The sequence below is a fragment of the Coturnix japonica genome, chromosome 5, assembly GCF_054131305.1.
Source record: "Coturnix japonica strain WE chromosome 5, WE-NBRP24, whole genome shotgun sequence".
NCBI classification, from domain to species: Eukaryota; Metazoa; Chordata; class Aves; order Galliformes; family Phasianidae; genus Coturnix; species Coturnix japonica.
The window spans coordinates 49,718,752-49,862,930 of NC_140667.1; the positions used below are offsets into that span (position 1 = coordinate 49,718,752).

The 144,179-nt window shown below is 41.8% G+C and overlaps 2 protein-coding genes across 3 annotated transcripts; both read right to left on the minus strand.

The window, feature by feature from the left end:
• Positions 1 to 4,593: 4,593 nt before the first annotated feature.
• On the minus strand, positions 4,594 to 59,800 carry JAG2 (jagged canonical Notch ligand 2). Of its 2 annotated transcripts, XM_015865665.2 has the most exons (26): positions 59,497 to 59,800; positions 59,066 to 59,389; positions 39,044 to 39,098; positions 33,796 to 34,050; positions 32,647 to 32,707; positions 24,793 to 24,923; positions 24,283 to 24,402; positions 22,909 to 23,022; positions 22,254 to 22,367; positions 21,609 to 21,722; positions 21,068 to 21,114; positions 20,618 to 20,791; positions 19,516 to 19,666; positions 19,102 to 19,266; positions 18,423 to 18,536; positions 17,831 to 17,944; positions 17,380 to 17,493; positions 16,571 to 16,687; positions 15,921 to 15,948; positions 14,878 to 14,963; positions 12,709 to 12,822; positions 12,420 to 12,535; positions 10,913 to 11,158; positions 10,347 to 10,478; positions 9,343 to 9,499; positions 4,594 to 6,979 (listed from the first exon to the last, which is right to left on the minus strand). In XM_015865665.2, exons 1-26 carry the CDS (start codon positions 59,773 to 59,775, stop codon positions 6,507 to 6,509), a joined length of 3,915 nt encoding a protein of 1,304 aa, XP_015721151.1. In that variant the 5' UTR covers positions 59,776 to 59,800; the 3' UTR covers positions 4,594 to 6,506. The 2 variants fall into 2 exon arrangements, with proteins under 2 accessions (XP_015721151.1, XP_015721152.1); XM_015865666.2 differs by lacking the exon at positions 21,609 to 21,722.
• Positions 59,801 to 90,867: 31,067 nt separating this feature from the next.
• Positions 90,868 to 134,682, minus strand: NUDT14 (nudix hydrolase 14). Its single transcript, XM_015865677.3, is given in 6 exon segments — positions 90,868 to 91,025; positions 91,027 to 91,258; positions 97,235 to 97,472; positions 100,829 to 100,893; positions 111,806 to 111,849; positions 134,575 to 134,682. Coding segments are annotated over 6 exon segments (684 nt in total). The 5' UTR covers positions 134,656 to 134,682; the 3' UTR covers positions 90,868 to 91,001.
• Positions 134,683 to 144,179: the final 9,497 nt, after the last annotated feature.

A 144,179-nucleotide genomic window follows, 5' to 3' on the forward strand; every position in this document is an offset into this window, starting at 1 on the left:
CAGCAAATGGGTTCTAATTGATGAAAGCTTGTAAACAAGCAGCAGCTTTCATCTGCAGCATCATGTGCAGTTTGCATGCTGTGCTGGGGCTGGGACCTGCTGCTGAACCTCGGGATGGAGATGGGTGGGAGCTCTTATCTCCTTAATGAACCACACAGCAGAAACATCCTGGAGCAAGGAGGGAAAGCAAACATGGATCCTTGCTTTGGAGGGTCTGGATGAAATATGGGAGACAGGTGCAAAAGGACCCCAGGTTTGCTCCATCTCACCCAGAGAACCAGGTGAATATGGTCTAGAGGCAGCTTTGTAGCAGTCAACCTGTGATGAGAGAGCAGCTTCATCAGACCACCTCCAACAGATGTCACCTGCCCTGAAGCAAGAAAGCTGAGGGCCTTTCCAGCTCCTGTGTTTGTGTGGGCACTTCATCGTCCTTGTCATCCTTCATCTCCTGCTCTGGGTGAAGACTTGTCCCAACAGCTCTATGGAGCACTATGAAGAGATATCTGAGCAGTGATGTATATGGACAAGTAGGAGTAGCAGAAAGGAGCGCACGTGGCTGGAAAGAAGCCTCTGAGATAGTCAGGGCCACAGGTGGGACAGAAAGGTCTGTTGCAGCAAAGCATGCAGGTTAATGCTCAACCTCTGATGCAAGAGCAGAGGAGATAGAGCATGTCAGGAAATGTCTTAGTGTAGATACCATCAGGCTGCAAACACACAGACCATGCCAAGGAAGTCACCTTGAGCATCTGCTGGTATTTTTCTATGGAAGGTAACAACAGGATATTACAAAGGGGTGGAAATAAGGACCTGCTCACCAGTGCTTACCTGAATTCATAAATTACCTGCCCTGGAAAGGAGTAGGAAGGTGTTTATGCCTTGTCTCAGACTGAGGTCCTTAAATAGCTGTGCCCTGTGTCATAGCCAGTGGGTGGGTGCTGGCAAATCAATGCAGCCCGAGTTCTGAAAACATTTTGCCCACAAACCCCTGTTCATCACCATAGCCCTGAGCAGAAGAAATGCAAGCCCAAGCAGAATATAGCTCCTACGCTGAGTACCCAAATTTAGGCATGTGGATGGAACAGCTTAGCTCCAAGGATTGCTGGGACCCATATAGACCACCGGAGTCAATGGAAGCAGCAGGTGCTTGGAAACACTGCAAATCAAAGCACTCATTTAGGACACTAAATATAGAGCAAAATTTAAACACCCAGGCTGGAAAATGTTGGCCAAGTCGTCCCTCTGCTGCATTTCACCGTGGGACCCGTTCATGCAGGCTGCTCCCACCAGATGCCCATAGAATGTTCTGGGTCTCTGCTCCCACCGTGGCTGCTCATTAGCAGGCGACACAGTGCAAAGTAGGTTCTCCTCATGGCTTCTCTAGAGGATATTGCTGCACTTGAGATAACCTCCTGGTTTATCAGCACTGAAAGCGATGGCAGTGGCTGTCAAAGCACCTCCCTGGGTCCCTGGTGCCTGAGGGCTGCTATATCTCTCTCATTTGGAAAGTAGGGGTTAGGTAGTGCCACACCACTGAACTCCTGCAGCAGGGTCAGCCCTACACCCATAGCAGCCTGGGGGTGCCTCAGGCCCAGGAATGCTGACCAGGTCAGGGACATTGCTTTGGCCAGAGTGCAGCTCCTGTGCAGGCTGGTTGAGGTTTCAGAGCTGACCAGCCCTTCTTCCCACCCCTTTACACTCCATCATGAGCCACGTGGCAAAAGGAGAAACAGCCACAAGTTGGACCTCAATTATCCAATAACTGGAGAGGTCAGTTCTGGGACTGTGTCCATAAAGGTACTAAAAGATGGACAACCCCCTTCTTCTCCAACCCTGCCCATAAGAGATATCTGATACTATTTAATCAGATACTATTTAAAAACTATATAACATACATAACTACATGAAATGCTAGCTGCTAAATATACAGAACTGAGATTTTAAGCAGTATCTGAATGGAGCATAACATGGATACCAGTGGAAGCCAAAAGGTAAATAACCCACCAGTGGTTGTGATTAAGATTTGGATGAAGTGGAGAACAGTGCTGTCTGGATGAGATCATGGGATAGAGAAGAGGTTCCTTGCAAAAACTTCTGGCCTAGGAAGCCCATAAAGCACCGACTTTGAGAAGCTGGATGATAAAGAGGTCTCATGTTCTTCTTTGCAGCTTTCTTGTGCTTCCCCAATGTATCTTCTGCTGGCTACTGCAGGAAACAGGTTGCTAAACTGGATGGACCTTTGATCTGAGACTCTTACAGCTGTTCACTGAATAAACTTCCACTCACAGGTAGGGCTGTGTTAACTAGCAGGTAGGGTTACACCCATAGATACACTTCCAGCCAGGTGGCCTGGCCTTCAAAGGGCCTCGCATGTGCCGCTAATATAGCAGTTTCCAAACCTGCTCCACCATCCCTTGGCTCAGTCTTCCTTAATACGCAGCCTATCAGCGTGCCAAATCTGTTGCAGGGAAGTCCCTTCTAACCCCAGACTCCTTCAGATGGATGGGAGAAAAGATAGCACAGCAGTGAGACAGCAACGCGAGTTAAGAAGCCTTTCCCCACCCAGCAGTGCAAAAGGATTTGCATTTGGGTTGGTTCTGTGGATCTGAAAGGGGCTGCTTTTCAAGCACTGAACAGAACAGGTCCAAAGCAAGATACTACCAAGAATGACCCCAACAGCTTCTTCACTGCTGAGAAACAGCAAAGCCAGTCACCAACCTCCTCCCTCCCAATAAAAACCTCACGTCACAGCCAGCAACAGGCTACTACCAAATTACCATGTCTGTGAAGTCTTGTTTGGGCTCATCTGATCTCCATTGCATCGCAAGGACTACAACAGCCCATCAGCACTAAAAAACAAGAGTGAGCATCCAACTGCACTGAATCAATGTGCAAATGACCTCCATGCTGCCCCTAATCCCTTATCATCTAAGCTATCTCACAACCAGCATCACAACTAATATTTCTCCGTAGTAATGTTTCAGGAGTACTAATCAGATTGTCTGCTGGAGAACAACACAGAAAACAGCCAAAAGGATCAAGCTTACCAAGTGTTTCAAATTCGCATCAGATCTGGATAAGAGCTTTGGAGATGTTGGCTTGCAGGTGAACAGCACTACTATTCAACACCTGTTAAGCTGGTTCAAAGCCACGTAAGAGCAGCTTTTTGACAAGGCTCCTTCCTGAGGGTTGGTGCCAGTCATGATACAACACCCAGACCCCTGGGTTTGGGTAGTTAGTGATGATCCGACTGCAGGTTTTCACCCACTTAACTCTACATACTATCCGGTAATATGAAGAAGCAGATCCGCAGTCTTCAAGGCCAGTGAGCCAGCTCACTCCTGCACAACAGCAACACCCTTAGTACACATATAAACCTATTATTTCTCCTTTACTTTATAGCAGTAAGAGCCACTATATTTAGCTGCACTCGCATAAAACCACCCAAACAAGCAGCACTCTCTCCCTCTGCTACATTAAGACATTAGAAACTCCTCTCTGCAGCAGGAACTTGCAAATACTGAAGACTCAAAATAGTTAATATTACAGAAGACGACAGCTTCCCAATCCGGTACTGACTTGAATTGCTAGTGCTGTTCCCACTATTGCCAGGGAGCTATGGCAGCCACCTCGGTTGGTCCTTAGTCCAAGGAAACCATTTCAGAACATTTTAGAGGGTCATCAAAAAAAGCGTCAGTTCCTTGCCTCATTACTTGCATTTCCACTCCTCTGTCAGCCCTTCTTCAAGGAAAAGAGACAGATATCTGAAAGTTGGAAACCAAAAGGTAACAACAGAATTTGAGATTGACTTAATTAATTGAGAATTGACTTAAACAGCTCTCATTCATCAAGATAGAGACAAGCCAACCCCAATACCCCAAGGAAAACAATGATGGAATAACTATACGATGACAAGAATAAACACCTTGACTACTAGGAGCTAAGATCCGCTTCAGATACTGACAGCTACTGGAAAAAGCAAGCATTTATATCCTGTATTTCTTTACACAAGAGTTCACATTTTACTGAAGAAATTCCATGCATAAGCCATTTAAGTCATTAAAAGAAACAAACATAAACCTACCTACTCAACTGAAACTGGAGCATGACAAGAATATCCTGCAACTCTTGAAGCCTTTTAAGTTTTACTTGGAAAAAAAAAAATCATTTTGGTAAGAGCACTTCAAGCCCTTTCATGTTTGACTGCTCTCATTCCCCAAACAAGCACAACGATGCTGCTAGACAAGCCTCTGCTCAGCAGCTGGGAGCAGAGCCATTTCAAAAGGCACAGTCAGTAACCATCAGCAGAAAAAGGCTTTTTGCTGCATGGTAATACAAGAGGCAGCACAAAGTGTCACAATTCAGGCACTCAAAGTGTCTGTGCCTCTAGACTACACGTGGGACACCACCTCCTACGCTAACAGCGCAGTCGTGGGCACAGTACAACACCGCCAAGCAGGCTCAGGAAGTATCAACACAGGCTGTGAGCTGAGGTTACAGGAAGCACCACGCGTTGTATCAGGGCTTCCTCTCCCTCTTCACTCCGCCTCATCACATCAGAGCTTCAGTCACTCAGAAAGCAAACACAAGGTGAAGTATCTTACACACAATGAGGGAATCATTTTATTAGATTATGGAAGACAGCAGCATTACAGTACAAAAAGTTACAAGAGTAGCAGGAAAAAAAAAAAAAAGAGAAGTGTTTTTGGTTTAAATACTCAGGATTATACTGGGGAACATGAGAAGGATAAGTACCCTTTTCTAAACTCCTAACCAGGTTATCAAAATAAGTTCTGAATATTCAGCACAAGTAAAAAAGTTACAACAAACATCATTATAAAATGCTTTAATAAATAGTTTCTTTTCTGAAAGGCTTTTTTTTTTTGTTATTTTTTTTTTCTCTAAGAACATGTCAAACGAAAAATGTACTAAAACAGAAGATCCTGCAAAGCAAATCCTGCGTTCCTGTATAAAACAAACTGGTTTCAAAACATTGGTGTTTATATTGTTCGTGGGCCAGAGCTGATACTCTCAAGCATCCGCTCCTCTTGCTGGCAGGGTAACGAGGGTATGTAGTGTTCTGCTTCTTCAGTGATTAAAATAAACGTGGTTTTGCCCAGTTAACAGCACTAATAAAGCCTTAAAAAAACAAAACCCTAAGCCTTCCCTTACAAATAACCATTCCCAATGAGGTACTCGCACCTTCTGAGCTTGCCAGCCATTTTCCTTTAGAGCGAAAGATGAATAAAGCACAACAAGAAACAAGATTGAGGAAAATATTGTTCCCTTCATTAGGCCTGTATTTAAACGCAAAAATAAAAAGGTAATACCACATGTAATTAATTAACATATTCACAAAAGGAAAAAAAAACAATGCCTCGCTATGTTGGTACTGTACAGTAGATGCACCTGTTAGTGTTCTTGGGATGGGCTGAACGTGGGGGGATAAACAAACATTTCTGGATCTATTTACACGTAAGTGGTTATGCTCCTATGTAAATACAAATGACCAACAGATTCCTAACATTGATTGTATTAACATCATTTTCTAATCTGGACATAATACCAAAAAAAAAAAAAGAATCTTATAAACTGCCATAAAACCTCCTTTTCTGCAACATAAATTAAAAGGAATGACATGTAAAAAAAAAAAAAAGACCAAAATATTTTAAGTTATTAAATCAAATATACAGAGTGATTCATTTAATATGTACATATTTACAAAAAAAAGCACTTTCACTATTAGAAAATAAGCTGTGTCAGTTGGGGAACCCAGAGTTCTCGCAATTTCACTACGTCCATATGGCAGTCTTTGACAGTTGCTATAGAAAAAGTTTCATCTCAAGGCACTTGTCACATGCTTCAATACTGCAATTCTAAAAGGAATCCAACAGAAATTAAAAAGGCCACTTTGAAACCACAGTTGAAAGATCTCTATAATTCCTTTTTGTTCCTATTACAAAGCGTGTAAGGCAAATTTGGAAAGAAACGAAATCTTACAGAAGCTACTAACGTAACAAGTGCAGTGAGCTGCCATTCATAGAGATTCAGAGTCAAGAAAGCAGTTTAAAGTTCACACAATTTCCTCAACCAGGAGGTTTTAAAGCCACCATTAAATTAGAGCAAGTAATAAAAAGAAATACATTCTGTAAACAGTGTACAGTCTTTTGTAATAAACTTTACACATATTGAAAATACAACCTCTCCTCTGCCACACAGCGAGTGTATTATAAGTAAACTTTACAAAAATAGCAACTATCAAAGATTACTCGTTTTTCTTTTTTTTTTTCATCTGACAGTCATTGAATAATTTATACAAGGCTAAAGAAACAAAATAAATTTTATTTATTATTATTTTTATTTATTTTTCTTTTTTACGCAAAATAAAGAAACTATGAACATTTGACTCCAGATATTTTTTTTTTTTAGTCCTTGATGCAAAGCAGAGATGTCAATTTTTCCCCTCCCCGGTGAGGGTAGGCGCAGTATGCCTACATTCCAAATACAGATTAGTCTCTACTGCTTTCAAAGTTGGATGCATTCACATTTTTTACAGACCTGTTGTCCATTTTGCCTATTTGAAGGGACTTCTTTACTGGACTGCTCTCTGATGCGTCAGATGCCTTTGTGGGCAAAGGCTTTGTGAGTTTGTGAGAGAGGAACTTGTCCATTTCCTCATCTCTTTCCTCCTCTTCATCTTCCTCTTCCTCATACTCTACATACTCCTCTACTGCATCACAAGTTCTCTTTTGAGGAGATATGAAGTTTTTGCATTCGTAACGAATGTCTTTGTTACTATAAGATCTGTCTATAGGATTTCTGATGGGATTTAAAGGCGCCCACTGGTTATTGGCCCCCTCTTCTCTGGGAGGATGACTTCTCTCTCTCTCTTTTCTTCTCTTCCGAGTCCACCACACACAGATGATGATACAAGTCAGCCATACAACGCTAAATACCGCACAAAGAATTGGAACCAAATAATCTAGAGGGCAAATGAGAAAAAGTCTTGAGTTAACGTAGCTAAATATACAACACTCAGAAGCTGCAAAAGAAAGTTAGTCTAGGTCTACTAGAGAAGGTCTACTCCGGGTCGGTCCAAGGAAAACTTTTCATGAAGGAAGATGTAATTCATCTACAAAGCAGCAGATGTTCAAAGGCAACAGTTCATCTGGAAGTGCTCTTTACTGTTCTTAAAAAAAACAAAACTGGACTCCATCCTGCTTAAGAACAGGGACTACACTTGAAGACTACATTTGAAATGATGCTTATTCTCCCTACTTAATGGAAAAACTGGTTATATAAGCAGCATCTTCAAATACCTACATCAAGTTAGCCCAGAATCTCAGTAAATAAGGAAAACAAACCTATCTTCATAGGAGGCAGACTGTGCAGACTATTATCCCTCTAATTTGTTTCAGAAGTAGAACCAACATTTGTATCAGAAATACACATCACGTTTCTACTACCAGACAAGAGTTCCATCGAGTCCACAGATATTTTCCTACATGTTTCCTAACACAGATCCCATTAATGTTGTTCAAAACACAAAAACCCAGTTTATTTCTCTGGGAAATACTTTCTGATGGGCTTTTTTTTTTCTTACCCAAAGGCTTTGCTACCAGGACAATACTTTTTTTTTTCCATAAGCAAGGATCCCCATATTGTAAGTAGTACAAAGACATTACGTGCTTTCTTTGCCTTTGGTAGGCAGAATTGACTGAACTACCACTCCAACCTCAACTCCAACTGTAACTTGTCAGCATTTTTAAAACAACTGCTTACAGAATGGTCTGCAAATGGCTGTACAAAGCCAACTCTTCAACACCACAGTCATTCATGCCAACATTAAAATGCCTTCTGAACATGTTCTTGTGTGAAGGTTATGGTATGCAGGATCTGATATTCCTAAATTGAGTTGATCAAGAAGAAAATGGTTGGCCTCAGGTGACCTAAACTCATATTGTATCATACTGGGGCAAGATTGCACTCTTAGCAGTAACTGCTAATCTCTGCTCATTTTTCCTGCACAGTTTTAATATTAAATTGTAAATGTGGCACAGTGGGAGGAATTTAAGGAAAGGAACTCTTCCTATCCACCTCTTATAAATAAGGTTAAAAAAAGATTCTCATGCAATGGATCACCTCCCTAGAGATTCCATGTAAATATATATTTCCATTAAATTGTTTAAGTGTTTAAATAATCATCTCCATCCAGACATTTCAACGCCCCACAGAAAACAGACACATGGACAGAGGGCTCCACATCAATGCTTTCAGGTAGGTAAACCTCCAACATGTTGTGTTTTTTTTTTAACCTAAAAGGTAGAACACTAAATCAAAAGACCATGAGGGATCAGGTTCGTAACTACTCCAGTTAAAGAATTAGGGGCAGTTGGTCAATACTGATCATACATAGCAAAATTAGGAATCTTAAACACTCATAGCTAGTGCTTGAGAATGAAGTCAACACCTTTCCACTTTCATCAAGGATCTCTGAATTTCACTTATGCTGGTGGCAAACTAAACCTCTCCCTCTTTTCCCAGGATATAATGCATAATCAGAACAGAGATGCTAAAGTATGTCAGAATCACAGCTCCACTCTTTATCTTCTATACAATTTTTGTTCAAAACAAGATCAAAACTTGTTCACTCATTTAGTGGAGTTGAGGAAACAGTACATTTGCCAAGGCTTTAACAGATTAAAGAAACTCCCCTAAAGGGGTAACACAAAGAAAACTGAACCAGGCAATTTACTTGTTGTTTTGATGGAAGATTGTCCAAAAGATTATGCTGAGGAGATCTAGGAAAGAGTTGGAAAGGTCTCCTACCGTCATAAGACTTCTAATTTGGGGCCCCCTTAACTGAACTGCTGCCTACCAGGGGTCCTCTGCAAAACTTGCTTCTGTTTCCTCTAGGCACAGTGAGTACAGCAAGGCATTAGGTGGTACATTTCAGCAGTAGCATCTCCATCATCATCTTAAAACCTCACAGCCCAGTTTCTATAGTGCAGCAGCACTAACATCTAAGGTCTGGTTAGAGTTGGAAAATCAGAAAGGATACGAACAAGAGAACTTTTGATCTTGTGAAAGATATGCTTAGACTACAGAAAGAAGTTTTAAGTCAGAGCCAAAACAGTGGCAACAGTAGGTAAGGACGTTATGGCAGAGATTAAGTTTAGCCTAACACACAAGCACAGAAACTTGCTTAAAGCCACCTTCCCATTGCTAGTAATAGCAATTAAAGAAACAACTCAGCATACCATTTCTTCACACAGACAAGATGCTGGCAGCAGGAAATAGAAAACATTTTAAAAACACACAGGATGAATGCATTGGGAACCTTACCTGATGATGAATTCCCAACAACTATTGTCTCCACTTTGACTTCAGTTACTGCCAACATAACAGTGCTGTTTTGCCGCTTGGTGATTGCATTTACTATTATGTTAGCAGCATTCTGTATGAGACTATTATCTTGTTCATCTCGATGTGGGACAAAAGACTAAAAGGAAGAAGAGGGAAGGTGAAAAAATAGAATTAGGTGAAAAAATAGAATTACTGCAATTATTTAGGCAGAGAATTCTAATTTTTAAATTCAGCTGCCTCTGAATTGATATCTCAGGTTGAATTTACCCAACAGAAGTTAAGAAGAATAACCTCAAAGCATTCTGCAGCAAGAGCATGGATGGTTTGATATAAACTGCAGATGCAGTGTCAGGCTTGACAGGTAACACATCCTGTTGCTAATATCTAGCATATCTGAAAAGGCAGCTGACTTCCATGTTCCTTACACTGCTCAGCTAAATTTAGTCATAACTCAAAGCACTTCAAGACATGTGGATTATCTAGATAGAAGCCTGGACTGATAGCAGTCTGCTCTATTTATACCATACAGTTTACTTCTTGCATCATCACTCAGCATGTTCTTTGCAGCACTGGTAGAGACACACTCCAGCTTCTGCCTGGATAAACACTACCATGAAAACTAATTATTTACTTGGAAAATAGGGAATAAGAAAGTACTAAGAGAGCAGGCTAGATATGCCTCTAAAGCAGGCATTCAGCTCAGTAAGGCAACAATCACTTTCACATATTTAACTTGCACCTACTTATTTAACTTAAAACATTTAATGAATATCCTGAAGCACCCATACTGTCATTAAAGAAGCTTGTAGTTCATCTATCTAGCAATGAAGGAGATCCCATGCAATCACAGAATCACTGTACAGTCAGCATAAGCCAAAAATTGCAGTGCCTGCAAAGTGAAAGCAACAACCTCCTCCTTGGCTCAAACTAATACAAAAACATTTGTGTGCATGCACACACGCATACACACACCTCATACTTACAATAGCAACTTCTACTGCATTCTCTGTGGAGTATGACAGATCACACAATATTATCAGAACTCTGTCCCTGGAAACAGATCTAGTAGCTGGTAAATACCGAATTTCTGAACAGATATTTTCAGTTGTAGTCCCCTGTTAAAAGAAACAGACTGTATGAGTTCAGTTCCCGTAGAGGTAGTACATAAAAGTAAGCATCTTCAGAGTTTTTGCAGTTACTGAGATCTGATGAAAGAAGAAGAGGGCAAAGTAAGAAACAGTTCTGGAATGGTGGGTTAAAAGTTGAGCTTGTAATGACTACCCTAATACAGCCCAAGACAGGCTCAGACTGTAAGAAACAATTAACTTCTTTGATACTTAAAAGGCAAACAAAATATTCAGTATAAATCCTAACTTTTCCTTGCCCTTTAAACAAACAGTTTATATCAACAGAAGAGTCTAAAAAAAAAAAAAGTAGCTAAAAACAAGCAACTGCAAGGAGTTGTGTTAGAAACATTAATCTTCCATGTCTTGACATGGAATATCTCTCTACATATATTGCCATTCTTCATTAATAATTCTGTTCTCACCTGAGGGACTTTGTTTCCATTAAAAATTAAAGTAATCCTAGCACAGTCATTGTCCAAGTACCCAGAATTAGGCAGACACTTGATATTAGCAGGCAGAGGTTCAGAGGCACTGCATTCTCCCCATTCAGTGCATGGTGGCTGAAAACATTTCATATACTTCTCCTGGCATTCTTGACCCATGGGACACTGGTAATTTGAATTCTCCCAATGTTTGTGTAACAGACAAGGTTTTTTCCCACACCACACCTGAAAATAAAGAGCAAAAGAAGTATTGTTACAGTTAATTGGTTTTATGCATCAAATCAAAATAAGCTATTTGCATGAAAAGGTCATGACCTACTACTGATTGTTAACAACAGTTGTCTTTCTACAACATTACAGTCTTAGTAACAGACAGAATTGCTCTTCCAGAAAACATCAGCATTTTGTATTGACTGCAGTGTAAACTGAGCAAGGGTTACCCACGACACTGATGATACTGAAGGATTTGCAGATTAATTTCACATCACTTTGAACTTCTAATATAGCTTTTTTTGAGCCAAAGAAGTTGCACTCACTACACCACTTCTACTTATCCCTCAAAGCTGCATGCTGCCTTCTAGTACACATCCATAAGATTCCCTTCACAACAGGAAGTATTTCTGCAGTTGTAGTTATTGCCATGCACTGTTCTCTTTAGAAGAAAGCTTCAAACACACAGTATCATAAAGAGTCTAAAACTGCACGCTGAAATAATTAAGAGCAAGTTATTTCTTTGCCTACAGGGCATACCTACTACTAACTAATACGAAGGCAGAACAGATCTGTGAGAGCCAGAAGTTTTCAAGCTATTGCTTTCAGAGAAACGTGGGAGACATCCAGTTCAGGCAATGTCATTAAGTACTATTAGTTCTTATCTTGAGCCACCCACCTAGCCTTACAACTTGTAAAGCAGCACAAGTCTTGTCTCTCCCCAGCTGTGATGTAAAGCTGCACAGCAACCACAAATCCACTAAGATATGCTATCACAGTACGACTGAAAGTCCTTAAGTACGTATATGCTAACACATTCCATCTGCATCTAGGCCAACCATACTCCTTCCAACATATAGTCCATAATATACAAGCATTACAATTAGTCGATTCATAAAGGCAAGTATCATCCACTAAGGAAACTGTTCTTTACTTTGGCATTAACACCTCTCAATTAGAAGCTCTAACATTTTCAGAGATTTGGCAGAGAAGTTTATCATCTCAAGGATCATTATTCCCTTATAGTTCCTAATTATTTTTCTGCAAGGTGCCTGTCTGCTTCTAGAGCTCGTTATAGCAGGCAGAGAACAGAACAGAAGCCATTATAAAGGCAAGCTTATAAGTGTTTCTACAAGAAATCACTGGACATTCAAAGAAAAGGCTGTTTGGGGGTGACCTATGCAAGAGCCTAGACTGAAAAAAAAGACCAACCTATGTATGACAATTAAGTATGTTTCAGACAGAATGTCTTAAGAAAATAGGTCAGAATACCTACCTTGGTGCAGTCAATACGGCCATCCAAACAGTGGCAGCTGTTGCATTCTTGATCCCACCTGCTGCCATGAGGGAAGGTCATTCCTTTAAGCCAGCAAGGCTTTCCAATTCCAATCACTAAAGAAGTACACAGACACTTCACTTCAGAGTTACTGAAGCTGTACACATTTTAAGAAAACCTACTTTTGCTGCTGTTCCTTATACAACAGACAACTGCACATAAATTCTATCCTAACTATACCATATACAATTGTTTATTGGGTAAAGGTTGATCATAGATATAGGAATACCTTCTTGGCACCTAGGACCAACTCTTCCAGGGGGACAAGTGCATCGGTATCCATTGATTTCATCTATACAAGTGGCACCATATCCACAAGGGGAAGACTGGCATTCATCAATATCTAGATAGAAAATAAGTACAACTCAATAGCAAGAACATAGAACATTGTAATTAAACAATTGTAATTAAATGGTTACAGAGATGTAATCTGACAACATTGGGTCTTTTAACACGCAAACACAGCTTGGCTTCAGAATTAATCTCCTAATTGGGCAGTACTAACATCTCAGCTGTAACCTTTCAACAGCCTCAAACAGATTTCTTTCATTTCCATCCTAACTGAAGCCAACAAAACAGCAGTTATCTGCTGACTTAACTCACAGAGCAGAAGTACTGGACAACTGGAGGTGCAAACATCTTCTCTATAATCAGCTTGTGTCAGACCCGAACATGGGGCTTAAGCCTTAGAGTCTGCTATTTAGACCTCATAGGAAAGCACATGCTTTCAGCAAGTTACAGTGTGCAATAACTGAGCAATGAGTTGGCTCAAAAGTGCCCTCCTAACCCTAATCCACTGTAAGAAGGAAGAATAACTTAGTTTGTGATGGACGTTTCATGCAAACTCTTAACTACAAAATAGTGAATAGACATTTATTTATTTACATAGACTTCATCATTCAAAGATTCAGAGGCTTAGACCTAGAAATGCACTGCAAAAGGTGAGGAAGTACTGTTCTTTCAGATGAAAATTGGGAACTGAGCATAACTAATTTATGCACACATCTACCAATAGAGGTAACAAACCGACCTGCCAAGCTGTGCTCCATAGGCCCCAGCTGTTTCATTTCTGATCATTACCAGTTCCTCCCAAAGCATCTTCGAAGGTTCCACTGAATTATTTAGGTTGGAAAAGAACCTTAGAATCATCAAGTCCAATCATCAACCCAAATAATAAAACAAGATTCCTTAGGTGCCCACATCCACAGTGTATCACATACTTCCAAAGAGATGTGGACTCACTTCCTTAGTAAGACTCTTCTAATGACAAACCACACTTTCCAAGAAGAAATCCCTCATATCTGATCTACAGAATCTTCTTCAAGCTATATTGATTTGGGACCATCTAAACAGCTGTTAATTTTGTTAGTCTTACCAGCGCTCCATAAAATGCGCTTTTGTCAGATCTACTCCTTCCATCTATATATCAAAGGGGAATAGTCAGTAATCCCACTACAAATACACAGTATTTGTCTTTGACTAGTCCTCTCCATTTCACATCAATGAAGTGAAACAGCTCAATACCCCTCAATGGGCATCTGGATGTGGATACACGTGTGATTATCTGGCACATCTGGTTCTGTATCCAGAGATCAGTAACTCAAATATACTGCTGTAAGTGCTATAATTATCTATGGACTAGGAGATATCAGCTCATGTACTATTTGGCAGAATGAGGATGTAATCTCTATCTAAAAGCACATCACTGTACTCAAGAGGCAGGATCAAGCAAACAGCAAAGTTTGATCTTCCAAAGGGTAAGCCTGTGCATATATGTGTATGATAATTAGGTCAAAATGGTAGTATTCAATTAAAGCATCCCTACACAATAATTAAATGCAGTCTTTCATTTTTCCCTGTTCAAGTTTCTGTCCTTCAGGTTAATATCTAGTTCTGTTTTATAGCTTCAGAAGATTTTTTATCATATTTCTTATAAAATGTTGCACTCTAGTAGCTGCACATTTACACACCACCACTACACCCCCCCCCCCTTGTATTTTCATTTGCTTGTGATGTCCCAGTGGATTTTAGTTTCAAACATCAAATAGTACACTTAATGTGTCATCTTTTAAGTGGTTCTTTTGACAAGCAACTTATTAATTTCACTTTCTATGAAGCTAGAACCTTAGACCCTTCAGAAATGCACGACAAAATGCAGCAACTCAGTCTTTGAGTATAACTGAAGTCAAGTCACTTCTACTCCATTTAATGGAATAAAGGAAGGAACAGAAACTGCCATTGCTTGAAAGGTAAGTACCAGTGCCTGACTGACTCAGCTTGTGCTTCTGTTATTTGGAATTCAGCTGACCAAATGCAAAAAAGAAGAGTGTTTTTTCTGACTTGTGAAAGGTTGTACCATTCTGGCACACATTTTTACCCATACAGGCCCTTTACTTACTAATTCTGCAGTCAGGACCTGCAAATCCAGGTGCACATTCACATCGAAACCAATTCACACCATCAACACAGATGCCTCCATTGTAACTGTAAAAAATAATAAATCATTGCAGAAGTGTTCTCAGAGCTCAAACACAAGTATAAAGATGAACAAAAACCACAGGTTCCTTAAGCAGCCTGTTCAGATTCTTCCCACTGTCACAATTTATGGTACTCTCTCACTATTCAACAAAATAAGTCCTTGCTAGTGCATAATACTAAGAAATCTGCATCATTTCATTGGTCTGCAATTAAAGCTTTGTTAATTAAGTGTTCTGCTAATGTTATGAGTAGATGGAGCATACTTAAAGATAAATTATATTGCTGAGTAACATCAACATCCACTAAAGTGTTGTGTGGAAGCTCATCAATACAACTCAATGAGATAAAGCAGTAATACAAAACTAAAACAAAGAAAGCCTGAGCTTTTATAGATTACAATAAAGAGCAGCATATTGGAGAAGTAGAAAACAGATCGATAATGCAGACAGCTTGCTTAATCCACATTAGTATTTTTTCCTTTCAAAAACACGTGTAAACTTTTGTATTTAAGATACCCCCACACTATACCTCCCCCCCCCCAAAAAAAAAAAGACTTTTAATAAAGAACATTCAATCTAACTGGATGTTTTTACATTCCTCTAGAACTAATTATTGTAAGCTAACAGGTTTTGATTATTCTTCATTCTGAACTCAGTCGTATACTTGAAATGTTATCAAGTCTGACTCATTTCATACTATAGTAAGTCAATCACCAGTAAGTTCTGGCATGGAAACTACAACAAAATATTTTCTGTTCATATGAGTCAACACAGGATCATTCTGTGGGCTTCACTACTGTCAAGGAATGGATGAAAATACAACAAGAAAATTCTTTCTGGATTTATACAAAGGTTGGTTTCAGTCTTTTAGATTAGAAATACTTCTGATCCAGAGTTGAAATCTGTATTGCCACGTATAGACTTACTTTCACAAGAGGCACAGAAACAGAATCCTCCTACTTACCATGGATGAGGGTTGCAGTCATTGGTATCTATAAAAAAAAGAGACCAGTGTAACAGTGTACAGACTGATATGCAGCATGATGGCAACATAAAAATAAAGCAGCGTATTGGTTCTATCGGTAGTGCCCAAAACAAACATCCTGTAAATGCCTTTTGAAGGATGACTGCAACTTTGATACATCATATGTATACATGCAAAATGCCAGATCTCTTAAGCATAGCTTTTAAATCATCAACAATCTGCAGGCTTTACTTCACCTAACCAATTCAGAGTGTTGGTACACTGAAATAGTTTACTGCTAGCCCAAGAAAAATAGCTGTAAATTCTGGAATATACACTACCATCTTATTTCCCACATACTTTTCATCATTAAAATTAACATGCAGGGCAAAACAATCCCCACAGATACATATTCCCGTAGATTATTTTTCTGTAAGAGGTTGGAAGACTGACTTTGGCAGGGAGCTGAGTCAAAAGAAACATGACAAGTTCTTCATTCATTAGTCAAGGCATCATCTTCCCATCTACTTCCCACCCTGAATGATTCAGATATTTTGGCACTTGAATACTATAAGCTTGCTTTGTTTCAATTAACAGCTCTGTGCTAGACACTCCTAGTAGCTCAGGGGAAAAAAGGAGAGAAGCCTTACTCTGTGTGCACGTACGTCCTTCCCATCCTTCTTTGCAGATACAAGAAAAGGAATCTCCACTGCCAACACATGTTCCACCATTCATGCAGGGGTTTGGTAAACAGCTGCTGTTTTTAGCTTTAAAAACAGAAAAGGTATCTATTCAGCACAACAAATACAAGATACTGATCATCTGGATAGATACGTCAAGATACCTGAACGGCATTTGAGTCAGCACCAGCAGATTCCAGTGCTATGCATCACTCACTATCTTCATGATCAATTGCTTGATTGAATTATCATGGTTTATGAAATAAATTATCAGAAAGTACCATGCAGACTAAATTTTATTCCCTTCAAAAATATTGACAGTAATATTTGATATTATGCAACAATCCTGCCAATCACCTCGGATGAACTCTTCCCACTTTATTATTCCTGTACACAAGCTCATATATAGTTTTCTCTACAGGAGAACTCCTGTAGTTTTCTCTACAGGAGATTTGCATTATGAACTTCAGGCAAAGCTGAGGATTAGTGTGTCCCTAAGGACGAGCCTGGGTGAGAAGCTACACAAAAGACCGCATAAAGCCATCAAAAGAGATGAGTTTCCAAAATTCACTATCTCATGTCAAGTGACATGAACATCCTGCCTAACAGGTGAATGCTGATTGCTGCTTATGACTGGACACTATTCTACACAAAGAAAGAAACCACCTGAAGTAATAAGCCATCTAACTAAAACACAGATCTGCCCATTTACTAAACAGTGAAGTGTTATCTCCTCTGTACTATTACTTGTAGTGTCAGTACACAGTTAAAGAGCTTACCAATGTTGCAAGTACTTCCAATCCATTCTGGAGGACACGAGCAGCGGAATGTATCTCCATCATCATAACATGTTCCACCATTGCTACAAGTATTTGCATCACACTGGTATTCACCTACACATTGAATAAGAAGTTAAAATTTACCAAGTTAAGGCCAACAAATTAAAAGACTGGGTAGTTTTTAAATCACAGTATTTTTTCTTAGAATCTGTATTAATTTAATAGTACAAGAAATACATGGGTCCAGATGATGCTTTATAATAAGCCAAAAAACAGTGGAATCCAAAAGCATCTCTTAAGGCACAATTCCTCTATGGGTTGTGAAAAATTAACTAAAAGTTGCTGCGAAACCAGTAAAGGAAACCAAAGCAACTTTATTGTGATTATTTTAATTTTCAGGAATCCCAGACTCATGCAAATAAAAAAAAAAACAAAACCAAAAAACACTCACGTGAATGGCAAGTTTTTCCTTTCCAGTCATTCTTACATTCACAATAGAAGTCATTTACCAAGTCAATGCATCGGCCACCATTATGACACGGGTTAGGAGAACAATCATTGAAGTCTGGAAAGAGAGATTCAAATGAGCCGATCCAGTCTAGCCAAAACCATGTGAAAGAACACAATATTTCTCTACAAAATAAGTTCCTCAATAAAACAGTGCTTCTGACTATGGCTTTCTTTCACATCTAAGTTGATGTACATCCTGTAATAAGATGCAGCAACTTCTTCCCCTTGTGTTTTAAGGGGACTTCATTGAGTAGACAGCCATTTAGCACAGAATTGACCGCACTTTGCTCTGAAGTAACTTAACCATGAATTTGATCCAGTGTGCCTCCTTCTTAACCTAGGTCCAATGAGCCTCAGCCAAGGTATCAAGAATAAAGGCTTACTCTCAAGGAAGTCATATTAAAAATACTTCAGTAATGGTCTACTCAGTTTTTTTTACCAAAGAACAGAAACTGCTGCACTATTAAACATACATCATCATAACTGTTATAATGAAGTTGTAATACTAGAACACAATGCATAGGAGTACTTACTTGTGTCACACAATTCTCCCTCCCAGCCACTTGAGCAGAAACATTTAAATGAATCAACTTCATCAATGCACGTCCCGCCATTCTTACAAGGTTTTCCAAGACAATCATTGATATCTATGACAGAAAGTCAGCAATTATTGCTCAAGGCTGCCTTCGCCTACTACAGTCAAGAATCTAGGCGAGTTACTTCTAGGGTCTCTAAAAAAGCAAACTACCCTCCATTTTCAAACACACAAGAACAGCTCAAATCATCTGTTTTCAAGCTTGGTAATGATTCCAAAAGTGCTCTCTCATATATCTAGACAAACTAGAGCACTGAGTTCACCTGGTATATAAAAAGCCAGATGTTCAAGAAACATCTTAAGCTACACTTGTCAGTCTCTCTCCACCGAACCCACATCAGAGAAAGCCACAGCTTCTTTTATAAGACTGTACAGAAAGGTAGTGGGTACAGACATTTGCATCAAAGTCAGACTAATTCCAGTTTTCTTTCACAGAGTGAAGCACTACAGCAAGACAACAGTTACCAGAAAAAACTGGACTTCAAGCAGTATACTTGAAATCCACTATGCTCTATACAACTCTTAAAGTCCCAATGCATCACACTGTAGAGCTTAACAATAAAGACTTTAAGGGGGGTTTAGATTACAGAAGTCATTTAGAATAAACTCCCACTTACTTTCATGACAGTATATTCCAGTAAAGCCTCTGTCACAGGCACAGGTGAAATTCCCTCCTGGCTGACTAATACAGCGTCCATGAGGCCCACAGACATTAGATGAAATGAAACGAATTCCTTCTTGGGTAGTATTGCTGAAGACTTCTATTGTGCAGCTGTCTATTACTAAGAATAGAAAGTAAACCATCAGACCACAATCTGTATTGCCTCTTCTTAGTCATCAAAAGATTTCTCCAAAAATTAAGACATTCAACCTCTTTAAAAGAAAAACAGGACTGTCACAAGCTCTTTCTCATCCCTATTTTGTAGGGCTTTAAGACAACAACACAACTTTGTATTATACTACTCTCAGGAAGTCTACTTTCCTATACACCATCAATACAGCAAGACAAGTATCTGGACAACACCAGGTACCTTTACAGGAATTGTTCTTGCAGTGGTCCTTGAGATGAGAACAGTTCTTCCCATCATAGTCATCAGGGCAGGCACAGTAGTAATCTCCTCCCAGATCATAGCATTTAGCCCCATTCTGGCAAGGGTTAGGTTCACAGAAATCAATATCCACCTGCAAGAGAGAGATCACAGTTGCAGCTTCATTTTTGAGGAGTAAACAGCTCTGTTGTCAGAAACAGATGAAAACAATTGACAAGAAACCTCAGGTTTTCACACTTATGGTTTGTCTACACTGCATTTTGTCATGCAACACAGAGGGAAACTTGAGGTTACTTCAGTCAATCCTGATATAGAGGACTCCTGATACCGCAATAAAAGATTCCTCCTTCTTGCAGAAGGCTGAATAAACACAATGACTTAGCAAAGAATGAGACATCATTACTATGGAACACTATCGGTGCCTTTTCTATCCTTCATAACCACAGACTAGAGTGCTATAACAAGCTAAATACCAATGCACCTAAATTGCCTCTGCAAGGCCCTTAAAAAGCACGGAACATTACAAAACTTTATTCTCTGGAGTATCAGCCTCCAGTCCAACAATGGATTTTACTACTTTATTTTTTTAATAATTATGCAACCAAAAAGGAGAAAAAAAAATCAAAGCTTATCAGAACAGAAGGAACCCCAGCACATTAAGCATTTAATTCACCAGAATATGTACAGTTCCAGCTGCAAGAGAGATTTTCAGCAAGCTATTTTGTGCTCTCAAATGAAACATACAAAGTAGACTATAGAAAACAGTTAAGGTCCGAGAAAGACTCCTCAGATCTCTCCTATCAGATGCTTCCGTTTGTTTCCTTCCATTAGTTCAAATTTCCCCTTCCCAATGTAAGTTCAGTAGCTGGGACTTTAGCATCTGGAATGAATGGTAGATATTTCCTGCAACACACGCGGCAAGCAGCCAATTTTCCCTCTATTATTCAAACAGACTTGCTGAAACTTTAATTACATATTACAGCACAAAGCATCCAGGAGCAGAGCACTCAAGATACAATTCTCGAGAATTCTTAAGAACTTAATCCATCAAAACTATTGTAGTTAATGTAGCCACTGCACTCACCTCACAGAAGACCCCTGAGAAACCCTGTGTACACAGGCAAGCAAACCCATTCACCAGGTCTTTGCAGCGGCCTCCATTTTGGCATGGATTACTTTCACACTCATTTGTCTCTATCTCACAATTTTTGCCCGTGAAACCACGAGGACATATGCAATGGTAATCATTCACTTCATCCTTCAGGGAAGGGAAAAGAACAGAACTGTAGGAAGGTTTGCTTATTTGATAAAACTCAAAATATTTCAAGCCATTTTTATACTCTGATTTAGTGAACAGCAATAGCACCACAAAGTAATTCTGTTAAGACTTTGTGAATAGAATCTGCATGGGTAAAAACTGACATTTTAACATAGCTTACAGTCTCATTTAGCCCATCAGCTGTTAAAGCTACAGAATCTGTAAGTAGTTAAAGCAGGTTATACCACACTGAAAATAAAAACTGACAAGGGTTACCTTACAAGTACCTCCATGTTGACATTGTCCATGACAGTCATTAATATCTATGGATAAAATACATGTTATTAGAATTCATGGAAGATTAAGCTCTAACATACACGTCTAGAATAAAAAGGCAGAACAAAGGACTTTCATTTCCTAGATGTCTGAATGGGAAGCAAAGCTGCTTGAAATCTTCAGATATTCTTATTTTAAATAAATCAGAACTCAACAATAGAAATTAAATAGCATTACCTAATTTCACATTTAAACTTTCAGGTAAAAATTATTCCAAACTGAACCAATGTGACAGCCAGAACCAGAGACACACAGTCTTGCTCTAAGGAGATGTATTAGGAGTTACTTAAGTTGATTTTAACACCAATTACCTTTCTAAATCTTCAAATGCTACTTTCAGCTTTGCTAGAAGTTAGGAAAATCCTGACAGCAAGCACTTTTTTCTTATACAAGTATCTACACTATTATTCATTATTAAACCTTTAGGAAAAGGGTAAAGCATCCTATGGTTAATATATATATACACTAAAGAAATACTAACTGATATGACAATTTACTCCTTTCCATCCTGGAATGCAGTCACAGTAATATCCACCAATGAGATTTTTGCAAGAGTAAGCATTAACACAAGGCTTCCCCTCACACTCATTAGCATCTGTGAAAGAAGAGAAAAGAAAGAAGAGAATAAAGAACAAACCCAGAAACAGATTACCGCAGCACCAAGCAAAGTCACCATGCAATCCAAGCATCAGAAGCTTGTCTTATACAAATTGGTAGGGCAATAAAACCATTTACATACAACAGGTTTTCAAAGCACGCTCATTTACAATAGCACATGCATGTTATCTTACTTCTCCCATTTGCTAAAATTCCAATAAGGGCAACATGTTAGTTAAGGCAAACCACTTTCTTGCCTTCGTAGGATAAGTCACTTCCTGCCACCATTAATTAGGAGCTACCATCACCAGCGCTGTATTCTGAGACAGAGAAGTTACTGGGCATTCTAGAAGAACTATTTAAAATAAGCTTAAGCTGGCACACTCGTGGTCACAAGTTCACTTGAAACATCTATTTAAAACCTGAGCTAAGATACCAACAGCAATACACAACTTCAGCTCTTATTCAGTACTCACTACTTGAGAATTCTTTTCAGTGGCTTTCCAAGCTAGAGAATACAATTACTTACCAAGCTGACATGTTGCTCCAATCCACTGCTGTGGACATATACACTCAAAAGAGTTAATATGATCAATACAGGTCCCTCCTTGAGCACAAGGGTTAGATGCGCATTCGTCAATATCTGCGAAGTCAGAGTGTACCTTTCATTACAAGGTTTAAAAACGTGTGTTTCTTTTAAAGTGACTTTGCAAGGAGAACGCAGTGTTGGTATACAACAGCTCCAAGGCAAAGATTAATTCTTAACAGAGATGCCTATTCTCCCAACTACTTTAAGGGAAAAATCTTTCACGTTTATGTTTCTTAAAACGATTTCACTTTATTTTACTTTAGTTTGTCTAAATAGCTTAAAAATCTCCCAGAAACTCTGACAGCCGAGCATTTCTTCATAGATACCTTTAAGAACACTGTAGGTAAGGTGATCTATGCTTTTGAACAACTTGTAAATCTAAACTGCATCACATACATATTGATTTTAACACACCACTGGCCACAAAGTACCATTAATCTCTTGAGTTTCCCAACACATAGCTGTTAAAATCCAGGTTAAAACAAAATGGCTTCTTCCAAATCCCATACCTGCACAGTATGATTATTAGGGTGTGTTTTTTTGGTGTTTAAATCTTCTAGCCCAAGAGGTCAGCCATCAGTAAAGGCATACCCACCAATAGCACATGTTGGTCCACTCCACCCTGATGGGCAGTGACACTTGAAGCTCGATGAAATCTCATGACAAGTTCCACCATTAGCACAGGGATTAGATACACAAGCATGCTCCGCTGGAAGAAAGAGGGAAACATCCTTGCTAAATACTACTCCGATATCAAATAAAGAGAATTCGCATGCTTACAAAACATGTTTTGATTAAAAATGACAACGAAACCTGCATCACATTTTCTAACTACTAACATTAAAAGCCTCAGGGTAGACAGGCCACCATATCTCTACAAACATCAGCTAAAGTTTCCCATTAATATACTGCTTCATCCAGCCCCACACTTTCACCTCCAGACTGCTCCAGCACTTTTTTTTCTTTAAAAAAAAAACAACACTTCAGTGACACAAAGCAGGTGAGACATAGGCAGACATCTGAAAACCACTAACAGCTTAAGTATCAAAGGTCTGTTTAGCTTCATTCTAATACTGTTTCTTGGAAACAGCAATGAACAGAGCTACTTGCAATTATAGGCAGCACTGCCTGGTGTCACTCCATGTAGGGTTGTAACATTTGCAGGAGCTGCAAAGTAACAATCACTTGAGATACTTCCTCTCTTGGAGGCCAAGGCAGCTTTGGGAAAGAGAAAAGCAATCCCTTTATTAGTCAAAGGGAACACTGCTAGCATTTATATTTTGGGACTTCTTCAGGTAAGTTACCTAGCTTGTAGAATGAATTTACTTTGCCTTGGAAGCTTTGCTTATGAGCTGTTTAGGCACTAATACATATCTTCTGCTAATAATCATTCTAGAACTTGACAAATATATTTCCTTTTGTTTGGGTTGGAAAGAACCTTTAAAAGACCATCCAGTTCCAACCCCTTGCTAAAGGCAGAGCCACCTCCCTCTAAACCAGGTTGCTCACAGCCCCATCCAGCCTGGCCTTAAACACCTCCAGGGAGGGGGCATTCACAGCCTCACCACCCAACCTGTTCCAGTGTCTCACCATCCTCACAGTATGGAATTTCTTCCTAATATTTAGTCTAAATCTACTCTCTTCCAGTTTAAAGCCATCTCTCCCCTTGCTGTTTTACTACCGCTAACTTTCAATGCCAAGTTAAGAATATTCAATCTATTTTATCCAAAGCTTCACAGTGTATTCCAATATCATCTACACACAGCAGTTTATAGAAGTTCAAATAAAACATACATCTGATAAACATGAAAACATTCTGATGAAAATACAGTTTAATGAACTCAAAACCCAAAACACATTAAGAGAAAGAAAAAGTGAGTTCTCCCTATCAGCACCTGCAAATAAGGCTAACTAGAGCAAAGCTCTGCTTAAAACTGTTTCAGGTTACACATGCAATATCATGAAGTACCAATTTCACAGTTCTTTCCAGAGTAGCCATCTGGGCAGGCACAGCGATATTCATCTGGTTCAGTATTCATACAGGTTCCACCATTCAGGCAGGGATGGTGATTCCCACAATAATTCAAATCTGGACAAAGAGAAATGCCAGTCAATAGGAAATAATCCCAATACTACTATTTTAATCCCTAGTCAGACATACAGATGCATTTCTGGCTGGAGCATCATTCACCCATATCATCCCCATATTCCACTAGCTATGCTGTCAGCTCACTATTACCCGCAGTACAAAAAAGGATGAACAAGAGAACTGGACAAGTTAGAGGAGGCAGGATCATCCCAAGACTTTTGACTTAAACTTCCTATACCTTACAATGTTTAGTCACCACCTGCCATGAAAAGATTAGACAGAAATACTCTGGTTGTTGTACACTACCAGGAAAAAAAGAAGTGGTTAATGAATTATCAGTTAATCATGCAGCTTGACTTTTTTGTGTGTGTGTAAATTAATGTTAAGTACCTTTGTTACAGAGCAGGCCACCCCAGTTGGTCTCACAATTGCACTGCCATGGTTCATTACAGCTCCCATGAGCACAGCCTGGGTAGCGGACACACTCATCACAGTATTGTCCTTGCCAACCATAATGACACCTAAGATGTAAGTTGACATGTTAAAAGTTAGCAACATGTTGCTTAATTATCAGTATTATGGGTACTTTGAATGCTACACTTACCATTCTCAAGCACACGGTCAGCTGTTGAATGTGCAATAGATCAGTTTTATTTCTGCCACTCAGAAGGCACACACTAGTCTTGCTGAAGATCCTTCCTGAACTCACCTTGCTCAACCCCATTACACACAATAGCAACAAACTAAGCACTGTGTTATATGAAATCAGGCGTCCCTTCATAAGGAAACCCATCATCACATAATCATCTCAAACTAGGATAAAAGCGATTGATGTATGAAGTATTAACGATGCTTTTCTAAAGGAGAATGCTTTCAGGAGATGAACTGCTTTGTTTTCACTTTTCTCAAGAGTTATTTAAGGAATTCTTCTATTACATCTTTAGCAACATTCACAAAAGCAGTACTCCTTGGGAAAGGAGAACAGAAACAAAAGCCACTGGAAATCCATGTAAGTAGTTTATATTTTTATCACAAGACTTCTTCAGCAACAACTACCTTTACATAACATCAGCTGTGGTGGAGCCCAAAATTATGCTAACAAGGTAATATTTATGCTACAAGACAAGCATTAAAGGCATTAGCTTCTGCATGTTGTTTTGTTTTCCGCCACTTAAATAAGCATTATTGATCCCCAGAACACTAGATCAGGTTTAATGTCAGCAGTAGGCATTTTAAATTCTTATTTACATAGGCAGAAAGAATTCTGACATAGATCTTCACAAGGAAGCTGTTCTCTTATATAAAGCTCCAGAACTACTTTGAATTCTCAGCCTCAGCTTCCCCTCTCAGTTCAAAGCCTCAGAGCTGCAGGATCCGTATAGGCCAGCATCAGTTGTTTGAGCAATCCAAAGGCCTTCAACTACCTTTTTTTTATTAATGTGAGGCTGTCAGAAGAACAAGCCCAGAGAACATGCATACTTCAGGAGCAGTTTGCTTTTGCTATATTAGCAGTAAGAGGAAACGAATACTGTTCCTGCTAAATTTCATCTTTTCCTTCCTTCTCAGGGACAGAAAAAAACTTTTCCGAAGCTGATAATAAACAACTAAAAAAGCACTAACTCACTTTACTGGCCCTGGCCCAAGTCAGCATCCATGCCAAACCTGGCACTGCTGCCAGTGATTTCACCATGACTATCCCAGCCTGAGCCAGCTCTCCACCCACATACAACAAGTATTTTCAAGGGCTGAAAGTCTGCATCACAACACAGACATCACAGTAAATCTATTTGTTTTCTATACCTAAATAGAGACCAAGTTCCTTTAACACTGCATTGATAATTAAGAGTGAAAAGAAAAATTCTGCCACCTTCCTAGAACTTGAAAGCATTTTAAGCACCTACCTGAATTTGTAGGTGTGCTCAACTCTGCATTAAGATGAGTTTAACAGAAAAGGGTTACTACTCTTTCATTATATTCAACTCAAACTTTACTGTTCAATGTACTGCCGAGCTGGAGGGAAATCATTTCTACAGGCTAGAGGCAGCCCAATCAAAGGAACACAGTGTTTACAAGTCAAAAGGTTACTATGTGGTAAGCTGATCAGCCTGCAGTTTACAAGGAAGAGTAAATTAGGATTTCCTCTTAAACAGGAAGTCTGGTCGCATCCTACATTAGCAGGTGCTAGGAGAGCTTTAATGCCACTTCCTTCTACAATGATAATGTTTAATAGATCTCAGCTCGCCAAGAGCAAGATGTGATCGATCAAGTGAAACCAAGTTAGAAATGGGCACAATGCAATTAGAAGATTAAAGAAAATCAAGTCAAAACAAGGGGAAAAGGCTCAAAAGATGCACAGAGGAACAACATCTACAGAAAAGCAGAATTCCTTTTCAAATAACATCCACTTTTTAAAGCAAAGGAAAACTATCAGTGCTGCTAGTGGTGGGCTGAAAATTCCTCCTTCCCATCTCCTTACTGAGGACAGCTAAGAAGTTTCTGCCAACCTAAGTTTTTCACATCTGAATAAATAAGAAAGCCAAATTTAGAGAATTAATAAAGATTCCCATTGTTCAATGGACAAAGAAAATTCTTACTGGAATCAAGATTCTACTTCCTTTGTCCTTCCCCTCTGCTGACTTCATCGGCTCTAACTCCTCTTTACAACCGACCGCAAAACAAAATCAGAGATGGCTTAATCTCAGCCTTTGCTGGGTTATTAGCAGTACAAAAGAAGCTACCATAAATAGATTGTTACAGTTTAGTAACTTCCTGATGGAAGGCTGAAGCTCAGGCATCTGCTCCCAGACCAAAGCCTCCCTGCAGGTCAGGATTAAAACAAAGAGCGCAATAGGAACAGAAGAACAATTGTTAGTCCTTCTGGAACTGAGAATTTGCAGAAAAGATCCTGATAACTCTACAGACATGCTTCACAGATTTCATTTTCCTTAGATGACAGTCTGGGGGCAACAGAAAATGAGACTTTCTATATTCTATATTCTTGCAAAGCAAACCAACATGAACTTTATCTGAGAGCAGGCTGGTCTAATTTGACCAACTCTGGGTGGACCACAGGACTAGATGACTACAGCAATCTTTCCATTCCCTGTGATTTTATGACAGCACTCCAAAAGCAGCAAAAGTGATGTGGAAAGGCAAGGAGATTTACTTGGATCCTAACAGTCTGAAAAGCACATTCCATCAGTAGTTGTTATGATGGATCGTAAAGGAAGAAGTCTGTCATGCACCAAGAAGTTACAGCGCTATCTATGGTCAACTTCATTCATTCAGCTGTTTTATGCCACCTTCTCATATTGTTTGAGCAGGAGAAAAACACTTCTAGTTATTTGCAGATCCTAAACCATTGGTGCAGAGTTAATTGAGAAACAGCATATCACAGGCTTAGGACAGAATACCTAAGTCAACTCTGTTCTGCATTAAAGTTTGAGCAACTAATGTGTACATACACCTAAACCACCAACAGCACAGAGAAAATAAAAACCATGGATGAAGTCTAGGCCAAAGTATGGAGCCCAAAAACAAAGAAACAAGGAGGACATTCCCCAGAGCAATACATGCTTGTAATTATCATCTTCCTGCTATCTTGTACATTCTACGAACACGTAGGAGGAAATATCAGTGTGATGAGAGATATACACTTTTTTTGAAGCAGGATTTATGGAGAGACCTTCTCCCACTCAGATTTCAATTAGAAAGTGTGGCCAAAATACTGAACACAGGAAAACAAAGCAAAACAGTGACATTAAGAACAGAAGCAAAATGCATCATTCAGAGGTTGGGGGAAAAACAACCTTCTTAAATAGAAAACCACTGAGTTTTCTGATGACGCGAACAGGATGGCGTTACATAGACCAGAACAATGGCTTTATATTAGCTATTTACTTAAAATAACTATAAGAAACTCTGTTTAATCCTCCACAAGATTGTTGCATAGCAGGGAGCAATACGGTCTTAACTGCTCCTAGAATTCTGGGCATTCAAACTCAGTACTACAGGCAGTATGGGATCCACTAAGAACTGGTGAGGTCACAGAAATGCATTCTCTGCCTTCCTGCCTTTGAAACAGGCATGAATCAGTTTTGTCAACAAGAAAAGACGCTCATTAGCCTACACGAACCCTTCAATTACTCCTCTACTTCTCTCAATCCTACTGCTCTTATTAGACCAAACAACACAAAGCTTTCCTACAAACCTGTTCCTCCTACAATAAAGTTACTGAAAGTTAACATTCATGCTCCAGTGCCTTATTTAGTTTGATGAAGATGATAGAGGGGATGGTTCAACATGGTTTACCCAGAACATAAGGGCTGCTTGCAGTAAGTGGCTCTTAGGGTGCAACTACTTCACATCAGGAACATGCTTTCTCAGTGAACTGCCTGATCTTTCCTGCTGGTGTGCTGGTTCACATCAGAGCTGTTTTGGAACAAAGGAACTGGATTAGTTTAACCTAAAAAAACGGTAACATAAGACAAAGTATATCAGGAGCACACCTAATGCCTTCCAGCTGCAAACAGACATCCAGGCCACAGGAACAAACCAGAGTTAAAAGCGACACTGAGAACCTGATATCCATGGTAAAAACACTTCCAACACTACATCTTTTGATCTGCTGTTCTAATTTGTCTGTACTACCTACTAAGGTAGACAGGTTAAGATGCTACATTTTTTTTTTATTTCCTGTGCTTGCTCACGTTCTCCTGGGAATTATTACTCATTAAGATACATTCCATGCTTCCTCTGCGTGACGTAAGATCTGCCTTTCCCCAGGACTTGGCCTAAGTTCCATCCCAGTTCCACAGAGACGCAGTCAACTACAGGCTGAGCAGCAGTAAGAGACTGATCCCTTCTTGCTTTGGAAGAGAAATAAAAGCAAAGGCAAAAGGACTTTCAAAAATATTATCAGCCTAGAAGAACTATGACTATGTAAAAAGGACACAAGACATAAACTGAACTTCTGCCAGACCCAACCACTCTGGATCACAAGGCAGTGAAAGATAAAGCTGTTAAGCAGTCTACCGGCAGCTTAAGAATGGTACCAAACAGTCAGCAGTATTAACCATGGAAGGAGATTGTCATTTGTGGTTTCTTCATGTCCACCTTGATAATATCCTAAGGTGACTGAGTCTAGCACACTTAAACGTCATTAGATAAAACTTCATTCTTCTCTAGACATTTTAGTGGGATTTAATGAAGCAACTCAAATGATGCAAACAAAAAGCATCAATTGTTCTGGCTTGACAGTGTTGCTTCTTTGACAGTCCTTCCTAGTACTGTGGCTTGGTAAAGTCAACCCATTAACAAGACCACTTGGTCTGCCACTGCAGGCTACAGAGTTCAGCAAATACTGAACTCTGGATATGGATAAAAAGACACTGATTAAAAAAACAAATGCCACCATTCTCTCCATCTTACCACAATTAAGTTGCTTTCCTCGAGGATGTCATTTTGTGATAAATATTGAACATTATTTCTGAACTGTCTTCTGAATAAGAAAAACCTACCACCCAGACTCAGGGATACCACAAAAATAACTTCCTACATCAAAGTGTCTTGAAGTCTGCTATTTGTTTTTCATTTATTTGAATAAAAATGCAAGAAAATAGCAAACTTGACATCGCTCTATTAGCTCCTCTAAAGAAGAGGCATCTGCATTTGCTCAGTTGATGAGATTCAGCTATAGCCAGTGGCCTGCAAGTTATGAGCAGTCTGCAGTCATTCAGCTACAGCAAAGACTTGGTCATGCTAAAACATTTAATCCAAGAACAGCCCTAAATTACTATAGAAAATATCAAAGCACAGGGGGGTAAATTCAGAGCCACACTGCTGAAGTTACCTGCAGGCTCATACAAGTTGAAGATGGAAACTCCTTTCCACCTCTATTTATAAATACCACTGCACACTTTGGCAACGAAGCAGCAACTGGCACCAGTAGATTTCCACGCATCTCACACCCATGTTTTCCTCACATTTTCATTTTCCTTTTGAATTAAAAAAAGGACATTGTTTTCACCTGTTAAATGACAGCGGCAACTGTCCAAAGACCAGGAAGAAGGAATCTAGATTATAATTCAATGGCACCAAACAGGTTTTTTTTAAGTAACAGCTTCCTTTGTTCTGCTGAAGATAAAGGTCACATCTCCAAGCCTTATTTTTAGTTCAGCACTGTTTTTCTATAGAAAGGATTATCCATTTGGATTAGAAGGTACCCCTCTAACATAGCCTAGTAACCATTATGGAATACAAACTAGAGGTATCTGCATGACTGAGCTCAAGCAAACAAGTCACTTTCAGAGAGCTGAGAGCCTTTTGCAATAGTAGAAATAGTGACCATGCACAGAAAAGACTATTTGTCTTCAGCCAGCTGACCAACTATCACTTGAGTAGACAGATATGAAGAATTAAGACAAACTGAATAGTACCCATCTGGAACATTAAGCCCCTTATTCCTTCCTCCTGCACATTTTTAGGCGACTGAATCCATCCAAAGTAGTGAGATTTCTGGTCAGAGTCCTTCAGTAGCCTCAGTATTACTTTGGCAAGGTTTGTTAAAGTGGGCAGAATGGAAGGGGCACCTAGATGCTTCTTCACGTCCCTGACACGATGTGTAGGAAGGAATTTGTTCGCAACACAAATTTCTGACAGACACCTTTAAAAAAGTGGTATCCTAAGAACCCATACCTCATCTCCAGTGGCTCTGTATTCCCTCCTCAAAGTGTTCCTCCCACTCTCCAATTTCTTTTCCTCCCAATACAGCAAGTGTCACAGAGAAATGAAAGTTCACAATGAAACCAACTCTTTACTCCCAGGGTTTCACATTTGCCATAAGCTCATTGCTTTCATCATTATTCAAAGGCTCGTGCATTCCAAAAGCAAACATTCACAGGCTCCTAGAAAACTCTTTGGATAGATAAAGAACTCAAGAAACCTTGAGATGAAGCAGAAGCCAGCAGAATAGGTTCTCAGGGTTCTTGGAAGGCTCAAAAAAAGGAGTATTTCTTGCTCAGTAAAGATCATCAGAAGCAACAAGAATACACACAAGACTTAAGATGACAAGGAGAACTTCCAACAATAAGAGCCTAAAAACCATTAAAAATACTTTTTCACAAAGGAAATGAGGGATTAGATAAACATCTACCTTGAAGAATCTTCTCAGGGAAATTTTTAGTTCTTCAGAAGTGAAACTGCCTATTCACAGCACCACACTGCACTTCATATACTGAGCTAGCACAGAATTTTCAGTCAGATTTGAGAACTACAACACAATCTTCTACAAGTCAGGAGCATCTGAAAAAGTATCAAGGCAGCCTGAAACTAAGATTAAATTATTTAAGATTTTCTGGTTTGCACCATACTCAGTGTCAGAAGCCTCCAAGCTCTCCAGCAGAATAGGACTAGTTCACACACCTGCTGCTAGAGCTCACTCACAGCACCTGCATCTTTCTTCTGTCATCTCTGTGGTAGTCATACTATTTGCTAGTAGGAGTTGCTGGTAGAAGAATGAAGCAGAATTGCCTTAAACTGTCATAGGCTGACTCAAACAGTATTTGCCAGCCCTCAGGTATTCAGAAAGCCAGTTATTTCAGCCACCCCAAGCAAAAAGATTCAATACAGCTTAAAACCAAAGAACTTGAAGGATCACATTTGCAGGACCTGTTTCCCCTCAACACACCACATGAAAAGCATGAACCTGAATGAAAATAACCTACTCTCAAAGTCTGCTTAATGACAAAAGTAACACAAACATTTCAGACTTGTTTCATATCTAGGGACCAAGAATATTCACATGGGGTACAATCTTCAGGTTGAGGTTTCTACTGTTATCATCATTACTATCAAAAAAGCTTCTCCGAGGAAAAGTTTTATGTTTCCATGATATATACACATTCTGTGCTCTAGTACAGTGAGCATTTCCTATTCATACCAGTCATACCAGTTTCCCTTTTTATTTAAGGAGAGAAAACAGTACATAGAGATGAAAGCTCCTCAGGACTTTAAAAAAAGAAGAGGATATTTCTCATTTGATAAACGCATAGTTTACAGTTACATGAGGCAAAAAAAATCCATCCTTTACACAAGAGCACAACAATGAGCAGACTTTTGTGATCCTATCTAATAACATCCATGCATTTGTACAGCTCTTTTTAAAGTAAGCCTTCACAGAGCAGTAACAGACAATAATCACTAGAAATATTAGTACTCAAAAAATATTCAAGCATGCAGACTTACTTGCATTCCCCAGGTACACTGCAGCCCCCATGGAGCAAATTACATCCTTGTTTACATACAGCTGCAAATAAAAAAAGGGAGGGTTTAGGCTTCAGTTTGAGCAGTGTCATCCACCAGAACAGCAGCAATCTCAAGTGTTCAGCTATGGCTTTTGTGGTGCAACCTGTTTGTTGCTTGTGCAAAGCTGACCATCTCTGGGCACATTTGTTCTGATGGTCTGGTGAGAGAATTTACAAGACAACACTATTGTTTGTGAAAAATAATTCAGTGTAACTCATTAAGAAAGCTGACAGCAAACTGAACAGGTATGCAGTGCCAGTACCGGAATATTTATCAAATAAGTGTTTTTGTTGGGTTGCTGTTTTTTTTTTTTTTTTAAAACCAATTAGACTGACATTACACCATAGGATATACTACAAGCCCTTTACTAAGCCCTGAAGATGGTCTTCCCTCTCATTAACAGCTTTTACTGAAGAGGAAAAGGAACAAAACAAAAACAAAAGGCCTTCAACAGAAAGGGGAGTATGTCAAGTTATTTTAGCACTAATTATTCACTGTGAGACTTGAGGCAAAACACAAAGAGATTTAATAGCAGATCAGCAGTGCATTAAAAAAGATGACTACGCTTGAATTTCTGTTCACATTAAGAGCTATCAAAAAGCTTTCAGCTTTGCATACATTAAAATTTAAAGTTCTTAAATCCTGAAAGTGTTACAGGGGATTTCTAAAGGATTAGAAGCCGACAGTATTACTGTTACCACTACTGTTCACTAAAATCTCACATTTATAGACAGTGCATCATTTTCCTTTGAAGAAACATTCCTTCTGAATAAGGCCAATGAGAGACAAGATACCTCATTTCTTCAAATTCTGAATTCCTTGTGCATCCCCTATAGCACACACCATGAAAAGCATACCCTGCCCTAAGCTACACTGTAGAGGGTTTTTTGTGTTGCTTGAAAACCATTTTTCAAACTCATTTCAAGATGAAACAACAGGCAAAAGTTGCTATGCTTTGACAAAGACACATATGCAAAAGATAAAGCTATATCAGTTAAAATTAACAGGCTATAGCACTGAGACTATAGAAATCCTTACAGTACTTTAGTTCTGTTGTTGGTATAACTGAAAAAGAAATAAACACAGTACCTTGTTTACATTCTTCTCCCATCCATCCTTCCATGCAGGCTTTGTTGCCATTTTGATCACACGTGTAGTGACCAACAAAATCATCTCGAGGGCCACAAAATTTATTGCACAGAGCACTGTAGTAATTTTCATCGCACTTCACCCTTATTTGTACTTCAAAATTGGCAACAGGACCATTGAACTGCAGTGTCTTCCATCGATCTTCTGGGTTGATCATGCCTGCATGTGCCACTCGTTCTATTAACAAGTCTTCACCTATTTTATATTAAAATAAAGCAGTAAATTCAACAGGTGATATTCTGATAGCACACAAGCATATAAACTCAAACCAAATGTATTTTGTGAGTTAAGAAAAAACCTAGTAAAGAAATTAAGTGATAAAAATCTACTGTGAATTTTCCTCTGCCTTGCAAGCTTCATTACAGGAAGGCCAATTTAAAAAAGTGTCCTAAAGGAAACATTAAAAAAAAAACCCTGGAACATAATCCTTAGGAAATAGCTTATTTTTCAAGGCAGCCAAACATACCACACCCACATGCTGACAACCAGCAGTTATCTTGATCTGAGGCTCTTTTTGCTTCCTTTTTTACTTATAACATCACAAAATATGCCTAATCTAGTAGCTGAGATACTCGTGTAACAGTTCTCTGATATAAAGTTAATTTTAAAAATGAAACAAGACAATACACCCTTGCAGTACTCAGTACACCCTTAATACGCTGCAGATTTACTAAGCAGTGGTAAATGTTCTAATAGGCTTTCATGATAGACATCAATCAGGTTATTTCCATTTCCTTGATTTCTATACAGAGGGCAAAACATCCAGCAAGAATTTCATAGAATATTCTGTCCAGTTCGTATTTAGCTCTTTGAGAAGACACAGACATGAACCAAGGACCGTCAAGAGACTGTTCTCTACATCCTGCTTATCCTCTGTGGTACTGCAGATAATTATGACCACCACGGCAATAAACACTTGTTGCCATACTCACAAACATCCTGCAATTGCCCTCAGAAAGCAGCATCACTGCTACTTCCAGCCTCAATTCACTGATATTAAATGTGCATGAAATACTTAGCAGCCTCACAGGACAAGATTAGAGTATATATACTATATACTGTATTACAGTACAAGATTATGGAACTGCCAATTCAAAATATTCTTTTAAAAAAAAATTAGATGGATAAAAATGCAAAATAAGTGATTTTGATACAGAGGCTTCAGTACTAGGAGCTGAGGGGCAGTTACAGTGAGCACAAAGGAAGCACAGTGAGGGTAAGCACAGGCAGTGAGTGATCTCAGCAATAACAGCTTTTGAATGAGCTCTCAAGCCTTTATCCCAACCTGGTAACATCCACTGCTAGTTTTTCTAGGTGACCCTGCAGGCTGGTACCTCCAAGCACTAGCTAAGACAAGGGAAGGGTACAGAAGGCCCACTTGTGTGCATCAATTTCATACCCACTTACAAAACAGCTGTAATATTGCTAGTTCAGAACCTGTTTTTTTAATAGAATTCTTTGTAACGCATATAAAAAGAAATGCAGAACCAAGAGCCTGCACACAGCAAGAGACTGCAATGCTACTGAGAAAGCCTAAGCATCATAATATAAAACAGGCCAAGCCAATAGCAAGCAATATTGAACCATCACTTCCAGCAAGTGCACTCTACATACATAATACTAATTAGTCTAACAGGAATAATTTAGGAAATAAACCAAGTGCCCAGGAAGTTACTGACAGCACAGAACTGGCCTATGCACATGCTACTAAAGCTGCACTTCCCACCAGCAACAGAGAACTCGAGTGACAACTTCTCAGATACTAAAGAAAAGCTACAGAAGTAATGGGCACTGCATGCACTGTTCCTTGACTTTATTTTTTTCAAGCTTGCTTTGATAATACAAATCTTTCCTCTTAGAAAGTATACTGAAATAAAAAAGTAAAAGCCATGTTTGATTAAGCAACGAATGGTTCTCCAATTATTAAGTCAAAGGTACCTACAGGCTACAATTCATGCTTGTCCAGACTAGTCAGTCTAAAGCATTTCATGGCTATACAGACATACTGAAATCAGCTGCAATCTTTAACTCTCTAATTCCTAACAAGTGAAGTCCTCTGCCATCCTACAGCATTTATCAGTAGCAGAGCAGACAAGAAACCCACAGGCTGGAGGAAGCTGCCCGCCTTCTGTCTGTGCCTGAATCATCCCACTAGCCACTTTTAAAAGCTTCGTGATTAGATTCTAGATTGAACATCCTTCCATAATCTCATTCTCTAATGACTATTGATCTGAAAACCTTGACAAAAAAATGCAAAGTCACTTGAAGGCCAAAGAACAGAAACAACATGTATTACAGACCTATTCTCCAGTTAGCAGCAACACAGGCTCATTAAAATGGCTGCATCAGCCCCTGCTATACACTACACAATCACCCTAAACCACAAAGGCACACAAAAATCAGCTCAAAGACATCTAGTTCCTAATGTTAGATTCATAATTACCACAGTAAGCATGAGAATAAAAGATTCTGCTTTTCTTCAGGTTTAATACTCATCCCAAATAAGCGCATTTCCCAAAGCTATCATATAGCCACGGGGAAACAACATTTGTCAATGTTTCTCCCTCCTCCTTAAGCAATTCTGAAGGTATTTTACCACAGTAGTGGAATATAAGGAGACAGGTTTGAGACAGCTTGGCTCCCTGCATTTGGTTTATCATAAAATTCAGCTTAAGCTCCCCCCCCCATAGCAGGTTTAGCCCTTGGTAAAGGCAACAAGTCATATAACTGAATTGGATTACTGGCTAAAGAGCAGCACACAGTACTCTAACCTCTTGCTCATATGCTTCAGAGGAAACAGGCTTCTTTTCCTTGACTGAAAAATGTTTCCTAGAAGCATCTCTAGAATAGCAGACAGCAACACCAAAACTTACACAAAAGGCGATGATGGCTCAAAATTCCCTCTAATTATCATTCCCAAAGCTCTCAATTTAAGAGGAATCCTTATCTTAAACTATATTTAAGAGCCTCACTCTAACATAGTTAACTGTTAGCAACCACACACTTATAACAAGCCTCTTCCAAGGCAACACAAATGCTGCTGGCAGCTGTTTGCAAAGAGACAAACACAGCTACACACAACCTCCATGCCCAAGCGAACAGGCAGTGCCCATCTCAAGAGCCTCCAACATCTTTCAAGCAATCACTTTAAAGCTGCAAGGGCAGACCAGTCTTTTATAGACTAAGATGAAAGAGGAAGGCAATCACTGCATTCCCACAGTAGACAAGTACTCAAATGGAAAGTTACTTCCCAGTGAAGATGCCAGTCTGCTTTGTAATGGCAGCAGTGGGTGAGGCACTGCCAAGACCTCTGCTATACAACTACAAGTCTGCCAAGTCAAATGACTTACCTGGAAAGTAGCAAGCACCACTGTGACAGATGACAGAGAGCAGGCCCTTCACATTGACTCTGTATCTAGGCCAGTTTCCTCTCCCCCTCCTCCACGCTCCCAAAGCAAACAAGCAGTAACACTACACTGCCACAAGCTCCCTGCAACCCACGGCTCCATGCAGTTCTGCCAATGCTGCTGCACAGAGGAGGAAAGCACAGGAGCAGTTTGCAATTCCACGTTTTTAAGCCCCTTTTGTGGTTCACACTTTATGATTAATAGCAGGGGATAAATTTACCCTGACAGACTTTTCCTTGAGATGGGCATTTCATAGATCTGCTATGAGCACTCTCAGCTTGCTTTTGATGAGCACAAAAAAAGAATGAGATACCAGCACATACAGAGAGGGAAGCATAACTGCTCTAAAAACCTTCAAAGTTGTCCTCTGGAACAGGTTTCTTTGTTAAATACCTACTCAAAAGTCCAAATGCAATCACTGTAACTGTCAGCCTTATACTAATCCTCCTTACAGGAATACACAACTGGACTTCGGAGCCATCACCAGTCCATAAAGAGGCTGGCAAACATTTTAAGCCTCCTTACACTCACAACAGAAGACACATAATATGAGCCATAGATCAGCTCAGCATTCGGTATACAATAGGGAGTTCAGCCTTCCACAGATGGTCTCTTCACAACTCCAGGATGCAGAAAGACATCATCTCTTCTCCGGATAAGATGCTACATTGATTTCTGCTCTCTTACACATTTATTCCAATTCATCTGTCCTAATGAAGTGTTCCAGTAGGTTTTCCCTTGTAAATCTTCTCTTGGAGAGAAAATACCTCACAGAATTGGTGAGCAGACTACAGAAATGCTTAACCTCACAACATAACTTCACAGAACCTTTCTGGCAACCTACACAAAAGGCTACTTCACCTTTCATTAGCAGCTTCTCAGAGACCTAAACTGTAATTTAAGATTGACTTCTGTTATTCACAGAAGTCTTACTTTGAAGGAGAATGTTCACTGAAACTGCAAAGACATCAGCCAAGAACAGAATATAGAAAATAACACATGGATACACATCTTTGCTATCTCCAAACACTTTGCTTTTTCTGTAATAGTCCCAGCCAAGATTAAATAGTCATTAACAGAAAGCGTGAAGCTCACTTGCAGCAACATATTGATTATTTTGAGACAAGTTTCTAAGCCCTTACCAACAAGCAGGCTCAATCTGGAGTTCTACTTAAGCAACAATACAGCAACCAACACCTTCAAATTATTTTGAAGCATTTAGGCAGTAATCCTGTTTTTCCTTCACAACGATACCCCTGCTCTGACAATGAGGATTAGTATTTACAGACCAGAAAGAAGGTAACTTTCAGTAATAGAGAAGAAATAATACCAGAAATTATAACACTTTCAAAAACATCCAGAATATTTTCTTTATTGGGAACAAGAATGCTTATGTTTATCTGATCACCAGTTACCACAGAAGGCAGTGATGGATGAACTAAAGAGAATTTGAAGAGAGGTTCTACAGCATAGACTGCCACCCTGAAGGAAAAAAGGGCTTACCAGAACTTTTAGGCTGCCCTTGAAATTGAAAATCATGTTTTGTGGAATCAAAGTGGAAATTACACTTTCCACTTACCAGGGTCTATCCCTTTTCTTCTCAGAAGTAACTTTTCAAAGATGCTGCTACAAGCTTCTCAGCTGTGATATGCACATATCCTTTGCTTAGATTGCATGCTTGCATTCAGACTGATTTGGAATGATGTCTGATGGCAACATTTTCCCCCACTGATCTGTCTACACAAAACAAGTGAAAACTCCAAGCTTATGTAGATACTCACCAGATTTTGTATCATTATCCCAGTCCCATGCTTCTAGTATTAGTGTGAACGATCTCTGAAAAGAAACAAGATACCAATTAGACAATAAAAAACACTATTACATGCTACAAACAGTACTTTGGAATAAGCAGGTATTACTATACAAAAGCCAACTGAGAGTAGTTTGAAATTTCACTACTTGGATGTCATGTGAAAGCCCTTGAAGGCATATTCCCAAAAAGTTTAAATATAAAGCATTAAAAATTATGGGGCAAAGCAAGCTAGCAGCAAAACAAAAACATCTTCCCCCACACACCAACAGGCGAGTTATTATTTTTCTCCTCCCACTACATTTAATTCTTAATTCTCAGCTTTGTTTAGGCACAAAAATCCTTTCAGATGAATCCCTAAAGGGTTCTAACAAAGTGAAGGGTTCTGAACCTTGGGAAATAGCTGGGAAATTTAAGACTAACAACTCAAGACCAAAAGCAAAGAAATAAAAAGAAATAAGACAGACAGTAATAGACTTTCCCCAAGAAAAAGATAAGAATCACTTTAGACAGTCTTAAACCTAAATAGCGTTACTTCACTAAAGAAAGGCTTCAGTAGTTCTTCCTCAGTTTTATGACCAACTACACAGTGTATGTGTTGACATTTAGATACTAAGATTATTTAGGAAAAAATTACCTTACACACAGATGCAATGTTTATGTGTCTTATGTTTAACAAGAGCAGCTGTGAGGCACTTCAGCTCTGAGAGATTCCAACTCATCCAAGTTAAAATGAAGTTTCTCACATACACTTAAAATCAGTAACAATAACAATTACTATATGCACTGTCCTAAAACCCCCACGTAAACCTCTTGATGCCTGGAGGCTAGAGGCAAGCCACACACAAAAAAAGCCTTAAAACTCATTAAAACTAGCAGAGCCAAGTGTTGGTGTGTGCAGATCTCATAGGCTAAAAGCAATTTATGAACTCATATGGACATGGGTACATCCAGCTGAGAAATGAAGAACACTTTAAGATGAGCATAAGGTAAGAATCCAGCTGTTTTTCATAGGTGTTTAGGATTTCTACTGATGCAGCAAGAGATGCACATGCAGCTCCTTCAGTAAGGCTCTTTGCTAGGGGTCCACAGAGGATCAGCCTACTCAAAGTATCCTGAAATGAGCACCTATTCTTTTATCACTTTAACACAAACTATGCCCTTTAGAAAAAGGTATCTTCTGGACTTTTAACTTCAGCCGTTAGGGAATCACTGGAATGCAGAAAGTTGTACTGGCAAATAGTCACAGTGCACTCAAGGAAGCTCAGCAGCAACTACATTGGACAGAGCCATACTGGAGCTACAGCCACATTTGGAAGAAGACAGCTGAAAGAACAGTTTATTATTATTATTATTATTATTATATTATGACCCCAGCTCAGCATTTAGTGAAGAAGGGCAGGATCCTACTATAGTCTGAAAACCGAAAATTACTACTAATTATGTTCTTCAAAATTGCTGCCTGAGAAATAAACGTAAAATGAATAATATCAGAAAGTAAGAACTATATAGTATTATCCTGGTGTTGTCATCTGGCAGTTTCAAGTCTGCTTACTTTGGATATGAAAGCTGAAGTGTATTCTATGTACAACCCCGCAGAGATTTATGCATGACTCTAAATCCTATATCCACCTCTCCTGTGTTTAACAACTGATTTCATGACACACCCCTCAGCCTTCCTATGCTCCACTGATTTTTATTAGAAGTATGAAGGAGTGCTCAAGTGCTTCCAGATGTCCATTTATTCATCTTACGTAAGGGCTGGTCCTTCCTGCTGCAAATTGGCCATTGCATCCAACTGCCCACACAGGCTAAGGCAGTAAAAGTCTATGCTGGACTTGTTGCTTTGGTCAACTATGCCTTCCCAGCATCCCACCTGAAAGGAGACTTCTTTCTTTACCTAAAGTGGTAGAGCATTTGTGGGAAACTGAGTAACAACATGTGCAGGAAGGTGTGAATAAAGAGACAGTCCACAGATCCTAAGATGCTCTGCAAGCCATTGGTCCATCATCACTAACTACTCTACCAGTTGGTGATGATCAGGAGTTATGTGGCTATTTATACAAAGCCTGAAAGGAACATTCACAATACAGACACAGCAATAGACCCTTGAACATCATGGCATCCTGTATCCTTGATTTCCCCTATCTCCTTGTGGGCCACACACTCCACTGTTGAGAAAAGTTGAGCATACAGAGCTCAGCACAGTAGGAGGGTTTTTAATCACACTTCAGAGTGTAGATGTTAGTGAAGTCACAGCAAAGAGTATTTAGAGACTAATGCACATTTATTTGCAAATCAGTTTCAGCCAAGACAGTTCAGCCACCATCCAAACGTCCCCAACAGACATAAGAACATATCCAGAAAAACAGCTGATTACAGGTCTATTCTCCCTGCAGAAGAAACAGTAAGGCTACCAACATGACCTATGCTCTGCAGTAAGGCAACAGGTTGTTGTGTTGCAGTTATTGCTCCTCAAAGCAAGAAACTGAACCCTGCTCCTCCAGCTCACAAAACACTTTCCCCCTCCATAACACATTGAGTATCACACAAGCGCTGATTTAATTCTTCAAACTTTCACTTTAAAACAACAGCTGAAAGTATGGAAAGAAGCAATGAACACGCTTATGATACGCTGCACAGAGGGCTTTCCAGTTACAGCTCAGCCATCACAAACATTTACTAAGGGAATCTGATATCCACACACTCACCCATGTTGTAACCCTACTTGATAACCAGAGTTAAGAGCTATAGGTTTAGTAAAGCTACTAAATATAAATATTTAATAGCTCTTTTAGCTTGAACAGACATTCATTTTGTAAGAGGTCTACTCTGGCTTGCATTAGTCATATCTGCACCCTCCAATGGAAAGTCTAGCACAGCCTAGTTGTCCATTTCAACTAATACAATTAAGATACTTTGCAAGTGATCATGAAACAGATTGGAAAGGGATGGCTTGGAGGGAACAGTACTGCAATGAGAGGTTCACCTCCCAGAAAGAATTAAACACAATACAGCATTGGTGCTCTCTAAATTGAAACACAGTGTGCTGAGGGCTACCAGAGAAGTACATCAGCACATACCTGCATGAGTTCATGGCTTCACAAAAGAACTGTTTTCTTAGGAGTTAATTAAACAGGTAAGCTAACCCCATTGGAAAGATACAACTTCAGTCTGTTCTACTAACTTGACAGTGCTGCTTCAGTTGTGCTTTTCCTAGGAAAACAACTTCAAAGCATTATTCCACTGCTTACACTAAACAAAACACTCCCCACACTATCCCAATGACCTCTTCCCCATGGAAAGGAGGAGAACAAAACCTGTAATATTGGTTCTGAACTGCCTTTTCCAAAACTATCACCTTGGCATTTGCGAATCAACATTTAAAGATGTTCTTTGGATGGACAGAAGTCTCATTTTTCATATGACCAACCTTCTGACAGTACTTCCAATCAGGAAAAGAATTTCTATTTTTAAACACAAAACCTCCCCAAAACCACAAAATATTGAGCTGAAAACAATAGGAAAGTGATACAAAAGTCAAACAAGCTGTTCTGTATTAACATACTTACTCTGATATTCTTGATTTCAGCTAAAATTCTCTAATCAACTAATTTTGCCTGGGAGTTTCTACAGATAAGCAACACCCCAAGAGATCAGAAACCAACTACAGATTAGAAAATAAGTACTGCTCCCACACAAGTCTGGAGCCCACAATACCTTCCTGTCCAACAGACTGCTATGCTGTAAGCACAGGCTCTCACCAGCAATCAGTTCCATTTCCTTTCAAACCTCAGTCACGAATAAGCAACTTAAGGATTTGAATACTTTGATGGTAAAAATAGGTCAAAACAGCCTCACGCTTCACTCCCAAGGTTAAAGAAGTTAGGCTAAGAAATCTCTAGCAGTTCTTCAGATAGAGTTTCTAAATTCTTGATCAGCATGGCCAATTCCCAGATTTTCTTTATTTAAAAAGATAAACCTCCTACAAGAGTGAAGTAAACACAGTAAAAACAAAGGGGAAAAAATATTGGTGGCTCTTTTTTTCCCCCCCTCTTTAAATTACCCGCCCCCCCCTCCTCCCCCAAGCAGCCTGACTGCCATGGAAAAAGCTGACTTAAAAGGCAAGCATATTCCATTTCCTTCCCCAGCAGCTCTGTAAGCCCTTACAACTTCCTCATAAATAAACCAGATTGCAAGCACAGGGAGAAGAGAAGGATTCAGAGAAGGTCCATCTTCAGCACAGTTTTAAGGGCAGACATACGGAACAACTGCACAGGCTGTTCTTTTCAAAGCAGTTGTGACAAAGATATAACAGAGACCTCATAATGTTCCCCACTCCCCAGGTCCTGTTATACAGGCAAAGGATACAGGAGAAAGAGAGAATGAAGCTCAATTTTGAAGCTTCACAGCAATTTCAGACATACATGCATGCAAGAACTTGTCTGCTGAAAGCTAACATCATTCCAACACAAAATTATAATAGGACCTCCCCTATACATCCTCATTTTTCATTTGAGAAGTACCATGGTGAGGCCTAAACAAAAAGCCTTCCCTTAGGAAACCAGGACCAAACAATCGTGTTCTGTCAGGAGCATTGCGGAAGGCTGGTTTGGAGTACTGCAAACACGGGCAGCAGAGAACAGAAAGATGTTGAGCAACTTTAAGTCGCCTATTTGAGAGCAATTACTGAAGTTATACTTCTCTTGGCCAAGTCACAAAAGCAGGGCGATGTTTACAAGCTTTGGAGCCTCACTGCCCTTAGAGGGGAGCTGTTTACAGATGAGCCCCACCTGACCCTCTTTAGGAAGCCTACAACACCTGGGAGGTGGGGAAGGGAGAAAAGGGAAGGTACTTTTAACACTGTTAGCAGCCAGCAGGCTCAAATCTCCACCTACATGAGCTTGAACACTTAGTTCCTCCCCTAAACAAAGCAAGCTCAAAAAACAGAGGGGTGTGTACATGTGTGTGCATATGGGGGTGGCAAGGGGAAAAAATCAAGATGTCTAGACTATTAAGAGTCATCATCTCACTAGCAAAGGAGCACAAATAAAAACAACAGGTGAATAAGTCAGAATCAGAGTTAATACTTAACAGGTAGGGACTCATATTCAGCTAACAAAAATAACCCAGCAACTGGCTCGAGGAATTAGGTATCTAAATGAAAACTGTTTCAAGAAGGAACTCAAAGGGGTATTATAACATCTATCTGGCAGCATACAGATGTTTGTGGGCTTCTCATCAAGGTTATCAAACTATTGGATGTAACTGTGTGTTACTCAATAGTACAGCTGGAGGAAGACCTTCAAGGGAAGGCCTGAAGATGCTTGCATCCTACTGATATACTAGAAGGCAACCTCACACGCCTTCAGATTTCACAGGAAAACACCTAATATCTGTAGAAACAGGGTCCCATTTTCAGGTAGCTCAGAAGAGGATAAAATACAGTCAGTGTCTATAACTAAAGATTTCCAAAGGAAGGCATAAACAGTCACTTCAGATCACTTACAAAGCCAACTAAGCTCTCACTTATATGTAAGATAACCCACAAGCCTGTCATTTAGCACCCAAAGCAAACCTCAGTTAATTTAACATTATAACAAATGACAACTCAGAAGTACTATTCGCTCCCAAAAACCTCACCAGTGGCCCTGAACTTTGACAGCAGGTCTCTTCATCCATTAAGTAGGGAGCACATACCTCACCAGGTTTTCACAGCACCAAGAGCAAGTAATTAGTTTCTCATTTAGTAAAGCTGCAGGAAATCTGCACAGGCAGTAGTCTTATCTGAAGAAAAGCTGCTAGCTCCTATTCCACTCACTGGAAACAGTAAAGGTACTAGAAGAGCCCATCCCTACTTTAACAGTTCCTTTCACCACTACATGCATAGTGTTAATGCTAGTCTTGCTGAATATAAGCAACTCCTGCTTTTTATAGCAGTCTGCTACTCATCCCCACCCCAGACCATCTTCCCTTCTCCAAATCCAACATACACAAATCTCTGAATGCAGCAGAGATGAAGTTCCACCTCCAAAGCCTAAACTGTCATTTGCAGCCACCTGAACAAACCACCCAGAATTAATTTCCAAACCTCTTGCTTACATCTCCAGAATTAAGCAAGAAAAAGAAAGAGCAGAGAGTTGTTACCTCAAGTGCAAGAGTCCTGCAATACCATTCTATTGCTGAGATTAAATATTTAATATCAACCCAACCTACCAGCTATTCCATTAATCAGTTTTGTTGAAACACTCCTATTTCGCAGCAAGAGCCTTCTGTCTGCGCTCCCTCTCCTGTGTACACATCTCAGTAGAACAAATAGTTCATAAAACTAAGTACATCAATAGCAACACTGAAGAAACATCTCAAATCTTGTCATTTAAGCTTCCAACATTGCTAAATGCGAACCAATTCTCAGAGCATGTCATAAAATCCTGTTAATGACACCTGTGACTGTTCTTCCTTCTGCAAAGGTTTGTTCTGAGAAGCAAGTTTTCACAAAACACATCTAAGCTGATTCCATGACCAACTCTACTCATTCGATCCATTAGAGCCAGTTCATTCTATCCAAGCAAGCCGTGTTCACAAGTTCAGCACAAGTTTTGATCACATTACAGCAGGAAATCAGGTCCCCAGCTCTCATCCACATCTTGTCTACTTAAGACTCTGAGGGCAGCTGGATGCTTTGGCTCTAGCCAAAGAAAGAGGGGGAACACAAAAAACCACAGGCTGTCTTGTCACTGAGCAATTCCGTAACAGAAGGTGCTGGGGAGCAGCATGGCTTCAGTGAGCCCTGACCAGGTCATGACTTTCCTACAAATCACTCTACAAGGAGTGAAAACAATGGTCAAAACTTTTCAGCCTGGAAAGAGCTGAAGTATGCAGCTTTGCAGATTCCTTTTACAAAAGGCCTGGGAGATGCTTAAGGAAAACAGTTAATCTATTCCTGTCCTTGACAAGAACTTCAGGTCATCAAATAAAGTCAAGGAGCCACGCTTAGGGACAAAAAAACCCATGCAAAAAGCAAACAAAACAAGGAGGCACTTCATGCAAAGCCTGGCAATCCATGAGGAGACTAATACAAGCATATAACACCAACCACAACTAGATGAAGATTCTTGTATGAAAAAAATAACTATAAGAAGTTCTTACATATTCCTGCCAAGTCCTGATCCATAAGGATTTGTTATGCTCCCTAAATTCCATCTTCACCAGACAGGTGATGAAGTATTCTGCTTTTTCTGACATCTAGCATTAAAACAAGAGACTGCTAAGAAGCGTTTGAGAGACAAAGAAAAAACAGGATTATATAATTACACCTCACAGCTTTCAAAGAGGAGTTTTAACATCTGAGAAATTCTAACTGGAAATAAAAATCAAGTTAAGATTGTCCTTTTTGCAGTACTGCAGTGTCACCTGAAATCAGCCAATTCCAAAACCACCAAATCATGAATGTAACACACCCATACCAAGCTTTCCAATTGCTGAAGCACAAAATAAAAGCTATTTGAAGAAAAAAAAAAGCTGAGCTGGAGCTATTAATCAGAACGTATTACTAACTAGAATAAAGATTCAGAGGTCAAGAAGCTTTTGAAACTTCTCCTGGGAAAATGGTAGCCTAGGTGGTCTTTTAAGAGTGATTAACTCCAGGCTGGGTGGTACAAAGCAGAACATGCTGTAGTCCAAGGAAAGGTAAGAGAAATGCACAAAACAAGCACTTACTAAATAGTAACTTGCTGAAGATTGACAAGTATCCAGTAAAATATAAAGCTTACTGATTTCATAGCAGTTTTTCCACACTAAATTGTCAGCACACAGTATTAAAAACCCTGTTTTAACTATGAAAAACCTATTATGTTTCTTGGGGAAGGCCAAACTGAGAAATAACTTATTAGGCAACTCTTCTTCAAGCTTCAACTACTGTATCTACCATGGTCAAAAACAATCCCTGCTGGCTTCTGTGCAACACATAGAAAGACTGATGGCAGCTCTGGCTACTTACTCCAAAGGAAAGTGATTTGGCACATATGTCTGTGTTGCTGAGCTAAGCACCACAGCTCTACACAAACAGGAGCAGCACGAGGTACCATTTACCTCACTAAAAACTGGGCCTCCAGCATTCCGTGATTCTTAAGAATCAATCTAGACAGGTAGCACTGCCCTCAGAACATCGCCTGTATTCGAGGGGAGTTAGGGGCACAATTTAAAGGGTGAAGATTAAGGTAGCACAACTGGTAAGATAGTTGTGAAAGCTAAAGCATACTCTGCATGGTTACTCCGGGCAGCCCCAAGAAAGCTCACCACAAGATACATCTTGATGGCCCTTCAGATCTGCACTAGCAGCACCTGAGTCGGCATTAAGCTCAGTTTAGAGCTTGGATAGCACAGCTTCACAACCTGAGCCTGAAGCAGAACCCTCAGGAAACAAGCAGTCTGAAAGGAACAAGGATGGGGAAGCACAAGTTAAGATTTCACCAGCCTTTCAAAGTTACTCCTATAGAGATAAGCCTATGTGGGGAAAAAAAAAAAAACCAAAAACTAGCAAACTTCTGCATGTTGTCCAGTAGGAAAAAATACCTTGAAAGACAGTACTTACTAAGTACCCACAGAAGGGCTTCCTCCTCCTGCTAAGATAAGAAAATACTACCACAAAATTAGTACCATTCAACAGTTCACTAAAGCTGCTTTTTTTCCACATAAAGGAAACCTGCCCCACACTTTGCTGTCTGCAATAAAAAGTGTGGCAGGTTTTTGCTCACACTCATCTATTACCTTCAAGGAGGTAGATCCTTAGATCCACTGACAGAGGACTAGAGGCCCACAAAGCATTAAGGAGTGGGGAAAACAGGCCTCATTAAAAACAGCTTCTACCAATTGTCACATCCCTTCCAAAAACGTGGTGCTTTTAAATTGAGATTAGAAACAGAGATTAAATCAAATTACATACAGAAGAGTAACAACTCCAGCAGATGTTTCTCCACTGGTGCCTGATTTCAGTGGACAGCCTTTGGCCGGGCAAAAAAAACACTTTCAGAAACAGTCATGGGATTAAGTTTCAATATATATTTGCCTTTTACATGAAAGCTATTTACACCTTAAATAGTCTCACAACTTCAAGGCTATTAAGATATTGTCTTCTCTACCACATCTGAAGCCAGCACTGGGAATTTCCAGAAATCCACCGAGTTAATCCAATAGCAAATAACAGAAGGAAGTATCAATGAAATAAGAGAACAGGAAAAAAAGCCTTTTAGAAAGGCACATACAAATGCAAGACACTGCAGTCAGATAGGCATCATCATAATATCATTTTATTAGACCCAGAATGAAGCTTTTAGCCTCGCTACCACCTTTGAAGGTGGCAAACTTGATGCTAACCAAGTATCCATGCCCTATTCCTTTCGTAAAGCTTTGGAAGAAGCCCAAGATAAATTAAGTCCATTATAGGTACGCTTTCTTGTTACATTAATGAAAATGTACCTAGATCACCTCTTTTGATGTGTATGTAACAACCACGAAGACCAATTAAAGGTTGATGCAAGCCTTGTTTTATGCTAACGCTTCGAATTCAAAAGATGAACTAGTAATTAATCCTGCTCTTCCCTCCCCTCTGCAGCGTGGATATTAGTGTCCTCTGGGCACTTTAAGCCTTACATCATTATAATTTCAACTTGAAGTCAAGAGGGAATTAAAGCAACTATGTAATAACATACTTTAATTATTGTTCTAAACACAGAACACCTGCATGCACCCTTTTGTATTGCAAATACACATACCAAGAAGGTAGGTGAATATAGAAAGGATAGATATGCCCTTAAGTTCCATACATGTAAAGTTCCTAAGAATAAAGAGTATTTTAATCGCAACCCTTTTAAATAACATTAGCTGTTGGTAGCACCACCATCTTTTCCTTTGTTTTTGAAAAGGTGGGTGCCCACAAAACTGGCTTAACCTAATGAGCATGGATGTCTTGCCCCAGGAAGCAGAGAGGCCCATACTCAACCTCTGTTCCTACAGAAGCACTGAGCTGAAGGCAGTGTTTCTAAGCCCTTCTCAACTTTCTCACCATTGAACTCAACTGAGTCTCATTAACGCTAAAGCTGAGTGAGTAATACCAGATATGTATGAAAAACAAGCATAGATAAGCAAAGATTTTGCTAGCAACAGCTGAATTGAAAGACCTTAACATCCATTTCATAGGTAGTTGCTCACCTTACAACCACCTCAGCACCAGGACACTGCAGACATAACCAACGCTCTACCTTCATTTCACTGCTCTCCATAAACATATGGAAATAGGCTGACCAGACAAGCTACCACTACAAGAGGAACAAATCTTTTCAGAGACTAATGCACACAATGGATTTGAACAAAGAATTTAACAGGAATGCTGCACATAGACAAGCATACATGGCAGCACCACTGTCCAGAAAAGTGTATATAAACATGCTCCCAAAACAAATGCTTGTTTATTTTAGTAGCAATGTGGAATCATCTGAACAGCACTTTGTAGCTACAGTAAATCTTAATCACATTTTCCTCACCAATCACTATGCTGTATTTAATTACTATTAAAAATTAACTGCTTACAGCAGCAAATTGATACAGCATACACCAGTATATGAGGCCTACAATTCCAAGATACTACCTGAATATATGCTAACCTCAAGTCTATCAAATCCAGAGTAACAAAACAGCATCAGAACCCAGATTCACAAGTCAGGAAGACCTGTAAAGTGAATACTTCTCAACCTCTTTAGCATTTCTGCTCTACCTTCTCTAGATTCCTTGGCAAACTGAAGTCTTGCAGACTATCACAACTTGAGCACCCATCCTAAGAACTTAGGGGCTTACAAATTAACACTGGTATAAGGCTGTCATAAGTCAGACAAACCCCTGCCAGTTCATTTTATTTACCTTACATTTGCCCTACATCAGAAAATACTGCAGGACTTCAAGTATCTGAAGTATTCAGTACACAAACCTAAGTTCCATCCATCTACTTCCATCCCTTTCCCACCCTCTAATAGAAGAAAGCATTGGTCTGAATGGATCTACCAGGGAGCAATATTCAGCTCTACATAGGTCTTCAACAAATGAATACAATACAACAACATTTTGTGCCTATATATAAATATATGGTTTAAAGAGCAGTTTATATACAATACAGGAGATGCTATCACTTCATTGTTGTATAGACAAACAATCATAAACAAGGGCTATACTTGGTCTTCAACATTTGTCATCAAGTAAACATGGTCTGACTTCTAGACTTCAATAGCATGCAGCCAGTTACAGCGAGGACTCATAATATATAGAAAGTCAAACTGGTTTTAACACCATAGAGAAGTAGAACTACTAAAAACACACACAAAAAATCTTAATGCACAGCACAAGAGCAAGGAACCACCTCCCAAAAAACTACGAGGCAGCAGCACAAGTTACTCGACCAATACTGTTAGAACTGTCTTTAGCCAACAGAAAGAACAGCAAATGGTACCCAGAACTGCACACCCTGCTTAACTCCTAGTGAAGTCTTTATTGAACTAGATCAATAACTAATCTGCTCGTGTATTCCTCAGCTCCCTGTCTGAAGCACATGTCAGTCAAGCCTTCCAAGATCAACCAGCTCCCTGAATAGAGCTTAAGTTCTCCAGCTAGAATCCAGGACCTTAAGCTTTAAAAACAGACTGTTTTACATTAACAGCTTCAAACTGGTTAAGCTGAAACATCAGTGAATAGAACTACACACCCAGAAAAGACCAAAATATCACATTTAAAACACTGAGTTAACAGCCAGCTCATGCAGTATTTCACTACCATTTATGTGTACTGTTCCGTGAGTACTGGAAGCTGCTCAACCTGATACAGCATTTTCTACTAATAAGATACTGCACCAGTATCGAGACTGTCACCTTATTAAAAGCCTGGAAGTGTAAAGTCCATCCAATTCAAGTATCAGATGCTCAGTTAGTTAAGCTGCTGCGTTCAGAAAACTAGAAAGCACAACAGATTAGAAAACTAATGCACTATTTGGAAATCAAAGATGCATTGCAAGAAACATTTAAGTGTAATAATAATAAATAATATCGTACTGAATAAAAGCCACCAGAACACATCCTGCTGGGAACAAGATACATACAATCAGCCTGAAGCAGGATGTAAACAGATTGCAGTTTATGTACTAATACTCCAGTCTTATCTCAGATTTAAAAAAAAAACTTTAGAGAATGAGCACCTGTGCATCTGTCCAAGGGGCACATAATTGGTTACTCAAGGACTATTAGGCTGTTTCTTAGCAACCTCTGCAAGCTCTAATCAAGTAAGACTAAGATTGCCATTCAGCCTTGAAGTGCCATGCCCCTTCCATCTAATGCAGCATTCTAACTGCTGAGGAGCACACCAATTTCAACCACAGATAAAATCCACACTTTGTTTTTAGCCAAGTTCCTCTTAGCACTTAGCTATCAAGATTTCCAGCAAGATACACTTCTTAACTTTTAGTCCATATCCAAAACACGAGTCTGTAGAAGTCAGTTTTCCTCCTCTTCCTACACAGTAACAGCTAATTACCATTCTTAAAAATCACCTTGGAGATGGAGTTTAGTAAATAAGCACAAGCAATACTCAGCTATTACACAATGTTTTATAGTAGTAAACCATTCTCTGAAGATAGTTATAAGAAATAAGTTCAGTACCTAAAGCAATAGCAGACAGATCAGGTTAACAGCAAGCATTCATCTCAGTGTGAGTCTGTATCTAAGTTCCTGGAGATGATGAGATGCACCTATTGCTTTGCACATCACTGAACAGAACCCAGACCACCAGAGCCAAAAGGCATCTGAGTAATCTAAAACAACAGTGACTTAATTGTTCTGTCCTAGACTAGCTCCACTGCTCCATATCAACACATACATGATAGTCACCATCTGCTTGCTAGGTTTTATATACAGGTTGGTTTTTTTTTTACCTTACATAGCAAGCAAAGGCACCTAAAGCCCTTGACTTGGTCACTCCTCTGGCTTGAGATGACCTAGAAAAGACACCCACACAGCCCTATGTGCTCCTGCAGCTCTGTGCCTGGGCATACAGCAGAGGAAGGCAGTAGCTGCAGGACAGTCCCACCACCCCACACAGGTGGTAGCTCTGCAGGTGCACAGCATGATGCAGCACAGGTGACACACTCACCTGCTACCCAGTCTGTGACAGCAGCCAGGGCACATGGCAGGTGGCCATAATGTCACCTCTCACACACAGGATGGCTAAACACACCATCCCGAAGCCACCAAGTCGATAACAGCAGCCAGCACTGGCAAAAGGCCGACCAAATTCAAGTACACACTAACCAGGAGCCAAAGCAGCTTTCTGGCCACAAGCCTGACAAAGACTATCTGAATGCTGAAGAAGAAGAGAATAGTAGCATTACTGCCAAGGAGCAGCAGCAGCAGCCATCCTTTAGTATCTCACTTAGCACTAATGGGCCAGAAGCACGACCAAAACACCCTCATTCATTCTTCCAGCAAGTCACTCTGCTTTCAAGCCACCGCTCACAGCTTCTTCCAGCTCAGTGGATACCAGCATATGGAAACTGGAGTAATCCAAGGGAAAGTCAACCGGTGTGCCAGCAGTAATGTGACCCTCCCCCTTCAGTAGGTTGAACAGCTCTAAGTACAGCAAGCAATGCAAATAGGACCCACACAGAGTTGACAAAACATTGGTCTTGTTTTCAGAAAAGAGAGGGAAGCTTTCAGGCATGGAGTAATTTAAAGCTTCTGCAGATGACTAAGTGTATGATGTGATCACAGCTGGTTTATGAACTTAGTTTCTAAAGTATGTTCACAGCGTGTATTCCAGAGCTTACACAAACCAACGCATACAGGAAAAACAAGTGAAGGAGTGAGATTAAACCGAACAGGTAAATTCCACCCATCTCACCTGCACGGTGCCTCTCACCTACATGGTGCTGCTCAGCCAGACACCAACAAATGAAAGTCATTTTGAAAGGCAAAAAAAATAAGTCACTGTATGTAAGGCAGGTGGTGTGCAAGGTAAACAATCTCACAGTAGAAAAAAGAACGTGTGGCAACTCATTAATGACAAGCAACTTAAAATTGAACTAAACCATTTTTGGCACTTTGTACATCCATGAAAAGTAATTGTTTCGCATCATTTATGGCTTGACAGAAGCTTGATTTTTCATAGCTTCTGTGCTGGCAGCCAGTGAACTCTTAATAGCAATTTAAACTCATGACGAGCTGCATTTGTGCATTGCATACAAAAGGAGAAGCATCAACCTCAGAAGTTAAATGTAACAATACATGGCTTCACAACATCTAGACCAACAGATTTCCTTGAACTTCACAGGATCTCAGCCTACAACACCATGGGACCACGGCTCAAATAGGCCAAATATCACGAGCCTGATATAAACGCATCCAATTATGGTTTTACCCCAACCGCCATGTTAAAGATGAACCACATCATTTCAGATGAAAGCTACATGCTCTCATGTCTATCACAGATCTTTCATACACAGGCTGGTGGGTTGTTTCTTGGGCTTGGTTTATTTTTTGTGAGAAAACAGTAGTTGGAACATCTTCAAACAGCTCAAACCAGCGCTACAAAGCTTCCATCATGTTGCGGTGGATGGAACATGCTCAGTTTCTATCTTGCCTCCTTCTCCACCTCACATGCTCTAACAAAAGGTAACCCCAACTGCTTAACACCTTTGTTGCTTCCAGAGACACGATGCCCACACTGTGTGCCTAAAAGCACAGTGTATCACTAAGAAACTGGCTGGAATAAAGATTAGAAAGCTGGCAAGAAGTGTGAGCGTACCATGCGATGTCCTGGAGGGAAAGTTACCTGCCTGAAAGTTTAAAGATTAGCCTCAGTTTTTCTAATAAATAAGCAAGTGTTGACCTATTGAAGGTTTCAAGGAGTATAAAAGAAGAGTTCTTTCCTTTTTGGTCATCTCCGTGATGTTCAAAACTTCCTCTACAACTTTAAGGTACAAAGGCTTAAGCAGTTAATAAAACACCGTCCTCTAAGGCACATTTATTCCAAACATGTAAGAAATTCTAGATTCAATAACAGCAGTGTATGAAGGATTAAGAGTGCAACGAACATTTCTACTTCAAATTAGAAGATAAGATTTTCTACGGTTACATGAAACTTAAGTCTTTAGGCTTTCTATTTCAGGCAAGCTGCAAATAGTTGCTGGCACAGACAGCAGGCCAATAATAAATCCCTTTTTCAAAGAGTGGTTCTGAAGTGCCCACCATTAAGGCCTTGATTCTTTTTTAGAGGTGACACCTGCAGCTGCTATTGAAATCAAGTGGACTTGCTACTACTCAGCACTGCTAAACCGAGTCTCTATAACCAGATCATCCTCAATTCAAATGGAACATGGCAAAACCTGCAAGGTACTCTGCATTTGCATAACCCAAAACTGAAATGATATTTTTAATGTAATAAATCATCCCCTCAACATACTCTTCTTCTGATCAAAAAGGTTTTAAGGCATATAGAGTACGAGGCAGGTGAAAGCTTGTGATTCCCTGCCCTGCTTTTCCAAGACTGAGGGCACAGAGATTGAGAAAGTCCAAGTCCTCCAGTGCAGTGTGTTGTTTGTCCCTGAACCACACAACGGGCAGGGAATGGCTTTATGCATGCAAGGGCTGCAGGTGCTTTTGTAAACACAAGAAACTGCTTGCCGTGCCAGTTACCAGGGCAGTCCCACATCTACCAACAAGCCAATCTGGCAGTCAATAACCAGCAAGCTCAGGGATGGAAAAAAAGAGTTGAATATTAAAAAGAAAGACCAGTGTTTTCAGCTTAGACTTCCATTAGGGAAAAGAGGTAGGCTGCTGGCAGATAAGACATCAAACATTTATGCAGTCCATCAATATATACAGCTTCCTAAAGCATTATTTTCTCCTGCAGAAGCTGACTTCCTCTGCTAACAGGTGGCTATACAGCACATGAATCACACACTATACCAGACAGATTTTTATGCTTAGTATAAGGTGATGCTCTTGCTTATTTCCTGCCCTCGGGTATTCCTTAAGGCTGAGTCTACAGGTGCTGTATTTTAAGCTTCAGTAGAGCACAGAACAATTATTTAGAGGCAAAGCACACTGAGCATGGCTTGATGCTTCACTTGAACTTCTGATCTTCATGATAAAAGCATCCATTATGTTTCACTGGTACAACTGCATACAAGAACCCTTTTGAATGCTCAACGGTCTAGCTTTAACCTGCCTAATTTGAGCACGTCTGACGTGACTGATCACCATCCGGGGTGACAGAATGTACGTTTACCCTACCAGGGAGCACGCAGTAACCTAATCCAGGATGTTTTCATTACGAAGCCTCAAGATCCTCATCTTGAAAAGTGATGTCTGTGTTAAGGCAGAAGGTAGACCAGTTGCAGCTCTACCAGCCAAACAAAAATAGCCTGTCTGTAGGAAGCGTGCTTGTCTATCTAGTTCCCTGTGGGCACCAAGGATCAAGATAACGTACTTCAAGGCTAAATACCTTCGAGGGCCTAATTGCCTTCACAACGTACACAAGTCTGCAAATTACAACGATGAAGAGAGCTTGATGCAGAGGACTATGCCCAAGTTTACGCCATCTGAAAATGCCAGAGCACTGCACCCATTAGGTAATAAAAGCTCTAAGGTCAAGTATTCGTGCTTGGGTCTTGGCAGGAGAGGGGGGTACAGTTGCTTTCTAAGAAATCCAGCATTTACTGCTGCAGCCAAGTTATCCTTTCAACAGCTTTATGTTGTCCGTGGTTCATATGCCGGGTTTATGTTTTAGCTCAAGGCTGAACACTTCCAGGCATCTGGATGAGACTCACACGTGGACTGCACACAGATGAAATCCACACAGTCTGGATATTAAATGTATATCTTATTTTCAACTACCTGAAAGTTAATAACTGTAATAATAGTACTTCAGAACGTTAGAGATAGATGCTATAGTCACACTTCCAATAGGAAAAGCTTGAGTTCCAAGAATATAAATAGATCAAATGAGCTGCCCACACTTTAATGGGGAAGGGACGCTTAGAGAGCAAGCAGCAAGGACCTGCTGAACACTGAGGAGTCCTTACTTAGACACATACAAAGCTCAAAAGCTGAGCACCCGATAAGTAATAAGGAGAAAGAAGTGAAATGGATTGATTTCCTCCTGGTTCTTATTTCCAAGACCCCAAACTCTGTAGTTCACCTGCACAGTTCAGAGCACAGAGTACTCATACATACACTGCACCATCAGTCACACCAGAGCATCAACAGAGGGGCTGAGAGGAGATAATTATGCATGCTGTTATATATGATTTCAACAGCCGCGACTAGTCAGAACAATTCCTCTATATGACTAATTAACTGAAGTAATGAACGCCATACCAACACTTAGAGCGCAGGAAAAGCTGCAGATTCCCTGAGGGAAGGAACAGGGTGGAGAGAAAAAAACCACACACAAACTCTGCTTCACGCCATCTTGCAAAGATTATGAAGAATTGTTCCGTGTGATACATCCAAGAGAACTTCTTTACCTTTCAAACAGCTTCAAAAACAGCAGGCCAAGTAACCCCTCCCTTTCCAAACCCAAAGTTAAAACCCTGCTGCTATCCCATTAATGGTAACTACTGCTCTGTAGGCTTTCTCTGACTCGGATAGGACAAAGCACTTGAAGCTTCAGTGTCTGAACAAACAGCTTTGTGTCATAAAAATGCTTAACAAACCTAAGCTGTTCGAGTGGCCAGAATTTATTCCTCAAAGCTATTTAGAACCTTATTTTATTCTTTTAAAAAAAAATCACACAACTGTAATTGCATCATCTGTTTGTTAACGACCTCAAAAAGAGCATTAAGCTGCACGTTTTACAGCAGGAGGCAAAAGAAATGTGAGGTAGGTGGGTGCAGAAGACAGCTGTATTGTTCTAGCTGTTCCTCAGCCTCTCCCACTGCCAGATTTCTGGGGATGATGTATCCCAAGGTAGCAATTTTAAGAACTTTTTGGCAATATCCCAAGCTCCTCTTGCAAATCAGAGATCAGACTAATGATACTAAAGACGACAGGAAATCAGAATAAGCGGGATAACCTTCTTTGTGCTGAAGAGTAGAAGTAACTGAAGTCTGGTGCTGCAGCTTTACAGAAGAGAAGGGTGCTCTTTAAGAGCAAAATCTTCCCTTTAACAGTAAAACTTTCACTATGCCGAATTAAAAAAATTAACAAAACAGCAAAAAGGCAAAAAAATACTTCATATGACTCTCCCTCGAGTGATTTATACATTCATATCTATCTGTATCCTTGGAGCTATCATCCAGATGGGTCTCAGTAAGAAATCCACACAGGCTAAATGCTGCCTTCCATCAGGACTGCATTTCCCAGCCTTACAAATCCAGTCTATACTGAGTCCTTCCATGCACTAAAACTCGTTCCACAAGTGAAAAGACTTTTACACTGGTTTGTTTTTTCCCTCGTTTGGGTACAGAGATAAGAATCATCTTGAAATCACCTCAAAAGTTGAAACTTCACCCAGGAAAAAACCACTTAAAAATAACAAAGTTGTTAAAAAGCGTCGCCTTTAAGCATCTATTTGCACAGTCTAATCAGTTTATGTACAGTTGTGACGGATGGGGAGCACAGCATCCAAGTGAGCACCCATAATTCGAGATGAAACTACAACACAGAGGGACTTAAGTGCATCTGCAGACAGCGATACACGGACTGCTTTAAGACGTACAACTACTCCACAGCTTATTTTTAGTATCAATGGTGGGCAGGGAGAAGGTTCAGTAAACCTTCCAGAAATCAGCCAGCCACCCACCAGACTGCAGTGGCACTGCTTAAATAAATGACAGGCTGCTCTGCAACAGCTGCAAAGAAACAGCGGAGCTACAGACATCAAAGTCATCAACTCCTGTACATGAAGCAACAGCAGATGTGGTATCACAGTGATCTACCTGTGAGACATGGGGCAAGAAGCTTGAGCTCTCAGGACTGAATGAGCACAGAACAAGCATATCCCACAGCTGCAAGGTAGGGATGTGCTTATTCCAACAAGGAGTCAAACAAAGGCAGCTGGGCTTGGAATTATCCAGCTGTCCTCCTGATTTCACACAACACTACCAGACACTGGCAAATTAGAAGTACCTTTACTTCTTCATGCAGATAAAGTTAGAGGTACTAATGTCACCCAGATCTCATAAGTCTATGATTTCACCAAGCCTGCGTGACATGGCCAACAAAGAGGAGCCACAATACTCATTTTTCTCTCAATCTTCACTTAGAGAACAGCCCCAAACATCCTGTTTGTACAGCACTGACTACATCCATTAACAGCAACCCCATTTCAACGGGCATTGAAACAAAGGTGATTAAGAACACGAGTGACCATGCAGAGACGTTCATCATTCACCCACATTTATTCAGTTTAACTCCAGCAGAGCCCCCAACAGGGGCTCCTGAGGCGTGTGATAACCGGGATAGCGATATCATAAGAACTTTAGAGGGCTGATGGGGAGCATCACAACCGGGATATCGATATTAAGGGCACTCGGCCTCCCTGCACACACAGGTGCTGAGGTGCCGCCCTCCTCCCTGCGCGCACCCGCCGGCGGCGCCGCGCGTTGCCCCTCCCACCCACCTGCGCCGCGACTCATAGCGCCCCCTGCTGGGCACACAGCGCGCTGCGCTCCGCCACCTCCCGCATAATTAACGCGGAGAAATTAAAGCGAGGCGCTTCATTACCGTCTTTTTTATCTTTTTTATCCCTCTCTATGCAACGTTTCCGCGCTGAGGCGGCTCTGAGCTACACCCGCGGTGCAATGTGGGCTCCCGTAAAGCGCGCAGCACCGCGGTGGCTTCTCCGGGCACCGCGACCTGTTGCGCGGCTCCCACCCGCCTCGAGATTAAAGAATGCCATTAAAACAGCATTAAAACAACGCCCGGACACAACGCAGCCGAACGGACGGGGCACCTACCGGCCAGGCGTACTGGAACGGGATGACGATCCGACCCGTCTCGGGGCTCCTGCCTCGGGGATGGTATTTATCGCCGTTCAGATACAAAATATTCCCTCCGAGCACCGGGGTGGAGCCGGAGCCGTAGCTGCAGGGTCCCCCCGGGGAGATCTTGGCCTGGTACTCCTTGAGACACACCTTCACGTACGTATCGCACTCGTCCCGACCGCAGTCCCGTTCCGTGGGGTTCCGTGTGCCGTCGCAGCATTCCCCGTTGAACAGCTCCCCGTTGACATTCCGCACCGAGTTAAGCTGCAGCTCGAAATAGCCCGTGCCGCGGGACACCTAAAAATAAAAGAGACGAAGGGAGAACGGGGCTCGGCTAAAGCGAAGGGGGGTGGGGGGGTAAACGAGGGGGGGGGTGAAGAAAACCGGGGCAGAGCCCCCATTACCTGCACGCTGGCGGCTAAGAGCAGCAGCAGCAGCGCGGGGCCGAGGGGGGCCGGGGGCCGCATGGCTGCAGCTCCGCGCGGCCGCCTCAGTGCAGCCCGCCGAGCCCGCAGCTGGCGGCATGGGCGGCGGGGGGGCCGCAGGGCATGGGCTGCCGGCGGGGCCGCCCGGAGCGCTCCTCCGCCGCCGCTCCCCTCCCGCGGGCTCCTCTCGCCCTCTATGCGCCTCAGCTCCGCGGACGGCCAACAAGTAGGTGCCGGAGTGACAGCTTCATTACCCATTCGCCGCTGCGGCCGCCGCCGCCTTCATATTAATGAGGGGGGACGGCCCGGCCCCGCGGCCCCAGCGGGTGGGGCCAGAGCCGGGCGAGCGGCGGCTCTTAAAGGGAGGGAGGCGGGGGTGGGGAACTCCTCCCTGTGTGTGTGCTGTGATCTGATGTGCCCCGCAGGATGCGGGGCTCACTGCGGGGTCGTGGGGGAGTGATCGGGGTGCGTGTGATCACGCTCGTGTGCAAGGAGATGGGGTGTGTGCGTGTGGCCGTGGGGCAGCACACTCAGCTCCTGCTCCACACACTGCTGTGCAGGCAGGTGGGGTGTATGGAGGAGTAGGCAGAGTGTTCCACGTTCACTTAGTGTGAAAGCATGGACAGCACAATCTTATACGCACCCCACCTGCCTGCATTTGTAGCCATGGGGAACCCTATGGGGGAGCCCTGTGTGCATCCCGCATGATGCACACTTGTCCATGTGCTGGTGTTTGTGTGCAAAATGCTTTTTCACCCTGCTGTGAGGGAGCACGCAGGGTGGGTGCACCTTTGGCCATAGGGAAATGTGTGCCCACACTCATGTAGGAGCACGCAGGGTGCACACACAAGGATGGAGGAGTGCTTGGGGTGGGTGCACCCACACGACTGCAATTTACACACATAGCTTGTGTATAGCTGCAGAAGGCTGCACAGGGTGGGATCACCCACAGCTGTGGAGGTGTGCAGGTGCTGTGTGTACATGGAATTAGATTGGTGACAGCAGTGCATGGGGTGGGAGCAGCCTGGCTGTGCTGTAGCACTCACACTCGTGTCAAGCCTCAGGGCTGCTGGGAGCCCCAGGCTAACTGGGAACATTGCAACACACGGTGCAGGAGCAGATGGCCGGTGCTGGGCTCCTGCCCTCCTCCAGCGGTGGCTCAGGCACTCGGTGAGCATGCAGAGATTTCCCCCCTGCTTTAAGCACCCTGTGACTCTGATCCCTGCTGACAACTATGAAAGCCGTACATCCAGACAACTGCACGCTGCAGACACGCTCTCAAAGCCCGGCTCTGCGCTCAAGACCTCACTTTCCCTTCTGCTTCTCTCCCTCCTCCTTTCCCCATTTTAACTCTGGAGCACCGCTCGTCCACCAGAGTGGACAACTGCAGAACAAACAGCTCCAAAATCAAAGGGCTGTCGTGTTCTCCTGCTCCCAAACCTTTCGCAGACCCCCCTGCCCATTGAGCTCCTGTCCGTCCAGCAGCCAGCCGGCATGCTGCTGCTACGCTATTCAAGGCCAGCTTGCAGCTGCAGCCCTCGGCCGGGCTGACACAGCAGCAGCTGCTCGCTGTGTGCCAGCTGGCGAGCCACGAGCCCCAGTCCTCTTGTTTGCCTTCTCCCTTTGCCTTCCTGCTCCCCACCTATAGACCTGACTCTCCTTTCCCACCCGTGGCTCAGTGCACTGCTGCTGGTTGCTCTCACCCCCGTCCTGAGCCCACCCCACTGCCACCCACGCTCACCTCGCCTGCTCCCCGGCAGTGGCCCCGACTTTCCCTCTTATCCCTCCTGAACTCAAACAGGAGCTCTCTGAAGTGGAGCAGCAAATATTGCTTTTATGTCGTGCGTCCTCTCTTTGAAACGGTGCCTCCCAACACAACTGCGTTCTGCTGAAGATCCCCTCTGGGATAACTGCATGTAGAAGGAGGCGTGGGGGGGTGGTGGGGAACACATGTAGGTTTGATGGGATGTTTCCAAGTTGCCACCTTTTGCTGATCAGCTCTGCTGTGCCCATAGCCCTACCCACAGCACCGCTGCCAAGTGGACAGGCGGATGCCATGTGGCTTTTAATTACTTTGTTCTGGTGGCTGAAGGGAAGGAGCTCTTTAGGCTCGCTTTCTGCCTAATGGTTATTTTGCCGTGGACGGCAGCCAAACTATTTTGCAAGACAGGTATTTTGTTTGTGTGTATCATCATAAACAAACGCAAAACCTCATCATCTGCGCTCAGCATTACGCGGTCAATCTGCCTCTGGAGGAAGACATATTTTTATCACCACGCTGAGCAAATGCAATACAGAAGAAAGATGATCCAGGAGTTACAGCAGATGCTCAGGCTCCACAGACCCAGCTCGGTTACCTGCTGCATCTCACGATTGCTTTGTTACCTCGAGCACACTGAGTGGTCTTTTTGTGCTTTGCATTTGCCTTTGTAAATATTCGACAGTACTCAAAAACTCTGGTGCCATTTAAAATGCCTTTTCTTGCTGTAACCTGCTTTCACAGGAGCATGGAGCAGCTATTTCCATGCTTCCTCTCTTTCTGTATAGGGAAATGTTCATTCTTTTTGGTGCTACAGCCCCATTTTCAGCCTGTTCTTTCGCTAAGTTTAATAACATTGACAGAGAATCATAGAAAACCCAAGTTGGAAGGGACCCATAAGGACCATCGAGTCCAACTCCATTGTTCAAGTGCTGTGGACTTTCACTCTTCTGTAGGCACACAAAGCTGCTTCATTGTAGTTATGCACAGAGATGATCTGAAGGAAAAACAGCAAGAATATTTCTCATTATATGAACTTTGAGCTTTCAGACAAGTCCAGGTGCTGAACCACAGGTGAATTGGAAGGGAGCTGAGTGATCCATCCCTTGCACCACACCTGGGTCAGCATCCCACCTGTGTGCTGCTCTGTGCAGATCAACAGTTTCCCCATGTCCAGCACAAGTTCAAGGCACTCTTCTCCCTTCTACCAAAACAAGGGTTACTGAGCTCAAAAACTTATAGATCCCTTCCCATTGCCCTCTTCCTCCTTAAACTGCAAGTGGGAACTAGTGGGTGGCAACCAGCCCACAGTGATCTTTAAGGTCCCTTCCAACGTAAGCCATTCTGTGACTAGGGACTGTGCACAGGGAAAAAGTTGAAGAAGGGCTGAGGAATCTCATGCCTGACTTTAAGCTCGAGGCTGCAGTTCCACACCCTGCACTGGGGATGTGGCTGGAGAACATGGGTCCCTATGGCCGGGGAGGACCAGCTCACCATGGCTCCGTGCAGGGTGGGATTCCTGCACCCCGTACCTCCTTGCTCTCAGCTCTCTGGGCCAGGATTTTGGCTTTCACGCTCTGTTAAGTTGATGCTTGTATGCAAATCCTTTCCAAACATGCTCATTAAATCATTTGCATAAAATCTCCCCGGAGGATCGTAGGAGTTAGAACGGGGCAGGGTTTCTCCACTCGCCTTTGAGACTTCAGAGGTACAGGGACGTAGTTTATCTGCATGTGTGTGGATGTGGACGTGGACATATACCTCACTTACCCAGGCCAGAATGCATCCGCTTGGGAAACTTAAAGGCAAGAAGATGATTTTGGATGTTCTCCATCTGAAACTTGGCAGGAGTCAACCCTCCCTTTCTGGCCAGAGAGGCTACAGCTGCCTGTCCTGAGAGCAAGGCACTGCAGGACAGAACCAGCTGTGAAGAATTAATTTCTCTCTTTCCTCCTTTGTGTGGAGGGCTGGGGCTAATGGTACAAATGGAGAGAGCTCCTGAGGAAGGGAGGTAGAGGGTAACCAGAGGAAGATTTCTCTCTCCTTTTGCGGAACTTGGCTGGAGTGAGGTATTTTGAGCTTTGCTGTGGACTTGGCAGGGCAAAGATGTGTCTTCTCCTTTGACTGAAGAGAGTCCTGCTGGATTTGGATGGTTCATGTACTGTGTTTAACGGGTGTGTACACTTATATGCATGCTCTTGCATATGCAAGGACGTTGTCATAAGTTACCTTCCAATGGAGACCTGCAAGTATCCTTAGGTTGAGCTGATTGCACAGTCCAGGAGAAGATGAGCTGGAGAAGGCACGAGGTGCTGCTTGCATCTGTCTGCCTTCCAGGCTCCGGCTCCACAAGCAAAGCTATGCCTGATGGAAGCTGTGCCAGAAAGGAGCTGAGGTCTTGGCAACACCCTTTCCTTTCTCCAGTTCTGGGGCTGGCACTGGTTTCTGTGGGCTCTGGAGCAGAAGGAAGGTGGCTTCCCAACATCTCAGCCTTGCTGCGTGGCCAGCTTTCTGCTCAGGGTCTTGGTCTTCTGCCAGCAGAAGCATATGTGATATCTGGTCCCTGAAGCTGGATGGTTTCAGCCTGCGGAGCTTGGTTCTAAAGGCCAACAATATTAATGAAATGGGAGAAATGTAACAAAAGCACCGACTTGCTGAGTTTCTCCCAGCTGATCACCTCCCACATTTCAGAGCCCTGCTCAAAGTTTTTAAGACGTGGGTGGGCGTGAGCTGTTAACAGGTCGATGGGGAAAAAAGTGCAGAAAGGCAGCTCAGCTGATCTGACTTCTGAGGCTCAGTGTGTTCCTGCTTTTCTTGTGCCTTTGTGGATTCTCTGGAAAACAGTTAAGTTTGACACTTCTCAGATGGACTGAGCTGCGCTGTGCCCACATCTGGCCCTTCACTCTCAAAGTTCATTGCAGTCATCCTCAAAAAAAAAAAAAAGTCAGAAATCTCTACCTATGGCTTTCCTGGTGTGTGAATCACAGAAAATAAGGTCAGAAGGGATATCCAGAGATTATCTAGTTTATCCTATTCCACAGAGTAGAACAAACAGTGCCTGCCTCTTGCATAACAGATGGGTATCCGACCTTCTCTTAAAACCATCCCCAGACAGAAATTCTCAGCTGAGATCACTTGTTCTAGCAGTTAACCATTAGGAATTGCATGGTGCTGTATGTACTGCTGCTCTTCGATCCCACTTCTTGACCTGTTTGCAGTGGATGCTGAGCACAGCATATTCCCTTCCTATTCTGTACTTGAAGACCCCTACTGTTCCTCCTCCTGATGTCTCATGTTTGCACTGAAACAAATTGTTTTCTCAGTCGTGTGATGGTAGATCATATTTTCTACACCCTTTGTTGTTTCTATGGCCCTGCTTCGGTCTCTTCACAATTGTTCCTTAGTTTCCTTAAATCCAACGTGCAGAGTTCTGGTAAGACCTCAGCAGTGCTAAGTGCATCATCCTTCAGCTCCTTCCTTTTTAAAAGGGTTTGCATCTTCCTTTTCTGGTCTTCTGGTACTGTGGTGTTTCTCTGAGGTCTCAGAGAGCTGCTAACCATCATGGGATTGCTTCAATGGGCAGGACAAGATTACAGTATTTAATCCAACTACATACTCTTCTTTCTAGACTGAGCTCTTTCCCTGTCATCACTCAGCACTAACTGTGGTAACCATTTTGGAACAAGGGGTCTTTTTACTGAAGGCTGAAGCAAAGCAGGTAAATACTTCCACTGTCCTTACATCATTCACTACCACCTCTCCTTCCCTTTCAGGTAGTTCTTCCCACAACCATCACATCATTGCTAATGTATTTGAAGTTTTCTCGATGTCCCATTGATCCTGCTGGCTGATTCTCTGTTTCTCTCTTCGGTCACCACACCTTCAGGCTGTGCATTTACATTCACTGGCGTGTGAACTTAGTTTCTGTTTTCCAAAGACACTGTTTTACGTGTTAGAGATCAGTGAAGTGGTGATGATTTAAGCACATCATCTTGTGACAGTTGCTTTCCCCCCTCTGCTGGAATTGTTTGAATTGATGTCCTTACCACCATTGTTTCTTTACGCTGCTGCCGACTTTCCTGAATTCCCTTTTCTCTGAGACTTGTTTCTCATGATTATCAGTTCTATGAGGTTTCTGAAATATGCTTTCTGGAAGTCCATTGTGTTTATTTTGCTGTTCTCCTTCCTTCCTTTCTGACAACTTGTGAACTCTGTTGTTTCATGGCCATTCTCACCCAAGCTGCATTCCTCTTGCATGTTATAAGTGGTTCATTCTCTTTGGTTACAGTCAAACTCAATTCTCATTTTGATTATGTATCAAGATTTTAATCTCTTCTACTGAAATCCTTATCCAGTGTGTGTTATTTCATCAAGTGATCCACCATCCACTTCAGCATCCCTCCAATGATTATCCTATGAGTAATGGTATTTCCCCTAGTTTATATGCCTCTACCCAAGCGTTCAATGCTTGTATTTACCTGTTTGCATTTGAAACCAGAACTTGCAGATCCTAACTGCATTAATTTGTATCCCAGAGATGCTCTTGCTGCTTTGTGCATTGAAGACCAGTTCTGATCAGCAGTCCTTTGTCTTGGAATACTCACCCAAGTTCAAGCAAGTCAAAACCTTCCTGATGATACCATCTGCCCAGCCGTGCATTCATTCCCAGGAAAAGAACTATGAAGTAACTGATGCCACTCATCACCAAAGTAGCCAGTGTCTGATTCAGGGAAATAATTTTCCCTTCCTGCTTCCTGTCCAGAACTGGTCTGACTGATGCTAATAAAACCCACTCTGGGTGTCTTGGTTCTACCAACAGCCAATCTAATGCTAATTCCCAAGTACAATTCTTAGGGAAGTTATCCAAGACGCAGTTAGAAGTTTGCCTTCTTGAAACTCAGACTGGGTTCAACCTAAGACACTCACATTGATGTTATCTTGGATAATGTGCTGTCAGAGGAATGAGACCTGGCATCCATCTCCTGACCCAAAACACTTATAACCCTTCCATAATGTGTCTCTATTAATACCTGGATCTTGTCTCTATTAATACCTGGATCTTGATCAGCTTTGGGCCTTTCTTGCAGCTGGTGCTTCCCAGTGCTGTCTGTAAGGAGGTGCTCAGGAGCTCAGCAGATGCTCTTGCATGCAGAAAACAGCTCAATTCATTTGAAGGAAGTGACTCAGGGCCAGGGCTACCGCATCCATTGTGCTGGATCAGAGTCCACAGTCACAATTCATCTGTATATGCCGTGATTAGCCATTAAATAAAAATTTTATCACTCCTAGTTAAAAGCAGGCAGAAATGAGAGCTTCCTCTTCTGAACAAGGGACGGTGCTCCAAACTAGAACCTTCCTGCCTGGAGCCAGGCAAAACAACTAGGAGGAGTGACAGATGATTCATCCGCCAGTGCTCTCCCATCACAAACTGTAGCTAAAACAAGATTATCAAGAAGAAGAGTGCTATTAAAGGCGGAAACTGCTCCTGTAATTTTGTTAAGGAACATGAGATTATTTAAAAGCCTTTTAAAAAGTGTGTTTGTTCCAGGAGAGGAGGGGTGAAGGAGGATTTTAGAGGGATGGAGATGATCAGTCTTTCTTGCCTATCAAGATTCATGCTGCTTTCTTTGCCATCACTCCAGTCCTAATGAATGGGGCACAACCTGCACCTTATCTTTGCAGGGGCTGAGAGCAGGGAACAACTGCTGCACGGTGTGAGGGGTTTGGTGCACCAAACTACACATAATTGCAGGTTAAGGTTTTTCCAGCCTGTCTTTTTGTTCCTAGACATGGTGGTCCCCCATTCATACACTCAGCAGCACTCTCACATTGTATGGTATTGCTTTATAAACTCTCAAAGCCACGAATGAGCAAGGCTCAAAGCATGAACCTTGCTTCACTTGCAGACAGGCTGCCAGCACCTTTGGTAGGCCCAGTAGTGAACTACACTACAGAAAGGTGTTAGTGCAGTGACCCCATAGGGTGCAGTGCAGGGACGTCATAGGAGCAATGCAGAGACCTGCAGTGCTGAGTGCTTCTACAAAGCAAAGCATGGGGAACAAAACATTAAACCAGGTGCTCTGATCATGCAAAAAGCATTTTGTGTACAGTGTCAACTCGCAGCCAGAGCTGTGCATTTTGATCAGATTTTCAAGGTCAGATGGAAACACAACAGTAATGTAGTGTGACCCTGGCTGCTTGTTATGGAGCAGGGATCCCCAGATTAGTGCCGGAGCTGCATTAGGAATGGGTACAGGTTTCTCTGTGCTTTTCCCATTGACAAAGAGTGCTCTGGTGTGGGGCAGATACCCATTAGCAAGGAGCTGAAGCTGTGCTGCCATCACAGATAAGGGCTGTGTTTAAAATGCAGAGCTCTGTGGAGCAGAATGTTATTAAAGTTTGGCTTTGTAATGGGGTAGAATGGGGATTTATTTGAACTGCATGAAGGAGGTTGGAAGTTGAGAGAGGTTCCGATAATGAGTGAATGAATAGAAAGACCGAATTCAAGTTGGAAAAACAGCTCAGGATGTGGGTTGTTTTCTGTAGTTAATCCCTCCTAAACATTTAAGAGGAAAAAACAGAGGGAATGGAAATAGTGCTTTGTTTAAAAATAGGATCCAGGCTCTACTAAACACATAAAGAAATCCCCCAGATTCCTGTGCACACAAGTTCCTCCCTTCAAACGAGCTTGTTCCATTTGATGCAGTCCATAAGGAGCCAAAAATGAGCACACCAAGGATCTGATAGCCTCCAAACAAGCTTCATGTTCAGTCCCTGAAGTGCAGGTTGTGCACAAGCCATTGTGCATGGTGGTAGGGATGGGACCTGCCCTTGCCTTGGATGCAGACTGTATTTTCTGGTCCCACACAGCCCCCTTACTGCTCCCCATGTGCATTATCTCCCTGCAGGCCAGCAGCATTCCTCAGAGCCCCAAATCCTGCAGCCATCCCACATGGACTCACACCTGTCTATTGCAGGGGGTTGGGACTTGATGATCTTTAAGGTTCTTTCCAATCTATGTCATTCTATGATTCTATGATTCTTTGACATCCTGGGAGCTGGCTGCACTCTCGCCCCTGGGGTGTATTGTGTCCTTGCATGTGTTTCCAGACAAAGCATATTATATTACACCTAGCTCCTGGTGTCAAAGTTTTCCAGTTGTGAAAGAGCAGTAATTCGCAATAGAGCAACTATTCCTTCAATTTCCTTCGCTTCAAAACGATACCAAGAATCTGTTCTGAATGGAGGCAGACGAAAAATGCTCCATGTTAATGCACGCTCTGGGTTAGCTGTCTTTGTTAAATTAGAATGAGTGCTGCTCATTTCCCATCTGGTCCTCTGTGACACTACTTCCAGAATACATTCACAGCTCCTATCCGCGCGGTGCAAGTAGCTGGCTGTAGTACCAACTTTACCTTTTATAGGCTGCTAAAACACGGGTGCCAGATCGCAAAATAACGCTCCCACTTCTAGGAAGCATCTGTGGATTTCTCCTGCTTCGACAGCTTTCTTTTTTCCCTTCCTCTTATTTTCTTTAAATGTAACCATCTATGTGAAATGAGTTTGTTGTCAAACCGAGCTGACGGTTTGACAGCCCCGGAGCCTTGGTTGGGTGGTGAGGATGCGGCAGGCAGAGGAAGCGATGCGCTATCAGTCTGCCCTGAGGGCTGCAGGACCAGATAGGTCCCATCTGCAGCTCTGCTCAGTGCCTTCGCTGCCTGCTGTGCTGTGCTGTGCATCCTCCACCCATGCCTTGCAATGTGTTTCACTCCTACCTGGGTACATGTGAGCTGGTGAGCTGAGTTGCCCACGTGCATTGACCTTACTGTAAATCTCACCATAGCAACTACCCACCCCAACAGAACGTGGGGCTTATCAAAGAGGCTATTTGTGTACCTCTCAGGCTGTGAAAGCGGCACAGAATCTGCGAGCTGAACAATGCCGCAGGTGTCTTCCCCTGTAAAACATGTAATTATTGCCTTCTGTAAGTGAAATGGATATGGGAAGCCTGCGTGGGGTGGCAGTGAAGATGTGGGGTGGCACACTGCTATTAGTGCTGTTACAAATGGGAGATCAGCAGGCACGCTCCTCAGTAGATGGTAGGCAGTGTTGGTTCACATAGCATCATGTAGAATCATCGGAAGGCTGGAAAAGACCACAGAGATCACCATGACCCTCAGTGCCACATGTCCACAGTTCTTGAACACCTCCAGGGACAGTGACCCCATAACCTCCCTGGGCAGACTGTGCCAATGCTTCACCAAATGAGGCCCTCAAAAAAGGGGTACATGGAGACACAGCCATAGCACACCCCAGACCAGGAGTACTGAGCATCCCCAACACACAGTTGCTCTTTCTGTCTGGCACCCAAAGGTGCTTCATGCTTTTACACATCCCAGCAGGGTTTCCAGCTTGCTGTCATGCTGCTGGCTGCTCTGCCTGCCTGCTGCTGGAGTCTTAGGGTCATCATCAAGGGTGGCCCTATCCAGATCACAGCGTGCTAAAGGAGCAAGGAGCTGCACTGCAACACACACTGGCATCCTCATAAAGAGGAGCTGGGGTTGTGTGTCCAGCACTGATGGGAAGCTTGGGATTTCATGCAGGCAGGTGCTTACAGGAAGGCAATGGTAAAGGACAGAAATGCCTCGGTGATAAGTATGACTTGAGGTGGCAAGGATTTCATTTTCTGAGCTGCCAGGCTCACCTTATTCTTGCTGAAATCAGGACAAAGCACAGCAGAAGCCTGCAGTCTGGTCGGAGTGGGGTATCTGCATACCTGGAGGGCAGAGGTGATTGCTCTCCCTTTGAAAGAACAAGGATGGAGGGTCCTGAAGGAATGAAGATTAAGCAAATGCCAGCGGTGAGCATGCAGAGGGTGATCAGATTAGAGGGAGAGCTGCAGGCTGTGACATGTGGGGACAAGCAGAGTTATCCGGGGCAGCTATGGGCTGTGGGGCTCTTGCTCTGTGCTGCTCGTGTCTGTCAGAGATGTGCAGCTGGGCTTTGTTGCAGTTTGGTTGTGGCAGGTCCATTCCTCTCGTTCCAGCCCACCCAGTCCTTGTGACCAGGAATATTTCACAGTTTGAGGTATTTTTCTGCTTGCCATCATATGAGCAGGAGTACGGCCCAAAACGTGGCCTTGAGCACTGCAGGGAAGCCACAGGAAAGACCTTCACAGCTACAAGTTTTTCATTGTCAGATATATGGTGGTGTGTGAAGACACGGAGATGCTGAAAGATGCTTTCCAGCCATTCAGCTACATATGAGAGTGGCAATGTGCGTTGGCCTTCATCCTCAAAGGGTCATTCAGGACTCCCCTGATGGGTCAGCCTTGTGTGGGACTGGCTACGTCTGGGAGAAAATCCAATTCCTTGTAGAGTCATAATTTCCTAGGGTTGAAAGGATGCTTAGATGGAGGTGGCATCTGTGGCATCTATGGGGCTGCCTACGCACTCTATACATGATTCTGCCCACTGGGAAGGTGTGCAGCCACCATTTGGGACCCCAGCTGGACCCAAGCCCCTGAATTCACCCTGGTTTAATCACCTGGGCAGTGATTGCTGCGGGACAGACAACGATCCCTTTGTTTCTCGTGTCTGAGTCGTCCCCTTTCACTGCCTCACATTTCCAGCGATGAACGAGACCAACTGCCGGTTCAGAGAATTATTTGTGTGGCAGAGCGTGCCTGATGGGAGAGACACCCATCGCTATCCGTTTCCATTAGCAGCCTGTCAATAGAAATTAAATTACATGAATAAGGCACTATCGGTGCCAACATCACTGCAGGAAAACATTAATTAATCCTCATTTACATTAGTCAGTGCTAGCAGCAAATAGGCTCTTCTGTTGCTACAAAAGACGTTTCCACAAACGATTGTTGCAATCTGATAAACAGATTCACAGCACCGCACTGATTCACTTGTTGGTCGCTCGCCACCGTGTTGGGGTCTGAGCAAAGCAAATGCTTTGTGGGATGCTATTCAAAGCCCAGGTTGAGTGTTGGGCCCCTCCATGCTATTCATCCAACCCGAAAATTGGGGCTATGGGATGCAAAGAACATAAATCAGCTCCCCAGTCAGGTTACAACAATCAAAGCAAATGTATTTTTCTAACCACTTTTTGATGTTCCTGTCACCGCCGTATCTAAGCTTAGTGAAAGATGCAGTGATCTTCAGGGGGTGCTGTACAGTGGGAGGGAAACAGATGGGGAGGATCAAGAAGGAATGACATTAATGGCAGGACAAGGGGAAACAGTTTTAAGTTGAAGGAGGGAAGATTTAGGTTGGATATCATGGGGAAGTTCTTTACCAAGAGAGTGCTGAGGTGTTCGTGGCCAGCTTGGATGGGGTCCTGGGCAGCCTGGTCTAGTGTTAGATATAGAGGTCAGTGATTCTGCCTTGTGCATCATGCCAGTGCTGGTATAATGAACCGCTGACCGTTCACTTAATAGCAACACAGTGGCTGAAAAGCTGGAGATTCCTACGTCGTGTAAATTAGCCTAGATTTCATACGCCTACAGGTGACCTCCAGTCCTTTTACAGTGGTTTAGTTCCTCAGAATAGAACAGATTTTTGTTTGTTTTTCTTTTTTTTTTTTTTCCCCCTTCATTGAGGTAAATGAAACGAGTCAGGTCCCTGATGTTACATTAAATTGCCTTATTTTTCCAAATCTTGAATCTTTCTGCCTCAGAGCCAAGGTGGTGAGGATGTGAGCAACTTCAGGGCAGTCTCACTGTGTGGGATGAGTGCAATTAGCAGTAATCAGGTGCCATTATGTGTCACTATGAAGGACTAATAGTGCTGAAAGAGACCAAGAAACTGTAGATAGTCTTACCTTGGGGGTTTTAAAAAGCGATGATTTCAAGAAACCAACTGCAATATGTATTAAGATGTCAAAAATAACCTTCAAATTGCTCATCACCTTAAAAATGCCCATTTAATTGAAAAGAAAATCTCCTTAACTAACTGGGGAAAACATTATTCCCCTTCGCATGCACTCGTGTGAATTGCACAAGCTGTGTGGCAAATTACTTCCACATGTTTGTTTATATATTCCTCATTTTCCAGATTGCCACACATTTACTGGGATACTTTAACACCAAGGCAAGGAAATTGAGGTGATGATGTAGTGAAGGACACCCGTATTCCTGCATTCTCACCTATGCAGTATTTGGTTTTGGCTTTTTTATTTTGTTTCATTTTATTTTGCAGATCTTCTACCCTCACTAAAACATCAATAGGTGCTACTTTCATTTTCAAAGACATGAACAACCCATAGAAGTCCATGAGAAATAAGACCCCCCAAAAAAGGATTCATCATCAGAAACTTCAGTTTTATGGCTTGATCCAGGGATATTTGTTCATTGACTCAGGTGTGGTAGACAGAGAGATCTGCTACCTTTAATGTGGGTTACATCTCAATTTAGACCCAGCAACACAGTAGGGTGAATTTATAGGAAGAAGATGGAGGATTGCCAGACTGGTGGGATAACAAGCAAGCTACACATACTTTGTATTGCTGTAGTCCTTGGAGGCCTAGTTGTTGTTCAGCACCCCATTTTACAAAGTTCTTGTTTTCCTCCCTTGTTTTACACTTGCTTTGAGACAACAGGTGATTGCATGGGAAATAGAAGCTGGGCAGGAGACCAGCCGCTAGGCTTTGCTCTCAAAGGCTGCCCAGGAGAAGTAAGGCATTTCCATGGATAAGTACATGCCAGGCATCCCATCAGAGTCGTGTTTAATCAGTCAACAGTGATGACCCTCCTAAAAATTGGCCTTTGCCTTAGATAAGACATATCTGCCCCGATAACCTCAGTGTTTGCCTTATACAAGATATTTCCTACAACAAGTACAATGAACTAGATTCTATTTGTTTAAACAAAATCATTTTTGTAGGGAATGGCTGGCCCTGATTCAGAGACTTGCAGGTGTTCTTGGGTAGTGGATGACCACAGCAGTGTCCTTTTGGAGATGGGCTGTTCCTTGCAGGATTGTGCTGGGCATCCCCCATCCGCTGCTTGTGGGCAGTGAGCATGATGCCTTGTGACTCTTCCCCACCCATGAACCCCCAAATCCTATGCAGATATTGGTTCCAGTCCAATATGAAGAAGCTGAGCAAAGCTTTGATGTTCTTAGTGTCTTCTTTTGGCTTTCAAACAGTGTTTTCCTTGGTTTTCAGGTTCTTCAGTGGTATGTCCTGGGAGAAGGTGGTAGTAAGGAAAAGGCAGTGGATGAGAATGCAGCTGGATCCTTGGTTTGGGAACATGGATGTGGACTATGGGTGACTGAGGAGGATGAAATCACATCTCCAGACAGGAAGCAGAAACTGCTCTTGGTATTTCTTACCCAGTAAAGCAAGAGGTTATTGCAGGAGAATGGGACTAGAGAACCTTTAGAGGTTCCTTCCAACTCAAACGATTCTATGATTCCATGATGCTGTGATCTCTAAGCAAGCCAAGAGATGGAGAAAATGTTATGGAAGGGAAATGGAGAAGGAAGTCTACTAGAAGCAAGACTTGCCTTCACCTTCAAGAAAACTTCTGCCAAAGAGTCAGCAGAGATTTCAACTTTTTCACTGTCGTTTATACATATCTACATGGGTGTGTGTCTGCCTATGTCAAATCCCCCAGCCCAGGCACGGTATGCTGACCACTCAATTGAATCTGTGAAGAACATTATACAGACCTACAGACCCAGGAATGACAAGGATTTTACAAGGGGCATATACACACAGAGGACCCTGAAGCCTAATAAGGAAACTCTTTACCATTTGTTTAAAGACTACATAATTTATGTTTTTCATCATCTCACAGAGGAGAGAAGGCTGTTTACTTTGATTTGTTGATGCAGCAATTTTAAACACGCTATATGGTATGTGGAGCTGATCTGGAAAAGACAAACACCCCACACCTTTTAGACTGTGGTGCAATCAGCCCAAACGCCACAGTGTGTAAGGAAGAAAGCTGCCTGCATGTGATGCAGAGTGCACCATTCCTGCTCATGTTACGCACCGGTGCTGTTTACACAATAGCTGTGATCAATGCCACCTTGGTGGAAGAATGATGGGAAAAGCCAAGAAGAAAGGCTCAAAACACCGAGTTTGTGGTGTGTTGTGAGGCAGGAGGAAGGAGATGTTCCTGCTGGGGCTATGGGGCTGCAGGGCTCCCAAGGCAGCGGGTGCAGGCAGGTAGCTGTGAGGCCGGAGGAACGACAGCAAGGCGACTCCACGGAAAATCCGCAGTGATAAATTGTTTGCTCTTAGTATAAGCAGGTTCATAAACCAATCTGATCCCTGAGGCTTGAGAGAGACCAGATACCAATGAGCACATTTCCAGCTGTGGGGCTGGCAGGAATCGTACCTGGGATCGATCCTGACCCAGGTATGGCCTCTCATTGTGGCTCTGCACCAGGTTGGATTCCACACAGTGTCCTCGCTGGGTTACCCAGCACTGTCATGCACAGTGAGGCTCTCAGGGCTAAAATAAGCTTTGGGTTTGTGATCACAGGCAGTGCTGTGCCTTGTGTACTCACCCCATCCATCCACCTCTTATCCTGCTGAAACCTCTCCTTTAGCTCCAGTGTCCTCGCATCTCCTCCTGTTTTCCTTTGCAATACACAAGTGTGCTGACGATTGTAAGTGTGGACAGCAGGCCTTCAATTCTTCAAACTTTTTACAAGAAAAGAGTGCACTTTGCCTAATATGGGCTGCTCCCTGGGCTCTTTGCTTACATCTATAATTTTAAACAGAAGGAGTGGGTTTTGCTGGTGGCTTTTATTCCCTCCTCGCTCTCATTTGTTTTACTATAAGGAAAGACGTGGCCACGGTCCTACTTCTTTGTGCAGAGAATTTGCCTGCAGGCAGCAGACAAGAACTAACAATTTAAATGTGATAATGTATTTTCATAGACCCGATAAGCAAATGGCAGACACACACGGGAGAAAAACATTCTGCCTTCAGTTGCTGAGTCAGATTGAAGTAGGTGGGCTACACAAAAGAAAGGTCTGATACAAACCTCCTTCTTTGTTTATAGAAATTGATTTTCTTTTTCTTAACATAAATTGTTCCCTTTTTCGGTTTGGGGGTTATTTTTCTTCTTTTTTTTTGTCTTTTATGTTTATATTCCAATGCAGCTGGGAATTTGTCAGCAATATCTCTTATCAGAACTTCTTGCATTGTGCCAAAATGTTTATAGATACATTCAGTAGAGACAGAAAATAACTCCTTAGTGCAGGGACTGTTCCCTGTCTCGTAGCTTAGCATTTTATTAGAGGTCATGAAATCAAGATATCACTTTAGCTAATGGCTAAAGCCGACCAAGAAAATCCTCTCCTTATCTCTTCCGCTCCTTTTCCTGCTGAGATATTTTTGTCAAGGTGAAGTTTTAGTGGCATTGAAGCATTTTGGCATTCCTCAGAAAAGCCTGAATTTCTTTTGCGGGGTACAGAAAGATTTTATATGTGAAAGTCACTGTTTCTGCTAGCAAAAAATGTCTAAGCAGAAAGGTTTCAACCAAATTTACTCATAGCAGCGTGCTCTTTATTCCTATCTATTAATAGTCGGTACCTGAAATGAAATAGACATCTATTACTACAAGTTTCAGCCTCTGGATTTTTGTGTTCAGATCATTCCATTTGAATCCCCTTTGCTCGTGGATTTTCTCATTTCAGAGAGGCCCTTGGTTTACCCTCAGTGTCCTTTTTGCACTGAGGACCCGATTAGTCACCAGCTGTGAGCAGCATCAATGTGCCACCACCTCTCAGCATCTCATCCCTCTGCTCCCTTGGATTGGGTTGCAGTAATACTCAGGTCATCACTGTAGATGTCTATCTGAGGTGAGCAGCAGCAGCTAATGGAGCAGTGAGAAGGAGGAGAGGCCAACAACATGTTGTCTGTTGGTAGCCCTGGCATTGGCAAGGGATGAGGTGAGGACAGGACCTGCAGTGCTTCTGGGCAAAACACCTCACCCCTGTGCTTAGCACAGAGCAGCTTATGGTACAGCAGAGCCCAACGGCCTCCAGCACGCTCTCGATTAAGCCATTATGCTTGTGACTAATTACTTAAATATCTGCTTTCCTTCTTATGTTCTCTCGAGAGGCTCCTGCCCTTGAGCTGACTCACTGCAAGCAGGTGCTGCTGGCACACACAGAATGGGCCTGGTCCTTCTCCTGCCAGGCCCACGATCTTGGTGCATCTCCTTATCTGCAGTGTGGGAGCTCACAGACACAGCATTCCCATCCAGAAGCTGCCTCATCCCACTCTAAAGACATCACCACGTACAGTGTGGAGCTCTGCGTGCTACCAGGGCAGGGCCTGTGAGGAAGCTGTCAGCTGTGGGACCGGCAGAGAACCGAACTGCACTGCAGCTGTTACAGCTCTGACAAATGAATCTTCCCTCTTCACAAAGTCAGGGAAGCAAAGGAAGGGGCCAGGCTGACACGGGTGTGCAATGCAATAGCCACCAGAACGGCTCGTCCCAAAATTGCAGGTCTTGCATGACCTGAGAGCAGAGAAATCTGGCAGGCTCAGCCCTGTGTGAGCAGCTGGGTCCATGTACTGAGATGAGGCATTGGGCTCCAGAGCAGAACCTTGCTTTGTATTGAGGGAGAGATCAAGGAGAATATCAAGGGAAGGAGCTGCATTTCCTCAGGTATGGAATGGTTAAGGGGTACTTGGCGGCAGTGCTGTCTCTGTGTGGATCCTATCCCTTCTGGCAAAGCCCCGACATGATGGATATATAGTCTGGGGAGCTGTGATCCATGGCAGGTAACCATCCTCTTTTCTACCTCCTTCCCTTGGTGGCCCATATGTAACATCCCAATGTGGCAGTTCTGTCCATCTCTGGAGAAGACAAGGACAGGCCGTGGAAGCAGCAAAGATCACCTCAACAGATTCCTGCTGGCTCTACCCAAATGCTGGGCTTGAGCTGCTGGGCTTGAGATGTGCCAACTGCTGCTCAGAAGCCACAGTTGCTTTGCAGCCCATGCCAGCTCTTTGCCAGCACTGCTGTGCTCTCCCAGCCGTCCTTCCAGCAGCACAGAACATCAATGCAGAGAGCTCTGCAGCTGGAAGAGCAATCACCTGCCTGCACAGACCTCACACCACGTTATTAACATTCTGTGGCAAGAAAAACATCACCGGGAAAGACTTTCCTCCCCAGAGCAGGGGCATGGCTACATTTGCATCAGGGCTGTGCTGAGCCAGCCGACAGATCTATACAATTTCCAGACCCGTTCCTTGCTTGTCCTTAGCCTTGGAGAGCAGATGCAGCACCACTGAGCTCATTCCTGCTTTTCCTTCCATATTAGGCAGACCCCTAAGTGTCGTGCCCTTCGCAGAGCTAACATGATCTCCAGATAGCAGCAGATGGCACTCGATGGCTTGTGTTGTGTCCGTGACACCTCACGCATGTATCCCCCTTCTCCAGGCTTCAATTCCTTCACCTAACATCGTGCCGCACCACCTCATCCCTTCTGGGTGCCACTGCTGGAACATGCCTTGTCTTGTGTTTGGAGATAGCTGGTTGCTACCTGCCCAATGTGGGCTCCAAAGGAGCAGGTACAGCTTGGAGCGAGCTACTGGTGCTGGAAAGAAATGGTCCCCCACCATCCCCTTACCTAACAGCCTCCCTGTGACCAAACTCTAGAGAAGGCAGCAGAATGACCAACAAATGACATCTATACTTCATTCACTTTGGCCTCTTCTGAAGCCTCCTCCTCCTTCCTATGCCATTGGGCTGTGCTGGAGTGAGATCATCCTCACCTGGTGCTTGTGGTACTAAATATATGAAGGTGAGTGGCATTGTCATGTGGTGGCCTTCTGCAGGACAAGTCTTGTGTACATTTACCACTGTAGTCATTGGAAAGACAGAGCGTGCACAGTAGAGCATCTCACCTCACAGGCATTCATTTGTAACAAGTGAAATCCGTACAGAAACCCATCCCAGGAGCAGCAGGATTTTGAGCCATTGCAAGAGCTTGAAATATCTACGCAACATATTTATCTTAGCCTGCGGCTTCAGCACTTAGTGTGTTCTGCAGTCTGTAAGCACAGAGAGGGGTTTTGCCTCTCCCTGGCAGAAGGAACAGCCCGGTGATCGCCTTTGTGTGATTAATGCAACCAAGTGTTAAGTGCGGGCAAAAAATGGGGCAGTTCCTTGCTCGTGCAAACCCATCAGCCCAGCGGTCGGTTTGGGTCAGGAGAGATGGTTTATTTTCTGGTGGGCAGATAGATAAAATGTGCTTTAATGCACAGAGGAGTGACTTAACCCCAGGTATGCAAAAACAAGGGGTTGATTTCACGTGGCTGATCCCTCCAGATGAATCCATCATTTTGGCACTTGGTATAAACCAGAAGATTGGGAACAATGGGTGTGCTTGATAACAAAGAGTAGATTTCATGGGTCACCTTCTCGGGCTGAAATACACCCTCTGCCTTTGTGGAGTGTCTTTATTCCCCAGCTGCTCAGGGACCAATTCCTCCACCAGGACCATGCAAGGACTGTCAGCATAACTCCCTGTGCCTTCTTGCAGTCCCTTCCAGCCCTCACCACCATCTGAATTTGCACTCAGGGCTTTTGCCCTCTATACAGGTTTATTATGAGACCAGGCAGAGTTTCACCAAAACTCTCTGTCTTCTCCAAATGTTGGGGAATGGTGGCACCCTGAGATCTGCCAACCTGGTGGGAAGCATGGAATCACAAAATCATTAATGTTGGGAAACCGAGTAAGATCATCTAGTCCAACCATCAGCCCCTGTCTTTTCACATCTCTGACCATATCACCCTCAATGCCTGCAAGGCAAAATTCAAGGAGGAATGAACTCAAATCTGGGACATTTACACCTTCCCTTCTGGTGGCAGAGCAGCCCTTCCAGCTAAGGGGAGAAGGTGTGCACTTAGCTCATAAAAATAAATAGTGTTCTCTGCTGCATTCCTGGACGTAATGTTTGCAGATCTGATATTCACTTGTGCCGCTCCAGCAAGCATTAGTTGGCTCAAATACTAAATATTTACATAGCGTGTGTCACGTGCTGGCTGTGAGGAGGGAAAGCATCATTGCTCCCACTTACAGGGGAGTTAAGTGACTTGTCCGTGGCTGCTCTGCAAAGACCCCGAGCAGGACCTACAAGTGAGCAGAGCCCTGGGCACAGAGTGATCTCTTCCTCGGGGATTTGGGAGCTGTGTTTTTAGGGAGAGATGCCCCTTGGCAATGGGAAAGGAGCAATGGAGAGCTCAATATGGGCAGTGTGTGCACTGTAGGGGCATCACAGAGTAGCCTGGCTTAATTTCATGTGGGACATGACATCAGAGCATTTGAAGAAGCAGTAGCTGCCCCTAGCTCCAGAAATGACCCGGACTTCTGAGAAAAACTCATCTCTTCCCACCGGCGTGGCAAACTAATCATTGCTCTTTCTGTTGACAACAAGCCATAAATTACCCTGTTATATAAAAGGGACCGGCAGCTCAGAGAGCTGCAGCCAGACCAGCAAGCAGGGGGGCTTGCTTCATCCAGGAGAGGTAAAATCCTGCCTCGAAGGGAGGTGCCCCCAGTTTACCCAGCGTCACATTGGCTTCCTATAGGCTTCTGCAGTAAAGGTCGCGTCGATGGCTTGAGAACAGCTCACCCCGCTCACTGCATGTCATGCGAATGCAGCCGAAAGTCTCCCAGGACTGGTTGTCTCCTGCATGTTTATTTTATTCAGTGGTATCATGTCAGTGTGTCTGCCTAAATATAGCTTCTGTGAAGAGCATTTCTAAGTTTCCTGTTACAGTTTCGCTCACAGTTACCTTACAGTAAATGGAAGAAAAATCAATGTAAGCTCCATTACGCGCCGCGTCTAAATGTGCCTTGCTGGAAATTCTGCCCAGATTGATTCACTTCCAGTGGAAACCGTGTGCCCTGCCGGCCTCCCTCCCTCTGCCTCCCCCTTTATCTTTTCTTTGTTGCAATAAACCACAACTCTATCATTTCAAACCCCTCGCTCTCCTTGATCTGACATGCCCTGCAGATAAGCCGCCTGGAGGAAATGACAGTGCAGAAACCATAGAGGTGGTAGAGTAGCCACCGTAAAGCCCAGATTAATTGACTTGGTGTGGCATTTGGATGTGACCATATCGGCAGCTTAGACAAAGTAAATTGAGCAGAAGGGTCAAATTCAAGGTAATCTCTGAACAGCAAACATTAGCCCAGAGATTGCTTTTGTCTTTTACGGCCTCGATGATCCCACAAATAGCGAGAAAATGATTGCTTTAAAACTATATTCCCTTCTCTGTGGTGTTTAAACACAGCTCCTTTACCCGTCCCTTCCAGTGGCATGGATCTACAGCTACGCAACAAGAATACTATTATCATATCCCTGCGGTGTCGGTGTCAGTCAGTCTCCAGTAAACAATCACAGCTATAAAATGATCCAACAGATGTTCTGCTGGAGAGGAGTAGTCTGAAATAGAAAGTCTAAAAATACATTGGCAGGACCAAATCACACCCTCATTCTGCTGCCAGGCTCTGCCATTTCAGGCCCACAGTTGGCTCCCTGGTCCCCAAGTGTAGGCAGCGCTGTGGCCATCAGCACGTGGGGGGATGTGGCCAATAGGGCCAGTGCTGACCACCCAAAGGTCTGTCCTGGTACTAAAACCCGTGCGTATGAGACTGAGGGCTGTTACTATCTGCCCCTCAAATATCTGTGTAACCCAACACCAAGGGCTCTGCCAGTGTTAATGGACTTTCAGAAATGATACACACATGTGTAAAAACTTGGACTTGTAGAAGGTAACGCTCATTATTGTCATTTTTTCCTCATTTCTACAGCCTGGGGCTGAAACAGAAGGGACAGCACAGAGACACAGGGGGTAAGAAGTAGTTGGATATAACCAAGAAGTGCAGGGTTGTATGGAGGTTGTATGGAGAGACTGAAAATACATACTGGGGACATCCACTCTGCACAGGAGGGCTGCAGGCAGGAGGGCCCCAAAGAGGGACCCTACAGACCATCACCATCAGGTCCTGGGGGGCTCGTTGCAGCAAGTGAGGAGCAGGTGACAGTGCTCCTTTTGGCCTCCGGTTGTACTATCTCAGGCTCTGATCCTATCAGAACTCGTTTGCCAAACAAGATGAGGCCGCAGCAGCAGCTGGCTGGGAGATTTCCAGGAAAGAAGCAGTGAGCAGCCAGTGCTGTCCTGCCTTACAGACAGGGCATTGCTCAGCAGCACGGCTCAGGGTAAGGGCTGAACCATGGAGGGTTCTGAGGACTCATCTATCTGCCTACTCCATCCAGTGCCTTCCTTGTGGTGCTTCCCGGGATGCCACCTTCCTCTGTGAAAGGATCAATGCAGCCGGAGGATGTTAAAGGATATCAGCTGCTGTGCTTTGTCTGCTGGGATGACACGGGCCTCTCTAACGTATCACTGATTCATCCTCGCTCCCTGCACTCTTGCTTTATTTTTCTATATCTCACAGAGGCTTCAGGCTGAACTCATGTCCTCCAATAAGAACTGCTTCAGCTTCCCAACACAGGTTAAAATCAGTAACATTAAAGTTTATTTTAAACCCTTTGGCTCTTCTTTCCTTCCTTCCCCCCCACCACTGTTATTTGCAATGCATTTGGCGCAGTGAAAGTGTTTCACAATCCCCTTTGCTTTCAAAACCCCTGCAATGAGGGTATAATTCATTTGGTGCAAAACAAACATCACACCCAAGGTGCAGCACGTGCAAAGGAGCTCAGACACCCACAGGTTTATGCTCAAATAAAGCTGTAGTGTGTCACTGTCCTGTAAGAGCTGCTGGCCTTGTGCAGCTCCTATTAAAGCCATGAAGTATATCAGGGCTTTTCAATAAACTCTTTCTTGGCCAATTGCTCTGCCCTGAGCTGATGTTTGCAAATGCATCGTCATTATCAGCTGAATGAATGCATGTGCAAATTTGCTAAAGCACAACACCTGAAAGGGAAGAGCAGGTGGGCAGGGTTTGTAGGAGGTGGGGGCATAGATTTGATGCACCAGCTCTGCAGGTGAGTCCCCTAATGAGAGCAGCTGGGTTGTGCATTCATGGCACCTTGCTGTGCTGCAGCCCTGCCCAAGCTGTGCAAAGCAGTATTTGGGAAGCTGATCCACAACTGCTGTGATGCCGTTTGCAGCCATTCACACACCAGGTTGTGAATTCTCACTTCTGAAAATCAGGTCAGCCCTCAGGTGCCAAATGTGGCATTAAGGGGTCTAATTTTAGGCTCGTGGCTTCTGAGAGCATCGCTGTACATGCTCGGCTCTGCAGGCTGGCAGGGAAATTTGCACTGGGGAGGTTTTGCTGGGGGCTGCAGAACAGGGAGATGGGAGTAGGGATGGAGGGGGGAGGCTGCAGTGATGGAGGGGTGACCCTCACCACCCTGAGCCCCGATCGTGTCCATAACCGATCCTCCGACGTGACCCTGGGTTATCTCAGGCTGCAGATGAGCAAAGTTCTTGTTTGCAAAGGACGGTTCTTTTACAGTGGTGTGAGTTATCTGAGATGCCGGCTATACGCATGAAAATACAATACTTGGAGCTCCTCGATGCAAAGAGCTGCGATGTGATAGTGAGATACATATCACAGGGTCTTAAATCATGTCTGTGGCACTGATTACAAACTCCCATAGTCCTGTCTCAGCATGTGCAGGGTCAGACCTGGAAAAGATTCTGTGCAGATGGACGATTCGAGTGCTCCAAATTCCTGCATGGACTCTGGGAGAGGACTTTGCTTATGTGCTGCCTTCGTTTTCTCACTCCCTTTTTCCTTCCAGCACCTGGCAGATGTGTGGGATGCAGCAGTTCTATGCAGCCCTTCATCTCTGTGCTTCTCTCCTGGGCTGACCTTCATAAGATGCGTTTTTAATGTCATTGCTATACATAAATGGCAGCATTGCTTTGCCGTAAGCTCTGCTCCTGTGCATCGCATCCAGGCTGAAATCCATGGGATGTTTGAGGCCGCTGCTCTGAGAGCATCCAGGGAGCTGCCATAGAGTGAAAAACTTCTGAGCCCTCCCATGTGGACACACCAACACCACACACAGGGCTTGTTTCCAGCAGCTCTGTATCAGTAAAGGGGAGCAAAGTGCTTCTATCTGAACGCAGTGACTTAAGGATAAAAACACTTCATGTCTCCAAGAAAACCCCTTAGTGCTTGAGGCTCCCTTCTGCTCTTCTTTAAATGACCCTTTGTTAAAGAAGACCCAACGGGCGTGTGCTGGCGATGACTGCAGATAGGGGTGCTAATTAGTTTGCAACCTGCAGCTGTGAATATGAAACGTGGGGAGAAGCTGGTTGTTTTACCTAATTCTGCAGCTCTAAAGAGGAAATAATGGCCATGTATTGCAACCAGGACCACTGGGGTAGCCCCAGGGCTGCTGATAAGCAGCAGGGTTAGGGCAGGAAGAAAACATGCCGCTGCAGGCAGTCACTGACAGAGCTGGAGATGCACCCATGGATTGAATAAGGGTCCTGAGGGAGAGCAGAGCTGAGTGTGCTCCTGAAGGGAACTGAATCATAGAATGGCCTGGGTTGAAAAGGACTTGAAAGATTATCTGCTTTCAACCTGGGTCACCAACCACTGGACCAGGCTGCCCAGAGCCGCATCCAGTCTGGCCTTGAATGCCTGCAGGGATGGGGCATCCACAAGAGAAAAGAGACTGTCCAAAGAAGGGCTATGAGATGGGGAAGGGCCTGAAGCCTTGCAGCACAGCTGGGTTTAACTGTGCTCATTCAGAGAGCAGCCCTGCCGATGGCTGTGAGCAAAACGAGAGTTTTCGCCTCCCTCCCGTGCCTGTAATTAGGCTGCACAGAAGGCTAAATATTCCACGATGACAACTTGAGAGCTGAAAGAAATAGGTCTGAGCAGACGCTGATTTGCAGGATAAACAAATCAGTTCGGCTCAGGTTCGTCCCCTCTGCCGCTGATGTTTTTTGTTCTTTGATTTAAAGCGTCAAATACAGCACTTGTGCCGCACACAAGTGACAAAAGCCAGGACAGACCCATAAATCTGCAAGCAGAGCATACAGACACCCAGTGCCCCACGAGGTCTGCTGCTTTTGTCTGTCATCCTCGGGCCTGGAGGAGCTTGGCGCTTAGGCAGGGCTGCCGTTCCATAAAGCAGAACTCCATTTCCAAAGCTCTAACAGCTTGCAAGTGAAACGATTGCCTTTGATGCTGAGCTCTCCCAGGATTACTGGGCTGTATTAGGTTGTACAAGTAAGCAGATTGAGCTTTGTTAATTTAAACTCTCAGTCTCCAAATTTGAGGGGGGGAGGAGCAGGGGGTGATGAGGGGAGACAGATGCTTGTCCTGCCCCATCCCATCCCTCTGCTCTGGTCTTGCCATTCCAGCACAAATTAAAGTGCTGCCCCTGGTTCCCATCCCATTTGAAATGATGTCCCTTACAAAGGTTCATCTCTGACGTGGAGATGTGGCATTTGGGGGACATGGTTTAATGGGCACGGTGGTGATGGGTTGATAGTTAGACTCGGTGATCTTAAAGGTCTTTTCCAACCTTATTGATTCTACGATTACATGGTTTTATTAATTTAGGAGAGAGAAGGACCCACAAACCAGGGTGAGGTGCCAGGCCTGTTATTGCCCCATTACTCAGCGCTGGGGCTTTCCTTGAGGACTGGAAAGCCCAAGTTCACCAGGTGAATGAAATGGAAGCCACTTGGAAATGAGCTCAATTGAAAGCAGACAAGGCAATAAATTAGTAAGTGATGTCTCCTGAAGACACGTGCTCTTTCTGGGACGTTGAGCTTGGGTTTGAAAGGACTTTGCCTCCTTTAGAGCTCTGTATCTCCTCTGACTTCCAGGTTTAAACCGAGACATAATTCAGCCCTTTTAATAATTAAAAGGCATTTGAGTCTCCTTAGTCCAGAGGAGCAGATAAGCAGCTTTTTGAGCACTAAAACTCAGGCTGGTTTTATAAGGGCCATTAATGCAATGGTCTTTCAGTGTACAGTAATAGAACTATTAACGTACAGACAGGCTTATAGGAATCATCTAATATTCTATCTTTTGGCTTTTATGCTTTTTTAAACATCAGTGCCACTCAGTGTGATGCTGCTGCATGCTCCCAAACCAAGGGAAGGGAAGCCAGTTGGACTCGTTGATCCTTGTGGGTCCCTTGGAGCTCAGGATATTCTCTGACTCTATGATAATAAATAGTGCTGAGTGTGATGGGGCTGCATGATGTGCTCGTATCTCTTCTCAGTGGGGTTGAGCTCTCGAACAACATCCTTAAGCCCATCCTGGAGCTGCCACCATCTCGATCCTCTGCTACTCAAGCAGTGGGCAGTATCTGCAGCCCTGTGCTGGGCAGCCTCTTGCATCAGCCCCACTCTCTGAAAAAGTAGCTAAAAATAAGCAGGGAGCTGTGCCATGGGCTGTGTGCTGCCAGAGCCAGGCTTGTTTCACACTGCAGGAGTGCTGGGACTCCAGCCCACAACACGAGGGCAGCAGGATGGGCACCTTCGTTAGGGCTGGGGCGGTAACAAGGAGGATCGGGGAGGTCTCAGTTTCTTGATCTCCTGTAAGAAGGTTTGTGCCATAAGACGATACCTTTGTGCAGGGCAGTCTGGTCAAGTGGAAATCAACACTGGCTAAGTAAAGGCTGATCATCCTGCTTAGAGACTTGAATTAAAAAGCTTTGCCAATCAGCTTTGATTGATAGAAAAAGGACAGGGCATTAGGATCAGCCACTGGGCTGCAGGAAGGACTGTCCCCTCCATATTTTTTTTGGCTTCTTTTTGTGCTTGCTGACACCTCCCATTAATCTGGCTGGGAGCTGAGCTATATTGGTAACTGCAGAGTATTTACGCATTGCTTTTGCCAGCAAGGAAAAAAAATCTGCCCATTAGTGTCCATCTAGGAGCTAAATCCTCTGCTGGAGGAGCTGTCACTGCTCTGACAAATAGAACCGCTGATGTTGCCCAGTGCCTGGGCTGAAAGCCCCTGGAATCAGCCCTTATTGCTTGGTTATATCAGTATCGTTTTGTCTGTGCTCACTGGGGACACCAGGATCAGGGCAGTAGAAGACGCAAAGCCAAGCAAAGGCAGCAGGGCCTCACTTAGCCCTTGTTCCCTCAACCTCACCTTCTTCTCAGGAGTGGGGATGCAGTGGCACAGCTGCATAGAGAGTGGTGGGGTCACCATCCCTGGAGGTGCTCAAGAACCATGGATGTGTGGCACTGAGGGATGTGGGCACGGTGGGGGAGGGATGGATGATTCTAGTGGTCTTTTCCAGCCTTAATGATTCTACCTGCTCTCACCTGGCTGGGAGCCCATCACAGCCCCTCCCTGCCCCATAAAGGCAGCACAAAGTGGTGTCCCTCACCTGCATGCTGAATAGAAGGGTTTGAGATACCTTGTTTGGTTTTCCCGATCCAATTGCCAAAGAAACACCCCAAAAGTGCAGGGTGGGACTGGGGAGCCCAAAGGAAGAGAGGTTACGAAAGGAGCCGTGGGTTATCGGAGTGAGTGCATTCCTGCGGGGCAGGGCAGCCAAGGCTGCTTTTGGAAAGCCCGGGAGGTGTTTGCACAGCACCCACCGCTTGTCCCAAGAACATTTCTTAAATTGTTTCTAGCACTTTGGAGTGCTTGGTTGTGCCTTGTCTGGTTATTTTACTGATTACTGCGTGAGCGAAAGCGCTTTGGAGGTGGCCACCATCATGATTACGGTAACGTTCCTCTCTTGTAAAATGATCTAATCAAGTTGCTGTTAAATGCTCTACTCCTCACACCCCCACCCGGCACTCAACCTCAGGCGACACAAGAGCAGAGCACACACTCTTCTTTAAGTGGGGTTGGGGCGTGAGGGAAGCTGTTCCTTGCCGTCCCTGCATTATCAAATCATTAAGGTTGGAAAAGCCCACGAAGATCATCTAATCCAACCACCAGCCCACCCCCACTGTGCCCACCGACCATGTCCCTCAGTGCCACATCTTCACAGTTCTTGAGCACCTACAGTGATGGTGACCCTATCACCCCCATAGGCAGCTGTGCCACCACATTATGGCTCTTTCTGAGAAGGAATATCAAACCAAACCTCCTCTGGAGCAGCTTAATGCTGTTACCTCTTGTGCTATCACTGTTACCTGGGAGAAGAGGCCGACCTCCCATGACAGCCCATTTTCTTCATATCACAGCGTCCAGAAGGGTTTTCAGAACACTGCTGCATTTTAATGTTTTATTAGAGACCGAAGCCAGCACAGGATATTGCACTGTCCAGCAGCAAAGCAATGCAGGGCAGGGTCTCTAAGTGCATGGCTGTATTTCCAGGTCTGAGGCCGGCCAGAGAGCTCTGAGCACCACAAATCCATTTAGCTACGGACTGACTGACTGCTGCTGCTGCTGCTGCTGCCTCGTAATTTATCTGGAGAGCAGTTAAAGCCCTTGTAAAAATGTGTTCCTGATTACAGAACGAGACAGGCTCTCAGGAATGACACAGTTCCAGGAGTTGAGGAGTAACTTTTGCGGAAGGATTTATACGAACATCGTTTTGGTTTATATCAAGCAAAATCCCACCGTAATCCAGCGTGAGCAAAAACCACTGCTGGAAACCTGCTGCAAACTCTATGGCAATCAGCTGCATCCTTCTTTAAACCAAACGTGAGTGGGGGCTGTGCATCCTGCATGCAGCAGAGCAAGCACAATCCTCTTTGGAGAGGCAGAGCGCAGAGAGGGGCTGCACTCAGCGCTGTAGTGGAGGTGAGCTCATCCTGCCTCACATCCCTTCTTGGGAACCACAAGGGCCTTACCCCGATCCCTCCATAACTGCTGCACACTCCAGGCCCTGGCTCGAGCAGCTTCAAACAAGCACTAATCTGCAGAGCCTGCGAAGGGGGCCTGAAGGAGCGGGCAGCACAGCAGGAGCCACACACACAGACTTTTATGGCCACAAAGGCCAAGTCGCACCTGCTGACGGTTGTGAATAGACTTGCAGACAGCACCAGGTGTGCCATTTCAACAGATTTCACAACTGGGCGTGCCTTTCATCTATCTATAGAGCTACGGCCAGGGGATGAAGCCTGCTCGGCAATTGTCCTAATTTAGCAAAAATCCTATTCGGCCGGTGGGCCGCCCCGCGTGGTCCGTGCGCGTTTGAGGAGCAATTATATCGGTTGCCCTTGGGCTGGCCCCAGCCCTGCAGGGAGTTGGGGCACGCTGCCTTTGTCCGCGGCAGGGAGGGATGGAAATGAGGCAGCGGGCGAAAAGGCGAGCGGCCGCCGGCGGGGAGCAGCCCTGCAGCCAGGGCACCCGGCCCAGGATTCATCATTCAGGAGTCATGTTGGTCAGTGTTATACGAATACGGCAAGGAAGAACAAACATAAATAACATCCGCCTGCTCGCAAAGCACTGGACACGTCTTTTCTGCCATCTCACAGCAAACCTAATGGTGACTTCAAATTCACAATTGTGTAGTTTCTAATAAAGCTCTTCTGTTGTTTATTGTTTTGGTATCGTTAGGTTACCTCCATATCCCAAAGCCACATCAGGAAGGTTAGAGACAATAAGGTTCATTTTTCAAGCGTTGTCTGATTGATGGTGCTCAATAAAAGAAAGATGCCGTTCTCATGGGAAGTCAGTGTTCATCACCAGCAAATGGGGACTCTGTTTTATTCCTAATGCAGGCTCTCGTGGCCATATGTGTGGTGGCACGTCCGAAGGATGGGTCTGAAATGCAGACATGATTTCAAGATTCCATTAGAAGCACTTTTCTCCTGCCTGGGCTTGGCCGATGTATATCAGATTTGCTCTAATTATGATCTCTGAAATGAGCCCCAATGAAAAAAAACCAGTGGGATCTGAATTGCTCTCGTTGTATTTTTGTATATATGAATCATCTACCGTTTGGAAAAAAAAAGTTCAAACCGTTTCTCCTGCATTTGCAAACCGTCCTAATTACTCATAAAGATCACCACCAAAATTAACAGGGAAGAAGGAAAAGGATGAACGTACTTTAAACTCTGTCCAATGGACCGCGTCCAGGGGAGGGCCGGACTAAGCAGCCTCCTGCTCACAGCAGCAGTGTGGGTGAGATCTGGAAAGTCTGGCACTGCCCTCAGTCCTCCCCCAACACCGACACTCCTGGGTAGGCAAGGCACTATGAGTAACTCATATTTGATTCAGTTCTGAAGGCCTCAGCAGCAATAGGACACATACTAAGAACTATAATGATGCACAACAAGGGAGACAGTGCCCTAAAACATCTTCCAATGTGAATACACTGGACACAGACAACATCTATTTACTTTCCACGGTTACTCAGCCCTCGACTGGCCACAGACCAGGCACAGCTCAATGCAACTATGCTGAACTCTCATGAGAGGTGTCCAACTCCACAGGTTGCCACTGCTCTCTCCAGTCTCTTTTCGATGAGCCTTCCTCCCTTCAGCACAAGAGGCAAGCACCAGTTTTAAAGGCTTTTTATTTATATTAATTTGTTAAGCACCTATTTAGATCTGCAGCTATTTTGAATCACTTCCCTACCGCATTCATTACAGATGCTATGTGAAAGTCTGCACATCCCCACTACTCATCTTCTAAAAATACTTCATACCTCCACAGCCCTACAAGTACAGATAATGCAGACATCTTAATTAACACCGAGTGAATAACATAAACAACTCTGTAATTAAATGTCCTGACTTGATTCTCTCTCATTCATGCTATTAACAGTTTCACGTGACAAACAGTCCACTTCTAAATCATGCTGGCAGAATAATATACATTTCAATTAGACCACTTTATTAAATCAAATTGTGCTGCTCGCTGTGTCTGTGCAAGCTGCATGGCCTTCAGTGTAAACTGCACAAATGATGATAAAGTCTCTCATTAAAGCACTTCTGACTGCTATGTTTCAAGGAGCGTTATCGGAGGGGGAAGTCCCACTCTTCCCATTTTGGTGATAAGGAATCTGAGACCACAGAGAAATCACCTGTGTTAGTCACCTTGGAGTCAAATGAGAAGAATTTGGCCTCTCAGGTCCTGCTCTAGAGGACAAAGTTTGATCTAATTAAGCAAGTATTATCCATAAAACAAACAAAGAAGCATGTGTTCCCATAGAAACCCCCCATCACTCAACCCCACCGCTGCTGCTCAGCGTTCTGCTGGGAGCAAACAGAAGCAAGCAGCCTTACAGCTGGTCTATTGTCAGAATGACATGTTAGCAAAAGGACTTACAGACATGTTTGCTTATGAAATAAAGGTCTGCATGTTCAGAAATGCAAGCATTTTCTATGGGACAGGAGCTACACAGAGAAAGCTGTTCCCTGAAAGCTGTGCAGAACTCAACATAGTTAGGATATCTGTCACTGCGAAGCTGTGGGGCCTTCCCCAAAATATTAGGACAAACAGCTCTGAGTGCTCCAGTGAATACACAGCTGCCAGTATGTTCAGCCAACAGCAACAGGCTGGCATAGCAGCTGCACTGCATCCCTGAGCATCTCTTCAAAACAGTGGTAGTGCAGTGCCATGAAAAAGGAGAACCAGGCACATTTCCTCAACTGAGAATTAAAACTTGACTCCCAGAGACAAATACTGGCGCCGGTGCAGCTCATCAGATTTTTGCTAACGATGGATTACTTCAGATTTTACTTCAGATTTTAATCACAAATTTATACTGAGAATGATTTGAAAACTGTAGCAAGGTGAGTTAACGAAGGCAGGCAGACTTGCAGTTTTCTGGGCCCACAGAACCAGCAGATTTTCTCTTGAAATCAGGGTGCTTTGATATTATTTTTTTGGTAGCTGGGGTGCTATGTTATTTTGGAACCACGTGAAGCTGAAGATGACACCCATCGTCTTTGGAAAAGTCTCATCATAGGCAAACTTCATGGAGTCTTCTAAAGGTATTTCTACAACTTCAATCAGCTCTCCTTCCTCGGGTTGGCCACCTCCTTCACTCGTTCTCATCTGGTCTGTTACTTCTGCATAGAACAACGTCTGCCTGGAACCTGTCACACCTACTCCAGACCTGGAAAAAAGCAGAGGAAGCTTTTAGACAAGAAGCAGTATCTAGAAACCTGAATCCTTAACTTGGGTCCCTAAGCAATGCCAAAACACGTCCTGACTCCCTGCTAATGTCATTTAGAGCTTTCAAAAGCAATTTGTTAATATGGAAATTGAACACGACTTTCACGTCAAAATATTATCAGTTTTGAATACAGTTGCATGTTAAACAGTTCCGTCCTCAAACATATTCTGTGACTTTGGGGAAATGTTAGTGTGAGGGAAGATAAAGTAAAACCCATTTTCTTAATTGGTGAACAGTTGTTCTACATATACCGAAGTCAACAGAACTTCTTTCAATTAATCTTGGTAAGAACAGAACTGCACCGTGACCCACAGAGATCTACAAACAGCAGAGTGAAGCTCCTCAGTGTATCTGTATGCTGTTACGCTACATTTGCTTACTTGTTTTTACACAAATATTTAGATATTTTACTCTAAGAAGATTAGGTCCACTCACAGCTGGAGTTCTCTGCTCATGGACTGGAGAAGTGCAATAGAAGAGCAGCTTGGAAGTCTTTCTCTATCCTTCCTGAACTTTAGCCTTGACCCAAATGGACCGCTCTAAGCCCACACGTATCTGAAGTAATTCAGTCTTCCCACTAAATTTGTTACAGTGGATTTAGTTGAGGATATTTTAGATTATATCATCTTTCTTCAGCTAGACCACTTGCTGTGCATTATACTTCTTATTTGTTAATCCTCTATTTCCCTGAGACTATTTCATTTAGATATTTTTAAATAAGGGATTAGTACATAATCCACTCATTTAGTCCTACCAAGAAAAAATTCACATTGTAATTGCAACTTCGTCATTTCATATGATTACAAGTGACTTTTCAGATTGAAGCTAGATCCAGGGTTCACTGAAGCCATGAATCAGGCCTTAGGGAAAGCTGAAAAATTAGCCTCTGTTTTATTATACACATGAAGGATTCCAAGATCTGTAGCAGTATTATGACCTTAGAGTGCATATCCACACCTACTCAATCACTGGTCCACTCTGAGTTAACCTGACATGACTGACCCCCTGTAGCACGGATCCATTAGTTATCTCAGTTTTCTAAGAACATTGATAGTTATCTTGTTTGGACAATTAATAGTAACTAACAATGACAATGTAAGAATCCTTTTTTTATTTACTATTTCTTTCTCTAAATGCTCTCACTTTATCACTTGATCATTTTTTCATGGAGCTATGTGGAATGCCCTTTACTCAATTAAACATTCTCGAGTATTGCTTTGAAGCCAACCCAAGCCTCCACCTGGATGAAGTAATAAAGTGCTTTAGCATATACCTTGGAAAATGTGTACACATTTCACTGACTTGGGGGCAGGAGGAGGAAAAAAGGGGAAAGGCAGAAGGCAAGTGACTGCTACAGAGGCTACAATTTTGCTGTTGGTGTGCTCTCAGGTTTACCTGCTACTAGAAAATTCTTATGCTTTCCCACAGTTATTTTCTGAGTACTTTGTTTAAGGAAGTTCAGAGTGCCTTTATGTGTGGTTATACTCCCTTTTCTGCTGTCTTCTTTCTCTATCCCGAGTCTGCGATGTATATTTTTCCTTTCTGTACTATTTCACACTACAAATAAAATGCTTTTGGTCTAAAATGAGTTACCTATTAACAGATTACAACTACATTCATTAGCTTTGCATCTGTGAAAATCACAGGGGTCAGCACACCCGAACTGCCAGTGATGGGAAAACCACCCCCCTGACAAAGGTGTCTCCCCTCCCAACACAAGAGAGATGCAGTTTTGGGGGAGGGCAAGCAGGGTCTGAACTCACAGCATTGGCCCTTCAAGCTTCAGCTTCACTCTGTAGGTTTAGCCCTGAGCTGCTCAGACCAGGCATGGCATGGCTCATACTGACCCAGACCTATTACGCCTGGCTTGACCTAGCTCAGTGTTCCAGTTGGATTTTGATGTGTCTACATGGTGCATGACTCTCATTTACCAATGTGGGACAAATGCAAATCATCTATACAAAACACAGCTATGGTTCCCTGGTCTGTTTCTCAGAAGGAGATTCTGAGTTTACAGTTACTTCAATTAGCTCAACATGGCTCACAAAGCCTTTCTTTAGCTCTTCCCTTCTATCAAATGTATGAGGAGATACACAGCACCTGAAGGCGAGCTCACGAAGTGGAACTCCTCTACTCAAATCCATTTTTCCATCCAGTATTTTAATTTAAAGGAACAGACAAGCACCTGTGAGAACACAGCCAGCATTTGATACTGTGCTCCTCTGTTGAAACGTGAGGAATAAATAACTTGAGATTGATTTATTAACTAACTTACTATCAACTAATTAACTTCCTAGCTAAACTCAGATTTCTGATAGATGGTAATTAATACCTAACTCATATTTTAGTATTTAATAATATAATTAGATGAAGAAACAACACTCATCTGTTCCTATTAGCACAGAAATCTATACATTTTGTTTTATCTGGTGTAGTTAATGTGTAATCTCTAAAAGCAATATGAACTTTTCCAGTAACCTGGGTGCAGAATTTGGGTACATGATGAATACGTAACTCATGTTTACAAATAAATGACAGAAATCTCTGTTCTCCATGCTGAAATCAGGATCTACTTAGGCACACAACATGTACACTGATGAACAGCAACATGCAGCTCCTATTGTCGCTTCTTAAGACCGTGGCACAATTCTGACTTTATAAGCAGCAGGTGCAGGAGAAAAGCAGAGAAGTAATTAACATAAAATTATATTGCAATATGCCATCCCAACCAGGTGTACTAGCAGGTGATCTTTCTAATTATAACGCACTCCAACATTTTCAAGGCTGTTACTCTTTCTACATAATAACCTGTGAATACAAACCATTTTTACCTCGCTGCACAGTGACTAATAACCATGGCACAGCAATTGGAACATCCAATATGAATTCTATGAATACTCTTCTTTGTTGTAGACTTTTGGAAAAGTTTCAAATGTAGAAAGATTAAAGCGAGTACCATTATTAATACAGGTAAGCCCTTAAACTAATCCATCTGAGCATTTTAGAGGGCTGAGAACCTGCAGGACCTATTGGACCCAATTTATATTCTCCCCAAGCTGAGAGAAACTGAGGGTGGAATAAAGGGGAAAGAAGTTGAATGAGAAGCTCTAAGTAGCTTTTCTCCTGCTGGGATGACATATTACTGAAGCTTATAAATATTCTTCAAGACAACCAAACATTTCAAGAACCAGAAGAAAATATTAGAAGATGCAACGACAATATTAATGACAACATATTTAGTAACAACAAAACATTTCTTTGCACCAGTCTTGTAAAGAAACAAGCCTCAAGGAAGATAGTATCTCAGCTTATGGAACTAATTAAAAGCTTAATTCTACATGGGATTCAAACTGAAAGCTGCTGGGATTCAATGACAGAAAGAAAAGTTCCATCTAATATATGAGAAAGGCTCGTTCCCCCTTTGAAATCTTGCATTTAGGAAAACAAAGCGGGAAGAAATCTCACAAATTAGCAGTTTCACTGACAACAGTTTTCAAGAAGCCCCAGTTTACAATCCCACTGCTGCTGTATGATCTTCATTTCACTGCTGGTCAAAATGGTCCCTTTACACCCATTGCATCCATGCCATGTTTGACTGAGGCCATACTCTGCCTAGAACTCAACACAATACTAGGTGTCAAAACATTCACAGAAACACCCACATCAACAGAAAACAAACTTGCTGTAATGGTGAAATGAAGCTACTTCTATTCCACTTCAAACCCCTACTCTGAGTTCTCACCACACAATGTCCACATCCCTTTCATGACTTTCATCTTCAAATACTGTGCTCTACTTCAGGTTCCACTTAAGAAAGATGCAGATTGGATGGGAAGAAGGCAGAGGACAGCAGAAAGAATGATCAGGCATTGAGAAACTGCTGTCTGGAGAGAAAGGTAAAATGAACTAAGATAGCTTTGCATAGGCAAAAATAAAATGAAGAGGAGACATGTTCAAGCAGATACACAGAAGGTGCAGATGTATGTCATGTCTGCTGGGAAGAGGGTAATAAATCACAGCCTGGAAATGAAGAACAGGAAAATGAGACCAGATATCAGGAAAACCTTGCTTATAGTAAGGACACTTTGGACAGAATGCTTGGAAAGGCAATGAAATGATGTCATTTTAGAGAAAGCACAGATGCATGATTGTTAGAAATGACATAAATCCAGCTGAGCCTGTTCTTTGGAACAGGAGATCCTCCCAAAATTCCTTCCGATTCCATTTGTCAAGGCTTCTCTCTGAACTGCTGCAATGGATCAATTAATAATATACAGCAACTATTACACGGATCGTTGGGATGACAAATAATAAAAGAATTGCATGACATAACTATTAATGGCATGCATGTACATTCATGTAACACTTTATGTTAATCTCTTTATATCGACGGTTACAGCACAAAGCAGCATAAAACATTTGGAAAAACACATTACACTTAGAAAAAGCCCTGAAATTCTAATACATATTATAGCTATTACAGAAAAATAAGGTCCTTAGCAGAGCCTAGAGGGACCAATTATTTCTTGTCTTTACATCAGATGCTCAAGGATCAAAGAGATACACCAGCCTGGCTAAAGGAAGAGTAACAGGACATTGCTTACAGCAAGACTGTAACATTTAGAATCAAATTTTAATACACAACTTAGCAAATTGAACAAAGAAACTGTAAAAATATCATCTTTGATGCTTCAGCCTTTTATATGAAGCTGAGAAAGTCAGAACTATGCAGGAGCTTCTGACTTTAGCATGGATTTCCATGGGCAGAAAGCTGTGTCCACATACACAAAGCAAGACTGGGGGATTACATAGTAAGTAAGCATCCTTTGCTGAGTCTCAACACAGAAAACTCCCATTGTATCCTCCCTTTGCAAATCAGACTGCAATTAAAAACAAACAGAAAAACCTCGCAGCAACAACATGTAAAAGAAAAGGGCATTTAACAACCAAATATATATGCCATTTAAATGGCATGAGAATTGCTACTGAGCCAAAGTATTACACTGACAACTACAGAAATTATTCCCTACTCTTCCTACTTTGTGGGTGTGTATGCAAGTGTATATATCTGCATGGTACAGCCCACCAGTGTAACCCTACATAGGAAATGCAGCCGGACAGTTTTTTTCTCATAAGTCTGGAAGGCACCGTTTCTTCCAGCACAACACGCCTTGGTTTAGTGTCAAGGACTTGTAGGAGGCAGCTCCTGTGATTCAACCCCTCCCCTCAACAGAAGCACTGCTTCTTAATCCAGCAGGAAATAACATTTGCCAGGATTGACAGCTGTGGATTTGTATTCAATTCCCAAATTAAAAACCAACGACAAGGCCTGGTTCAATGGAGATGTCAAGCAAAAGGAAGAAAAGAAAAAACCTGCAGCGTTGTCTATAAAATACAAACATCCGTACATTTAGGATACGAAAAGCTGGGAAGGATACGATGGGATTAGAGCAGTGTGCAGAACTTCTCCTGAGTTTTTCCTCTTATTTTTCCTGAAACAACTCACATTTTGTATTTTTCTTCTTAAATATGAGTTTCTTCTTACATATTAGAATCTATTTCAATAGTCGTTGAATAGTCTCCACCATTAAATCATCAAACTCTTCATAGATGACATTGATTACCATTACATTCAAAGAAGCATTAATTTTGCCCTAAATATAATGGCAAAAGTTCTTAAGCTTCCGCAAAATCATATGAAGAAAAAATCAGAGCCCACTGTGTGCAGCTTGTATCCGAACAGTAAGATTCAGAAGTGGAAAAAGACCGACCCAGTAAAGCACTGTAACAAACTGCTCTCATTAACAGCTCCAACACACAGCTTAAATACAGGAACAGGGAGCATTAATTCACATTCAAGCTACTTCAGAAATGTATGACGCAAGAAAACATGGTGCTTTACTTGCTGCTGTTTACCTGTAAGAAGTGATCTTCCTTAGGTTTGTAACAGGAACACGATAGCCACACTCTTCTAAGATCTCCTCACAGGCAATTTCTTCTAAAGAAAGATGTGGCTTGTCTACGATGCCAGCACAGAGTTCATAAGTCACTCCTACCGCTGCAGGTAGAGGATCCTCCAGGCGGGAGAAACTCTCCTTGTCCTGGTTCTGGAAAAGCTCAGGATGTTGCCTTTCTACTTCGCACATGTAAACAGCTTAAAAGAAACAAACAAACAAACACATAAGGGAAAGAATCAAGAGGGTTCTTTGAGTTTATTCATATTCAAAGGAAAAAATAAATAGAGAACACAAATTTGGGGCAGAAAGTTATTATCATGAGAGCACGTGAAAGCAGCAAGTATCTGCCTGCGCTAGCTATTAAAATTATGATGCAGAGAAAATACAACTTTAGAGGGCAAAGGATCTCCTCCTACCTCTGTAAATTTATTCTTTGAGCTCTATTTGTGCCTTTGGGATGAGGCCATGCACATTAAAAAGGAAGCCAGCTCGTCCAAGAAGTCTACACAGCCCAGAAGCTCCTAACAGCTTCCCTTCGTTAAGCAATGTGGCTATCAGGATTTAATTTAAACTCCACAGTTATTCTGCATTAAAGTTGGGTTGCGAATAACCTACCATGTGCACAACGATGAGTCTTTCAGCCTGTCAACTCAGCTGTTATTTAGAAAGGGTATGAAAAGCATGTATGTTTGTTTGAAAAAAAAAAAACACCACATAAATCCCCTTTTGAACATATAGTTCCTTGCACAGATTCCTGTGCGGAGTTGGAAAAAGACTTCTTGAATTAATCTACAAACAGCTGCCGCTGTAATGCACTCCTAAAGAAAGTGCCAGATTTTAGTCCTCGTTTCAGCAAAACCTCTCACCGATGTCAACTGAAGTTTTGCCTGAGTGAAAACTGTTGGTAAACACAAAAAATCATTGTTGATGACTGCAGATCACTATCACTAATGGCACCACAGCGATGATTTCTTAAGCACTTTCTAAACCCAAGAAATTGGTGCCTAAAGTTCCTTCAGGCTTCTTGTGGCAACTCAGAAGGGTTGTATAAGAGATCAGCACTTTGTGAGTGTTGTCCAGGTTGCTCTGGATAGAAACATGAGGTGCAGAAGTGTGCCCCAAATTTATCTTCATTCAGAACTCAAGATGCCCAAAGCTGTTTGTATTAAGTACATTTAGACCTTTGAGATATAAACATTTAAGGAAAGGAAGCCTTCATTTTTTAAGTCAATAGGAACAAATAGAGCTTAAAACACAGTAAGGAGGAGGGAAAAAAAAGTGTGCATACAGTTGTTAATACGAAAACTTTTAAAAGCTATGAATTACCATAAATGACAACTACCTCCAGGATCTCTCTGAAATGAACCCAATACTTCTGAGATTGTGTTGCTTTGTCAGTATGGACATACCTTTATCAGTACATCTAAAATGGAGCAAAGCATACATTCCAATAAAGGACTTAGGCACCGAACCAGGATATAGGTAAGAGTGTGGGAATGGAAATATGAAACTGTGATTACAGTAACTCTCTGTTGTAAGGCTGCTGAATCCCTGAAGCCCCTTCTGTCATTCCAGCAGGCACCTGCCATCCTCCTTCTCCCCCAGCACAACTGGGCTCCGTGTAGATCAAAGTTACTTTCCTAGAAGGACCCAATCCAGCAGTCCTCCTCAGAGAAAAACCCTGCGATGTGCCAACTCACAAGCACACTAGCAGCTTTTCTCTGTCAATAAGGAAGAAAACAATCTGTACTAGTCGTTTCTTTAAAGAGTCCAAAAATCAGTGTTCAATCAAGCATGGACTCGTTACCACCAGGTTTGGAAAGGTTCAGACTGAATTTCTCTCTCAGACAGAAGCAAAGCCTAGAACATCAAAGTGCCTCAGTACCAGGGACCAGAGTCCCTCAGACCTCTCTTGAAGTTGGAGAACTGACTGCACAAGTGATACACCCAAGGTCCTAAGGTAACAGATAAAACATCAGCCTGTGATTTATTAGTTTGGGTGCACTCTCTGGATGGAAGCTTGAGATATTCCTCTTCCTCACTGCAGAGGCATGGAGAGTTCAGAGAGCAGAAACTAGAATTCAGAGTTCCTCTTCCAGCAGTCACTCTCTCACTGTTGCCATGTCCTATTGCTCCCCCATCTTCTGATGGTTTACATTACTTTGATCAGAAACAGCCACTTCATTACCACCACGAAGCTTCCTCCATCCTCCATCTCTCAGATTAGTTGCTTAACCCTCAAATTCACAGAATTTTATGTGTTGAAAGGGACCTATGTGTGTCACCAAATCCAACCCCCTGCTAAAGCAGGTTCCCTACAGTAGGTTGCAAAATGATCTGTTTGCAGCCACATCAGACCTCTGCTGGTGCTACATAAGGGAACGCGGTGGGGATGTATGTACAAAGATGGACAACTGCCTTCAGAAACAGCACGGACTTAAATGGGAAAACCTGATCAGCACACCACACCCCAAGGCAAGGCAAGCACATATGTCATCCAGCACACATGCAGGGGACGAGCCTGCTGCCTGAGCTGCAGCTGTTTGCTTGCAAGAAGAAAGATGTATTATCATCTTCCGTGGGATCCTGAGAGAGGCAATGAGAAGCCTTTGCTTTAATTTCTGCTCTGAGAAACAGGCACCAATGCAGACAGCAACCAGCTGATGGAAATAAAATTGCGGTGTTGCGAGTAACAGAGGGACATGGTTGCATTGAGTGAGCTGCTACAGGGACTGTATTGGACTGACCCCTGTCCCCCAAGGCCAGGTTTGGCATCCCCGTGGAGATGATACAATGGACATCATTAAGCACATATATATATGCCAGCTTCTGCTTAAGACTGCCTCAAAGAGAGCAACCACTACATGAGTGATTTCACTCAGCTGACAAATAAAAGGCACCGAATTACTAACAAACAGATAAACAAACTCCTTATAATAATCAATATAGTGCTCCATGAGAAATAAACACTATTATTATAACAGTGCTGCACAAAACTGAGCCTGTCAATCACTGCTGGTAAGTAAGGACAGCGTGATACCACCCCAGAAAGTTTCCAATGAAGTCTATCACAAACAATCTTGAAATGGTTTCTTAGCAACAGTCAGTGAAATATCTTGTGGATTTTTTAATTTCAGATGCAGACAATATGCATTTCATTTTTAACTTCCAAAAAGTAAATACTGCTTTGCATAAAAATAACAAGGGCCGTTGCAATTCTGAACTAAAGCTGCCAGCTAGATAGGTCAAGAATCAGCTTCAAATAAAGGTAACTCATTGCACAAGCATCGTAGAGCTGTTTGAAATGCCACGCAGAAGAGGACAATGTCTATCCCAAAAGCAGGGTGTGAGGCTGCCCTCATCATTCGTTTCATCTGCAATGGAAATTTCCTTGGTTAGAAATTCCAACTTGCTGAAAAGGGTGGGCTACCGCACAAAGAACGGAATATAGAACAAAGATTTTATCACCACAGATGTACCAACTTTTAACTGCTAAACCCTTAAAAGCTTGCTTCGCTAGAGAGCAAAAGTAAATCTAAAAAAAGAGGATTACCTGGGCGGAACTGCTTCACCACTACAAAGCACTGCCGAGAAGTATTGAAGATCAGGATTGACACGCTAGGGAGAAGATAAAAAACACAAGATCAATGCTTTATGAAGGATACGCTCAGCACTGTTAAACTTACATCTTGTGAATTTCATTTTAGCTACATAAATACACTGAAGAATTATTAAACCACAATGCAACAAGATCCTTGACCAAGGTCCATCAAGAGGCATACATAATGGGTCACGTTCCCAAAGCTCAAATTAAGTCACTTTTGCCTTCTGTCGTGCAGATAAAGCAATCTAGCAATCGATTCCTTCCTCCCAACAACAAAAAGACCCAATCTAGTGACACATCTATTTGATAGCAACGAGTCAATAATTCCATAAAAACAAGACCGTTTTATTCCCTCCTATAAGGCCCATATTAGAATAACCTACTTTTTAAGCACGATACAGCCCTATCTTAAAACAGACTTCTTCTGTATAAGCACAGAACATCTCTGACCTGCGGCCATTTGCTCAGCTGGACCTTAAAAAAAGACACCACCCAACTCCAACTTTGTCCAGACTTAAATGTGCAGTGCTTTTAACCACTACAACATTCTGTGGTTCAAAAGTCAGATTCTAACCTTCCCCCTGTCCTCCTGGCTGTTTGAAATCCTTGTTGCATGGAAACTGATTCTGAGATGCCCAGAAAGCGTGGAGAATTGATCCTCCCTGCTCTGATCTCCAGTCAAATTACTCCTACATTTTACTAGTTAAAAAAAAAATTGGTAGCCCACCAAAACCTGTAGAACGATGTATGTTCTGCTTCTTACCATAGCAGCACTCCCTCGTTGGTAATGTCCCACCATATGCAATTGGAAAATTAATCCATTATTCCATGAATTCTACACAGGATTATACTAACAACGGCAGATATGCAGCATTTAATCAAAATTTCAATTTTCCCTGTAAAAGAGCTGTGTATTTATTTTCATTATTTGATTTAATTACCAAGTATGTTGCTGACAGAGTAACTGCTATTTAATGATTATTAAGAATTCTATTAAATATTATTGTTATTATAACGATATTTAAAGAGCAAAACAGAAGAGGGAAGTCCAGATGTGATCATTTACATTCACTCTTGTTATTCTTAAAGATTCGAACTGCACATCAATGGTGAAATGCCATTTGTAGGCGGTTTTTAAGCAATGGTTTTAGACTTTGGAGCCTCTGGAAGCAAATACTGAGCAAAAAGGTATTACTTCTGCTGAATATGTATATATTTGACTGTAATTGCAAGACAGAGCACATCGCCTGAAAGCAAAGAAAGCATCAACCCAGAGCTAAGGGGCAAGGGAGAAGCAGGGACTTCTGAAAGATGCAGTTGAACTTTGCCTTTCTTCACTCCCACCACCCTAAGCCAATTTTTTCCTTTGGCTTTCTTTCTTCAGCGTGTCTCATTAAATAAATCATACCAACTCATTAAAAGTGGCTCAGCTATTAGACATTACTTTTTTTCCTTAAGAGTCAATCACTTGAGATTTTTATGGAACAGATGGGGAAATTAAAAACAATCTGTCAGAATTAAGGAACGAGATCAAATTAAGCTGGAAAGGAGTAGCAGCAAGTTATTACAATTGTCTGCTTCTCACACCATCTTGAGATGAGAGGGTACAGAGATGGCACAAATCTGTAGAACTTCCTATTTAATTACTTTCAATTTTCTGAGAGGCTGACAAACAATTCTGAACATAAATTTACATTTTTTAACAAACTGCAATATACAAGTTCTAATATTTCTTGTCAGCTGAAGAGCCACAGAGGCGAAAGTTCAACATTAAATACTTTAAGATGAGTGTCACTCTATAAATGTGTTCTTTATTCCACAAGAAACAATAAAACATGAAATATTTCCACTGGTTACTACGTGTGTAACTTAAGAGAAGCCACTTGAGGTATTCAGGATGGTTACCTGAGTATGGCAGAAAGTTATAGCAAGATAAACTGAAGATCCCCACAACCACTGCTTTCATTGATTACCCTAACACAGCAATAAGTTTCAGTCATTAGGTCTGGCCTGCAAGATTAAGAGAGCGCATGGGCTGCTCCAAAAGTAATGCTTCCTATTCTATTACATCAGTCCACAACATCAGAGATGGATGTTGGTGGCGTGGCAGCAGAGGATGAACCTTCCCACCAATATTCCATTCCATTTTGTTGACATGTGACAGATGGCAGCAGAGAGGCAGCCTGACAGATTGATGTCTGACATGGAGGTGTGAAGGAGCAAAGATGAACTGAATTCCTCTGTGCAGAAAGAATGGCACCCAATGACATTCACCAATGCTCGCTGAATGCTTATGGAGACCAAACAGTGGATGTGAACACGGTGAGGCAGTGGGTGCTGCGTCTCAGCACTCGTAATAGCAACAGTGGGACCTCCACCAATACAGGTATTTACGAGCACAGCTTCTGTTCATCACAGGCAAAAATGCATATCTAACAGTGGTGACTGCTGAAAAATAGTGTTTTGTAGCTGAGCATTTGCTCTAGCAAATAGTGTTATCATGCTCCTTGTATCTACTGTATTTGCCATGGAAAGAAATAGGAGGCATTACTTCTGGAGTGACCAATTCCTCTTCTACCATTAGAAGTGTGATATCCACCTACATACTCCCTTTATATCTCAAAATACCCCTTACAAGAAGATAGGAAATGCCTCTGTGGCATGCCACTAACCTAAACAACTCCTCCAGGTTCATCCTTCCATGGGCTTAGTACAGCTCTGTATTTATTGAGCTTACAGTAATGATGCTTTATGGCATTTCAGCACAGCAGACATTGATAGAGAAAAGAATTTCAGCTTGTAATCATTGGCTCTGCAATTTCTACCTCGATGGTTTGTCAGTTGTTGACCTGGACTACTGCTAATCCACAAGCAACTGCTAACACTCCCTAATTGCTTTTCATGAGACCAACTTTTAGAACAATAAACAAAGATTCATTCAGCCTTTCATTATTCTTACATGTGCCTTTATCGCCTACTTTACAAATGCTTTACAAAACAAGTAAATGCATAAATAAACCCCAGTTAAATAATAGCAAAGAAAAGATTCTCTTGTGTTTCTCTGAATGAAATGAGACTCTCAAGGCTGGAGATGAGGCTTTTTAAAAGATAATCTTGTGCTAATACTACAGTATGCTAAGTAATTGATGGGGTAATAAGGGCAAAGAAATTGACCCTTCTTTAATCATCCCAAGAGGAACTCAGGACGCTTCTTGTGCTGGTGGGTAACATGGCGAGTGCGTATGGATGATATTCCATAGTGGAGACTCCAGGAAATAATGCTATTTGATTAATGGGAAAAAGGAAAAGATAAAGAAGCCAAACACTCACAACACTATAGGAATCTATGCTAATTCAACTGACATTCTAAAAGACAATGAAAACAGAATGGACAATGAAAATAAAAGTCACAAAAAAAGAAATATAAGAATGTCATGCAGGAATAAAAAGAACTGATTTAATCCATGCCTACCCTTGACTATCAGCATATTTGGTATTTCAGATTCCCTTGATACAATTAGAAGAAAATCAATGTAATGTGCAATCACAGAAGTATTTAGAAAGATATGTATTCCTCTCAGCTGGACAGTGTGTGAATATGATACACGTAGCACTTCTTCCTTATATGGCCTCATAAGGGAGCAAATAGGAAGAATCGTGAGTCATTCAAGAAAGAAAGGTAGTAAAAAAAATTACCACCTAGATGTGACAACATTGTTTAATGCGTAAATTTTGTTCTTAACGTTACGTGGATTAAGTTTTCTGAATACAACGTTGACAAACTGATCTTTCCCATCACTTTCTGTGTAATTTATGATTTCAAACAAAAATAATTATAAGGGAGGATTCATCCTTCAGGGAGGCCTTTGTCATCTCAGGTTATTTCAGAGTTATTTTGAGGGACCAGGAGAAAGATTTGCCTACATCCTGTGTTACTTCTGTAATCAGATGAGCCATCCACTTCACAGCTGCACATCCCTGAAAATTTACAATATATAGTATCTAAAGTGCTGTCTTCTTTCTTTTATCAGAGAATCTAGAGCACCCAGTGTCTTAAGCCAGAGGAAACAGCCCATTTTCAGAACAGACAAGTAATAAAGCTGTACCCTTTGATTATTCTCCAGCGCAATTCCTTCAGTTTCCCAGAGCTTGAACTATAATGCAGAGAGTCCTGAGATTAAACGTGTGTGCTCGCACAATCTTTATTGGTCTATTTAAGTCTTCCTTCAAAGCATTTTACATTTTTCAAAGGCCAACACCAATCCAACTGGCTACTTAAAATGCAGCCTATTACAAAAGCAAGGCTATAAGCTCCTGACAAAAACATTCACCCTTTCATACTAATCACAGATAAAGTGGATTTGGCAGAAGATAATTAGAGATGTCTAGAAGACTTCTGTATTCAGATAAAATGTGAATGCTTTCTCCAATACAATTCAAATATTTATTACTAAGTGAAACCAGGATTAAAGCAGCAAGATGCTCGTGCTTAAGAAAATTAATGTTACAGTGAAAAGAAAAAAAAGGAAGGCAGGTTTCGGTAAACTGAAGTGCAGCAGGAAGTTGTTCATGGCACCATAAAGCAGGACATGTATGTCTGATTAATCATCAGACTAGCAGAAGAATGACTTAAGAAGTGCTAACAATTCCATATACGTGCGCTTCTAAAACTATCTAATTGTAAAGTAGCAATTAGTACCCAGGCAAAGATTAAGGTGCAGGACAACTTGTTTGGAATAAACAATCCTCCCAGCAGGCTGTTTCCATCTAACAAAGGAAAAAATAGAAAGTAAATTCAACTGCAAAATAAATGAGACATCAAAGCACATTGCTCTCAATAACATTCTTCAAGAGTCATATCTTGGCCTGTATCCCAGGATACCCATGGAAATGAAACACTGCATCTCAATGGGATTCTTTCAACAAAATATTTTAATAAATAAATTCAGGTTTTATTCTATCTTGGTTAATTAAATAAATCTTTGTGGGCATGAAGCATAGAATAAGTCAGAGTCTGATGGGCTTTTGTTCCAATTCTCAATTATTTGTGCAACCACTGTTTATAAATGTTATCACCTAATAAGACCACTAAACGATCTATCTAAAAGGCAGAGGTATGACTTCATTCCAAAAAGGCAAAAGTCAAAGCTTTTAAACAATCTGAGATTTGAGGACAGCACACAGAATAACAATGTCAAGTGTTCTGCCCAAGCTAGAAAGAGATAAACCAGCAACTTCACTTCATACCTATTAAAAATCAAATATGAAGTGAATAGCAACACTCTCAGGGATAGATGTTGGTCTCACCACTACGAGTGAGAAACAGAGAATTCACATTTTACCACTTCTTTTGCATACTACTGAAAAACACTTCAAAGAGAAATTCCTGAATCTGTAAAAACTAGATGTCTCTAATTTGGCCACCAAGGACCTCTGTTTAGTAACGTCTGAATAATCATCCAAAAACTCTTTTGTATGTGGTTACATTTAAATATTTTTATTTACTCATGTAATTTTCCAAAGAATCAATGCCCTGAATAAGTATTTTATCGCCATTTTACCCTACTTGGTAGAGTTTATAAGCTAGATGGTGATTTAATGGCAAACATTTAAAAAGGTGAAATCAGAACTGAAAAATCTGGCTTCTGATTTTGCTTTTTTCTCTGATAACTTTACAGCATGAAATGAGTTTACTTTTGCATCGTCATACCTTTATCCTGATAGCATCCTTGATAAACAGATACCAGGTCCAAAAAGGTTTTTATCATTTCAAATCTGATTTTTTTTCTGTACAGGGCCATTCCTTCATCATTCTGTCACTGGTTACTGATGAAATGAAATGGTTCCGGTTCTCTTTCTAACATTCCTTTCCATTTTCCTGATAAGCAGTTAATTTTTCTCTTCGGTTGCATCATCCTCTGCACAAACATGCCCAGCCATCATTACTTTTTCTCTCAGCTATTATTTCCCTAAACTTTTCATCATTTCTGTTCTTTGTTGAACTACATCTGGTTTCTCATCTCCTCTACTATCTTTGAAGATAATGATGAGAACTCTACAGCACTGACACCATGGAGATGTTACAAAGACAGAGGAGGTTTACAGCACAAGAACGTATCACTGCACACAAGAGCCACATGCCACCCAAGAAAGACCAACTTTTTCTTAAGCTGTAAAGATGCTAAAAGGCTGTGTTTTACCCATTCTAAAGCTACTGTGATAATTCTCGTGCAAAGGAAGCATCTGAGTTAAATTTCACGGCATCTTATAATACACCAGGACATAAACCAGAAAAATACATGTGGGATTAAATTTCCATAAAGCCCAACCGATCCGGCATATGAAACAGGAGAAGGAATTTAATCTGCTCCTATAACATGCTCAGGGCACGTGACTTCCACCATATCTCCAGAGGTCCAGAACAGCGGCCGGCTGCCTCTGGCTCCAGCAACCCAGGCTGTACCCATGGGGCAGACAGTGGGGCTGTGGGTACCCACCCAATAACACCTTTCTCCTCCCATGCTGCAGTGCCAAGCATTCTGTGGGTCTCCAGAACCTGGGGGAGAACAAACAGATTTCCTCTGTTCCCTTTTACCTACAACTGATGGGAAGCTCTACTTGTTACCTATCTCTGCAGTACATCCAGTCTGCAGCCTCCTCACTAAGCAAACACTTCAAATAAGAAATGAGAAATGATCTCTTACCTTCAAAGAAGCCAATCTCATAAGGCAGCAATATTATTTCCCTCTCCCCTCTTTTTTTTTGGAGGGATGAGAAAGGAAGGCAAAGTTTTTTTCCTTGCAGAATGTTTGTCAGGAGCTATTCCTGTGACACTGTGACATGTTTATGTAGTCAATCAAAGTACAACTGTGCATGTGCATTGGACCTTTGTTATAAGCTTTTGGGTCCCAGTGCATTTTTCTTGTCACATGACATTGAGAGGGTTAAGGAGGAACCACCTAACAATGCAGCTCAATCTCCTCTATTTTCTTTTTCCTTTGAAATGCAGTGTACTTCACAGCGACATGTTGATAGTTCTAAATAGAGAAGTAACCATAATTTTGCTTTATACCCCATCTAAAAACTGTTCTACTACTTGTCAATTACTAAAAGATTCCTGCTCCTGAACATTACTACTCTGAGCACAAAAGCAAGCACATGACTCCACACTGACCTTCATCTGTTCCCGAATTGTGTCTTTTAAAAGCCTTGAATCCGTTTAAGGGGAGCTGCTGAAACCTGAAACGAACCAAGTCTATTGCTTTATAGAGTAGATGAATGTAAAACTGAAGTATTACATTTCAGGCTCTTACTGTACTAAATATAGCAAAATTAGGATGCGGGGGAATATAACCAGAGTGAGTCTGGTTTTAGAGAAGAGATTTTTGTTACAGACATCAATGATTATTTTGTAATACTCGGTCCATTTCTGTTCCTGACAGAATATCACTGTAAACGTGCAGAAGTGAAATGAACTCCCAATCAAGAGATTCCTTTTGAATACCTGTGATCTTAAAAAACAACAACAAAAAACAACTCTACACCCTAAAGACCGCCAACACCAACTGCTAAGTACTTCTGAAAGACCCTGCACTTAGATTTGTCTGATAAAGCAACACTCAGCTGATTTTCTATAGAATCATTAAGGCTGGAACAGATAATCTAGTCCAAGTGCCAACCCATCCCACCATGCCCACCATCACTCAGTGCCACATCTCCACAGTCCTTGAACACCTCCAGGGATGGTGACTCCACCACCTCCCTGGGCAGCCTGTGCCAGTGACAGACCACTGAGAATAAATCTTTCCTAATACCCAACCTGAAGCTCCTACGATGCAACTTAGTTTTTAACAATATTGTTTTTGAAAGTCTGCCTTGGTAACGGTTGACTGTGTGACTAGTAATAACTTTTTGGGGGGAAATAACCAAACCTAACTCTTTAAAATGTGCAATGGGATTGAGAGCAAGCATGAATTGTTCAGCATAAATTACAAACTAAATATCTATGGGTTCAAATTCAGATCTGCACAAACTAAGAAAGAAGGGGAAATAAAAGGAAAATCAAGTAAAAATGCACCATTTCAGCTTGCACAAGTGTTACACCAGCTTCTGTATGTATAAATGAGGACTGTGTTGAGCCTGATAGATATTTAAGATTTTTCCAATAGGTGACTCACACCTAAGGCAAGAGAAATGACTGCTGCAGCCCTCATGTTTTCCTCTTTGTTAAATTTAATCAGCTGTTCATCTCAACAGTTGGAAAGGATAGATTTATACGGAAATAACTCCAACTCTCTCGCTAAACGTTTTCCTGTATCAAATACATATTCTGATAAAAATCTACTGAATATTGGCTTACGCTGACCTCATCCAAAACAAGAAAAAACACTGAGGTCCCAGAGGAGCCCAGAGCTCAAACTCTCAGTTTACTGTCATACGGCACGTATCAATTGTATGTAAAATTATAATGCCCTTATATGTACATTTTGCAGATCTGGCATTCCAGTCTGTAGTTCAATGTAGACAAACAGGCTTATTTATTTATTTAATGGAGCACTTAATGGTATTACAGTATTTTCAGAAAGAAAAAAAAAAAAGTACTTTTAAAAAAGGTGTCTTAAATACGGGCAATTCCTACAGTCTTACTGAATGAGACCATCATTTCCTGATTTTATGCCCTGGGAAACCGTGATCAACAGCATGTGGATCATGGAATCCTCCTTCAATAACTCATCCTTCATTAAGATCCTTAAACTTGCAAGGGCTCTCTAAATATATATTCCCCTACACATGCCTAGAGCATATGGAAATGACTTTTCCTTACAAGTAGCATCACAGCTATCTTACAAAGATACAGTCAAACACAGTTTATCAAAACCTGACAAGGAATTCTTGATTAATCCATTTGATAATAACTGACTTTCCATTCACAAAGAGAGATTATGTAAAAGCATGGATTTCCTATGCAGAAAGTTCACGTTATTACCTTGGATTTCAAAAGTTGCCATGAATCTACTTGTGTAAGAGCATTAGGCATTCTGCAGTTCAACAGTGATCACTAATAAGTTTGGATGGCAGCTGTTGTACATCTGAAGCTAACAAATGTTATGTGGCCAGAGATGACTGGCGTGACATGTGTCTGTAGCCCTTTTATACAGTTATGTACTCAACTATTTTAAAAATGTTCACAAAAGTCCTTCAGAAATACCATTCTCAAGAAGTTCATGGAAAAACAATCCTTTAATATTTACCCCACTCAGTTAGTTGCATATGCTCACACGTTATCACACAGTGAGAAGTTAAAACAAAAGTAATGACAAATTATTCCTCTGGAAGTCATGCCCTTCTTAGCACTGTGACTTGAAGCTGGATTCACTCGCTTGAAAGTACAAGGCATATATTAAATTTCCAGCAATCAATTATCGTTTCAGCCTTTGTATCTGTGATCATAAATCCCAGCACATGCCCATATGGATAGACAGAGTGCAAAGACAGAACAGTCTTCCAGGCAAATTCCAAAAGCAAGTGTAAAGTTCAGTAATGAAATATCACTCCCTTGTCTGTTCTTAACCTCAAGCAGTACAGGCTTTTATAAATGTTCATCAATTTAATATTTTCATAGACATCCTGGAAGCCTTATGTTCATAATCTTTATACTGAAAGGTCCCTATCAGGAAAGTGATGCAAATATCCATCCCAAGAACCTACACACAAAATACATTCACTGTAAGGTCTGAGAGGATTCTGACAAAAACAATAAGAAAACACAAATGAATTTACTTACCTCATGCACAGGAAGAATACATCTCTCAAGATGACTCTGACTGTTTCAGCTACTTTTGCAGTAAGTGCTTTACTACATTTTTACATGAATAAACTCAGAAAGGCTTTTTCTAAGGAAAAGTTGTTACTTTTGCTTTTTATTTTTTTATTTTCCAATACTTGAATTTTCAGTGACTAGATCATATATTTATACAACGTAAAAAGTCAAATACTTTATTATTAAGTAAGTCTGAGACCGAGTCTCTCTCATACATATTCTAATTGTTATTATTTGGCATGAATTGATCTTTACAGTCAGGAGTTAATTTCTTTTTTAATAGGAGAAATAAAATCGAAAGGCAGAATAAAACCCAAGGCCATCCATTTCTTTCTGTGTGCTTAGAAGAGCATTTTGTGGTACAGAATGAATGGTCTGAAAAGTTTCAAATATTTGCAAAGCTATTGTGCTTTGCTTGAAACATCACAACACGACAGTGATGGACATGGTGAAAATAAAAATGTTAGCACAACATTAGGGTACGATTAAACATGAAACAGAATCTATGTCTTATTTCAAGTAATTGCCAGTGACAGAATCAAACACTATGACCACAACTTAAGATTGTTTTTTAACAGCCTTCCCATTAGTACAATGCATGGGCTTGTATTTTCACAGGTGAGGGAATATGCTCAGATACTCAAGTCTATATCATCTATCTTCATGAATAACACAACTCCATATATATATACACCGTGTATATGTATATACATATAATTGTATGGGAGCACAGTCTTTTCCTCAGTCAATATTTCCACACTCAAGGAAGAGGATTTCATACAATTCAAGCTTTTAATTTCATCTTCCATTCCATCGTTACATCACATGCAATACATTATTACAAAATTAGTACAAAAACTCTAATATCTGACAAGTCAGGCACAGGTAAATCACACTGGAAGACATAAACCATGTGGAGACTTTAAACTTTCTGCTAATTCTGTTTAAAGCAATGGAGAAGCATCTGCATTACATAGGAAGTTAGAATTGAAAAGGCAGCTGGAGGAAAAAAGGGATATTTCAAACATTAAGGTTTGACCATTGGAAGAATATAGCATGAAATACAACTTAAAGAAAAAAGGAAGTAATGTTACACTATCTATTACCTGTCATGTGTCCTCATAAAGTCCCAAAACTTCTTAGCACCATTCTAGGGGAAAAAAAATAAATAATAAACGTGTCAGTAAAATGCATTCCAAGTGAAAACTGATTATAATGAAATTGAGCAAAAATTTCACAGGTATCTTTTTACAAACTCTGTAGAGATGATTTTACTGATGGGATCCTTATTCTGGATTTTGACAGTTTATCTTTCCAGCACAGCTCAGCATTTACCACCAGCTGAACTAATTTGGAATCCAGGCTAAGAAGGTTGAAGCCCACCTAAGTGATGTTTCATACTTTGGGTTCTGCTTTCCAGCGTTATGACATACACTGACAAAACCAAACTAAAACAATAACTGTTTTTCCCTTTGATACAACCACTGAATATGTTTGCAGAGTTATTTCTCTAACCTTATATCCTACAAGAAGTGATCTTTGGGTAGCTTCCCAGCCACTGTTTACCACTTGCAAGTTATCTTGTCTTCTGCTGTATAAAAATGAATTACATCTACCACGGCAAAGATGAAAGTAACGCCTGAAAACAGTCACTTTTCTATAGTGACCATGTACACACTTACTTGCACACATATTCTGTGTTCTGTAATAATATATGCCAGTCCATACATACTAGTTAACAGATACATGTATATAGTTTGGTACCTATTTTAAGTCTATTAGACACGTGGCAATATTTTTCAGCTGTACAACTCCAAAGACTTCCCTCCTAGGTCAGCTTTAAGTCTGTATTATTGGATCAGAATGGGACTCAAGGAAATTCATTCAGTTGATACCTTTTTGATATCAGCATAGCAAAAACCAGACCAGCTGAAGACATACAAACCTAAAACATCCTTCATGTGAAGAGCAGCAAAAGCTCTCTGTTATAACGTATACTTAAACAGATGATCAAACCCTAAGCAACCGGTTAATGATTTAAAGCAGGTAAATGCGAGCAATGAGAGTAGAAACAAGTTCAGTTGGTTAGTAAAGGTGCCAACCAATATAGAAAGGCTCTTCAGCTCTATTACAGATGTCATGACTACCAAGTACACAACAGCTGGTGGGGATTAGATAACAAGCACTCTGGTTCAGAGATTAAGCTCCTGAGCTTTATGAGTTTACCAAGCTTTTTGGGAGAGTGACGGTTTGCTTGCTAGCCGGGTTTTCCTTCATTCCCACAGCTCTAATTATAAGCAGTTGTCCACCTCAAGAGAAACTCTAGTCTACAATCAATGCCTCTGCATAACTTCTGTAGCATTGAAAGGAATCAAATGTATGCATCAGAAAAGAAGCCACGCCACTGCTTAAATGCAGCAATGTTGAAAGAGAAGTAAGGATAGCAAATTCTCAGTGTGAACTGGAATACTAAAACCCTTGGCCATCAGACTGAGTATATCCAATCTGTTCACCTGGTGACAGACAGAACAACAACTCTGAAAAGACTATGACACAACACGTATTTGCAACTTAAAAGCACAGGCCGGTGCTGTGTAATAAGATAACTTAGGGCATTACAAGCATAAGTTCTGCTCAATCCTCATGGAGATTTATTTCAACATATAAGATGAATGAACGTGGGGTATTTTTTCTTGCTTGCCAACTGAAGTGCAATTTGCTGCTTGACGTGAGTGATTTGAGAAACTGAGAAATAGAGATAACACCTTCTGTATGTACCTTCATACAGGTTCACCACCTTCAACCTCCTGCTGTCACCAAAGGTAAGATACATGGCCATCCATTCTCCTGTTGTAGTTTCTCCCTCCCTTGACAAAAATATGGGTGTCTAACTGATGGAGAAGACAGACATCACGGCTACCCTAGATTAACTTATGCTCAGTCCTGCAATATTAATTCCTATGGTACAATCCCAGCAAAAATCCTCCTAGCTTTTTCCTCTTCCCATCATTTATTATAGAATCTGATTGCTTTGGAGTACTAAGGGAAAGGTTTCATACAGCTGAAGAAAATTAAGCCCTGGAGAATGAGCCTTAACCATGAGATCTGAATACCCTCTTGTCATGGATGAGCCCCATTAACATTAGCAGAATCAACCTCATAGATGTGCATGCAATTTTTACCAAAATAAGAAACTTAGCATGGAAAAACAGAAATGAATCAGAATCATACAGATAGCTCTTTTTCTTCTAGTTTCTAAGTGGTTGGACAGTGCATAAAGAACCTTCACTAGAACAGAATTCAGTTGGTTTAGGACTCAAATTCAAAACAAGACACAGGCTAAATTAATTTCAATCTGTCCATTAAAGAAGCTGGTTATGATGATACACTGTGACTGGACAATGTTATTAAGCTCTTGTCTGTCTATATTAGAATAAAAAATATATTTTATATGATCAACCTGCACCTGTCCAAATAAAGAAATCAATAAACAAATGAAACATTCCAACATCTCATTGTTTACAATGGCAGAAACTCAAATGAGCACCAGTCATGCCCTATTGTCCAAGCCAAATGTAATTCGAACCCAACCGTACGGAGTTGAGTTCCTATTGTACCCAATGTGTGGTTCATTCCTAACAGACCAGTATGAAGGCTGCTAATTATTAATAGCATGTAAACAGTTACCAATGATTCTTATGCTGCTTTACATACTTTACAGAACATTAATTCTTTCCAGTTTCTAACCACCTATGTGAAGCTGTATGTAATATCACTATCTTAGCTGTAAGACGAATATTTTATGTGCAGCACTGATCAAAATCCATGCTTTCAAAAACTGGGGAGCCATGACTATTTGTTAAATTAAACTGCCCCATTCTGTATATCCCATCTTTGCCTTTGACAGCACTCTCTTATCAACCCAATTACAGATAACTGCAAAGAATTAAAAGATGCAAGTTATCAACATAATCTTTCTGAAATGTAAAGGCTTTCTCAAACACTTAAAGTTGTTCATTTTAATACAAATATATCTCTATTATTGGAAGTAGCCCGTTCTCCAGTGTCTGCTAAGGAACAATCAAAGTATCTCTCAATGAAATGTGAGAAGTAAGCATAATAGAACCCTGTGAGATCTTAGCATTGACACTTAGAACTTTACGTTTAAAACAGATATTGTTGTTATCCTTCAAATGGGAAATGCATCCTTTCACATTTTATAAAGGCACGTCAGCAGTAGTTTGTATAAGTTTTTATTTGATCTCAACAGCACGTAGTAACATGTAACATATAGTTGATTTGGTAAGTCTTTAATTATAAAGTGATCACGCTCTAGTTCTGTGCCCAGTGATCAGGTTCTGGGATGCTGCAATGCTGACCTACTGCATATAGTATGTGTAAATTAACGAAGCTGTATTTGAGGAGAGGTAGCGTATGAGACAACTTCGTTTCGGGTTACTCGGAAGCCAGATTACTTACATAAGAACAAATTGCATAAGAAAGCCGTATCAGGTCAGATGAGATGTCCATCTTGCCTGATATATCACCTTTGACAGTGAAAGGAAAGTTTAAAGATAGAGAAATCATACCACAGTGCTTCCCCAGGACACTCTTTCCGACCTTTGACAAAAGGTAGTTGAAAGATACTGGAAGGCAACCCCTCCACAAGGCATCCAAATTAAACACAGTCCCTCTCCACTTTTCCAGTCCAGAAAAGCAAGCAGGAATAGCAATTTCTATTCTACTTGCACGCACAGTAGTTTGTCACAAGTTTGACTTGATAATGCCATTGACAACTCAGAATTACAACACTATACTACAAGCTTCCCAGTCAACATACGGAGAACATGATCTCTTTTGGCTCAAGTGATTGCAGGACAACCACGCACTGGAAAACACACTCTGCTTGGTTAAGTGTTGACAGTAGATTTAAGTTCAGCAGATGTGACCCCTACCAGCACAGAGCTGTTTATGATGCCACCCATACCTGATCTCTGCATTCTCCAGGAAATGAAGAGCCTTCCTGCACCTGCTCATTGCCGTACTTACAGACAGGAGTCTGTTCACACTATCTATGACAGACAAGTTGGACTTGACTACAGCCTCTGATCAGAATACCATTATTTTACCCACCTAAACTGCCAGGCTAAAATGCCTGGAGACTCACTGCACCAGAGATATAGCTGTCCTTTGCCTTTCTCCACTACTTTATGTCATATAATGTCTGAATGATGTAGTCACATTGTCAGGCTACCAAACACAGAAGATCATTTTTGCTTACTAAAGGAATTCATTGAAGACTTAGCCCAGCCTAGCCAAGAAAGAGTAGAATAAAGAGTAGAATAAGACATGCTACACTATGGTTGTAAATGGTAAAACATTCACTGTCTCTGATCTTACAATTATACAGGGTGTGCTCCTCACATGAGGGACAGACAGTGGTTCTTTCCCAAGGGTCACTGTGATCCCATCAAAGAATGGGATCTCTTAATGAAGAAGTCTTCAAAATGACAAACGATATGAAGATGGTGGATATGAAACAAGTGTGCACTGGTTCCCACAACAGAGAAGCACTCTGCCATAGATGGCTTCCTGAAGAGAAGGGCCAAGGCCTACCTGGGTGCTGAACTGGCTCCACCCAAAGAAGCAGCGTAAGGCCAGCAGTCTGCCTTCCTTGTACAAAATGATTAACTGATAGCGTATGAAATGCATCTCCCTAGGTCCTACTTAAAGCTCCTCTTTCATTTGCTTCAACAGCTACTGAATTGAAAGTGTTGGCCAGGAGCATCTCCTGTGTTTATCCAGGGAAAGCTGCTGCTTGGACAGAGTTTCCAAGAACTGCACAGTATTACCAAAGTCACCTCAGTAAAGGGACAATAGCTTATTAGACTTCCTTATATTAGACTTCTAAAGAAACTTTTAGCAAGCTAAGCAAGCAGATCACTTTAAATGCAGCAGATTTGAGTCCAAAATAAGCAAACTTAACATATGCCACTAAAAAGAGGGGAAAAAAAAAAAAAAAGAGGTCTGTCCTTGACAATGATTAACTTCTTATTGTTTACATTACAGGAGAGACAACAAGACGTTTGGAGACCTATTGTGATAGGCATTAAAAATACGTAGTGGGAACAGTTCCTGTTGAATGATCTTACAGTTCAGTTAGAGCCCAGACAAAGTAGGTGTAAACAAACCGAGGCAGTTAAGGAAGAAAGGCAGGTACACAGTATACATGGTATAGATAAGCTACACGGAGATGTTATGAGGGGTAAAATGACAAACAACAGTAATGACCCCTTAGTTTCTACCAGTTGGACTGGGTTTAAAGCGGTTACCCAATAAATGAATGTCCCATGTTTGTGGAAAAAAAAGAAATAGGACTCCTGAAGTTGATATAATTATAATATACAAATAACTCTGCTACTCCACTTACTCCATTCTCACACTTCTAAGACACGGAAACAACTAATATCCTTAAATCCAAGGGTTATGACTATTCTTTAAGCAATAAAAGTTACTCCATAGGTAAAGAAAAACAGATAAGAAAATTAGTTGGCAAATAATGCTCTTTAATCAGAACCAGCAGTGCCAAGCAAGTGTGCGGTCCCTGTTTAATCATTTACATGTCACAAAGCAGTAAAACTCCCTACAGGAATAATGTGATTTTGCTGTCTTCTCGGTGAAATACTCTCAGAAGTACGAGTGTATTTTTCTCATTAAGTGCAAAATTATTTTCTATTGCACATATTCCATATTCAACTAGAATCACAGAATATTCTGAGTTGGATGGGACCCATGAGTATCATCAAATCCAACCCCTGCAATTCAACTCATATTCTACAAATGTATTTATATGACGTTGCTTCTATCTATGTGGAAATTAACTACACATTTCCTTGTTGAGGTATCTACTTGTTGCCCACACCTGCCAGGTAAGAGAATACCAAACTCATCACTTATTAGCTGGGTCTTTTCAGGTTAATCCACACGAAACACATGCCTCAAGAATCAAGTAACTGATTCCAGAAGACAGACAAAAATCTGTCCCAACTCAGGCAGTTCCTGCAGCCTCTTGCTACTTTATTTTCTTAAGTGGTTTTGGCTTAATGCTTTTCACTCAAATTCACTTTTTTACGATCAATAAAATCTGCCGAGAGGTACATCTACAATAACAATAACTCTGTAATTCAGTACTTCCTGGTTTATACATTATATGTTCCTATAGTCGTAAATTATGCCCTGAAGATGTGCATCTACTAATGCTTCTCTATCAGTCACAGACCTTGGAGTACACGAAGTGGACTTCCCCTGCTATAAACCTAGCAAGACAGGAGACACTGTAAGCTACAACCTTAGCCTTCTGTACATGAACCCTTCAGAACAGAAGTGCTCCTAGCAGTTGCAATTTCATGGAATCATAAAATCATAGAATGGCCTGGGTTGAAAAGGACCACAATGGTCATCCAGTTTCAACCCCCTGCTAAGTGCAAGGTTGCCAACCACCAGACCAGGCTGCCCAGAGCCACATCCATTTCCTTGTTACATTTCTTTTTTCAGCTTAATGGAATCTGATGTCACACCTGTAGTAATATTCAGTGGAAATCTATCAGGATTTATAACTTAGTACAGACCATTTCTTGTTAGCTGAATTATTAATGCTATAATTCTTTGCTATATATGATGAATGCATAATGTTTCCAGTTTCAATAGCCATGTGCCCACATAAGACGTACTTATGGGCCAAACTGAAGACCAAATACTTTACATTTTTACTTTCCAATCAGTGATCAAATTCCCTTGCACTGTCTGAATATTTTTCACAGTATTTTCAACACTATGCCAAACACAGAAAAGCCATCTAAACAAACAAATACATTAGCTTTGATGCCAGAAAATCCCCGTGCCCCAGAGTTTGGGGGCTGTTTTAAAGAAATACAGCATTAATCATCATCGTGATAGGGCAAAACCTATTTGGAGAACAGAAATTATATGGGGAAAAAACAGCTGAAACAGGTTTGGACTCGTGCAGTTTTCCAAATAAGAATAAAATGAAATAATTGCTCCACATTCTTTAGAAGTTGTGTTGCTTCCTGTTGAGTATTTTTGTTAGATTAGTAAATTAGGGGGTGCTTAGCATCTGTCTTTTGTTTATAGGAGCTGCTATGCTGTACTGAAATGTTGTTTTCATTAACAAAAAAATGGTGTACACAGTCAAAAATTCACAGATAACTCATATTCAACGTTTTCATGTTAATAAAACATCTTGATCAAACTATTTTGCATATAGAATCTGTTTGAAGTAATGGCTTATTACGGTTGTAGGGTTTTTTTCTTGCCTACTTCAAAGGTTTGATTTGTGAGAAGCAGGTAGATAACTGTCATCTTTGTACAGAGTCTTACCATGGTTTGGGTTGGAAGGGACCTTTAAGATCATCCAGTTCCAACCCCCTGCTACAGGCAGGGACACCTCCCTGTACAGCAGGTTGCTCACAGCCCCATCCAGCCTGGCCTTGAATGCTTCCATGGAGGGGGAATCCACAGCCTCACTGGGCAAATACTGACAGATTTTATAACAGTATTACATATGTGCCTGGACCTCTTTCTTTTCCTTCTGAAGGTACCTATCAGTATTAGCAAACTGTTTTATGCCTGGCTATCACATTACATAACTATTCATTTAAATAGTCCTATTAAGTCAATTTGAGGGTACTGTTTCTTAACTCTGTAAAGCCAATCTAAGTTTAGACTGCTTCTTTTTCTACCCCAGTTGCACATCTCTTCCCTACCCCTACCCCACCCCTCACAATTGTGCATCCATGCTGCAAGCTGGTTCTGGATCGTGATCTGAAAAATGGGCTCCACAACGAACAAAAAAGAATGAAAAAAATGCATTTCAGTAACAGACATGGATGTAAATGCCATTATATACACACACACCAAGTTTTCACCAATGACAATTAAACTGAACAGTCTTGGCCTCTTCAAAATTATTGCAAGAATATAGAGATGTATCTGATAAGAACAGTTGGAGAGAAAGACACACACACACAAAAAAAGCCTAAATTACTATTTCAGTTCACACCCACTAATCCACTCCATCAGACTGCACATGCTGGAGTAAATGAAGCCTCATCTTCAAAAGCAATTTGCAGAATTACTTGCTGATGTTGAAGAACTACTTCAAAAGAGTTTAAGTGTTATGGAATTTTACTGTTTTTTAAACAAGCCACTGTTTAAGCTCAAGAGGAAAGGGGGGGGGGAGGGTTGGGGAGAATGTTTGTTTTTTAAACAAAGGCTTTAAGATTTCATTCCTAAACTATTCTGAATGTTTATTTTAAAAGCATCATGATTACTAATAATGGTATTTTGCAATTTTTAACTTACTGGCACTTGAATGCTTCAGTTAGAAAGGACTGTTTCAGTTATTTGCACCTTTGTGGAAAGCGCATGCAAAAAACATACTAATGGATGACTTTTCAAATACATTAAAAATAAACGCTGTATCTAAAGTACAGAAATACTGCTGCTAATTGGCTCTAACTGACTAAATTAAGTAAGACTAAGACTAGCAAAATTCATAGGGACAAATCACCCTACTCACTGCAGCACTAGCTGACACAGCACTTCTGGGCAGGGCAGAGCAGGGCAAGGCTGCTGTGGTCACCACTGAGCTCATTTCTTGCATGAGGTTCTTCAGTGATAAAAGTGCTCAGCTCTGTGCAACACAAGTTCTTTGAGGCATGGACTTGGCTTCTTATCCAAATTAGCTGGAAGACAAAGTTCCTTGAAGAAACGTTAATAGACACCAGTAGAGACCACACCAGGGTTACCTAAAGAGACATGAAACCTAAGGTCATAGACTACAATTTTTACAACCCATATCAATTTTCTCTTCAAAGTGAGGGTTATTCTGGTAGGAGTTTGTAATGAAACTGCAAACAGATGCTTATGGCAATAGTTTGCTGTTCAAAGGTGCAATTTTTTCACACTTTAGGAGGTAAAATAAACAATGGAGAACACACTAATTTATTCAACTGTTAATGCAATACTGGGCCAAGCCACTTTGTTCGTTTTATGTACATCAAATGCCAGAACAATTATAAGTGAGATACCTGATGTGTAAGTAAACTTTCTCTCATAATCCTCTGGAAGTTTACTTTGCAGGTCACAGTTTGTTTTTGGTGTGTACTTTTCAACAATGGAATTGTTGCAGTTGAGTTTGGCATTCAGCTATCAGTGAGATCACTTACCTCTGAATGAAATTTGAAAAACATGAGAATTAAATGGACATGGATACACGAAGTCAAACCTCCTTTCTGTCCTTGTTTTCTCATGCTTTTAAAATACATTTCTATTAAGAGAGATCATGTATATTATATATGATTTATTCAAAGTCAAGAATGTAGTAGTATATTGAAATCTATACTACAAAGAGTAAGGATATTGTGCTTGCATGATGAAACATGATATGCACAATGGTCACTAACATCATTTTAAGTTACATACCGAGCTGGTAATGTTCTGAGTTGAGATGCAGATGGGGATTTTCTGGTATCAAGTTGATTGCAATGAATTCTGTTGTAAAGTACCAACTGCTAATAGGCATGTTTCAGAAACAAGCTGGAAATGAATATTCCAGTGCTCTTTCACCTGAATTCCTACAGCCCGTTGTATCCACAGCAAACAAATTCACCTGGCATCTTTACCATCTTTTCCCTCTGCTTTGTGTTGCTGTTGTGTTGTTGTTTTTAAAGCATCAGTTGCCTGATTCTGTTTATTTATTTTTGCTAATTTGCTATCGATGAGACAAAAGGAAAAGCTCAGGAAATGTCAGCCACGACCATTTTCTTTTGCCCAGTCTGACCCAGGTCAGCCCTTCCAACAAAAGAGGACCACCCTCCCTTTCCCCACATCCTGCACAGTCTCCTGCCCTGCAAACAGCACAAATACTTCTCCAGCCACACACTGAGCCACACTACAGATGGATACAGGACATAGACAAAAAAAGCTTCTCCACTACCAGGCCTGCTGCCATTGCACCAAGGTATGTACCACCAGCATAACTAGGATTGTGTCTCTCAAGTTCTTCAGTCTTGATCTCCAAATAATGACAGACGTTCAAGACTTTATGAAGTTCAGTGGGATTAATACACATGATTAATACACATGTCTTAGAAGAGGAGATGATGCTTGAAGCAACTGACACAATTGTCCTGGGTGTACTACGATCAGACATTGGTAATGCTTCATCGCCTCAATCATGTATCAGAACAAGCAAACGTGCTTCTAACATTAAGAGCATGTCCCTTAGGAGAAGTAATATGGGTCTTTGATGAGATTAATGTTCACTGGATGTGGGAGATGTACAATAAGGGAAATTAAAAATAAAATTCCCCAAACAGTCTTGGAGGTAAAAACACACAGATTCAATTTTTCGGAATTAATTTGGTGAAAGGAAACTGGCATACATCAGATTTTTAACTAGACAGGTTAAAAATGGAAAATAATCAGAATGACACCTCAATCCCACCCCCCCTTTTTTTTTCTTATATCATAAAATGAGAAAAGTCTTTCTGGATTCAGAGTAGCACTCTGACTGCAAACCATTCAACCTCCAGCTCATCACTGCAAAGCCATCAGGTGCTTACAGACTCAGGTGCTATAGGAGACACAGCTGCTGGCTCCAGCCCTGAGCCTAACAGGGAAACACCCAAATGCAGAGCTGCTGTGAACTCCTACATGCTCTGTATTTCATTTCTTTTTCCAGAGTTTTCCTTATTTGTGTAAATTAGTTCATTTTCTGAACTACTCAATGTTACTGAGATGCAACTAACTATAAAGAAATTTAAATTTCAAAAAGTAAAGGCTCTGTTTTAAATGGAAGACACCTCCAGGAAGCCTCTGTTTTCATCTTTTCTGGTCCATTGGCAGCTGACATTTTGGCCACAGTAACCAAGATAATTGGCCTAACTACTATCAGAGTAGTGATAATCAGTGACAGTCAGAGGAAACAGCCTGTTCTCGACATAACCTACCTGGGTTGGGGTTAAGTCTGTAGTTGCTATTTCAGAACAGAGTAACATTCAGTACACAGTACTCATCGCTAGTCTATACAGTACAACATCTTACTTGATATTCTTGAACTCCTTCTTCTACTCATATATTGCACTTATCACGTTCCTGTAACTCCCAATTCCCCTGCTTACAGGTAGAGCAATCCCAAAGAATTCCAGACTGCTGACAACCAATTTGCAATCTCCGATCCTGAAGGAGACATTCACACCACGGACTGGCAGGATTTAGGCTTCTCAGCCCATCTTGCAGGCACAGTGCAGAGAGAAGCAAACACAAGTGCAATCAGTGGAGGGAGAAAATGAATCTTAAAATAATCAGTCCCAAGGCAACCACTACGCCTACAAGTGTAATTTCTCCTTTGCTACCCTAGGTCATGACCCTCATCCAGAAGAGGAAGGAAAGTGTCCTTTCATCATTAATTTTGCTATGTCACCCAAGGAAAACAACACTGACAACCCTATAAAACCACAGCGTACGTTACCACTGGTAGTTCAGCCAAACATTAACCACCACCATCAATTGTCTAATACTTCTCATTACCTCTTTTGTCATTCTAACACATTCTACTGCAACTTAGACATGATCTGATTAAAATCTTCTCTGGCTGACAAAGAGCCAGCAAAAAAGAATCTACCCCTCTGCTACTGCAGCCCTGGACTACTGCATTTCCAGCCTGCTAATAAAGCTACATTAGAACCCATACACTAGATAAATGTCATTGCAATTGCAAAAGCAAATTAAAACCACTGACACTGTCACCTGAAGATAAGAAAAAGGCTGTGTATATATTAGACTGCTGTATCATTAAAATTAGATTTTTTTTTTTCAAGGCAGACAATTAATTTTATAGAACTTCAAAGTCACTCGGTTTCACAAATGCATCTGTAAAGCAATAATATATGTCACGTAAGTACGATGTTTAAAAGTAATTTAGAAATCCATTTTTTTTATAACTTACGAAGGCCAAAATATTTCTGTTGCTGAAGTCAAATCAGTGCAGGAACAATACAGCTCAATGAACTGTACACCTTGCATCACACACCAATCTGGTACGTGCCAACAAAGAACCAGCATTAGCAAGATTGACCAAGGTTAGCACTCGGGAGAGCTTAAGTTCCAACAAAGTTGGGAGCGAAGCCAGGTGCAGCACCGTGGTGTCTCCATGGAGAAGCAGAGGTAGGAAGGGACGCCTCTGACACACTCTATTCCCATTGGAACTCAAGGTTACCACTCACTGCAGGTGTTTTTATAGGCAAGGTCTAGGCATTTCTACCATGTCTGCTCAGTACTTTGAATACGGTGAGCTTTATAAATATACTTTTTCCTGGCTCGTTCAACAGAATACCAAGACAGTGCAAATTCTAAGTGCTCACCTACCAAAGTCTAAAAGTAACTCAACAGGTCAGCCACCCACCCTCAGTAAGGATCTACTTGTGGAAACCAACAGGTTTCTGAAGGAAGTATCCTGGAAAGTGCTATAGCAGGCAGTTCTGTACCAATGATTACTGACTGGTTACAGCGGATGGAAGGCAAATGCTCTCACATTATTCTTGAACTGAATGGAGTGGTACAAAGCAGAAGAGTTACTGATTGAGTTCTATGCTCTACATGCTGCACTGCTATGAAATGCCATTTGAAAGAGCAGCTCAAGCCTTGCAGGAGAAATGAGCCAGTGGCCACATCACTACAGCTGCAGTCTTCTTCCTTCCTAAGTAAAGATGCTGATAGACAAAATGCTTTACCTTTGCCCTAAATAAGGACCCAGTAGAAACAGTGCAAACAGAACTGACCTCATCGATATATTGATAAGGAGCAAAAATACACCATTGTATTCACAAGGTCAGATTTTCACAAGTTTATAGAAGGATATACTGCAGTTCTCAGCACTTGGCCCTTCAGAGCCTGGAACCCTTTACAGTTGAAAGCATTAAACAGCAAAACATGGTGTTGCGTACATTTCAACTTCATGAATAACAACAACTATTACAGCTAACTAAAACACCAGCCAAAATCATTGAAATGAATCAGGAAAATAACAACATTATCAAATTCCATGCAGTTGATTGCATAGCCAATAACCCTAATTTAAAAGGTCTCATACATCAGAAAAAACATACGGACTCTCTCAAATAATGTTGATGATGACACACTCCATTTCCAACTACTTCGTATAGAACATCAAGTGATTGCAATAATCTTATATTAAACTCTTAGGAAAAACAATTTTCTTCATTAGGAATCTGATCTAGTGTCTAAATTATGTACACATGCAGCTGTTTTAACTCCAGAATTAAAGAATTAATGAATTAAAACTGAAATTTTAAGATGGGATTTGTAAATAAGCACAATAAGTACTTGCTGAGCTGCTTCTTTAGTCTTGTAAAACAATTGTTTTGCTGACTAAATGCACACCTTGATCACATGCAGCATGATACAGCAGAGGACAGTTCTGGCTCAAGGATGTTAAGCTCCAAGTTGGAGTGGGACTGCCGTGTCTCGTGTTTTCTATGTGCACTCACCTCTTCTCATACAGCAGAAGGTCAGTACAGCTCTAAAAACCACTTACTGACTGGAAGGACTCCACTATGTGGAGGGAAAGGAACGTGGGAAAGGAGAGGATGGCTCCAGAAGAGACACTGTGCCATTCCCATGTGATACACAAATGCACTTTTTACACAGTGAACTCATTCTACAGCACAAATTAAAATGGCTACCATAGAAAGATAGAAGGATTTGAAGCACTTGATACTGAGAATACCAGAAGACATCCCTATATATGGGGAAATGAAAACTAGAAAGTGCAGCAACCGCCACATGCAACTTTATACTTGTGTGCTTTTCCTCCACACAAGGAGAAAAAAAACCTTAAAAGAAAACCAGCCATGGCAATTTTGCACACATGCACACACACAGAGGGTCACAAAAGCTATGAAAGAGATACTTAAACGAGGTTCCTGAGCAGATGACAAGCCATTAAACTTTCACCTTTAGGTAGTTATGATGATTTGATGTCTCTTTTATGATATCTCCCATTTTTTTTAATTAAAATCTTCAATGTGTTTAACAAGCAATTCTTCCATCAATCTTTGATGTGTTTTACTTATAAAGCAATGACAGTTTTCAGTTCAGGCTCCTTAAAGTTCCAGAGAAACCATTTTCCACTCACTTGCTTTGAAAGCCATTAAAATAACTTGATGAAGAACAGCAGCAGGGGGCTAATAGAAGCCAAGGCTTAGTAACAATCTTTAGATTTTCCTCCTAAGACTTTCTCACAGACCCTCCTCAACAAAGATCCTCAGGGCTTTTCATCCTCTCCTTTCTCCCCAACCCCCCCCCCCAACGCAGTTCAAAGTGACAGATTGCAACGAGCTCCAGGTTCTGCTGTTTTCTTCATTTTACTTTTACCTTCCAATTGTGCCACCTCCTTCTCATCTTCCCATTGGAAAAGAAGTAACGCACAGAAAGATTCAAGAAGCATCTCCAAACCATCTCGTAAACTCTCACCCCTTCTGAAGGGAGCGCTGGAACAGACCTCCCTTAAAAGACAAATACAACTGATATTTAATTAACCAAATTAATCAGTGATTAACTGAATAGGTTAGTGATTTATATGCTGTTCTGCATTTTAGCTCAGTATTTCTGAAAGCTTCATGATGACAGAGGTGCTGGAACAGTTTAAAACTAAAGAGACTTAAAGAACCATGCAAGCCAATGGAAAATTACCTTTAATCACTCTTTAAAACTGAGAACTGCTTGTAACAAATGACCAAGTTCTCTGCTGACGGTTCCATGCAAATGTAGAAATCAGAGTTTAATAGAAAACAGATCTATTAGGATAGTACTTATGCCAGCCAGAATCATTAGAGCACACTGTTTTGATCTATGCTTTGCCACGCAGACCACCATTTTATTTTTTGATTATTATGGCCACCTGAAGTACAGTCTGTTATCACTGATTTGGGAGAACTTCTGGACCCAAGAACTTCAGCACTCTACTGATAGCACAATTGCTGCACTCGAGTGACACCGCTGTGATCAAAATGCTGTATGGGGCACTTCTACTTTAATTAAGTCAGGCTTTGGGACACAACCACTCAACACAGACACTTGTTACAGGTCCCTGTTCTTTTAAAAGTTAAGCTGCAGTTACAGCACACGAAGCTTATGAGCAAACAGGGACTGAGGGAGAACAGACACATATATTCTCATCTTTAGGACAGAGGCAGCACATGGGAGAGATCTGAGGTCAGGAAAGCAGATGGTGGGCACTGCTATTATAGCTAAGTCACCTCTTGTCCTTACAACACTGAGCTTTATGTTGTACAGTTGCTGGCTCTTACAATTTGTGTTTCTACTTTATTTTGGCAAGCTCATACTCCCTATTCTGAGTAAGAATACAGTATGAAATAACCTCCTTCGTGTCTGAGATGAACACCAACAAGTGTATCTTTTGCCTTTCCTCCTGCTAAAGAAACACACTATGAAACTACTGAAGTGAGATGCTTTTTTTTCTATGAGGTTTGCTTAAAAATCGAAATCAAAAACAAAAGAAAACAAAAAAACACTGGAGAAATTCTAAGTCTGTGAACTGGCACAGAGCCCTATCAGTAAACACACAGAAAGTCTCTGTTGGCTTTCTGAGATAATTGTATCATAAATATAGGAAAGAGATCCAGCAAGACCTGAAAACAAAGAAGTTCACAAAGTACAGAAGCAATATTCCGAGCAGCAGTAACAGTTATGTATAATTTCCTACAAGCACGCAATAATTAACAAAATGAGAAAAATGTAGGGTTGGAAGGACCTCACAAGATCCCCAGCACATCTCTTTCAGCAGGATCAAACATATGTTATGTGAGTGCTGCATAATGCATGCCAGATACAGAATAAGCGTCTGAGCGTTATGCACTCAGAGCTTCTGTTCGGGCTGTTCTATTGCTCGAGCTACTCAATCATTTTGGCAAATTTAGGTTTAAAATAAACACTTGCAATACTATACGTGTAGTATTGCTGTAGTATTGTTGTGCCATCAATACACAACCTAGAGCTGGTCACACTACAGAATCACAATTAAAATTACCACTAGCATTACTCTTTCCACATTAGTTTTCGAGTATCTGTGATTACTTCTCCAGAAGGGCAAATTCTTCTTTTCCCATATTTTGTATTTTCAGAGAAAGCACATCCCTCACCTTCAGGAGTTTAGCCTCATTTCCCTATAATGTATTCATCACCACTCAGCACATCTGTCCCAGCAAATCCCATTTCCTGTCCCATTCATGAGGCTCAGCAACCTGGAGCTTCAGTGATTGCCGCCACACTTTTCCCATGGCCTTCTCACCTCTCCCCCCCCCACGCGCCCCGCTCCCATTGTTTATCATCTGTTCTCCCCTGCTGCAAACTGCTGTCAGATGTTCACTTATCCCTAATCTTGCTCGCTGCCTTTGATATTCTTTCTAATCCAACAACCTGTCAACCGGGGCATCAGCCCATGTCCAGACCAGCTGCTCTGTCACAGGCCCTGAGATTCCCTCTCAGCTCCATGTGGTATTTAAAGGATTTTGACACAGCGACCACGACGTGAAACAAATAATTAATGCTGTTTTGAACAGCGATCGCGGCTTTAGTATGACATGAGCTGACCACTAAGAAAAACTGAGCTTTACTTTGTTTAAACTTCAGTAAACTTTAGCATTACTCTGCTAACAAGCCTTTGATCGATGTCTGGGGGACAGCACTGAGAAGCTGAGTTCTGAGATGCAAAAACTTGTTACAAAATTAGGGAGAAGAAGGAATCCCAGAGCAAGGCAGAGAGGCAGCAAACTTCACACGCCTGCTGTGTAAAGCATATTTGTGCAGCCTGAGCTTGTAGTAAGTTTTCAAAGCACAGGAGCTGACCTTCTGTAAGCTAAAGATGAAGATACAAATGTGTTTTAAATACAGCCGGAGTTGAGGTAAAATAGTTATTGAAAATGCACTTGTATTTTCAGGAATATCAAAAAGGCATGTTTTCATCCCATACCGACCATCAAAACTTGACATTTTAGTGAATATTCCCACTGACAGAGAAGGTCTCATTTCCATAATCCTCAGATTTGCTGTAAACACTCAAAATGTTACAGCGTTCATCTGCTTCAAACATACAGAATACACATAATGTCATAGCTGAAGTAATGACTCAGATGACAGATTTTTTTTTTGTGCTGGGAAAAAGAAGTATCTGCTATTTAAGCAAACATATGTATTTTGATCCAAACTGAAAAATAAATACAGCATTTCGTTGTTGAAGTACACGGGAAATAAAATAGTGTTCAGATCTAACTGCAATTACTACCAAATGAGTCAATAAAGCCCACTTTACACTCCAGTTAAAAAACCAAACAAAACGCCATAATAAAATCTCAACGATGGGTTTTATAACACGGTTCAATCACAAGGAATTAAACCACTTTCATTCTTATGGCTTGTCTATGCCAGGACATCAAGAAAACTGCATCTGCAGTAAGTACCTTGATGAACCTGAATTCTGCTAGTTAAACTCCATTAAACCCCCGTGTGGACAAAGTCATTCCGTTTCGTTTACTGCTGCCTTAGGGCATGCACAGGAAGGTTAGCATGGATGAAGGCAGGGTATGAATTCAAAGTGCAATGGTACTTTGAAAGTGGTTTAACGTAAACAGCACCAGACTCTTTGTTGTAGAATGAGACTTGGAGTCAATCAGGAAAGTCCTGTGTAGACAAGCCCTCACGGATGAGGCTACTGGAGCAGTGCTGTCAAAGGCACTGGTTTGCAGCCTCTTCACCTCCAGACCTCGAAACATCTTCCACAGAAGCTGCAGACCTTTGGTAACATATTAAAACCTGCTAAATAGCCTGGATCTCGTAGCTGGCTGATGAACCAACTGCAAGTAGTCCAACAGCCCTCAAAAACAGTGTATGAGAACCTGCAAAGTACTGGCCTAGGGAACATACAAGACATATATTTCCTCCTAATGCTTGGTGTCAACTTCATAGATATTCCACAGTCAACCAAGTTGTGTAGCTAGTGATGACATTAATGACATATTAATCTCACAGCAATTGGACTTCATGATCTTTGTAGGTCCCTTCCAAATGAACTAGTGTAATCTACTTTAATGCTCGCTTACCTAAGGGTAGGCACATTTCAGACCACTGCAAGGATGCTACAGAAGATGCACAACACAACCTTATTCTTTCCAGGGAATGACATCTGTTGTCATTAAGTTTACTGACTCACCATATGAATGACCTAAAAATGCAGAGTTTTGTTGCTGCCAATTAATTTTCACGTGTTTACTTCAAACGAGTCTATATTCACTTCTGAAGGGACGCTGGATAAAGGCAGTCAGACTTCCACAGCATAATGTTCATTGAAAGAAAAATAAGAACTTGCTTTCTACTCAACTCCTGCTCTTATTTACTAACACTTTTCATTTCCTGCTCTGGTAATTCATACATATCTCATACAAACACATCTTGCACAGAATTCCAGAACCGAATTTAAGGTTGTATAGCTGACTCTGAAGCAGATACACCTAGATTCCGTAATTTCTTTTCTTAAACCTATGCTCCAATTACAAAGAACACTGTTCCTTTCAAAGGAAACCGTGCTCCCTCCACGCTCAACTCCCTAACATTGTTCTTGCGAAACTTCCATGGTTCTATTCTTCCACTCATACAAAAGAATCATGTCGCACTTCAAGCATAATTTCCCAGTCAACACAGCAGCAGTCGTATCAGTTAGATCAAAAAAATCCATCTCAACCAGGATCCCAGATGCCTGGAGAAGAATATGTCATTAATATACTCCCAGCTTTCTGCAATTGGCAGCATCTCCTTTTATTGCACCATTTCTATGACAAAAATGAAGTGCAAAATAAACGTACTCCCGAGCAGCGTATTTCCTACTGCTTGAAGCCTTTTGAAGATTCAAGAGAAGACTTACTTGTTTCAACAGGTAACTTAAAAATCTGTTTACTCCCTCCACAGCATCATTTTTAACTGTCAAAATAGAAAAAGAATGCCTTATGTTTATAAAGAAGCAGACGGAAGTTCCAGAGAACATTTCAGGCAGCTGGGCACATTCATGTTGCTATTACCATATAAACCGTATTCTTTTTTTTTTAATGTAAAATCAGATTGTTGTTATTATTTTAACGCCGCACAGCTTTGCTCTTTTCATCTTCAAAGTTTTCATGACATGAATGATCCAGGCCTAGCTTCTGCTCTGCATGCACACAGCTTAGCATAGAATCAGGGTATAATCTTCTTGACATCTCTGAGGCAGTGAAATTGTAAAGACACAGAAGCAGAGTGGAAGCTCATAGACCCAAAAGAATACAGTATTGAACCTAAGATTAGAAATAAGACATGCCTTATTCACTGATGAATTGTATGCTATCTATCCATTATAAAGTTCATCCTGTGTTAAAATCCACAGTACTATTGAAAATTACTTTAGAATGAATGTAAAACTTTAAGAGATTACAATTTAATTCCCTTAACACAGATTGAAAGCATCATACCTTAAAATTCAATTAAAAGGAGCATTTTTCACATATCCAGCTTCAAAATAAACTCTTTGAAATGTTAAATCAGGGGAGGAAACGTGAGCACAACTACTCTGAACTGTGGATGTGATGTGAAGCTCATAGAAGAGCAAAGAGTTCCAGTTCACCATTACTGACTGTATCCTTAAGTCGAGATGTAGCTTTTCAGGTTGATTCCATATAATGGAAATAGATGCCCATCCACATAATGGAAATAGATTCCCATTCATCATTCCACAGTTTTGGAGTACAGCCTCACTCACATGCATACTGGGAAAATGAATGCCAGTTGATATTAGTCTAGTAACAAACTTCTTCAAGTTCCTGAGCAGAATGAATGCATGTGTTTATACAATGCAAGGAAACCGTGGCAAGAACTCCCTTGCCAGAACAACCTTCAAAAACAAAGCTATAGAAGTCTGGGCTACATCCACAAAACCTTTTTATGTGAGCTCTGGGCAAAAGTTCCCGTAGGTGCTCAAGGTATTAATCCTCCATCTAAACGCTTCTCATGTTCTGCCTCCCATGGAAGGACACCGTTCCCAGCTCAGAGGTCACCAAAAAGAACATGCAAAGTCACTTAATCCTGCGTGGAGCTAATTTAGTCAACAGGCTGAGAAAGGTGGGTTTGAACTGGAACAGCAGAGCGAGAGCTGGAGCAAAAAATACTTTTGCTTCTGCTAATTCTCAAAAGGGTAATTACCGGTACTGCAGACAAACAAATGCATGCACTAACATATTACTACAGGAAGATTCACCAGAGCTCTGTCTGTCAAAACCCTATGTTACAAATCCAACATGAAGAACCACTGAAATCTCATGCAACTGTTATTAAGAACACAGAGAATGCAGATTCCCATTTAGGTACCTAAAGCTGACCCAAATCCTCACAATTTTGCTCAGCCTCCGCAGGCTTTGCAACCTTCATTTATTATTACTATTATTATTATTATTTATTATTTGTTAGTCTCGCATATAGGCCAGTGCCTGGCTAACATACACAAAAGAGAGCTGAAGATTTACACACAAATGTGTTTCCCAGCAGCGAGAACACTCTCCTGTGATGTGGGAAGCAATATTAATTGAAGCAAGATCTTGCAGCCTGACTCTACCACATCCCAGGGAAATGCCCTAGCCCTTGGGCATAGAGTTAATCTCTCATTAGCCATCCCTCTGGTCTCTTGAATAAATTATTTATGAAAAGCAAAAAAAAAAAACTTCAATAGGAAAAAGTGAAAAGAGATTTACCACGGAGTTTTTGGTAGAGAAGTGAATTCTGTAGGAGGTGATATATGTTTGAAAAAGGAGCCATTTTAGACAACAAGTCAGTGTACGCTATGGAAGCAAGTGCACACTAACAGCCAGATGCTGTCCTATATGTGAGCGAGGACAGAGCTTACATCTGAAAATCCCATATAGAAAATGAGGTCCATTCCATGGCACTTGTAGATTTTCATTTTGAAACGTGGTTTTAAACACAGCCCTCTGCATCAGACTTGCTGTTTGCTGATTTCTATGACTCCTCTGCTGCACTTCTGCTTCTACTTTCACACTATATAAACATGGATCAAATCCAGGCTTTCAGAACACAGGCAAGCTTAAGACCTGAACACAAACCTAACTTGTGTTTAACATGAAAGGAACCACCAGACTTGATTCAAAGTACACACAACTCCGTTCCTGCTTGTGTCCACAGATCCTTGTCTGAACACCCCAATACTCCGCAAAACACTGAGCTGGATGAAACACTAACCCAATCTTCTGGCCTACAGTTCTACCTGCTGGTCAGGAGCACTTCGCACACACAGAAGTCTTCCAAGTCTTTGGTTCCACTTGATGAGGTTTGACTCAGGAGCACTTCGCACACACAGAAGTCTTCCAAGTCTTTGGTTCCACTTGATGAGGTTTGACACAATCACCTTCAGCACTGGTAACCTATAGAAGCTAACAGCCTTACCCCACCAGCATTTCTTACCTAACCCCCCCATGGATCACCTTCTGGTTTCCTGTGCATTTCTGGCAGTCCACAAACTCGCTAGAGCAATGGTAGTTTACAGCTCAGTGGGGTGCAGGTTTAATGGATATAAACAGCCTTGGAGGATAAACTGTGATATAAATCATCTGTATCTAAATTTATATTTAACCGCTGAAGAGCTCATTGTTTTAGCCATAGCGATGGGATCAAAATTATCTCCACATAAGTAGTGCAATTTGTAGATGAAATACATAGGAATCCATGCAATAGCTTAATTGTTCTTGAATGTTTGGAAATAAAGTGACATATTGTTTGTAACAATTCTTAATAGATTTTAAAATCATAGAATGGCCTGAGCTGAAAAGGACCCTCAAAGATCACCTAGTTTCAACCCCCCCTGCTATGTGCAGGGTCACCAACCACCAGACCAGGCTGCCCAGAGCCACATCCAGCCTGGCCTTGAATGGCAAAATGACAATCTGTAAGGCCAAGAGTATCCTTCATCAGACCTAAATAAACACAAAATTATACATCAGTAAATCCTCTTCAGACTACAATGAATTTTAGGAGGCATGTTATGTTTTCTGAAGCAATATCTGGAAGGCTACTTCAAGTCAAGCAAGACAGCAGAAAATACAAGTGTTCTTCTTTTGGTGGCAATGCCATCCCTTGTCAAATCACAGCACGTGAACAAACACGTCCTTGTTTCTCAACATGCTCGACCCATCTGAGGCACTTGCATTCAATTAAACGTAATCTTGTTAATAGTTTCATACATTTTAATTGAATCCCATTTTCTAAGTAAATGCAGCATGACTTGAAAACAGAACTAGTGAGTGCCATTTACACAGTAAACCAACAAAAATTCAGAGTACAAAAAAACAGTCTTCAATTTTCTTTCCAATACCTAAAAAGAAACAACTAATTCAGTGTAAATCAATTTAATTATCCCAACCAATCGGAAGAGCAACCTGCTGTGGGGGATCTGCTTTAATAAAGGCTAGGATAGATGATCCCGAGAGGGATCTTCCAACATCTAAGATCCTGTGATCCTTTAGGAAAACCACATATAGTATAAAAAACAATTAAAAAGCAATCAGGTGGGATACAAACTCCCTGATCCCCTGCAAGCTTCCTCGCAAGGCGTCGCAGGCCGCGACGGAGGGAAGGGGCGGAGGGACGTGGGGGAAGAAGCTGGGCGGGCCCGAAAGGCGAATAGCCGGCTGGTATTCAGTCTCTCGATTGCTCGCTCGCTCACCTGCCGGTAGGTGAGGCGGAAAGGCCGCAAGTAGAGAGAGGAAGGGCAGGGTTGTAGCGCTAGTTCCTCAATGGCGTCCATCCCGCTGCCGCCAGGAGGAAGAGGAAGGAGGAGGAAGGGCTGAGGCTTGCGCAGCCGCTGCAGGCCGGGCGAGGCAGTGCCTCAATGCGGGCACAGCCCGGGGCCACAGCTCCGCAGTGACGCAGGGACAGGCCCCCTGCCTGCTGGCCTGCCCTGAGAGGAGCTGAAATGCCGGCTTTCTCCTCAAAAACCCCCTTTTTGAGGTCAGGCAGCGGCACGGAGGGGCCTTGTTAGGTTTACCCTGTGCAGAACAGGCTGCTTTCGCTGTCTGACAGCGATTTCTATGTGTTATGCTAACGTCAATGCTGTGCTTCCAGCACTAAACACAAACTGGGTATCTGACGTCCGTGCTGAGTTTGGTCTGAGTTTCATCCTGATACTGGCTGATGAGGAGCTGGATGTTACATGACAGTCCCACCTGACGTCATGCCTTGCTCAAGGGGGACCTGCTGGCTGTTTATGACACTGTGAAAGGAATATAGTGAGTTGGGAGTCAGCTCGTTTTTCCAAGTAACTGATAGGATGAGAGTTAATGACATCAAGTTGCACCAGGGGTGGCTCATAGAATCACTGAGGCTGGAAAAGACCACTAAGATCATCCAGTCCAGCCCCAACCCGCCCCCACCATGCCCACTGCCATGTCACTTTGTGCTATACCTCCACTGTTCTTAAACACCTCCAGGGGTGGTGACCCCATCACACACCCCATCACCTACCTCCCTTCCAGTGTACAGCTGCTTAAGCTGCCATATGAATCAAATTGTTTTGTGAATACATTAACTATGCTGAAAATAACCTGCAATTCTCCCTGCCCCTTTCTTTTTTCTCTTCTAATCTCTTCCCGCTGCATCACTAATGTTTATTATCCCCTAACGTGGTGCAGAGTCTTAACAATATGTCTAAAAAGAAGTTATCTACCAGTTACAAGGCTCATTGAGAAGTGAGGCAGCATTTACATTGCAGAACGCCTGTTGTCAGCTGTGATAATGCAAAACAGTGTGTTTTGTGGAACCAAAAAGTAGTGTCTTTTAAGAGGAATATTTGTAAAACTTCTGTGACAGGTAGGCAGCTGAATGTATTTTATGAGCTATTTGAAAGTATTGGTGTGACTGTTTGCATCGCTGGATATATCTTGTATTTCTGCTTTTCTCACAGTGATCTTAAGGTCACTCAGAGCTCCTGGGAACTTAAGCTGTATTTTGCTATTAAATTATTTTAAGTCTTCCAAGACCAATTTAAGTATAAACACAGTTTCCGTGCGCAGCAAGTTTACAGTATCTCTGTTTGCTTATGTTAAAAGTTACCGGGTACCCAGGTCTGCTCAGCCAGTTAGATTGCTCTCTTCAATAAACATTCTGACACCACTTTGAGGTTCTGAGTGTGCGTATGTTTTTGGGAACATGTCATAGCATGTGATGAATTGCATGTTCCATTCTTATTCTTAGGTGGGAAGCGTTTGGGGTTGTACATGTCACAGAGCAGGTCTCACTAATGTACCTGCGGTTGTAATTGGAAGACGACTTCTGTATCAGACGGTGTCCTTTGTGAGCAGAGAGCTGAACTAAGGATGTAACAGTAAGTTTGAGGAGCTAGTTTAGTGCTGCTATTTTACAGGTGAAATCTGAGTGAGAGAATAGGTAGGAAAATATGCCCAGTGGTGAAACTAATACTGAGCAACTGGACAGGAATTTTGTTACAATTCATGTCTAGGTACCGCTTGCAGCAAGTCCAAGAACAATCCTGGGAAGGAAATGCCCCTCTGCTCCCACCTGCTCCCATGGACAAAGGGGAATAACTTATGGTTGAATGGGTGAGGTGTACTTCTGCTTTCTTGTTTCCTTGCACTACTTTTGTATCTTGCCTGCAGTAATCAGCACAGTGACTGTGACTTGGATGTAACTGCACTGGTTTCACAACAAGAAGCACCAGCAAATGCAGAGATGCTACATGGCAGCTTGGCTCTGGGGTCAGGGTAGCTCCATTCACACAGTGCACACAAAGTTCCACCAGAGCCGACGTGCCCACCATGTCCTCACCACTTTTGCTGGAGTAACTTGATCCCAAAGAACATTGGGAGGCATTTGCTCAGTGCTGCCCCATATGGATTTATTACTGCAGATCACTATCAGCTTGCAGTTCTCTGTACCATGTTGTGTGTTACTAGACATGCCCACATGCCTGTTCCTGTTTCAAAGCAGTTCCTATTTTAAGGTGGTTTCGTTCCTCCAGAAACATGAAAATGGGCATTCATAATTCCAAGGTGATCAAGTGCTGTGTTCGTGTCTGTTACTTACAGAGATGATTCTGATACTTAAGCTTAGGCAGATGTTTAACTGCTTGCAAAACCCTTTGGTTTCAATTAGCAATTCTCCATAAATATCTTTTACGTTTGTATGATATTGTCACTAGATTATCAGTTCCCACACTTCTTACATCCTGGATGACTCTTTGCTATCACAGTTTCTTTGCAGATCACTATCCGTGTTTACCACTACACTCCTAATTGAAATAGATACAGATAATGTGCTTCCAAAACCAATTGCCGTGTGCCATCACATCTTCCTTCCTAAGTGCTACTGTTAATTTGACTCCCAAAAAACAAGCAGGTGTCAGAATGACAGGTTGCCTTTCACAGCAGTACACTTATTCCTTTTTCTTCCTTAAAAAGGATTTCTGTGTTATGTCTTTTCGGAGACTTTCAAGGTGAGGCTGGATCAGGCCATGGGCAACCTGATCTAGCTGTGCATGTCCCTGTTTATTGCAAGGGAGTTGGACTAAATGACCTTTAAAGGTCCCTTCCAGCTCTTCAGGGTTCTATGGTTCTAAATACCATATGTAAAGCTGTCATGAGTGGTGTCCTGAACCTGCTGGAATGGGTGGGGAAATATCCCTTGCAGTGCTTCCTGCTGAAGTTCAGCAAAGTGCCTGAGCTGCTGGGTGCATTCATGCACAGTTAGGCAGCATGTTTCCTGCAGTGATTCAGTGCAGGTGAGATGATGCTCATATACATGAGTGTGTGTGCATGCTTTTAAGTTCTATCTGTCTTCACCTGTCTTGCCTTGCTCATTGGCATACCATCGCTCATGAACAAAATCACCAAGACCAGAGCCTTCCTTATCTCCAGATATTGCAGGATATCATTATTCTCTTGTGTTTCTTTTGATGTGTGTGAGTACTCTAGTTACTAAAATATTGCAGATATGAAAGCCTCAGCAGTTGGAGGCTCACTGACTTGCTGTTCTCAGCTTTCATTTTTAAAAGTTTTTTCTAACCCTCGTGGTTACAGAAGAAAAGTAAGGAAATGTGAACTACGCCTGATCTATCAGTTGTGAGCTGCTAAGCACAGGTCCTGTGCCAAGCAGATGCCACCAATTTAGGAGCAAGGCTTTGATGTCAGGGGAACAGATAACCCAAGCACCCAGTGATGGGTAGAAGGAAGCCAGCAGAGCTGCCAAAAGATGGGTAATAGATCTAAAATCCAGTATAATCACAGAAGGGACCTCTAGAGATCATCGAGTCAAATCCCCTGTCAAAACAGGTTACATAATCTGTAATTTCATGTTAGAAATATGTATGGGTGGCAGCATGAAAGCACGTCCTCTGCACGTGGGCCATCCTTGCATTGCCACAGAGATGTTGTGAGTACCTCTGTGGGGATAAGGTGCAGGTTCTTTCTGTAATGAAGTGGCTGTTCTGAAGTTTGCCTTTAAAGTTTACCCCCTGGGCTCCTGCAGAAAAGCAAGCCTGAAGCTGCCAATATCTCGCTTTTAATTATTACTCAGTTCTGAGGCATAACCACCCTGGTTACATTCATGAAAGTCAGGATCGTGCTTATGCAATTCGTCTGGCATTTTAAATGGAGCCCTAGAGAAATTTGTATTTTATTTTAGTAGTAACTTATCTGAGGGACTTATTTTTGGTGTTGTTGTTTTAAATGATTTACATTTACAGTACTAAATATAAAATCAGAGGTCCGCACTACGGTATGTAACAGTGTGTTCCAACAATGTTATTTACCATCGGTTGGTTCAGAGTTGCTTTAATCACATGAACAGCCTCAGTCAGGACTTGGAGTAATTATTCGTGTATGGGTTTGCAGAATCGGGTTTATAAGGACTGACATGTGCAAGGCAGGAATGGTGTGTGGTATTGCTGGTGTGCACCACTCTGGGTTACGGGAATATTTGGGTTTGTCTCCCTTAGATCTTTTCGTTGGCTCCTGCTTGTTTTGAGGAAATCAAACTGTGCCTCTTTGAGTGAGAAATGACCGTCTTTACATTGCAAAGCCAAGTACTGTCTTGTGGGTATGATGAAAAGCTCACCTGCTTCAAGCAGAATAGTGTCATTTTTCAGAAGAGCTGGAATTTAGCCATCTACCCAGGGAAATGAAGGGCTCATACAATGCCTTGGGTTGGACTCAATACTGTAAAATATATAATTGAAATATCAGTACAGTTACAGATATCACGACGTGTCGTATTTATCTCTAAAAATAGTGGAGGAAGAAAACTCTTCCACATAAATATGTGACTAATATGTCAATAAGGCAGTTCGTAAGGTATTCATAACAAAAATACGACAAGTTGCAATATGGTATAAAATAGAGAGAAGGAGGCGAGAACACTGGAAGTAAATTCTGATTTCTAGCTTTTCAGCTGGGGGAAGAACAAACACGTCGCCTGTGGAAAAAGTAAGAAACAATATGCATGCAAAATTCTGATGCTTTTTAATTATTTTAATTACTATCCAACAAATGTTGCCTACAGCGAGCAGAGTGAAAATGATTGCAGGGAAGGCTTTGATTTTTCAATAAGCTCCTCCGTAATGAGGGAAAAAGAAGAAAATGATAACACCTTGTTGTTTGTGTTACAGCACCATGCACTGCTACAATCTGGGTCTCGTTATGCTAGAAATACAGGTAGAAAAATAGTGAATTTCCCTGAAGAGCTACAAACTGATTTATACAAAGAAACAAACAAGACTAACACAGAGTAATAAGGAACAGCTGAAGAAGGGCAAAGGAGTAAGAGATCTGCTTTTCTTTGGCCAATGTGTGTGCAATAGAGCTGGAAGGAGAAAAGTATTTTGATTTCTCAGGCAATCTTGATGTTCCAATTGTTTGAAATTGTCTGTGAAAAGGACTGGAGCCCGAGTGGCTGAATGCTTGAGCGTTGGCCATGGCTCCAGCCATGACCCGGGTAGCTTAGAGCTCTCCAATCCCCATGACACTGAGCCTGGTAGCCTGCCTTAGACTGCAGGCATTAAAAGCCCGGGGGTCTTTATCTTCAGGCAGTTTGCCTAGCAAGATTTGCTGTAGCTGTGGGAGCTGGAAGCCCTGCTCCTCGGGAGAGTACCAGCTGGGCTGCTCAGAAGCCGGGGGCTGGCTCAGCTCCAAGGGAAGCTTGCTCGTTTTCCAGAGGAATTTAATTGAATACTTGTCTGTATGAAACGTTTCTGTCCAGCAAATTCAGATGTTCCAAAGGAGAAAAAATATAGTTGGAGAGTTGTTTTCTACCATATGTAGGGAACAAGTACCTGGCTTTTATTTTGGCATCTTTCAATATGAGCATATATCTGATTTATGAGATAGAACGGTAAGGAGCCACAACTGGCCATTTTCCTGCCTCTTCTTCATTAAGCATGCAATATTATTTTCATATTTATTTGTATTGCAATAGTGCTCAGGAATCCACAAGTTTATTGTACTCATCAGTATCAAAACAGAACAAAACAGCCTAAATGCTTTTAAGAGATTCTTGTGGTTAGAAGCAAGTTGGAGGAGGGCTCTGAGGAAGGACAGGCTAAGCTCTGCACAACCTAATTCAAGGCAGTGTAGCTTTCATCAAGGAGAGCGTGAGTGCTTGATGGACGGCACAAAAAGGGGAGCACTGCAGTAGTGGAGGTGGTGGGGATCAGGATTTAAGCACGGGAGTTAAAGTCAGGAAACAAACGGGTCGAGCTGATTGACTTCAGGTGGTTTAGCAATGAAGCAGCTGAGCTGAACTGTTATTGAGAGCTCGCTAAGAAGCGGTAGACCGGTCCACTGGTCATAAGGGCTGTGTATGAAACAGGGTTCTGTAGAATTAAATCCAAGGCATTTTAAATTGGACCCTCAAAACTGTTGGCATTGACATTTCCCCACTTTTGAGTGCTTGGCTTTGAAATCTTGGCATTGTTGGGTTTTTTAATAAATGATGCGCGTTTAGACAATACCAATTCTTTGGTTCTAATTCAGCACAAAAACAACCAAAGGCAAATGCACAGAAATTGAAGAACTGCACATTTTTAATTGGTGGATCATTTTACTGGATTTGTTATTTTGTCTATGGCTTTAGAGGCCCCAGAAGAGGTAACCAGCACTTTTCAATTGGAGATTTGGGCATTTGCATGCTCACAGCAAAAGCAAGCCCACAGATATCCATCCCTAATCTCTGCTGATCTCCTGATCTGTTTTCACCTTCCTTTTGCCATGCTTCCACTCTTAACGCCTCTTCCTTGCCTGCAGATTCTTCATTAGAAAGCCTGCAGAATGGAAGGAGGCACGTGTATTACAGATGGATAGGTGTCAAGACAAGTGAAAAGTCACTGTTTGGCCACATGCTCAATAAGTCACTGGGGGCAATGAGATCTGAAGCTATGCAGGGGGTATCATTGGTTTTAAATCTATAGAGAGCTATTTGCTATGTTTGTTGCTGAGTTTAGTTTTCTTATAATTGGGTAAGCTGAATGAGTAAAATTCCCTCCTTTATAAAATCAGGAATTATATATCGCTTTAACTGTGGTGCTCGACAGTAACTACTACAGATTTCTACTTGGTATTTTAAAGACATACAGTCCATGTATGCTAATATATCTGCATGAGAGATTGCTATGACTTAGAGCCAATCTTTGGCAGAAACAATAGAACAGACTCACAAACAGGTGGTTCTCATCACTGGATGCATAATGCTGTATGTATGCATTTAGCCTTTTGCCTAACGCCCTGATCCTGTAGAGAATGTGGTTCTTTATGGCCATAAAATGGAAGTATTTGCTGGCAAAGGTGACAAAGTACATTTCTTCCTTGCAGCATCCCACTCAGTACCAGGATAAATATCTCTCAGTAGCCAGGTAAACCAACAGCACATGAGCTAAGGACAGCACTGCTCTTTTGTGTACCGAAGAAAGGAAAATATATGTACAGTGAATATGGATGTCCCGTTCTTCATTCATGTGTGACCAAATTCTAATCTCTCTCAGTCTGCCATAAATCCAAAATAACCAACTGAATTCAGTGCAGTTCCTGGAGATTTTTGCTACTGTAAATGAGAACGGAATGGAGAATCTTCTTTTTTTTCTCCCTCTGGTAACAGTGAGAAAAAAAAAGCTGCACTGTCAGCCTGGCTTTATTTTATTCATTTGCTCATGTCGTGAAATGGACATCACTTAAACCTCTTTTTTTTTTTTTTTTTTTTTTTTTTTTTTTTTTCCTTTTTATATATGGAATGTAACAGAAGGAGAGCCTTGATGGTTTCTTATTTTACAGGAATATAAACATTAAAAGCCATTTTTCTTTTACACATGAGTTAGGAAGCATAATTTACTTGAAAGGACCCCATTATATACTCAGTACCGTATTTGTTTATCTAATTGAATAGAAGAGCGTTTACTGCACTTTCAAAGTTAAGCCAATAAACATTTGTCTTTGTATTGCGGCAGCAGAGTTTGACAATTGGATTGGGCAGCACCCATTTGAACTTCAGTTTATTTTATAGTATTGATGAAGCAAAACTCCCCTGCTCACACAGTTTCCATAAGTTGGATATTTAACAAAAGATGCTGAAAGCCTTTCTTACAAGCTGCCTGTGTTGCCTCGTCCTTGTTTCCAACACCACCTCACAACTTTGTATTTTGCTTCCCATATCCCTGGTTACATCCTGTGTGCAAGAAGGCACAGAGAAATAAGGAGCAAGGTTTGAAATGTACTTACATGCCTCATTTCTCTTCAAGTTTAATTTTCACTGTCAGTTGACAAAGCTGTTGGCACTCCTAGGCATAAAAATATCTGAGAATACTGTATAGTTTTTTGACTCTCTGTATAAATGGCATCCTGAATCGTGCAGTCTGTATCGAATAGCTTCTGGAACATCTCCCCTAATCAGTTTCTTTTGGGAGCAGGATAACCATGTCCCTTCTGAAGCAGTGTCAGTGCCCTCCCCGCATGGGACTACAGATGGGATCTTTGTTACAGAGGCATGAGATCAATTCCTGATTCCAGGCCGTGTAGTAAGTGCATTCCTGACTGAATGTTACATCGTTTTTATTTTCCTGGGACAGCGTTGCACTTTGTCTCCTCACTGAAAGAGCTACGTTCATTAGATACAGGAAGTCCTGCTAAACATCCATAACGTTACATCAACAGCTGCTGGTAGATCTTTGAATGCAGTGATCAGGGGAGAGTTCGCAAGAGATTTGGTACTTCTTTGCAGTGATTGTTTTCTTCAGTGGGCTTCAGAATCTAAATTTCTGTGGAAAGATGAAAAAATAAAAAGGCACTTAATCCTTAAGGTTGTGAAGAAAACTTTTAAAACATGCACCAGATGGGAATCAATGCAGTAGTGTCTGCAGGCGGACAGATACCCTGAAAAGCAGGCTGAAGGCTGACACTATCTGGATTAAAGGAAAAAGAGCTGCAAGGCAGTCATGCAGTGTAGGCACTGTCAATACAGGATGGGGAATGGGCAAATCTGCAGAGCCCTGTCACATTGTACATCACTGATGGCTTTGGTTTTGACTGGCTCAAAAGAAACCCAGTTTTCTCTCGTGTTGATTTGTGCTCCCTCTGTTCTACATAGACAGTTCCTATTACTTCCTTTGGCAGTGCGCACAGATCGCTGACTCAATAATGGAACTGACTGGAAAAAAGGGTTTACATCTATAGAAAATAAATTGGCACATCTCTGCTTGTTTTCTGCACTTCCCAAGCAGGAACAATAAGCATTAGAAGTTCTGGGCAGAAAAAAAGCATTTTCTCCCAACAACAGATCATGAATATTAGGTGATGATATGGTTGATTTCAACTGTTTCATTTCAAGTGAAAAACTTGTGTTGGAGCTGATAAGCAGAGTGCCTGCTTTAGGCGTAGTGATGAGAGAAAAGTCGGTTTACAATGCCAGGATGCAAAACTACGTACTAAATTATATCTTGCAGCTTCAAACCTGGATGAATACTCAACATCAGCAGTGAGTAGGAGATGTGGCTTCAGGGAATGGCATATTATGTGGGCAACAGAGATGATGTGGGCTTAGAGTATGTGGAAGCATCTTCACTCCTATGCCTTCTAACGCAAGAAAATGTCTATAATCATAGCAACTAGCTCAGAGTGAAACCTCTCCCAGTTGAATATGGAGCAGGACCACACGTGGTAATATTTGCTTTAATATTAATAACCGGTGAGCCAGCAGAATAAGCCAGGATTTTATGAAAATGAAATCCGATCCATTCATGCATGGCTCTGGAACAAAGATGTAATTCCATTCTTCTCT

Bases quoted from the DNA above. Each gene is read 5' to 3' on its own strand.
- JAG2 (XM_015865665.2), bottom strand. From the start codon at position 59,775: ATGGGTAATGAAGCTGTCACTCCGGCACCTACTTGTTGGCCGTCCGCG. The intron at 22,368-22,908 runs GTGGGTATGCCT...CTGACTTCGCAG, and splicing joins TGGACCAACATGTGCTATTG to ATATTGACGAATGCGCATCT. The intron at 16,688-17,379 runs GTAAGCTCTTTA...CTGTTTTTAAAG, and splicing joins TGGAAGTACTTGCAACATTG to CTAAAAACAGCAGCTGTTTA.